General features: G+C 44.0%; 8 protein-coding genes across 10 annotated transcripts; 6 read left to right on the top strand and 2 right to left on the bottom strand.

Annotated features, from left to right (window-relative positions):
* Window positions 1-5700: 5700 nt before the first annotated feature.
* Window positions 5701-24303, top strand: LOC120040737 (TBC1 domain family member 22B-like). Its single transcript, XM_038985785.1, has 13 exons — window positions 5701-5950; window positions 8118-8174; window positions 8897-9264; window positions 9431-9598; window positions 10950-11020; window positions 11462-11590; window positions 12121-12186; window positions 18147-18261; window positions 19014-19120; window positions 19287-19362; window positions 19478-19605; window positions 19774-19869; window positions 20144-24303. Exons 1-13 carry the CDS (start codon window positions 5895-5897, stop codon window positions 20270-20272), a joined length of 1566 nt encoding a protein of 521 aa, XP_038841713.1. The 5' UTR covers window positions 5701-5894; the 3' UTR covers window positions 20273-24303.
* A 1714-nt stretch (window positions 24304-26017) lies between these two features.
* Window positions 26018-29323, top strand: LOC120040735 (zinc finger protein 271-like). The gene is made up of 2 exons (XM_038985782.1): window positions 26018-26165; window positions 26734-29323. The coding sequence occupies exon 2, from the start codon at window positions 26749-26751 to the stop codon at window positions 28249-28251; it is 1503 nt and encodes a 500-aa protein (XP_038841710.1). The 5' UTR covers window positions 26018-26165; window positions 26734-26748; the 3' UTR covers window positions 28252-29323.
* Window positions 29324-29505: 182 nt separating this feature from the next.
* Window positions 29506-35032, top strand: snrpg (small nuclear ribonucleoprotein polypeptide G). The gene is made up of 4 exons (XM_038985781.1): window positions 29506-29614; window positions 34158-34180; window positions 34544-34668; window positions 34804-35032. The coding sequence occupies exons 1-4, from the start codon at window positions 29583-29585 to the stop codon at window positions 34852-34854; spliced, it is 231 nt and encodes a 76-aa protein (XP_038841709.1). The 5' UTR covers window positions 29506-29582; the 3' UTR covers window positions 34855-35032.
* A 319-nt stretch (window positions 35033-35351) lies between these two features.
* LOC120040732 (pyridoxal phosphate binding protein) lies at window positions 35352-48020 on the top strand. Of its 2 annotated transcripts, XM_038985779.1 has the most exons (8): window positions 35352-35479; window positions 38385-38492; window positions 38603-38638; window positions 38739-38814; window positions 39091-39231; window positions 46851-46993; window positions 47115-47213; window positions 47374-48020. In XM_038985779.1, the coding sequence occupies exons 1-8, from the start codon at window positions 35390-35392 to the stop codon at window positions 47527-47529; spliced, it is 849 nt and encodes a 282-aa protein (XP_038841707.1). In that variant the 5' UTR covers window positions 35352-35389; the 3' UTR covers window positions 47530-48020. The 2 variants fall into 2 exon arrangements, with proteins under 2 accessions (XP_038841707.1, XP_038841708.1); XM_038985780.1 differs by lacking the exon at window positions 38603-38638.
* A 3183-nt stretch (window positions 48021-51203) lies between these two features.
* LOC120040738 (transmembrane emp24 domain-containing protein 4-like) lies at window positions 51204-52688 on the bottom strand. Its single transcript, XM_038985786.1, has 5 exons — window positions 52550-52688; window positions 52130-52230; window positions 51873-51998; window positions 51610-51756; window positions 51204-51434 (listed from the first exon to the last, which is right to left on the bottom strand). Exons 1-5 carry the CDS (start codon window positions 52686-52688, stop codon window positions 51285-51287), a joined length of 663 nt encoding a protein of 220 aa, XP_038841714.1. The 3' UTR covers window positions 51204-51284.
* A 130-nt stretch (window positions 52689-52818) lies between these two features.
* fam50a (family with sequence similarity 50 member A) lies at window positions 52819-61766 on the top strand. The gene is made up of 13 exons (XM_038985784.1): window positions 52819-53138; window positions 53305-53389; window positions 53504-53603; window positions 53802-53941; window positions 54040-54116; window positions 59352-59418; window positions 59600-59661; window positions 59803-59879; window positions 60197-60251; window positions 60344-60392; window positions 60510-60580; window positions 60708-60818; window positions 61367-61766. Exons 1-13 carry the CDS (start codon window positions 53028-53030, stop codon window positions 61373-61375), a joined length of 1014 nt encoding a protein of 337 aa, XP_038841712.1. The 5' UTR covers window positions 52819-53027; the 3' UTR covers window positions 61376-61766.
* Window positions 61767-77622: 15856 nt separating this feature from the next.
* On the top strand, window positions 77623-111229 carry LOC120040731 (SRSF protein kinase 1-like). Of its 2 annotated transcripts, XM_038985778.1 has the most exons (16): window positions 77623-77676; window positions 78369-78423; window positions 90511-90647; window positions 91554-91662; window positions 91860-91947; window positions 92100-92294; window positions 93193-93358; window positions 93503-93528; window positions 96495-96741; window positions 97062-97261; window positions 97310-97886; window positions 99179-99279; window positions 99485-99592; window positions 102080-102149; window positions 107994-108086; window positions 109546-111229. In XM_038985778.1, exons 1-16 carry the CDS (start codon window positions 77664-77666, stop codon window positions 109731-109733), a joined length of 2373 nt encoding a protein of 790 aa, XP_038841706.1. In that variant the 5' UTR covers window positions 77623-77663; the 3' UTR covers window positions 109734-111229. The 2 variants fall into 2 exon arrangements, with proteins under 2 accessions (XP_038841706.1, XP_038841705.1); XM_038985777.1 differs by having other exon boundaries at window positions 97062-97886.
* Window positions 111230-113602: 2373 nt separating this feature from the next.
* Window positions 113603-123167, bottom strand: LOC120040739 (LHFPL tetraspan subfamily member 5 protein-like). Its single transcript, XM_038985787.1, has 4 exons — window positions 122936-123167; window positions 119218-119388; window positions 113806-114042; window positions 113603-113613 (listed from the first exon to the last, which is right to left on the bottom strand). Exons 1-4 carry the CDS (start codon window positions 123165-123167, stop codon window positions 113603-113605), a joined length of 651 nt encoding a protein of 216 aa, XP_038841715.1.
* Between the last annotated feature and the right edge of the window lie 21012 nt (window positions 123168-144179).

The following is a 144179-nucleotide window of genomic DNA, read 5'->3' on the forward strand; positions in this document are numbered from 1 at the left end:
TAGCAAAACTGTACTTCAAATCTATGATACTCCCCCACTTAACATACTGCTTGACTAGTTGGGCCCAAGCTTGCTGTACAACAGTAAGACCTATTCAGTCTGTCTACAAACAGGCTCTCAAAGTGCTTGATAGGAAGCCCAATAGCCATCATCACTGTCACATCCTCAGAAAGCATGAGCTCCTGAGTTGGGAAAATCTTGTGCAATACACCGACGCATGTCTTGTATTCAAGATCCTAAATGGCTTGGCTCCCCCTCCACTCAGTATTTTTGTTAAACAGAAAACCCAAACATATGGCAGCAGATCTACAAGGTCTGCCATGAGAGGTGACTGTATAGTTCCCCTAAGGAAAAGCACCTTTAGTAAATCCGCTTTCTCTGTGAGAGCTTCCCATGTCTGGAATACACTGCCATCAGACACACATAACTGCACCACATATCACACTTTCACAAAATGCTTGAAGACATGGCTAAAGGTCAATCAGATTTGTGAACATGGTCCCTAGCTGTGTGTTGCCGCTTTCCATGTCTGTTGTCTGTAACTTGTGAGGTGTGGAAACACTTCGTTGCTTTTATGAATTTTGTCTTACTGCTTTTTGTTCTATGTTGCTCTGTCTGTATGCTACGTCTTGCTTGTCCTATGTTGCTATGTCTGTATGCTATGTCTTGTTCTATGTTGCTATTTTCTATATTGTAATTGTTTTTAATAACCTGCCCAGGGACTGCGGTTGAAAATTAGCCGGCTGGCTAAAACCGGCACTTTTACTGAAACGTTGATTAATGTGCACTGTCCCTGTAAAAATAAACTCAAACTCAAACTCAATATAATAACAATATGCTGTATTGATGGCCATAGAATAACAATATTGTCACGATCGTCAAAGGGACTGAGAGAGGACCAAGGCGCAGCGCGTGGAAAGTACATCTTTTTTATTTAAAGAAGGAAACAACAAAACAAACCAACAAAACAGACGACCGTGAAGCTATACAAAAATAAGTGCTGACACAAAACACTTCGACATAGACAATTCCCCACAAACAGCTAAAGCCTATGGTTGCCTTAAATATGGCTCCCAATCAGAGACAACAATAACCAGCTGTCTCTAATTGAGACCCAATTCAGGCAACCATAGACTTTCCTAGATACCTACACTCAACCATAGACACAGCTAGACTTCTATACTAAACATGAACCCAACTACTCTAATAAACCCCCTAAACTTTACAACCACCCTAGACACTACAAAAAACACATACATTCCCCATGTCACACCCTGACCTAACTAAAATAATAAAGAAAACAAAGAATACTAAGGCCAGGGCGTGACATAACCCCCCCCTTAAGGTGCGAACTCCGGGCGCACCAGCACACAGTCTAGGGGAGGGTCTGGGTGGGCGTTCGTCCACGGCGGCGGCTCCGGCACTGGTCGTGGTCCCCACCCCACCACAGTCACTACCCGCCTCCGTAGCCTCCTCCAAATGGCCACCCTCCACATTAACCCCACTGGTTTAAGGGGCAGCACCGGACTAAGGGGCAGCACCGGACTAAGGGGCAGCACCGGACTAAGGGGCAGCACCGGACTAAGGGGCAGCACCGGACTAAGGGGCAGCACCGGACTAAGGGGCAGCACCGGGACTAAGGGGCAGCACCGGGACTAAGGGGCAGCACCGGGACTAAGGGGCAGCACCGGACTAAGGGGCAGCACCGGGATAAGGGGCAGCACCAGGATAAGGGGCAGCACCAGGATAAGGGGCAGCTCCGGACTGAGGGACGGCAGCTCCGGACTGAGGGACGGATCCTGGCTGGATGACGGCTCTGGCGGATCCTGGCTGGACGGCTCTGGCGGATCCTGGCTGGACGGCTCATGGTTGGCTGACGGATCTGGCTGCTCATGGCTGGCTGACGGATCTGGCTGCTCATGGCTGGCTGACGGATCTGGCTGCTCATGGCTGGCTGACGGATCTGGCTGCTCATGGCTGGCTGACGGATCTGGCTGCTCATGGCTGGCTGACGGATCTGGCTGCTCATGGCTGGCTGACGGATCTGGCTGCTCATGGCTGGTAGACGGATCTGGCAGATCCTGTCTGGTAGGCGGCTCTGGCAGATCCTGTCTGGTTGGCGGCTCTGGCAGATCCTGTCTGGTTGGCGGCTCTGGCAGATCCTGTCTGGTTGGCGGCTCTGGCAGATCCTGTCTGGTTGGCGGCTCTGGCAGATCCTGACTGACGAATGGCTCTAGCGGCTCCTGACTGACGAACGGCTCTGACGGCTCGGGACAGACGGACGGCTCTGACGGCTCGGGGCAGACGGACGGCTCTGACGGCTCGGGGCAGACGGATGGCTCAGATGGTGCTGGGTAGACGGATGGCTCAGATGGCGCTGGGTAGACGGATGGCTCAGATGGCGCTGGGTAGACGGGTGGCTCAGATGGCGCTTGGCAGACGGGTGGCTCAGATGGCGCTTGGCAGACGGGCAGTTCAGGCCCCGCTGTGCAGACGGCAGACTCTGGCCGGCTGAGGCGCACTGTAGGCCTGGTGCGTGGTGCCGGAACTGGTGTTACCGGGCTGGGGACACGCACCTTCAGGCTAGTGCGGGGAGAAGGAACAGGGCATACTGGACCCTGGAGACGCACATTAGGCCTAGTGCGTGGTGCCGGAACTGGTGGTACCGGGCTGGGGACACGCATCTCAGGGCTAGTGCGGGGAGCAGCAACAGGACGCACAGGACTCTGGGGACACACAGGAGGCTTGGTGCGTGGTGTAGGCACCGGCGGCAAAGGGCTGGAGACACGCACCATAGGGCTAGTGCGTGGAGGAGGCACTGGTGGTACTGGGTCGGGGCGGGGAGGTGGCGCCGGAAATACCGGACCGTGCATGCGTACTGGCTCCCTTGAGCACTGAGCCTGCCCAACCTTACCTGGTTGTATGCTCCCCGTCGCCCGACCAGTGCGGGGAGGTGGAATAACCCGCACCGGGCTATGTAGGCGAACCGGGGACACCATGCATAAGGCTGGTGCCATGTACGCCGGCCCGAGGAGACGCACTGGTGACCAGATACGTTGGACCGGCTTCATGACATCCGGCTCAACGCTCAATCTAGCCCGGCCTATACGTGGAGCTGGAATGTACCGAACCGGGCTATGCACGCGTACAGGAGACACCATGCGCTCTACTGCGTAACACGGTGTCTGCCGGTACTCTCGCTCTCCATGGTAAGTACAGGGAGTAGGCGCAGGTCTCCTACCTGACTTCGCCACACTCCCTTTAAGGCCCCCCCCAAGAAATTTTTGGGTTGTACTCATGGGCTTCCAGCCTTGCTTCCGTGCTGCCTCCTCATATCGCCTCCTCTCGGCTTTAGCTGCCTCCAGCTCTTCACGAGGGAGGCGATATTCTCCCGGTTGTGCCCAAGGCCCCTTACCATCCAGTATCTCCTCCCATGTCCATGAATCCTGTGTAGGTGGATCCTGTTGCCGCTTGACACGCCGCTTGGTCGTAGATTGGTGGGGAATTCTGTCACGATGGTCAAAGGGACTGAGAGAGGACCAAGGCGCAGCGCGTGGAAAGTACATCTTCTTTTTTATTTAAAGAAGGAAACAACAAAACAAACCAACAAAACAGACGACCGTGAAGCTATACAAAAATAAGTGCTGACACAAAACACTTCGACATAGACAATTCCCCACAAACAGCTAAAGCCTATGGTTGCCTTAAATATGGCTCCCAATCAGAGACAACAATAACCAGCTGTCTCTAATTGAGACCCAATTCAGGCAACCATAGACTTTCCTAGATACCTACACTCAACCATAGACACAGCTAGACTTCTATACTAAACATGAACCCAACTACTCTAATAAACCCCCTAAACTTTACAACCACCCTAGACACTACAAAAAACACATACATTCCCCATGTCACACCCTGACCTAACTAAAATAATAAAGAAAACAAAGAATACTAAGGCCAGGGCGTGACAAATATGCTGTATTGATGGCCATAGAATAACAATATGCTGTATTGATGGCCATATAATAACAATATGCTGTATTGATGGCCATAGAATAACAATATGCTGTATTGATGGCCATAGAATAACAATATGCTGTATTGATGGCCATAGAATAACAATATGCTGTATTGATGGCCATAGAATAACAATATGCTGTATTGATGGCCATAGAATAACAATATGCTGTATTGATGGCCATAGAATAACAATATGCTGTATTGATGGCCATATAATAACAATATGCTGTATTGATGGCCATATAATAACAATATGCTGTATTGATGGCCATAGAATAACAATATGCTGTATTGATGGCCATAGAATAACAATATGCTGTATTGATGGCCATAGAATAACAATATGCTGTATTGATGGCCATAGAATAACAATATGCTGTATTGATGGCCATAGAATAACAATATGCTGTATTGAAGGAAATAAACAGAATAACAATATGCTGTATTGATGGCCATAGAATAACAATATGCTGTATTGATAGCAATAGAATAACAATATGCTGTATTGATAGCAATAGAATAACAATAGCCCACAATTCTGCGTAGCATTAATCTACATCAGAAAATGCCTGCCCTCTTGTGGGAATAAGAACACAATGCAGAGCCTTGAAATTAGAAACAAGTAGAAATGGGGGAACAAATCGATACAGTTACATATTGTGATATTATTTGGATGACGTTATATTATTTGACTCCTAGTACCGACTTGTTCTCCATCTTCTTTTAAAATAGTGAGCCAATATGTTTTCAGCACTTTTATTTCCCTGACTGATCAAAACTCTTTCTCTTGTTGCTCTGCAGCAGACATTTAGTGAGCAATATGTTTGGAACATCAAATCGCAATACACATTGAATCGTGAGAATCGCAATACATATCGTATCGGCACCTGAGTATCGTGAAGTGGATAATATCGTATCGTGATGTCTCTGGCAATTCCCAGCCCTAGGAACAAAGTCTACAGAATGATTGCGTCTGCTTTGAAATATATGAAAGTCTATGTATTTGTTCTCATGCTGATTTGTTTCTGTTTGGAAAAACAACCCTGTCCCTTACGAAGTACTAACTATGTAACATAAAATACAATAGTGGTGGAACTAGAACTAATACACAACCTTCTATCTCTCCTATCGCAATTTCACAATCTAATTTCCCAAATCTGACCAACAAAATCAGATAAACCTATAGACTTTAGCAGAACGAGGCAGGGCCTGATGTAATAACCTCAGAGTGGTCTATAGCTGAATTTCATCTACACTGTAAGGCCTAGCAGATCGTATTGGCTAGTTTATAATAAAACCCAACTCTTTACAGGTTATAATCCCAAACAGTGTACAGTATGAATGTACAATAGACAATAGACTATTAATAGACTATAGATTTTTTGTAAAAAATGTAAAGGTGATACCTGGGGTGTAGGAGCATTGGCCAAGAGAAGGCCTCAGGCTAGCTAGTTTACTATTTATTACACCTTAGTCATAATAACATGATAATAACGAATGTTTATTTTCCCGCCTTCATCTAAACCGTTGAATGTTACTTGTAACACCACAAGATGAAGGATGCGTGTTCAGAGAAGGTTGACTCTTTCGCTATAGTATTTCTATTGGTAAGTGTCTATGCACCTGTTAAACCCGTCCGCCAATCACACGTCCATGTAAATGTGTCCAAGATGGCGACCTCCATCGTTCTGTATTATACGTTCTCGCCAATTGCAACAAAATAACATTATTGTCACATGTCAAAACGTTGTTGTTGGTCGCAGAAAATACAACACGGTTTAGTATATTGAATCGGAAACGTTAAAATCGTCTCCAATGATTTGTACATTTGTAGAACTGCGCGCGGTGTTAGTCTGAGGGGATTTCCAAGCATGGCCACCGACAACAGAATTCATTTCTGGCGGAAAAACGCAAAGGTTCCAGGGAGGTAGGTTTCAGTTCTCCCTCTCGTCTATGATAACAATATCGTGATGATTAAGATTAGAATTGTGTATTCTGATAATGAGTTAACTCTGTATTTTAGTGGGCATAACGTCGTTGACTTTTCGTCATTACAGTGCCATTAAAGGTGAATAAAACTTATGCTTAACCTTGTTTGATGGATAGTTTATAAAGCACTTCTTTAGACAATAAAGAAGTGGTGGTCTTTGTTGCACTATAGCACTTATTAGAGCTCATATGAGGTCATAATCATGCCTTTGTCTTGGCTACCATATGTTGTTACCTAACGTTACATATACAACCTATGGTTCATACAACATGTCAGGTGGTCTGTAACGGGTGAATGTTGACATGTAACATATGCAGCAGACTGAGAAAAAGAATTTCAGAAACGTCCCCAATAGAGTTTTAACTAATAGATTGGCATATAGCTTTTCTTGTGGAACCCCTTTACCGGTGGGAAAATCAACACAATGTGTCTATCTAATTATGGCCCACGATGAGGTGGTATCACAGTGTATCTCTTCAGAAACGATCATAAGGGGAAGTTGATTACAACATTGTAGCTATTAGAGGTGACAGTCATTTCTGGTCAAGAGTGAGCATCTTGATTTATTCATTTTAAACTCTTGAACCCAGTTTAAATATTTCAGCAGAATGTTTTTTTTGAAAAATCTAACGTTTTTCATCTTGTTCCTGTGAACAATTAGCGAATAACGTTATTCTATCCCAATAGGCTACATTTTAGTTGTTATGCACAGTTTTATGAATTAATATTATCCGTTATTTTAGATACATAATGTTGAATGGAAAGTACAAATCATTCTCGTTACAGGTTTATCCTCCGTGTTGGTGCGTTCCTTTAATACTCTCTAGCCCTTCTAAGTCACTAATTGAGTCAGTCACCCTTCTAAGTCACTAATTGAGTCAGTCACATGGGGGATGGGAGAACACAGATGTCAGTCACATTGGAAATGCATGACCAAGGCACATATTCACAAAGTGCTGATCCAGGATCAGTTTAGCCTTTTAGATCACAATGAATAAAAGTATATGGACAGGGGTGATCTGATCCTTAAATCAGCACACCTACTCTAAAAATGCTTTGTGAATTACAGGCCCAAATCAGCCCAGGCAGTTGAATGGCTGTTTTCCTGCCAGGCTGCCTGGGTCTGTTGAGGCTCCAGGGCAAGGGTAGGGTGTGGTGGGTACCAAGGTAATGTGAGTAGTCTCTAAGGAGTGGGTGTTGCCTTTGGTGAGAAAACAACACTGTTCCCAATCCTGACAGAACAAGTTACGTAATAAAGCCATTATGAGATACCATCCAGACATGATAGGGCATTACCATTGTGCATTTTACACAAATATACAGTCTGTAAATAAATACATACTATTAAAAGGTTACTAGGTTACTAAAATGTGATTTGATTTGATTTAGGTAAAGTCAAGATTCTACAAATATCCCCGAAAGACACAGCTGATGAGCCATTTTACTACAACATGAGCTATTATTGTGTCAAAGACGCAGTGACTTGACTAATTCAGTTATCTGCACAACGTAGCCCAGATAACATTTGGCTATTGCACCCTCGACCGAGCTTGGTTCACGTCAGAACACAAAGGGAGACAGGCACACAGGCGCCTTTGGACTGTGTTGCAGGTCACAGCTCTTGTAGCATCATCAGATGAGTGCTCAACATGCGAGCATCCGCTGAACAGGATACTCTCTCCATGGGGTGGCAGTAAGTCTGTCACTCGCCCTGGCAAGCTGTTCACAGAATCTCTTAAAGCTACAGTATATACCCACAGTACTACTGTAACAACCATTATCCAAAACCAAAACAGAATTTAGATGAATATTTTAGGAGCGAGCTAAGAAGTCCTCAGTATGCCCATTATGGTTGCTCTGGGGGGTCTATGCTTTTCAACCTGTACAATTCATAATGAGTTCACTGTTATTTTTTGTATTATTGTTATTTTTTTACATTTTATTTAACCTTTATTTAACTGGGCAAGTCAGTTAAAAACAAATTCTTATTTTACAATGACGGCCTTATGACCAACATTGTCAATGAATCATAAAAAGAGGACTCTGTGGGCCCACGATTCTCCCAGTGAAGTACAGCTAGGCTACTGCTCTTTCTCCTCTACAGTATACAACCAGTTTATGGAGCACAGCATCCTCCCCTTGACCCCAGAATACACCGCACGTAAGTGCTCTGCATAGCTGATCTGCATGGAACCCACAGGGATTTAGAATATATGTCATTCGGCAGATGTTTTTTTATGTAACCCTTTTATTTTTAATCGATTCAACATAGATTTTCGCATGCTTAGTTTAGATTGTTGATGTTCGTGTCTTGTCTGTATTGCCAAGCCTTTGAATATGTGTGGATGGTATTGTTTAGTTTGATTGTTCCACGTTATCATATTGATCATATTTTTTACACTATTCTTTTATTGGCCTTTTTATACCTTTTTGTTCAGCGGTTTCTTTTTATATTATATATAGTGAGAATACAAAACATTAGGAACACCAGCTATTTCCATGACGTAAACTGACCAGGGGAATCCAGGTGAAAGATTTGATCCCTTATTGACTTTACTTGTTAAATCCACTTAAGTGTAGATGAAGGGGCGGAGACAGGTTAAAGAAGGATTTTTTAAGCCGTGAGATGGATTGTGTATGTGTGCCACCCCTGTGGAACGCTTTCGACACCTTGTAGAGTCCATGCCCCGACTAATTGAGGCTGTTCTGGGGGCAAAAGGGGGTGCAACTCAATATTAGGAAGGTGTTCTTAATGTTTTGTACACTCAGTGTCTATTGTCAATGTATCATCGTGTGTTTACCATGAGACAGCTGTAGCTGCTCAATGGTTTCTTCTTTATATCAGTGGCACGTAGATTAAACTTTTTCATTTTCTCTCTGCAGGTTTCCTAAAGACACTCCAAAGGCAAATAATCTCAAGTCCAAAAAGGCGTCTAGTTTCCACGAGTTTGCCCGCAGCACAAACGATGCCTGGGACATTGATGATGAGGAGGATGAGGACTTCTTAGCTCCCATCCATCCCTCATCTCTCCCGCCCACCCTGCACTCCACACACCAGGTACATCCTCTTCCTCCACAACAACCCATTAACACCACCATTGAGCCAGACACAGGGCCAGGGCCTGCAGACCGACTGGCTCCCCCGACAGCAGAGGTCCGTCTTCAGCATGAGGAGGCCACAGACTGTGGACAGATCAATGGCAGAGTGGTGGTGAAGTCCAGCAGTGAGGCCCTGCTCAACACCAATACAGGTAATGGACTAGACAGGGGGTCAGCGGTGGATTTTAGGGAACACGTATTATCCCATTGAAGATATTGCTCATTATCAACTCAATACTGCCTTGATATTGTCAGTAATCTGCTCTTTGTGACTTGTCACTCTGCAGTCCCATGATCCTCCACTCTCTTCCTCCACAGTGCGTTCCACTCTGCAGAAGCAACAGTCTCTCCCAGTCCGCCCCATCATCCCGTTGGTCGCCAGAATCTCTGACCAAAATTCATCGGGGGCCCCAATCATGACAGTGCGAGACAAGAGTCGATTGGACAAATTCAAATACCTTCTATCCTGTCCTAACACCGACCTCGGTGAGACTCAACACCCTATACATTGAACAAAAATATAAACACAACATGGAAAGTGTTGGTCCCATGTTTCATAAACTGAAATAAAAGATCCTAGAAATGTTCCATACGCACAAAAAGCTTATTTCTCTCAAATGTTTTGCACAAATGTATTTACATCCCTGTTAGTGAGCATTTCTCCTTTGTCAAGATAATCCATCCACCTGACAGGTGTGGCATATCAAGAAAACTGATTAAACAGCATGATCATTACACAGGTGCACCTTGTGCTGGGGGACAATAAAATGCCACTCTAAAATGTGCAGTTTTGTCACACAACACAATGCCAAAGATGTTTCAAGCTTTGAGGGAGTGTGCAACTGGCATACTGACTGCAGGAATGTCCACCTGTTACCAGATAATGTAATGTTAATTTCTCTACTATAAACCGCCTCCAACATAATTTTAAAAGATTTGGTAGTACATTCAGCCTGCCTCACAACCGCAGACCACGTGTATGGCGTTGTCTGGGCGAGCGGTTTGCTGATGTCAACGTTGTGAACAGAGTGCCCCATGGTGGTGGTGGGGTTATGGTATGGGCAGGAATAAGCTACAGACAACGAACACAATTGCATTTTATCGTTGGCAATTTGAATGCATAGAGACACCGTGACGAGATGCTGAGGTCCGTTGTTGTGCCATTCATCCGCCACCATCACCTCATGCTTCAGCATGATAATGCACGGCCCCATGTCTCAAGGATATGTACACAATACCTGGAAGCTGAAAATGTCTCAGTTCTTCCATGGCCTGCACAATCACCAGACATGTCAACCATTGAGCATGTTTGGGATGCTCTGGATCAACATGTACATGCATGGAACATGCATGTTCCAGTTCCCACTAATATCCAGCAACTTCACACAGCCATTGAAGAGGAGTGGAACAACATTCCACAGCCCACAACCAACAGCTGGATCAACTCTATGCAAAGGAGATGTGTCACGCTGTATGAAGCAAATGGTGGTCACACCAGATACTGGCTGGTAGATACTGGCTGGTTTTCTGATCCACACCACTACCTTTTTTTAAAGGTATCTGTAACCAACAGATGCAGATCTGTATTCCCAGTCATGTGAAATTCGTAGATTAGGGCCTAATGAATTTATTTCAATTCACATATTTCCTTATATGAACTGTAACTCGGTAAAATCTTTGAAATTTGTTGCATGTTGCGTTTATATTTTTGTTCAGTGTAGATTGAGGTAGCTAATAGAAGGCCAATGTTCTATTTTCAATGTATGTATTCTCATTCTATTATTTACAACGTACAGTATGTATTCTCATTCTATCTCCTGGGCCTTGTGATCCACAGAGGAGCTCCGGAAGCACAGCTGGTCAGGCATTCCAAGAGAAGTGAGGCCCATCACATGGAGGCTCCTCTCTGTAAGTACCATGATGACCTTTGACCTACTCTCTGTAAGTACCATGATGACCTTTTACCTACTCTCTGTAAGTACAATGATGACCTTTTACCTACTCTCTGTAAGTACCATAATGACCTTTGGCTAAGCTGGAGATCACACACAAGCAGTATGACGATATGTTGGGTTTCACATCCTATCTTTTTAAATGTTTTTATTTTATTATTACTTGTTCAACAAAATGTCTTTCTCTGAGCAATTGTAGCAGTGTAAAATAATATCCCTTCCCAAATTGTCACTGCATGTATGTGACAACTGCACACACATTGCTCTTGGTATTTGTTGTGATATGTTCAAAATTCTCTTATCCCACTTCCTGTTCCGGTACTGTGCATATCTTCAAGAGTATTTCCTCTTGTTTAATAAACAACATGTTTTCTTCTCGTCCTTTCTATCATGGTAGGGTTACCTCCCAGTCAACATGGAGCGCAGAGACCTGGTGCTGAAGAGGAAGAGAGATGAGTACTTTGGTTTCATTGAACAGTATTACCACTCCAGGACAGACGAGACTTACAAAGACACATATAGACAGGTAATACATGAATCACCAAATCCTAAAATAACAATGTTTACCAGTGTTTAAGTAGAATATGCCTACTGTAGTGAGTCAGTGTTTAAGTAGATCATACCTACTGTAGTGAGTCAGTGTTTAAGTAGATCATACCTACTGTAGTGAGTCAGTGTTTAAGTAGATCATACCTACTGTAGTGAGTCAGTGTTTAAGTAGATCATACCTACTGTAGTGAGTCAGTGTTTAAGTAGATCATACCTACTGTAGTGAGTCAGTGTTTAAGTAGATCATACCTACTGTAGTGAGTCAGTGTTTAAGTAGATCATACCTACTGTAGTGAGTCAGTGTTTAAGTAGATCATACCTACTGTAGTGAGTCAGTGTTTAAGTAGATCATACCTACTGTAGTGAGTCAGTGTTTAAGTAGATCATACCTACTGTAGTGAGTCAGTGTTTAAGTAGATCATACCTACTGTAGTGAGTCAGTGTTTAAGTAGATCATACCTACTGTAGTGAGTCAGTGTTTAAGTAGAACATGTTTCGTTTCCACAGATCCACATTGATATTCCGAGGACAAACCCACTAATTCCACTTTTCCAGCAGCCTGCGGTACAAGAGGTGAGCTTCTCTCTCTCAGCTCTTCATACTATTTGCCTGGCTTGGATAGGCAACAATAATTATTATTTTTATATAGATGGGTTTTTTAATACACTCTTAGAAAAAAAGGGTTCCAAAAGGGTTCTTCAGCTGTCCCCGTAGGAAAACCCTTTTGGTTCCAGGTAGAACCCTTTTTTCCCCAGGTAGTTTAGTTTATTAATTCGACCATTTAAAAAAACAAGCACACATAAAACTTAAAAAAGCCATACATGCACATTAATAAAATCATCGAGGATAACACACAATAAAGTCTGGGACTTATTTCCATTGTGGTCCTCTTGAGACAAGATGGCTATACAAGATGGAACACAGTATGGCAGTGAAACAATAAAACAAAAACAGAGAAGAAGAACATCTCTCTCATCATTCCAGTTACATCATAGGGGTTATTCATATGGGCACAGAAGACATCAAACATATTTTTACTTTATTTTTAAAGCTGCCCAGAGAAGACGTTGTTTTATAGGCAGAGGCAACTCATTCCATTCTGAGGCTCCAGTATTCTAGAAAGTACCTTTCCCAGCATTACTCCTGAACCTGTATAAGCACACATCAGCAACACCTGATCTGGTGCTGTGATTGTGTGCATCCCTAACACGAGGAAAGTAATCACTTAGATATCTTGGCGCAGGACCATAAATACTCCTGTAAACCAAACCTAGTCTAATCTGGGACACCCTAGCCTCAACAGGCAGCCAGTTTAGTTCCTGAAAGCAGCTCCTGCCTATGTGAGTACGTGGACTCACCTTCAGTACTACCCTGATCAGCTTATTCTGGGCTATCTGGAGCTTCCCCTTCATAAGTTTAGATAAGCCCCCAAACCAGGAAGTACTAGCGTAGTCAAAATGGCATTGAATGAGGGCAGTAGCTAGCACTTTCATGGAGTCCTTATCAAGCAGCTTGGACTTTCTAGCCAAAAACGTAGTCCTGGCATCAACCTTCCCTAGCACCTTATTGGCCATGCTCACACCTCCCAAGCTTCCATCAAGTATACATCCCAGGTAGCTAACAGAGGTTTTAGTAGTCAGCACCCCCCCCCCCCCCTAACTCCATCCATCCCAGGTAGCTAACAGAGGTTTTAGTAGTCAGCACCCCCCCCCCCCCCTAACTCCATCCATCCCAGGTAGCTAACAGAGGTTTTAGTAGTCAGCACCCCCCCCCCATCTAACTCCATCCATCCCAGGTAGCTAACAGAGGTTTTAGTAGTCAGCACCCCCCCCCCCCCCTAACTCCATCCATCCCAGGTATCTAACAGAGGTTTTAGTAGTCAGCACCCCCACCCCCTAACTCCATCCATCCCAGGTAGCTAACAGAGGTTTTAGTAGTCAGCACCCCCCCCCCCCCCTATCTCCATCCATCCCAGGTAGCTAACAGAGGTTTTAGTAGTCAGCACCCCCCCCCCCCCCTAACTCCATCCATCCCAGGTATCTAACGGAGGTTTTAGTAGTCAGCACCCCCCCCCCCCCTAACTCCATCCATCCCAGGTAGCTAACAGAGGTTTTAGTAGTCAGCACCCCCCCCCCCCCTAACTCCATCCATCCCAGGTAGCTAACAGAGGTTTTAGTAGTCAGCACCCCCCCCCCCCCCCTAACTCCATCCATCCCAGGTAGCTAACAGAGGTTTTAGTAGTCAGCACCCCCCCCCCCCTAACTCCATCCATCCCAGGTAGCTAACAGAGGTTTTAGTAGTCAGCACCCCCCCCTCCCCTAACTCCATCCATCCCAGGTAGCTAACAGAGGTTTTAGTAGTCAGCACCCCCCCCCCCCCTAACTCCATCCATCCCAGGTAGCTAACAGAGGTTTTAGTAGTCAGCACCCCCCCCCCCCCCCTAACTCCATCCATCCCAGGTAGCTAACAGAGGTTTTAGTAGTCAGCACCCCCCCCCCCCCTAACTCCATCCATCCCAGGTAGCTAACAGAGGTTTTAGTAGTCAGCACCCCCCCCTCCCCTAACTCCATCCATCCCAGGTAGCTAACAGAGGTTTTAGTAGTCAGCACCCCCCCCCCCCCTAACTCCATCCATCCCAGGTAGCTAACAGAGGTTTTAGTAGTCAGCACCCCCCCCCCCCCCTAACTCCATCCATCCCAGGTAGCTAACAGAGGTTTTAGTAGTCAGCACCCCCCCCCCCCCTAACTCCATCCATCCCAGGTAGCTAACAGAGGTTTTAGTAGTCAGCACCCCCCCCCCCCCTAACTCCATCCATCCCAGGTAGCTAACAGAGGTTTTAGTAGTCAGCACCCCCCCCCCCCCCCCTAACTCCATCCATCCCAGGTAGCTAACAGAGGTTTTAGTAGTCAGCACCCCCCCCCCCCCTAACTCCATCCATCCCAGGTAGCTAACAGAGGTTTTAGTAGTCAGCACCCCCCCCTCCCCTAACTCCATCCATCCCAGGTAGCTAACAGAGGTTTTAGTAGTCAGCACCCCCCCCCCCCCCTATCTCCATCCATCCCAGGTAGCTAACAGAGGTTTTAGTAGTCAGCACCCCCCCCCCCCCCTAACTCCATCCATCCCAGGTATCTAACAGAGGTTTTAGTAGTCAGCACCCCCCCCCCCCCTAACTCCATCCATCCCAGGTAGCTAACAGAGGTTTTAGTAGTCAGCACCCCCCCCCCCCCCCTAACTCCATCCATCCCAGGTAGCTAACAGAGGTTTTAGTAGTCAGCACCCCCCCCCCCCCCTAACTCCATCCATCCCAGGTAGCTAACAGAGGTTTTAGTAGTCAGCACCCCCCCCCCCCCCTAACTCCATCCATCCCAGGTAGCTAACAGAGGTTTTAGTAGTCAGCACCCCCCCCCCCCCTAACTCCATCCATCCCAGGTAGCTAACAGAGGTTTTAGTAGTCAGCACCCCCCCCCCTAACTCCATCCATCCCAGGTAGCTAACAGAGGTTTTAGTAGTCAGCACCCCCCCCCCCCCTAACTCCATCCATCCCAGGTATCTAACAGAGGTTTTAGTAGTCAGCACCCCACCCCCCCTAACTCCATCCATCCCAGGTAGCTAACAGAGGTTTTAGTAGTCAGCACCTCACCCCCTAACTCCACTCTGATTTCAGACAACCTACACAATTTAGGTCTGGATCCAAAAATAATTGCTTCAGTTTTCCCTAAGTGCAGAGATAGCTTATTATCCCCAAGCCATTTGTTAATGTTAGTAAGCTCTGTGCTAAGTATGCTCTCCAACATAGTTTTACTTTTGTGAGACACCAGAAGTGTAGAGTCATCTGCATAAAGAAAAAGATGGCAAGAACAAGCATCTTTCATATCATTAATATACAACATAAACAGCAGAGGCCCAAGCACGCTCCCCTGCGGAACGCCACAACTCATTGGTTTTGCCTGAGACAGTGAACCATTAACCTCTACTACTTGCTCCCTTCCTGATAAATAGGACTTTACCCAGCCTAGAGGGATACTGCTTAACCCCAGTGCCTCCAGTTTGGAGATTAGGAGACAGTGGTTAACTGTATCAAAGGCTTTCTGTAGGTTAAGCAGTACCATTCCACACAGATTTCCATCATCAATCTCTTTCCTGATGAAGTCACAGAGCATTGTCAAGTAAAGTAGACATGAATCAGTGGAGTATGTTTTTCTAAAACCCGACTGAAAATCATACATTGGACCCTGTTTGTTAACATATTCATACATTTGCTCATGTACAATTCTCTCCAGGAACTTTGATGTTACACAGAGGATAGATACAGACCTATAATTCCCAGGGTCAGACTTTATCCCCTTCTTACAGAGGTATAACTTTAGCTTGTTTCATGTCCCTGGGAAAGGTGACTTGTTCAAGAGAGAGATTAACGATATGTGTAATACAAGGGCCAATTTGCTCAGCAGAATCTATTAGAAACCTTGCAGGAATATTATCCAGGCCTGTGGCTTTGGAGGATTTAAGCTCTGGCAGCATACTGACTATTTTGGCTGTTGCTACCTTTGCAAAAGAAAAAGAGTTTGGCTGAACCCCTAACTCTACAAAATACTTCTTGACTTGGTTGCTTCCATACAAACCAGAACTGGTGGGCAGCTTGCTGGCAACAGAAGTAAAAAAAAATGTTGAATTCATTGGCAACCTCTGCTTTTTCATATACCATCTCCCCCTTGATGTTCAGCCCAATACTGTTTAGTTTGTTTTTGGTAGTACTACTACAGCCTAGCTCCTTAAATGATTTCCAAAGCTTTTTAGGGTCGTTTTTGTTCTCAATTATTTTCTCAGCAAAGTAACCCCTCTTAGCTTCATCCATCCTGCTCTGTGCTTCATTTCTGTGACATTTATATAGCACAAAATCATGCTGCTCTTGAGAGTTCTTAAATATCTTAAAGGCCTTATTCCTTGCTTGGATAGATTCTAGAATCTCATGATTAAACCAAGGGCTAGATCTCTGCTTTACCCTGACCCGTCTAATGGGAGCCATCACATTCACCACATCAAGGAATCTACATTTAAAGACTTCCCAGGCACTGCCTACCCCTACACTATCTAGCACAGGTGACCAGTCAATTTTACCCTCTTCCTGCCTAAACATTTCAACACAGTATTTTTTGAGTCCTCTGATTCTAACGGTTTTGTGACAATTAAATATATCTTTAAAAATCATCCTTGTGCAAAATGTAATAAAATGATCACTGATTCCATATACTATTACTCCACTCTGCGATATTTTTGATTTATCAGACACCAATATTAAGTCAATCGTACTTTGCACTGTTTCACATATCCTGGTGGGATCTTTTATAATTTGGGTCAGAGCAAGTGATCTACAAAAGTGCATAAATACATGTGGGTTGGGCTATTCTTTTTGCAGACATCAGTATTGAAATCCCCTAACAAAATGATGTCCTTCACCAGGGAATCATTACTGTTTGACAACACAATTTCAAGACCTTCATAGGATGCATTCTGCTTGGGCGGCCTGTAATACCCCCCCAACAAAATCGGCTTGGTTTTGGGAAGGCAGATATCCAGCCAGACAATCTCCAGATCAGCGTTTAAATCTGATCTGACGTTAAAAGCAATGTCGGATCTTACAAACGCACATATCCCCCCACCGTTCCGATTCCGATCCTTCCTGACAACAGAGTAATTACCTATCTCAATTTCTGAGTCACAAACAGATGAATCCAACCATGTCTCAGTAAAACATAAGACACCTCTGATTTGCAAACCAACAGGCGTATCTCATCGATCTTCAGTAGTAGGCTTCGGACGTTTATGTGCACAAAATGTAAGCCCTTCTTCCCAAAGGCCTCATTGAATTCCCGATCCACTTGTAACTCGCCTCCCACTGCGCTGCCATCTTCCCACTGCCCTGTCTCCGGTGGCTTCTCTGTCGCCATGGAGCGCCCCTCCCCAGGTGCTACTCCATCGTCCTCACCACCATGTCCCCCGTCACTCGCCTCTGGTGGTCTCCGCTCCGCTGTGGACCCCCCCCCTCCTCCGATGCACTCTCCACCCTCAGTAAGTCCTCTGGTCCCACTCCAACTTCAGTGCTCACACACCCTGTGGGTACAGCACACCGACAGCAACAGTAAGCTTCACTGACCCCATGTCTAAAGCTAGAATTCACTGCATTTTAGATGAATCCACTGCGCGCATTCCAAACATACCAATGCTTTGCTGTTACTCTTTATCCAACGTTCGCAAGAGGAGCATGGGTGCATAGGCCGTTTGATGGGGTTCGTGATAAAGTGAGGTCCAGGGCATTGATGGATATCACCCGAAATAGGTAGAACTATTTTGGGTTCCATGTAGAACCCTCTGTGGAATAGGTTCTACATGGAACCCCTTCTTCAAAGGGTTCTCCTATGGGGACAGCTGAAGAACCCTTTTAGGTTCTAGATAACACCTTTATTTCTAAGAGTGTAGACGTGTAATATCTCGTCGGATTGTATCCATGCCTGTCTGTGCCTTGTGTTCATCAGGTGTTTGAGAGGATCCTCTTTATCTGGGCTATCCGCCATCCAGCCAGCGGCTACGTCCAGGGAATCAATGACTTGGTCACTCCATTCTTTGTGGTATTCCTTTCCGAATTTGTTGGTAGGTTGGCTGGTGGATGATGTGTCGTAGATCTGCTGAACCAGACGAGGCTTTTCTATATGAAATGAAAATGGCCACTGAATCTTCTGACAGGGTGTCCAATAATCTTGTCTTATATTACATTTCCGAAGGATTAATATACAGCTAACTGCCAAAATAAAGGGAACACTTGAGTAAATGAGGGATACAAAGTATATTGAAAGTAAGTGCTTCCACACAGGTGTGGTTCCTGAGTTAATTAAGTATTTAGGGGTCATGTATAAAAATGCCCAGATGCCCTTTATTTTGGCTACCATGGCTAGAAGAAGACATCTCAGTGACTTTGAAAGAGAGGCCTCAAAGGAACCTAGGGGGTTTAAAGGGTATGTATATCTCTCAGTCACCAGATCTCAACCCAATTGAACACTTATGGGAGATTCTGGAGCGGTGCCAGAGACAGTGTTTTCCACCACCATCAACAAAACTCTAAATAATGGAATTTCTCACAGAGAATGGTGTTGCCCCCTCCAATAGAGTTCCAGACACTTGTAGAATCTATGCCAAGGTGCATTGAAGCTGTTCTGGTGGCTCGTGGTTGCCCAACACCCTATTAAAACACTTTGTTGGTGTTTCCTTTATTTTGGCAGTTACATGCATTCATTTTTTTCCCCCTGCGTTGTTATTTTTCAGCATTGCAAACCGGCACCTCTGCTTCCATGAGTGTGTTGGATGTAGGGGTGGATGACTGTGATATTTGGGGTTTGTCTCTACAGAGGAGGATGTGGAGAATTTTGACGTAGCGTCCATGCCTCTTGACACCCAGAGGAACATTGAGGCAGACAGTTTCTGGTGCATGACAAAGCTGCTGGATGGAATACAGGTTGGTATCTAGAATGTTATTCAGTTATTTTCTCAATCTGTGCTTATGGTATTTATTCTGAACCTCTGTCTCCAGCAGCCCCCCCCCACACACACAATCACAACCACACATGAAATCCTCCTCGTGATGTGTTGTTGTTGGTATTATTGTTGTTGTATCTGTACAGGACAACTACACTTTTGCTCAGCCAGGGATTCAGAACAAAGTTAAAGCTTTGGAAGAATTGGTCAGCAGAATCGATGGTGAGATATGGTCTCCTCGTGTTGTTTACAGTATCTGAGGCCGGTGTGTATTATTTCCAATGACCTCAGGGTCAGTTTTCATCTCTCTGTGGGGCTGCGTCCTTTTCTCTCTCAGAGGACATACACAACTACTTTAAGAGGTATGAGGTGGAGTACCTGCAGTTTGCTTTCCGCTGGATGAACAACCTGCTGATGAGAGAGCTGCCTCTACGCTGCACCATCCGCCTCTGGGACACCTATCAGGTGACACACACACACACACACACACACACACACACACACACACACACAGACAAACACATAGATATTTGCATTCAACGTTTGTATTTAGATCTGAATGTTTGTGGGATTTACAGAGATGATGTGTACGTGTTCATCACATGCTGACCTGTCGTGTATCCCTCCCTGCAGGCTGAACAAGAGGGCTTCTCCCACTTCCACCTGTACGTCTGTGCTGCTTTCCTGATCGAGTGGCGCAAAGAGATCCTCTCCATGGTCGATTTTCAGGTACCATTAATTCTGTCGACTGTTGAACTGTTTGTACAGTGCTCGAGCAGGTTCTGTTGTTCAAGGTATTTGAAAACATATTACCTTTTTCTCTATGGTCTGACAGACCCTCCAGTGAAAAGCTCTCATAAAAAAAATGTCTCTGCATATTTCAGTGTTCATGACACTTTTCAGATGGTGACTGTGACTGAGGGCCCATCAGGGATTATTCACACACATCCCATCCAGTTCCAAAATGGTGCTTATGTCATAAAATGTGTCTCTGCCTTTCCAGGGTCTTCTCATGTTACTCCAGAACCTTCCCACAATCCACTGGGGGAACGAGGAAGTAGGCCTTCTCCTGGCTGAAGCATACAGACTCAAGTATATGTTCGCTGACGCGCCCAATCACTACAAGAGATAGGTCTCTATGCCACTGGTTCTTAACCTTTTTTAAAAACCGTGGCACACACCTTGATAGGATAAAACATTCTGCTGCACACCTGCAATTTCCCTATTCATGTAGTGGTAATGGCATGCATCTCATATGATCCATACTGCAAATCATCTATTTTCTGTGACAAATGTTTTTTACAGGTTAAATGGAGTTCATTTGATCGTTCCTTAATCTGAATGTGTGTGTACCCCTTAAAGAGTGTCCTGTGAATCAGAGTTAGAAATTGTTTTTTTTAGCTCCGGTATTATATATATATATATATATATATATATATATTTTTTTTTAACGGTTTGGGCTACATATTAACAGTTTTCTGCATTGTTAAAGGTGCAACCACGGACACAAAGCCACGCTCCGTTTGTTTCTACGGCAACGGCTGTGGTACAGCTAAACCTAATCAGACTTGGTTATGCTAATTGTTCTCACAGGCGAAGTAAAGGGATACAAATGGATTTGCTCGTGATGCGCGTCCCTCAAATTATACAAATATAACAACAGCCTGAGCGCACTGGACTTGAAACAGCCACACAGATGGAACCATGTGTCATTCAATGTATTATCTGAGCGCCGCTGGTACTCCCAAGTCCAAATTCCACAGTTCACATTCGTTAGTGTTTCCCCCCCACAAAAAAAATTCAGATTAGGAAAAGTTTCAGTGCACAGCTGAAAGTTCCTCAAGGAACAACAGTGTGCTGCGTCACACCGATTGAAAACCACTGCTATATGCACTGGTGAACAGATTGTAAAACAGAGTTTGATATGTAGGTTTTTATTCCTCTGACATGACTGACGGACAGACTGTAAAAATACCTTGCACACGCGTATAGATTATTCACTCAAAAACCCTGCCCTGAACTACCATTTGTACAATATTTTTCTTGCTGTCTTTCTCTGTTAATAATTGCATTGGAAAGTTTCATTCCACTGACTCTGTAGTGTATTATCTTAGAGCCACTGGCTCGAACGTCTCAGTAGTAGGCTGTTACAATTCACGCCGTAGGCATCGAGTAGGGTCCTGACATACAGCGGTGAGTTCTGCTATTGGAACTCACTATTGTACTGCTGTTGGAACTCTATACTGTACTGTATAAATGACTGGTATTTTAATCTTGGCTTGGCTAATCGGTTAATGGGCCAGTTCAAATTAATTTATACTGGCATTAAATCAGTATTGTTTGTCTCAAAAGTTTTAACTGAACTCTGAATGGATGATGATGACTGTTTGATCAACCTTCAAGTTTCAGAGAGAATATACTTGAGTTATTTTGTTTATCGTTTGTTTATAACAGAGTTCTGTGGTAAAAACTAGTCCTCATATTTTTACCACTTTGTCCCCACTTGTTCCCGTCATGGATATATTGAGTCCAGTAAAAGGCCAGTCTGAATATCTAATGAAGAAATGGTCCAATGTAGTACAACAAGATACAGGAGGTGTCACAGCTGCTACTAGTAGCCGCTCTGTAGACCAGGAAAGGGTACTTTATTTCAGGGCTTATATATCGGGATGCCATATTGAATCCCAAGGCCTCTAATGTGAATAGGATGCGAATGGGGACCTTCAATTGTTGATGTATTGTTGTGAAGTTTGGACTAGATATAAAGTATTAGTTGAACTAGATATAGCTGGATTTTATCATCTTGATTATTTGCTATTTTGTTTAGTAATCGTCAGACTTCAATTTTCTTTCTAGATTATATGAAACTGTGGCACGTATGAAAGTTGATCAATTGGATCAAAATGAATTTGTCATTTGCAACTGAATGAGACTTGTCTACCCTTCAAATAGTGTAAACCTGAGGGGGATCTGACACTACCAAATGTATATTATGTATGTTTGTGGTGTTCATAACAATGCAATGCAAATGTTGCTTTGTCTATTTCCTCTTTCTGAAGACATATACAAACCAGTGCAATCTAAATCAACAATCTGCAACACAATGTCACGACCATCCAGGAAGTTCTTCAGACAGTAGAGAAAATGACTGTTCTACTTCCTGTTGTTTGCCACAGCATCTACTCTTATGTACTATGGTTAACTTAAAACAGTTGTCTGTAAACTTTAATAATTATAGAAGTGAAAATTGTGTATATTAAGAATTCAAATGTTCAGATTTGTTATATAGTAAATGACTGTGTTTTGCCTTGTCTCTGAGGGTTGCTAATGTTGATGGGGATTTTCAGAGGCAACTTTTAGTAAGCCTCCCTACACAGTTTCTTGATCTATTGAAAACGGTGTCCTGTGATATCAACACAGCTGTATTTCAAGCCTTTGTTATAAGAATGTGTAATGCACTCTTTTCTTTTACTGTCTAACATGGAAAACAAATGTTGTCATTTGACCTTTTGTTTTGTGTCAGTTGATATTGGGGTTATGTAGTAGCCTACCAGTTGTTATTGGGGTTATGTAGTAGCCTACCAGTTGATATTGGGGTTATGTAGTAGCCTACCAGTTGATATTGGGGTTATGTGGTAGCCTACCAGTTGATATTGGGGTTATGTAGTAGCCTACCAGTTGATATTGGGGTTATGTAGTAGCCTACCTATTCATATTGGGGTTATGTAGTAGCCTACCAGTTGATATTGGGGTTATGTGGTAGCCTACCAGTTGATATTGGGGTTATGTAGTTACCTACCAGTTGATATTGGGGTTATGTAGTAGCCTACCAGTTGATAGTGGGGTTATGTAGTAGCCTACCAGTTGTTATTGGGGTTATGTAGTAGCCTACCAGTTGTTATTGGGGTTATGTAGTAGCCTACCAGTTGTTATTGGGGTTATGTAGTAGCCTACCAGTTGATATTGGGGTTATGTAGTAGCCTACCAGTTGATAGTGGGGTTATGTAGTAGCCTACCAGTTGATAGTGGGGTTATGTAGTAGCCTACCTGCTGTGACCTCACTTAGCTGATGTAAAGCAGGAATAGTAATTACATTTCCAACCTTCATAACCATTTCTCTGCTATGGTAGGAAAAATGTGACAGTCATTCTTTATCTTTTATCATTCTTGTATTCATGGTTGCATGTTTCGTCACAATATGGTTTTGAACGTTTGTTTTGAACTGATGCCCGACTGAGCATTCTACTCAATGCATTAGGGCAGATGGAGAACGTTCATAAGAATGGTATGACGCGACTGAGTGACGGAGGTGCAACCTATGAATTGATTGGCATTTAGACTCAGTTTCAACAATATGGCTCAAATTAGTTTTGTCAGGTTTTTTGTGACCCTATGACAATCTAACATAATAAAACTGAAGTACATTTTTTCGTGCATCAGTTTTTCTGGCACAATCTGAAGATCCTGGTTAGTTTTTCAATAATCAGTGCTAGAACAGTGAGCTTGGTGGTATTGGATGTGTAATCATGATAATGAGAAAACTGAAGTGCCATAACTTTTGTACCAGTATTATTCTCATATTGGTTTTTAAGATCACCATGTAGTTCAATTAGGATTTTTTCTGCAATTAAATCATCTAATTGTCATTCTACTTTAGATTTTTGCTTGTTCCAGGTACACATTTTACCATGTCTTCTCAAGTCGGTGTTTTTGTGGGAAAAATGCAGACTTATGTTCTTAGTTGGCATTTTCACATTTTATAATGATTTGTTGGTGTATTTAAATAGTTGCCTTTCAGCCTTAAACTGTGCTCTGTCCTCATTTGTTTATTTGCTAAAAAAAAAAATCTGACTTTGTGTCATTTTAATTTCATTCATTCTACGATTGTATTGTCGCGTTGTTTTATGGTCATGCAAAGGTTGCATTTTGGTTTTAAAAACAGGAGATATAGGACAATGAAACCTGAAGTCATTGTCTAAATTCAAATTTCCAATCATTCATTTGTCTTTTTCTAATCTTCAGTGCCAAACTATTCGGCCAATAATGTTTTCATTCAGTTCCATGCTTCTGTAGTCATTACTGGTTTTAGCCTTAAATGGAGGAAATATTACAGTATTCTGCTGTATATGAACTTTTTGTTTATATTAAACGATTATTACCCTTTGTTTTGACTGAGCCATGTTGTTATGTGTTGTGCATTAGGGGGGGTTAGTGGGAGTGATCGATGCACACATCACCTCACTGACATACACCCAAAAAGCTCAGATTTATACTCCTCTCTGGCTAAATCGAATATTTGTATATTTTACATTCCACTTAATTCTCTAATTATAAACTTTGGGGTTCATCCAATGATATACTAGATAACTGATAGGGGTTGCTGTTTTGAAGCCAACGCGCCTCCATTTTAGTACTCCTCCACTGGTGTAACAAATATTTTGCAAGGTATAGATTGGTTGGTTGTTTAGCAACCAAACCGATGCACGCGCAACCATGGGGCAAAACAGACTGGTTTGGCTTTGATTTTTGACAACATGTAAACTATATTTCGTCTCCATGTTTATTGAAAACATAAATAAATTGGCACAATGAGCACTTGTTGTCTCTCAAATACATTGTTACAGTTGTTGGTTAGCTAGGGATTTTTTTTGCCATATTAGCATTGACGTGACATCAGTCAAAACACCTCAAAACAGGACATGGTATCAAGAACAAGATAAAACTAGCTGAAACAAGTCACTTATGATTCCCCACAAGGCAGTTTCTTGTCATTGTTGATAGCTATCTGGCCATCTAGAATCACAACAACTTGCGGACTTCTGCCAGAAGTCAGAGACCTGGCAGTGTGGTCCCAGGACAAGACAACAACCTCTCCCTCAACGTGATCAAGACAAAGGAGATGATCGTGGACTACGGGAAAAGCAGGGCCGAGCACGCCCCCATTCTCATCGACGGGGCTGTAGTGGAGCAGGTTGAGAGCTTCAAGTTCCTTGGTGTCCACATCACCAACAAACTATCATGGTCCAAACACACCAAGACAGTCGTGAAGAGGGCACGACAACACCTATTCCCCCTCAAAACACAAGATTTGGCATGGGTCCTCAGAAAGTTCTACAGCTGCACCATCAAGGGCATCTTGACTGGTTGCATCACCGCCTAGTATGGCAACTGCCCAGCCTCCAACCACAAAGCACTACAGAGGGTAGTGCGCACAGTCTAGTACATCACTGGGGCCAAGCTCTTGCCATCCAGTACCTATTTATTTTTTACCTTTATTTAACTAGGCAAGTCAGTTAAGAACAAATTCTTATTGTCAATGACAGCCTAGGAACAGTGGGTTAACTGCCTTGTTCAGGGGCAGAACAACAGATTTTTACCTTGTCAGCTCAGGGATTCAATCTTGCAACCTTTTGGTTACTAGTCCAACGCTCTAACCACTAGGCTACCTGCCGCTATATACTGAGCAGTGTCAGAGGAAGGCCCTAAAAAATGGCAAAGACTCCAGCCACCCAAGTCATAAACTGTTCTCTCTGCTACCGCACGGCAAGAGGTGCCGGAGCGCCAAGCCTCGGTCCAAAAGGCTCATAAACAGTTTCTACCCTCAAGCCATAAGACTGCTGAACAGCTAATTAAATGGCTAACCGAAGTATTTGCATTGACCCCCCCATTTATACCCTGCTGCTACTCGCTGTTTATTATCTATGCATAGTCACTTTACCCCTACCTATATGTACATTACATCATTGGGTTCTTCTCTAACATTACCAACTTTCCTGAACACGTTAGTGTTCTTGAATGACTCATTGGTGTAAACGGAAGTACCAGAATGCTAGGTTTTGTAGTCCTATCAAAACTCAAAGTACACAAACAACTTGGCTTCACTTTGGAACACATGGCTACGGTGCTACAGGGAAATGAAAACAAAGTTTTGGTAACGTTAGCCAAGTACTTATCTTGAAAAATTACTTCTACATTTGTTGGAAACGGATATGTTGCCAGTATTCAAGTTTGATTGACAAAAAAAGGTAAGCTCATTTCGTTGTAGGAGTGGGGGCACTTTTAACATTCGGTCTTGTTTAGCTAGCTAGCTAACGCAACTAGCTAACGTTATTGCGATTTCCTGCATAATGGTTCATGCTATTTGCTTTATTACCACTGCGTGTATAGTTTTTTGCTATACAGGTGGTAAAGCTTTTACGTCGTTTACACATAGTTAAATACTCAACTACCACATTTGCAGTGCCTGCTATAATTTGAGTTGTGAGACGCAGTAGGTAGTTAAGGGATTATATATGAAATGTAGCAGACACTTTTATCCAAAGCGAATTACAGTCATGCGTGCACGCATGGGTGGTCCCGGGAATCGAACCCACCATTATAACGTTGCATGCGCCATGCTCTACCAACTGAGCTACAGTGGGTGACAAATACAATGGTTGTCTCTGCAGCCAACCATTGTACTATAAAAAGAGAGAACAAGGAAATGTTTTGTAGGTTATATCTAAGTTTTCCCTTGCATCAGGATGATGAATTTCCTATATTTACTTTATTCATGAACGTGTCTAATAGACTATCCTCTGTACCTCCAACTAGGTGCCTTGGTTGAAGATGGATGCAGTTCCTTGCAGTTGGAACACTACAAGAGTTCAGGAGTCATTTGCTCGGACTAAGCCTGCATCAGACGCGCTAACAAATCTGGCAAAACTTGTGGCACAAAAGCAAGAGAGTAAAAGCCAAAACCAACTACTGCCTGATGTGTGCCCGTGTGTGTGCGCAGAGTGCAGCCAGGGATTCTCTGACATGGCTGAATTATTGCACCACCAACAGGGAGAACATGCCTTACCTAAGCGTCACCGATGCCTTTCCTGTGGCAAGGAGTTTTCTCTCCTATCCTCTTTGCAGTTGCACAAGTGCATTCATGATGCAGCCCCTTGTCAGCTCTGTTGTGGTAAACCTCAGCTAGATGCTCCATGCAATGCATGCAAGGCTTCAACCTCAGACTCTCAGAGTGTCCAGGATAAGTCCCTTCATCACCAGTCCCACCATCATGATAGCAGATCATATGCCTGTGCTCCGTGTGGTAAAGGCTTTAGCCAAAAGCAAGCACTGCTTCACCATCAGCAGGCTGGCTGTAGTAAATCTGCCTCGCGAACTGCAAAAGTTGTCAGCCCTCCCGCTGACTCTCCCTCGCCTGAATCTGCCCTGTCTGACTCTTCACCCCCTGACTCTCCCCACTCGGACTCTCCTTCCCCTGATGCCACTAGTGCCCCAGTTCCTGACAGGCCAAACCAATGCCCACTTTGCTCCAAGAGCTTTCGCTCAGGGGCTGGCCTTGCCTGCCATCAGCGATCCACGCATCAGAAGGAGTGGAGTATCTCTAGGTATCTCCCGCCAAAAGGAGGCACAAATGGGGTAAATAGAAAGTCCAAGCAGAAGAGTCAACTCCTCTCCTGTCGTTCCTGTGACAGGGTCTTCCCAAGCACTGCCAAGCTGTACTTGCACAGACAAGAGTCCCACAGCAGAGAGAAGGATATCAGAAGAGATCCAAGGCCGCTGATTAGCAAGCGGAGGAAAAGAGAGACTTACCCATGTGAAGTTTGTGGTAAAGTGTTCTTGCACCACTTGTCACTTAAAGCACATGTCAAGAACCATAGTCAAGAACCACCAAGCCATGTTCAGCAGGTTGGGAAAGCAGCCAAGGAGACCAAGTTAGCTGAGAAGATGCCAAAAAAGACTAAACGCAACCAATCACGGAAGATGAGAGGAACTATGGTCAAGGTTAGCAGAGGGAGACCAAAGAAAATTCCCATGAAAGAGGAAGAGGGAGAGTTTCCTTGCCCATCTTGTGCTGAGGTGTTTTCTTTGCAGTCTGCCCTGAAGGAGCATGAGGAGTTGCATCAGCCTACAGGGAGTATGAGACACTGCAGCGTGTGCAATCAGGGCATGAGTATCTCTAAGAAGCCTAGGGCCAAGCTTCGGAGGGCCTACCATTGTGTGCCCTGCCTGAAGGCTTTTGTAACACTGGACACTTTCTTACAACACTGCCAAAATCACCTCGTTGTCAGTGGCGATGAGGAGAGGAGCTATTCAGACACTGATGGCAACATCTGAGATGATGTACTCTTCATTTTTGAACAAGCTGTACTGAGTTCCCAAGAGAATATTATGTGTACATGTACATTTTAAAGTGTGAAATATTTAGACCACTCGCCAGAATAGCTGTTTGGATGTAACTCATGTCAACATGCCATTCAAGTTGCAACAATACATTGAGAAAAAAATGTGTGTGCTGTCTGATACCTTTTGTGACTGACCCACAGTGGTACACTGTGGAAGCGGTGAAGACACAATCTTCCTAGGCCTATATCCTCGTCGTGTTAATTCTTGATTTCTACATTTTATATCCCATCACAAATCAGATCCAACCATCCATTTGTCGATTTGGTTTAAATGAAATTAATATACGCAAGACCTAATTTAGCATGTTGCTGGAGCATTAAAATATTACTTTTAATTTTTTTTTATAAACAACCCAATTCAACTTCAACAAATCTGGGTTGCAATATTAACTGCACTGTTACAAATAACATGGCCTAAGATGTGGTTTCAAATAGCTTTTAATAAAGTATTTTTTATGTAACATAGCAGTTGGAATGGACAGTGATATAGTTTACTATAATATTAACAGGTTTATTGACAGGTTTTGATTTGAAGACTCAAATGAAGACCATATTTCCATTTAATGTGATTTTTTTCCAACTCTTGATGGCATTGTACTTGTAAGTGTGACACTGGTTTAGCATCAATTTCATGATTATTTACCATGTGTGTGTGTGTGTGTGTGTGTGTGAGAGAGAGAGATATGCATACTCATGGAGCCACTAAAGGCCGTCTAACAATGTGACATAACAGGTTCATTTTCTCTGGAAGAAGCTTTGTCTTGGATATTATTATGCAAAACAAGCATTGATGGCAACCTTCCTGAAATTGTTTGTTAGCAATTGGTGTACCAGGTTATCAATTTTCTGCTGTTTTGTAAAAAATTAAATATAATTAAATCTTAAAAAGAAGTCAAATGTTATTTTTAAAAAGGATTTTAGGTTTCAACTTAGGAAAGTGCCTTTGTATCCGAGTTAGCAACCTTTTCTTAGAACATACCTCATTAAAAGTATTCTCCCATGAAGATGTTTTGTGTTTACTCCATTCGTGTAGTTACAGAATTCAATATTGCAAGTCAATGTAAGGAATATGTTCTTTATGTTTTGTACACCGAGTATATGAAGAGAAAAAGCAAGCTGCAATACTAGTCAGTAGGCGGCGATGTGCCCACTTATGTTAGAAGGAAGTTTGCATGACGTTTTCCGGCTCTGCTTGTTGCGCATGCTTTCCGCTTTTTCACGAACGCAAGTCTCACGAACTGAAGGCCCACTACAAAAAGAAACATGAGTAAAGCACACCCACCAGAGTTGAAGAAGTGAGTTCCTTTTTTTTAATACATATTTTGTCTACGATCATATTTCGCGGCCAATTGTAGATAATGTGCCTAGCAAGCTAACATGGTTAGCTACGCGCTAGCCAACAAAGCTACGGAAAAGTCTGTAACGTTAGCTAGCTACTGTTGTGCGGCTAGTAAAATTGCTAGCTAACTTAGTGAATTAAAATGTTATCTAGTTAAACCATACAAACATTTACATTGAATATCATAAAAATGTTCATGTTTTACAAACGAAAGTGTTTTTAATGGATGGGTTCTCTGTTTTTGGTTTATCAATCTTTGACCAATCTTGTGGCCGGCTAGCTCTGGTCCATCGCGCGACGACAACGAGTTGCCTCTACGCTCAGTCGCATTAAAACGAGTCCCCCCATTTGGGTTAGATTCCGGCTTCATGTTCAATAGTGGTTGGAAATATTATGGATATACTGACAAGATACATGTCTCTCCGAAAAAACGCCACCTTCTGGAGGGAGACAGATTTCCACCGAATTGGGCGCTCTTCCTCTGGTGGTGGTGAGGAGTCTACCCAAGGGGCCAGGGTTCTGACTTTAATCATCACCTTGTGCACAAGACATCCATTGAATTATTCAAATGTAGCTGGGGCCAAATATATTTACATGTTATATTCATCCAATGTAGGGCTGGGCGATATGACGATAGACGTTTTTCTATCGTTTCATATTATGCTGTATCGTTTATTTCGTGTCGCAAATCACTCTTCACGGCAATATGTTAAGTCAATTGGATAACGCTTTGCGTTCTTCCACACGTGCCGCGTGAAACACGACACAAACAAACACGGAGGAGAGTGAACGTGACACGGAGACCTTACCTAAAAGAGGGGCTACTTCGGTTGCATGGACGTGGTTTGGGTATGAAAAGTCTGACACGGACCAGAAAACCGTCCTCTGCAAAATATGCCGCAGACCGGTCCCGACAACAGTCTCAAACACCACTAACCTCTTACCACCTACGCAAGAATCATGTGAAACAGAACGGAAAGAGTCTACGGATGAGACCCCAAAATGTACAGTCGAGTGCTCAAAACAAACCCCCGACTCAGACGTTGCAAGAGGCTTTTGCCTGCGGCACACCATATGGCAAAGAATCACGAAGATGGAAGGAGATAACAGCTGCAGTTACAACGTACATCTGCAAAGAAACGGGGGTTTCGTGAGTTGGTGCTAACACTCGACTCAAGGTACCAAATGCAAATTGATATGTACACGTATTAATGTCGAAATAACAGGCAAGCCCCCAAATATATATATTGTAATGAAACGAGCAGGCCTCGAACCTTCGACCTTCTAGCCCGAAGTCCAGCGCGCTATCGACTGTTCCCCAAAAGCATGCTCAAGCGGCAGAGTCGATATCCGCGCTTATAAATTCAGGGTCGTTAAATATATAATATTTTAGGGCTATATTTATTTTGTTTGCAACTATAGTTGAAGTATTTTCCTTTCTCGGTTTAATACATTCATATTTTATTTTGTTACATGCTTAATTGAAAATTTGCACAATGATTCTAAATAAAAGGATAAATAATTACCTTTTTATTGTTGAGTATAATTCAAAATGTAAGAAGTAGACCTTTACATGTGGTCATTTTATATAAACTATTTATTCATTGAATTTACAGAAAATGTGCTATATCGTGATATGTATCGTTATCGGGATATGAGATTTTGGCCATATCGTCCAGCCTGAATCAAATGTATGTTTTTGGATGACGTTATGACGCTACTTCCTGTGCGCATGTGATTTTGGTCCGTATAACCCTGATGCATCCCAGATATAGACGGTTCAAGAAGCGGCGTATGCGAACGTGACTTACCTTGAAAACAAGGGGCGGACATCTTGGACGCAGTCTCCAGTTCTTATTATACCTCAGGTTCGGCAGCGACTTAACCATTCATTTATTTTGGGAGAGGCTATACGTACAAGCCTGGTGCCCAAATGGATGACATATGTCACGCCGCTGAGAGTCAAGTGTGGAGACGAATGGATTCAGTTCAGTCAGTGGTCCTGATGAGCCCTTCCCAGCTAGCTAGTTTATGCTGGCAACAACAGCAGCATAGCACTAGTAAAATAAAGTGTTTCATTTTGATGGGCAAGGGAGGGAAACAACATGTAGTATTGGTCCCAATCTCCAATTTGTTTCCTTCCACTTAATTTGATTTCTAGTAGGATAGCGATAAATAACTTGTGCTTTAGCTGTCACCCTGGCCTGCTATTGGCTACACTATCTAGCTGCTTCCCTCTCTTTAACTGCCAGACAGCAGTCGGCAAACGGGCCGAAGGACACTGTGCGCATTTGTTCTTGTGTTACCGTCTTGAAGCGCAAACTCTCCCCATTTGAGAAGTGTAGACTGTATCACAGTGACAGATGGTTTCTACCAACATTACATTTATTGTAGTAATTTTCACTGAAAATGTACAACTACGACATTAACGTTTAACGTTACATGTTTGTAATTAAAATAAAATAATAATAATTACTCAGATAAACTGAATGATTCCGAACACTCCCAAGTCACAATTTAGGCAGAAGTTTCAATTTCTTCCTAAAGTTTCTATCCACAAGCATATTAGCTAAGTGGGAAGACCTGTGACCTATGTTTGCCAACACAGCCAGATATGTACACAGTCTTGTACCCTTAACCTTTTTTTAAACTGACTATCATATTTGGCGATCAAATCAGACTATTACTATAGTGAGTAATCCAGGAATGTCACAAGTTAATTGACACGAGAAAACTCGAGAAAATAGCAACTCTACAGAGCGCGATGACTATAATGAATGGCAAAATGGCTTCCGGGCGCAAAGGGTCCATGGAGCTCTTCCTCACCACTCGATATACTTTCGTAACTCACCAATGTAAAATGTTGCTATAATGCTTTAGAACTTGGGTGTATTCCTTATGGAAACTGATTACTGTTTAAGAACAAAACGGAAGCAAACGGAATGAAACGGGGAGGGACCTACCTGAATTTGTCCAATAAACTTTTCAGTTTGGAGTAAACGGTTCGTTTTGCAACAGACAAACATTTTGCTATAGAATCGGCATTATGATTACACCCCTTATCTTTGTGTACGTAAGTAATGGCATTTTAATGTTTGTGCTTTTCTTATAACTAATTTCTGTGTTCTATTCATGTGCTGTTCTCTAAACTAATTTCTGTGTTCATGCAAGTGGCTGACTGTACAAATCATCACTATCAATAGCTGCAATTTGGCAGTACGCCCAGACCTTGTTTTGAGAACGAACAAAAGATCTCAGTTTCAAGGTCAGCTTAGAGAGGAGAAGCCTTGTGAGGTGTTGGTCTGTCACATCTTATGAAACAGTATTGGTCGGTCACATGAATGAAAAAACGGTAATGATTAATTATGCTAAATCATGCAAATATAACCTGTCTGTGTATAGCTGTATTTAAGACAGCCTCTGGGTCTGCCCAGGCAAAGCTCCTGATTAACATGTGTAATATGGTGCATTGACTTAGTTGGAACCTTCAGCGCGCTGACAAATAAACAATTACTCATTTAAGATTGACTTCGAGTGTCCCTGTGTAAGAATATCCACGACTGGTCATAAAGTGCCGACCGGGCTGGACTCCTCTTTCCGCAGTTATGGTTCTGGGACTGAGAAACGCACTCGTTTTTGTATGAAAAAATTTGTTGGTCACATGGTTCCAAACATTGAATAGGTACAACAATCTCTGGGGTGAATCATTATTTAAAAAGATAAGAAATCGCATTTAAAAAAGTTATATGAAAGAAAAGTCAAGCCTGTGTACCTACCAGAGTTAGTTGGCAAACAAACTAATCAACCCATACAGCATTGCTGTCTGTATCGTCCAATCACAGAGCAGATACAAGTCACGTGACTTGTATCTGCTCTGTGATTGGACGATACAGACCACAAGGCTCATGGTTAGTGTACGTTTTGGTGCTCTTTGAGACGGTAAAAAAAAAAATCGGCACAGAGGTTGAAACATTCATAGTTGATGGGCACTACATCAACATACAAATTGTTTTGCAATCTGTAGAAAATAGAAAGTCCTACGTTGCACAGTAACATTGCTAATATTTGATATCACCACGGGTTTCGAGGATTGAGAATCCACGTCTGGAACCCCTTTTTACACCCCTATTTCAACATGTTGAGGGGCTCCTGAGTGGCGACAGCGGTCTAAGGCACTGCATCTCAGTGCTAGAGGCATCACTACAGACCCTGGTTCGATCCCGGGCTGTATCACAACCGGCCATGATCGGGAGTCCCATGGGGCGGTGCGCAATTGGCCCAGCGTTGTCCATGTTATGGGGAGGGTTTGGCTGTCATAAGAATTTGATCTTAACTGACTTGCCTAGTTAAATTTAAAAAATGACCATGCAGCTGGTTGTGCAAATCAGACTCTCTGGTACACTCACACATAGCCAAACCCTCTCTGGTAAAGCCATACAGTTTGTGGTGTAGCTATCTTTATTAGCAAATAATAATAACGTATTTTCTGCTAATTTCAGGTTCATGGACAAGAAGCTTTCTCGTGAGTACTGATTCTGAATATCGAGTTCTGCTGAGTTGAATTGACAAACTATGAATTATCTATTTGCATCCAGAGCCAACCGAGGCTTTGATTGCATGAATTGACAAACCCAATGTACAATTTCTTAGCCATACTTTCTATTTCAGTACTTGAAGTTGTCTCCAATTTGGCTTGCCCTCATTATTACTGTTGTTGAAATGTAGTTCACGGGTGTAATCATTAGTCCAAACAGAGTTTCTAAGAGACAAATTCTGGTAGGTCCTTCCCTGTTCACTTTGCTTGCATTTTTAAGAAACGTTTTGCAACAGAATGGGCGTAATTAATGCGCCCCAGGTCTTCAAAGTTCAACATCTTGTTCCTCAGTGAAGCTGAACGGTGGCAGGCAGGTCCAAGGAGTCCTGCGAGGTTTTGACCCCTTCATGAACTTGGTGATGGATGACTGCTTGGAGATGGCCCCTGGGGGAATCCAGAACACCATAGGCATGGTGGTCAGTACCAACAGCGTTGTCAACTACATTTACACACTACCTCTTGAGGACAGACACATTTTAATTTTATTCATCAATGTCACCACACCTTTTTATGCATGTAAATCAGTTGTTGTTTTGGTTTACTTTCTGTAGGTAATCAGAGGAAACAGCATCATCATGTTGGAGGCACTTGAGAGAGTATGAGGGTGGGGATGGCTTGAAAGAAGTTGAATAATGGACATTATACACTTTTTTTATTATGTAATTTCCTTGTTTTTCCTGTTGATAGAGTATGTATTTGATACGTTTAGACAGATGTTTCATTTGGAAATGTTTTGAATTGTGAAATCTTGTGAATAAACTGGGTATTTTGTTTTCTTTATTTTTGCACAATTGTTTTTTTTTTATACCCCTACATGTTTCAACCACTTGATTACATTTAAGGTCAAATTATAGTTAGGTGATAAAATACAATGGAGATATAAATCTATTCAAACATTGAGGGCTATTATCTCTAATAAATTTGTGTTACTGATTGCCCCAATTTCTCACTTTTACACACATGACTACAATTAATGGACACGGGTTGATTTCTCAACAGTCAACACAAGGGGTCGCCGTCTCACTTTACACAGGCTTTCTATGGTAGAGAAAGGACTTTTATTTTGACATGTTGATCACGTTTGTGTTGATTACGCAGAGCCGGTCTCTACCATTGGTTGCACAGTGTATTGAGGGTATGTGGAAAGTAGGAATGTCGGAGGAGGTTGGAAAAGCGTTACACACGGTGGTAGAAAGGGTAAATCAAGCGGCGGCACGTCGCCCCAAGGTAAGTCAAGTTGGGAAGAACCCGTATCTACTTTAGACAGTCGTGCAAAATTGTCTTATTTAAAAGCGGGGGTGGACCAGTTGTATGTCAGGCAAAACACCACAACCTTTGAGACGTTACACCATAAAATGCACATTACATTTTGAAATATACTAATTAGCTAACAAACTTAGCTCTTTCCTATTGCATGGCCCGTGAAGCCAACTCTTTTCAACCACCTCTGTACCACGCGGAGGGTTCTAGACGATCTGCTGCTGCAGTGATTATTCCACTATCACGTTAACGTCAACAATGTTTCGTAAGTGTTGCGAAACATTTATCCGATCAACTTCCGTTCACACCTGTTTAGTAATTGAATTAACGTTTGTATTGGTTCAATCGACACCATCCCACTACAATTGAACTAGCCTAGGCAGCCGATAGTGTGCGCTAGATCTGCACCAAAGACAGCAAAGACAGTAATGTAGAGATCCTAAAATTGCTTCTCCAAATAGAAATCCCCGATGACACTTGTAGGCGATGTCGTGGTGACGTTGGCTATCTAATATCATGCGTAGATACACGTAAATGGATCTAACGGTTGTATCGCGCCGAACTGCGCATGTGTAGGCCGTCAACTCAAAGGCACCCATTTCGATATATATGTAAAGTTGATTTTGATTTGAAGTTGTTTTTGACGAAAATAAAAATGTTTCACTTTCACGAGGTTGGAGTTAATAACATGTTCAACTACATTATTTAAGATATTGGCTCGAATCTAGGTTGTCTTTTAGATTTCGAGAAAATTAACTAAGGAATAATTGTTCACTTCTCATTGACTTATCAAACCCCGGCCAAGGTAAATTTGTTCTGTTTCGCAAGAGTTCCCGGAAGTGTTGCGGTGTTACGCCTCTGGGTTTAGAAACTGCACTATCGTGTAGGCTTGATTTTCCCAGCCGGTAAAGTAATACCAGAGAGGAAGAGATGCCCAACTCGACGGAAAATCTATCTCCATCCAGCAGGTGGCGTTTTTTTGTTGTTTAGCCCACCAAGCAAGGACTTTTTGTATAGAGGTCAATGACCACGTTTACATGCACACCGATATCCCGTTGTTATTCGGGATACTCAAGTATTCTGTTTTTGACTTGACACATATGAACATATCACGTTTACAATAACCCCAAAAAGCTTGTATCCCGGTTATGAGAAACTCGGATAAGATGCCTGGGATATGCTGATTTTAGATGGGATACTGTGGTATGCAAACATCTTACCCCATTTACTGCGGTTTTTCGCAGGCTCAGTTAAACATCATGGGTGTTTTCGATTTTTTTTTCTTAATCTGATTGTCAAACAAATCACTTTGTAGGCTACGTGCGCACCATAATTCCATAATGTATTTTGTTGATACTCTGTACATCACCGTATGGCTACATTCACCCCTAATTTAGGTCACTTTCTCTTTAGAATTTCCGACATTGCAGGCCATTTTTACATGCAGCTTGTCTTGTCATAACTTGTTGCCCCAGAAGACGAAATAAAGTAGTGCTCACCATAATAATATCTTGCATTGATATAATTAATGCACTAGTAACCGGGGAGAACGCAAAAACACTGGAAAGATTGGTCCTGTGGAAAATGTCCAAATGTCATCAGTTTGACCGGTTTTAAGGAAATTAAAAGTTGAGAAAATGATGAAACACGTTTCTGATAAGACTTCAGTTGGTCTTGGGTGCATATTTTATGTGGTTGAAATACTGTCTGCTTGCATAACAGAGTCAAAGATAACACTACACCGAATTCGCATTTTCTCAAGAGATGCTGAAAGTAATAAATCATAATTCTCCACTCTCTTCCTGAGACAAAATTAACATTTGTTGTATAATTTTACTGCAAGAAATGCATAATTCTGCAGGAGTTAGGATACATGTGAAAGGTCATAGATCTACAGTCAGTGTCCATATGAATTAGTAACTTAAATTTAGCCCATATAAACTTAAATTAGGAATATTCTGTTTAGTCATGGATAAAGGGATACTTGTGAGCGGGATATGAAAGGGCATCTATACGTCTTATTTGGGATAAGATTTTAAGCGGGATATTAGCTACTATCTGGGAATACTGTGAGCACGTAATCTCATTCATTTGAACTCGGAGGTTCCGAGTTTCCGACATGACATGAACGCAGCATTATTAAATATTGATTTAATTTTATATTTGATAAACAATACAAAACATACACATACAAACGACAGCTACATCACACCTGTCCAGACCCACTAGCCTCCACCCCCATCTCCAGCGCCCCCGTCATTTTCCTCCACATGGCCTGAAACTGCACCATTTGGTATCTCGCTGTAGCCCACGCACTTTCAATATTTAAATGATAAATCATATTTTTTCCATTGTGTTAAAGATGAGTGATGAGAAGAGAATCGTCCAACCCATCGGGTATCTCACTAATAATTAACCCTAATCACACTGCTAACCCTAATGCCTAACCTTAACCACAACCACACTGCTAACCCTAATGCCTAACCTTGACCACACTGCTAACCCCAATGCCTAACCTTGACCTCACTGCTAACCCTAATGCCTAACCTTGACCTCACTGCTAACCCCAATGCCTAACCTTAACCACAACCACACTGCTAACCCTAATGCCTAACCTTGACCTCACTGCTAACCCTAATGCCAGCTAGCACAATTCTTCATTGTCTACACCATCTATTTCTCTTCGTTCCATATTGTGCCCCCAATATGCCCTCCTTAATGAGCACCAGATATGTACTGGACTGTCCTGAAGTAGTTCAGGTTTATCAAGATGTGACTATCCCTTTGGCTATGATGATGTCATGCATACATCCATTCATTTATTCACCATATATTTTATTGCTCTTCTTTTTCCTCTGCTCTCCCACCCAAGACGTTGCCCGTGGTGCCGCCCCGCCTGGTAGCTGTAAGTAAGACGAAACCACCTGACATGGTGATCGAGGCGTACCGAAAAGGGCATCGCAATTTTGGTGAAAACTATGTGAGTATTTGTATTGTACATGATGGGAACATGTTATACAGGTTACTCATAACACCTTTTATTGCTAGTGTTTTGACATTGGTGGTTTGACTTTTTAATTGGACTTTTAGGTGAATGAACTTGTTGATAAAGCATCAAATCCTCAGGTCGGTTCTAAAGGTTTGAAGTCACATTATTCTTCATCTCATGACATGTCTATCCGACATCTGTAAAAAAAATATATATTTTATTTATGTCCTAATCTAGATTTTAGAATCATGCCCAGAAATCGAGTGGCATTTTATTGGCCATTTACAGAAGAATAATGTCAACAAACTTTTGGGTAAGTAACATCTTGTGTAACATGTTTTGTGTTTCATATTTTTAATAGTGTAGTGTTCTGCTCGGGTGCATCATAGGTCTCCATATTTAAAGATTTCAACATCAACTTGCATGTCTCCCTATACTCATCAATCTACTCACACACTTCAAAAATATATATATAAAAAGCTGACATGTTTCGACCTCAAAATCGTTCTTTGTCAAGTTTTGAACACAGTTCCATAGAAACCTTTAGTAGAGCCGACAGATCTTAACTCTACTCACACACTTCCCACAGGTGTACCAAACCTGTTCATGGTGGAGACGGTGGACTCAGCCAAGTTGGCCGACAAGGTGAACAGCTCCTGGCAGAGGTTAAGAGCAGCTAGTACGCAGACGTTAAAGATCATGGTTCAGATCAACACCAGTGGGGAGGAAAGTAAGTGTTCACACACACACACACACACACACACAGAGGTTGGCTTTTGAGATGGCTCATGTACTGGAGGCATTTATTGAGATGGCTCATGTACTGGAGGCATTTATTGAGATGGCTCATGTACTGGAGGCAGCTCTGCAGAGAGGTCACTAGCTGGCATAGCCACAATGTCATAAAATCAGATTTTTAAAAACCTAACCGCGACCACACTGCTAACCCCAGTTCCTACCCGCCACCACACTGCTAACCCCAGTGCCTACCCGCCACCACACTGCTAACCCCAGTGCCTAACCGCCACCACACTGCTAACCCCAGTGCCTAACCGCCACCACACTGCTAACCCCAGTGCCTAACCGCCACCACACTGCTAACCCCAATGCCTACCCGCCACCACACTGCTAACCCCAGTGCCTACCCGCCACCACACCGCTAACCCCAGTGCCTACCCGCCACCACACCGCTAACCCCAGTGCCTACCCGCCACCACACCGCTAACCCCAGTGCCTACCCGCCACCACACTGCTAACCCCAGTGCCTACCCGCCACCACACTGCTAACCCCAGTGCCTACCCGCCACCACACCGCTAACCCCAGTGCCTACCCGCCACCACACTGCTAACCCCAGTGCCTACCCGCCACCACACTGCTAACCCCAGTGCCTACCCGCCACCACACTGCTAACCCCAGTGCCTACCCGCCACCACACTGCTAACCCCAGTGCCTACCCGCCACCACACTGCTAACCCCAGTGCCTACCCGCCACCACACTGCTAACCCCAGTGCCTACCCGCCACCACACTGCTAACCCCAGTGCCTACCCGCCACCACACTGCTAACCCCAGTGCCTACCCGCCACCACACTGCTAACCCCAGTGCCTACCCGCCACCACACTGTTAACCCCAGTGCCTACCCGCCACCACACTGCTAACCCCAGTGCCTACCCGCCACCACACTGCTAACCCCAGTGCCTACCCGCCACCACACTGCTAACCCCAGTGCCTACCCGCCACCACACTGCTAACCCCAGTGCCTACCCGCCACCACACTGCTAACCCCAATGCCTACCCGCCACCACACTGCTAACCCCAGTGCCTACCCGCCACCACACTGCTAACCCCAGTGCCTACCCGCCACCACACTGCTAACCCCAGTGCCTACCCGCCACCACACTGCTAACCCCAGTGCCTACCCGCCACCACACTGCTAACCCCAGTGCCTACCCGCCACCACACTGCTAACCCCAGTGCCTACCCGCCACCACACTGCTAACCCCAGTGCCTACCCGCCACCACACTTCTAACCCCAGTGCCTACCCGCCACCACACTGCTAACCCCAGTGCCTACCCGCCACCACACTGCTAACCCCAGTGCCTACCCGCCACCACACTTCTAACCCCAGTGCCTACCCGCCACCACACTTCTAACCCCAGTGCCTACCCGCCACCACACCGCTAACCCCAGTGCCTAACCGCGATCACACCGCTAACCCCAGTGCCTACCCGCCACCACACCGCTAACCCCAGTGCCTACCCGCCACCACACCGCTAACCCCAGTGCCTACCCGCCACCACACCGCTAACCCCAGTGCCTACCCGCCACCACACTGCTAACCCCAGTGCCTACCCGCCACCACACTGCTAACCCCAGTGCCTACCCGCCACCACACTGCTAACCCCAGTGCCTAACCGCCACCACACTGCTAACTCCAGTGCCTACCCGCCACCACACTGCTAACCCCAGTGCCTACCCGCCACCACACTGCTAACCCCAGTGCCTACCCGCCACCACACTGCTAACCCCAGTGCCTACCCGCCACCACACTGCTAACCCCAGTGCCTACCCGCCACCACACTGCTAACCCCAGTGCCTACCCGCCACCACACTGCTAACCCCAGTGCCTAACCGCCACCACACTGCTAACCCCAGTGCCTACCCGCCACCACACTGCTAACCCCAGTGCCTACCCGCCACCACACTGCTAACCCCAGTGCCTACCCGCCACCACACTGCTAACCCCAGTGCCTAACCGCCACCACACTGCTAACCCCAATGCCTACCCGCCACCACACTGCTAACCCCAATGCCTAACCTTAAAGGGGAATGGAAACACCAGGATTTAGAACGTCAGCTAACTGTAACTGTAAATCTCCATATTGGCATTGTTGCATCACTGACAGGAGAGAACATTTTGGAACCCCCCAAAATGTCTGATTTACCGAGTAGCTCCGAGACTGAAAATGAGTTTATAACAGAGAATGAAATAACTTTAGTTAGGGAGCCAATTAACCTACTGAAGCCGTTCATGTTAGAGCCAAACGTTGCCCCAGATCAAAGAGTTCGTTCTCGTAGCAGTAACAACACAGATATGCCGCCTGAAACACCTCAGCTAGAGGGTCTGCGTAGGCAAACACAAACTGGTGTGAGTGGGGATGCTGCCAGGTAATGGCTAGAGTATGAGTGTATATGTGTGTTGTAGAGAGATGGTGGCGATACAGCACAAAATTCCAGCGGATGGTGATGTATTACATCCAGGTCAGAGGTTCCTGTCAGTCTGTCTGGATAGCTGTATTACATCCAGGTCAGAGGTTCCTGTCAGTCTGTCTGGATGGTGATGTATTACATCCAGGACAGAGGTTCCTGTCAGTCTGTCTGGATAGCTGTATTACATCCAGGTCAGAGGTTCCTGTCAGTCTGTCTGGATGGTGATGTATTACATCCAGGTCAGAGGTTCCTGTCAGTCTGTCTGGATAGCTGTATTACATCCAGGTCAGAGGTTCCTGTCAGTCTGTCTGGATAGCTGTATTACATCCAGGTCAGAGGTTCCTGTCAGTCTGTCTGGATGGTGATGTATTACATCCAGGTCAGAGGTTCCTGTCAGTCTGTCTGGATGGTGGCTGTATTACATCCAGGTCAGAGGTTCCTGTCAGTCTGTCTGGATGGTGATGTATTACATCCAGGTCAGAGGTTCCTGTCAGTCTGTCTGGATGGTGATGTATTACATCCAGGTCAGAGGTTCCTGTCAGTCTGTCTGGATGGTGATGTATTACATCCAGGTCAGAGGTTCCTGTCAGTCTGTCTGGATAGCTGTATTACATCCAGGTCAGAGGTTCCAGTCAGTCTGTCTGGATGGTGATGTATTACATCCAGGTCAGAGGTTCCTGTCTGGATGGTGATGTATTACATCCAGGTCAGAGGTTCCTGTCTGGATAGCTGTATTACATCCAGGTCAGAGGTTCCAGTCAGTCTGTCTGGATGGTGATGTATTACATCCAGGTCAGAGGTTCCTGTCTGGATAGCTGTATTACATCCAGGTCAGAGGTTCCTGTCAGTCTGTCTGGATGGTGATGTATTACATCCAGGTCAGAGGTTCCTGTCAGTCTGTCTGGATAGCTGTATTACATCCAGGTCAGAGGTTCCAGTCAGTCTGTCTGGATGGTGATGTATTACATCCAGGTCAGAGGTTCCTGTCAGTCTGTCTGGATGGTGATGTATTACATCCAGAGGTTCCTGTCAGTCTGTCTGGATGGTGATGTATTACATCCAGATCAGAGGTTCCTGTCAGTCTGTCTGGATGGTGATGTATTACATCCAGGTCAGAGGTTCCTGTCAGTCTGTCTGGATGGTAGCTGTATTACATCCAGGTCAGAGGTTCCTGTCAGTCTCTCTGGATGGTGATGTATTACATCCAGGTCAGAGGTTCCTGTCAGTCTGTCTGGATAGCTGTATTACATCCAGGTCAGAGGTTCCTGTCAGTCTGTCTGGATGGTGATGTATTACATCCAGGTCAGAGGTTCCTGTCAGTCTCTCTGGATGGTGATGTATTACATCCAGGTCAGAGGTTCCTGTCAGTCTGTCTGGATGGTAGCTGTATTACATCCAGGTCAGAGGTTCCTGTCAGTCTCTCTGGATGGTGATGTATTACATCCAGGTCAGAGGTTCCTGTCAGTCTGTCTGGATAGCTGTATTACATCCAGGTCAGAGGTTCCAGTCAGTCTGTCTGGATGGTGATGTATTACATCCAGGTCAGAGGTTCCTGTCAGTCTGTCTGGATGGTAGCTGTATTACATCCAGGTCAGAGGTTCCTGTCAGTCTGTCTTGTGATGTATTACATCCAGGTCAGAGGTTCCTGTCAGTCTGTCTGGATGGTGATGTATTACATCCAGGTCAGAGGTTCCTGTCAGTCTCTCTGGATGGTGATGTATTACATCCAGGTCAGAGGTTCCTGTCAGTCTGTCTGGATAGCTGTATTACATCCAGGTCAGAGGTTCCAGTCAGTCTGTCTGGCGATGTATTTATTGGACGTGTCACTAATCCTTATGAAGGACTTCCTGGCAGAAGAGGTCACTCGACCAGTCAGCAGTTAAATAATTGGTGAAAATATTGCTTGATTATAAATGTAAGGTTACTATCAGTAGTAGCTAGGTGCTCAATAAATATAATCAGTATCCTATAACTATGTTTAACATCAGCGCTGTTTGGAGCTATGGTAACATGTTTACCTTTGAAATCAGACGACCGGAGTTGGAATCGCAGACAGATTCATGAAATCTCATTCTAACCAATAATGGGACGTGCTCATTATAAACACATAGTGATTTCATTTCGGTATCAGACTAACTTTTCTTATGATTTTGTTTGCAGAGCATACAGGCTGGCAGTTTATCGCCAGTTCACCCTATGGGCACAAGGGAGAATTAGACGGCGTCTCATCCCCGTGTGTGTCGTTTCTTCCAAAAGGCACATAGCCAGAAGCAAAGGCCTTGAATAAAACCAGTTCATTTAGTAAATCTAGCCTAACCTGAGACATAGACCTAATGCCTGCACCTTATGTAAAAATAGTATTAGTTAGCTTGTCCACTATAACAACAGGTTCAAGCGTAACCAGATAAACTTTCTTTGAAGATAAAACTACTTTCAGTGCACACTAATCCCGTGTCCCTGTCGCTAGATTAGTGACTTCAACTAGCTTAGTCTGCCATCTATTGGAAAGGAATGGTAACTACACTGGGCAACTAGTTGGCAGAGTCAAAAGAGACTTTAATAATATATACCATTTAGCAGACGTCTTTAACAAAAGCGAACAGGGTACATGGTAGTGGAAACAGATCATAGAAACAGGATAACAATGTTGATATCATGGATGGTCAGTCCTTGCATCGATATAGCTCTGTCTATGCATTTGAGAGTGGTTACATTTCTCCAGCCCCATCCCTCAGCTTTTTGTCAAGAGGAGCAGGGAGACACTTTGTTATTGTTTCTACTGCTGATTACCACTTTTAAGAAGTTAAGATGCAGATTAAATACACACCAACATGTTACAGATACTATAAACATGTCCCATCACTCAGACAGTGAATACACAGCATCCAGCACAGCAAACAATCAATCAAATGTATTTTACAAAAGCCCTTTTTACATTAAAATACTAACCACAAGGCCTCCCGAGTGGCACAGTGGTCTAAGGCACTGCATCGCAGTGGGTTCGAGCCCAGGCCCTGTCGCGACCGGGAGGCCCTTGGGGCGGCGCACAATTGACCCAGCGTCGTCCGGGTCAGGGAGGGTTTGGCCGGCAGGGATATCCTCGTCTCATCGCGCACTAGCGACTCCTGTGGCGGGCCGGGCGCAGTGCGCGCTGACACGGTCACCAGGTGTATGGTGTTTCCTCCGACACATTGGTGCGGCTGGCTTCCGGGTTGGATGGGAATTGTGTCAAGAAGCAGTGCGGCTTGGTTGTGTTTCGGAGGACGCATGGCTCTCGACCTTCGCCTCTCCCGAGTCCGTATGGGAGTTGCAGCGATGAGACAAGACTGTAACTACTACCAATTGGATACCACGAATTTGGGGTGGGGGGGGGGGTGAAAAATACAACAACAAAAAAATACTAACCACAGTGGTTATAGAGGGTGCGAGAGTTCAACACCTCAGGAGCAAATGTCAGTTGGCTTTTCATAGCTGAGTATTCATAGGTTGAGAGAGAGTGGAAACAGCAGAACCGGGACATGGTAGCACATCCACTCCGATTCCCTTTATGGATGGGTGTATCTTTTGAATTCGCTGTTGAACGGCCTTCTCCATTTTCGGAACACTGTGATGATTGTGATTGTGATCTCTCAGGTTCATACAGCGAGTTATGGTCTTCACGGATCTCACTCTTCGTCTGTGGCGTATCGGGGCAGGATTCGGCTCTATACTGATGGTTGTGAGCGCAATCTAGCTGGACCCCGAGCTCTTTAGTGATGGTCCCGGTGGACCTCTTCTCCACCACAGCACAGGAACACTCTGGCACCAAGGGGTCAGTTCGGCATGCTGTACTAACCGTTCTTTCCTGTTGGTAGAAAAAAATGAAGGCGTCTATTAGGCTCTAGTTATATTGAAGAATCACTGCATATACTTGAAATAAACAATAGCCTTAGAAATAACATAGATTTGCATGAACCACCTCTGCCTCCTGCACAGTCTCCTCCAGGATGAAAACATGTTCAGGGATGAAGATGTCATCCTGAAAACAAACAAACGTTTTGTTAAGACAAGTAAACCCAAATATATCAGTTGGCATTAACAAGCTACCTGTTGTATGCTTTGTCCACACACACACACACACACACACACACACACACACACACACACACACACACACACACACACACACACACACACAGCAAATACAGGGACATTTATTTTTCAGCAAACATCTAACGCTAGCCTAGTCCACGACAGTCCTGACCGGTTAACGGTACCTCACGCTCCATTGCATTGACTCTCCTCTGTTCAGTAGCTTTTGCTTGACTCCAAACTTTGGACCAAAGTCTGCGATGTTGATGGTCGGTCGGTAACCCCTACACCATAACCCTTAATTTCAAATGGAGGCGCAAGCAGAGGGCTTCAACGTAGGCATATGACTCCTTTCTATTCGGAAACTCCTGGTTGCCGCATCGAAAGTGCCCTTCATCGCGAAGTCTGCCTCCACAAAGTGCTGTCTGCAGATCCTGCTAGCTCGATCTAGCGCGTCCTTCCTCTTCAGGACATGGAGCCACTTCTTCAAAAGTTGTGGGTCCTTGGGCAGCAGATGGTAGTTTACCGAGGGATTTTTGTTGTTGTTGAGCCAATTCATACAGCCTGGCGCTATACGGTTCATGTTTGAATTACTACTTGCTGTTGCCATCATCGTTGTCCGCACCTAACCTCTCTCTCTTCGATTCATTCTCCGCGCGAAAACTCAATACCGCAGACACTTTACCTAATTCCTGCCTGTGACGCACTGGCGCCAGTCGTTACTATGGCAATTTAAAATGGCGCTGACCATAGCTCGAATAACCTTGTCGACGATCAAAATACTAAATGTAGAGATGTTTTTATGTTAAATGAACATGTTTAGTATTAGTGGATTGAATACATATCTTTGCTTAGATTTACTTCCTAAAGTGTTTCCATTCCCCTTTTTAAATTAAGACCAAAAAGCAAATGTTTGTTTTTGCATGTATTTTTACCATATAGCTAATTGCAACTGGCCCATCTAGAGGAACCCGTTCAGTTTTTCCTCCTGGGCAAGACTCATGACAATAAACGTCAACCTGCCTGACAGACAGATACACTAACTAAAGTTCTATGTTGCCACTAGGTAAACATGGACTGCCTCCTGGTGAGACAGTGAACACAGTGAAACACATTTTATCCAAATGCTCTGCCCTACACTTCTCTGGACTCATGACCATTGGTCGCTATGGCTACGACCTAGCTGATGGCCCTAACCCAGATTTTCAGGTATTTGGTTGTTATGATTACCCTGACTTGCTTGGTTAAATAAAAAAAATAACGTTTTATGTTAAGGCTTTTGGTAAAGATCTATTGGTGTGTGTTAATTCTGTTGTGCATCACCAATCAGGCTTTGCTGAGTCGGCGACAGGAAGTGTGTGCCAGTCTACAGCTGCCCCTTGAGGATGTAGAGCTTAGTATGGGCATGTCCACTGACTTTGAACACGCGGTAAGTTCCACTGTCTCAGCCTTCTTAATTTCTAATACAATATGTTCTTAACATATTGAATTATCAGATATTGATTTAGCTACCCATTACTACTCGAATGCGCATGCTGTTTGTATAAATTATACCCTTCTGAGGTATTCTTTTCCATTTCCTCCTTTAGATTGAGGTGGGTTCAACCAACGTGCGAGTTGGTAGTACTATTTTCGGTAATAGGGATTATCCCAACACTCCCACTCCCAGTCCAGAGAAAAAGTCAAAGGTTCCGACAGAAGAAGCAGCTAAGAAAATGGATCGTCTCACTGTGACAGAACAGTGATGTTTCTCCTTCCTACACTCACACAGGCTGTAAAGGAATTCAGTATTTTAGGAGAATTAACTGGGGGAAAATGTCTTTGGTTGATCTAGATTTTCAATTCATTTCTACGGAGCCCATTCATTTGAGCATTTTTGGACGGAATTCAATCTTCAAGTTGACATTACAAACGGAGATTTTTAAACTACTCACATTAGGCATAGATTCTCATTACTCAGTTGATGATGTTGGATGTAAGAAGCTATAGCTCACATCTCGATCTTGTGCCAACCCTAGATTCAATAGATACCGTTTAACACGATAACATAAATATCGATCATTCAGAGAGTCAAGCAGAGATGGAGTTTATATCTAATGTTTTGATAATTACTATGCTGAACTCTTGACCGTTTTGAATATCCCAGTGATTGGGTATCTTACATAGTAAAATGTCCTATTTTTCTGGCAAAATACTTGTGATTTAATAAACATAACCCCCCCCCCCCTTTATGATGGATGGTATTGTGAGTCAATTCAATTCTGTATGGTGTTGTCAAATAACTTTTTTTTTTAAATTCTTGATAAACACAATTACAAAACTGCAGGTAGATTCACTCATACAATATGTTTACACTAGTATTATTTGTGATATCAGTGATTATTTTGGTCTGAGTTATGTGTTGGTGCACTGAAAGATTTAACTTCTACTTCATCACAATCCCGGATCCGGGAGCACCCCCATCAGTAAAAAAGCTGACTAGCATAGCCTAGCATAGCGTCACAAGTAAATGCTAGCATCTAAATATTATTAAATCACAAGTCCAAGACACCAGATGAAAGATACACATCTTGTGAATCCAGCCATCATTTCTGATTTTTAAAATGTTTTACAGGGAAGACACAATATGTATTTCTATTAGCTAACCACGATAGCAAAAGATGCGACTTTTTTTTCCCACCATTTTTTTCCTGCATAGGTAGCTATCACAATTTCGACCAAATAAAGATATAAATAGTCACTAACCAAGAAACAACTTCATCAGATGACAGTCTGATAACATATTTATTGTATAGCATATGTTTTGTTAGAAAAATGTGCATATTTCAGGTATAAATCATAGTTTACCATTGCAGCCACCATCACAACTCTCACCAAAGCAACTAGAATAACTACAGAGACCAACGTGAATTACCTAAATACTCATCATAAAACATTTCTGAAAAATATACAGCGTACAGCAAATGAAAGACAAAGATCTTGTGAATCCAGCCAATATTTCAGATTTTTTAAGTGTTTTACAGCGAAAACACAATATAGCATTATATTAGCTTACTACAATAGCCAACCACACAACAGCATTGATTCAGGCCAACAATAGCGATAACGAATAAACCATCAAAAGATATTAATTTTTTCACTAACCTTCTCAAAGTTCTTCAGATGACAGTCCTATAACATCATATTACACAATACATAGAGTTTTTTCGAAAATGTGCATATTTAGCGGCACAAATCGTGGTTATACAATGAGAATAGTAGCCAAGCTGCCAACAATATGTCAGGAGAAATCTTGGGAGAGGCACCTAATCTAATCAGTAACTAAATTTAAACTTGACTAAAAAATACAGGTTGGACAGCAAATGAAAGATACATTAGTTCTTAATGCAATCGCTGTGTTAGATTTTTTAAATTAACGTTACTACGACATACAGCGTGCGTTAAAGCGAGACCGCACCGAAATTAATGGCGGAATATGAGTTTTACATTTTTCAACAGAACAATGAATTAACATCATAAATAGTTCTTACTTTTTGATGAGCTCCCATCAGAATCTTGGGCAAGTTGTCCTTTTTCCAAAAGAATCGTTGCTCGGTTGTAGATTGTCGCCTTCAACGTTGGAATTAGCAGTAAACATTAGCCGTGTGGGCCAGACGTGTCCAAGTCCCTAGAACGCAGCACAAATAAATACCCGAAAATCGCAATATACTGATATAAACTGATATAACTCGGTTTAAAATAACAACATTATGATGTCTTTAACACCTATATCGAATAAAATCAGAGCCGGATATATCTAAGGGCTATAACGGGAGCTTTCTAGAACGACATCCTGAGGTCCTTTTTGCGTCATGGCGAAGAGAAGAAAGGGAGTACACCACGTTGCCAGCCCATTTATAAGGCCTCAGATCTGCCTAGCAACTCCATTTCAATTCTCACTATTCGCTGACATGCAGGGGAAGGCGTATGCAGTGCATCTCAACCAATAGAAGACAGGCAAATTAATAAACCGACCTCAGAACAGCCTGCAGAATTCAGCATTCTCACATCCTCATAGGAAAATTGCTCCAACTCGAGTTCTGTTTTACTCACAGATATAATTCAAACGGTTTAGAAACTAGAGTGTTTTCTATCCAATAGTAATAATAATATGCATATTGTACGAGCAAGAATTGAGTACGAGGCAGTTTAATTTGGGAACGAAATTATTACAAAGTGCAAACAGCACCCCCTATTGAGAAAAGGTTTTAACCTATGCAAAGAAGAAACAGTTTCGTTCTGCTATGATTTTCTTATAGTTATGGTTCAATAATGCTTTAGTTATCAATGTAAAACTAAATCCATAACAAAGGGAACTGCAAATAAACATTGGAAAACATTCACTTAAAATGAGATACAGGATTAAATTGATACTGCAGAAGGTGACAAGCAAAATAATTGTAGAAAATAACATGGTTTTGTATTTTTCCTATGCAGGAAATGTACAGTAATTTTACATAAACAAAGAATCACATGATAACCAATTACTTTTACATGTTTTATTGCATACATAGAAATGACAGCCAACCAAAAGTAAAAACCTTAATTTGTAATTATGAAGTCATTGAATTTATCTCATCATAATACTACTGTATTTATCAAAATATTATATGCACATCTTACTGATATCTAGATCAGTTTGGAATAACTTGAGGGTATTTTATCATAGGCCTTCATTTCATAACATTCAAATGTAATCTGCACCTGATTCAAAGATATGTTGGTCTTTGGAAGAAAAAGGAAAAAATGGTGCTGCTTGGACCATCCTCTAAAAATCAATAATACCCCATTTCCTGGAATGATACTGCTCTTCAACAGAAGTTAAGGATGTGTGTGGCTTGTGAACAGGTTAGTCATTGAGCTAAAACTATTATTAGCTCTGCTGTAATTATGTTATCAGACTAAATCACAATAATCGAAAGGAAAGGGGGATAACTAGTCAGTTGGTCAACTGGAATGTGTCTTCCACATTTAACCCAACCCCTGGGGGGGGGGGCTGCCATAATCTACATCACGTCTTTGGCTCACGGGGAACAGTGGGTTAACTGCCTTGCTCGGGGGCAGATTGTCAGCTCGGGGATTCGATCCAGCAACCTTTCGGTTACTGGCCCAACGATCTAACCACTAGGCTGGCTACCTGTTTAAACCAAAAGTATGCAGAATGATAAATCTACAAAACAAAGTGAAACAAAATTGAAAGGTACATTTGCCACTCCTTATGTGCAGTCCAACAAAGTTGATATAAAACAATACAAAAGTGGGGACAAAATACAAGGAAATGGACACAGGTGCTTGCTTACTGATCACAATAATTAAAGTCACAGAATAATTAATAATGGACAATACATAACACACTGGATATTCTCAATTTTCTTCCCAGGTTTAAGCGTCTCTTTCTGCCAGTCAACTCTGTATGGTTGTCACTCCTGTCTTGAACTCAATCAGTGATGTCCTGTGAGCATTACACCAACTTCTTGGCCTCAAAGAAGCTCTTGAGGTGCTTGAGCTGCCAGATGCCAGTGACGATGAGGATAAGTGTCTGAGCTATAGACCACCAAAGCACATGCTGATTGGTGCTCTCACTCGTCATGCGGAACCGCTCCTCACGATACTGTTAAAAGAGATACACAGACAGTCACTAGATCGTTAAAAGACAAGGGTAAGACGTGGATTCCACAACAGCTTTGTATGTGACATTATACAGGATAAAATAAATGTCAATATTTATTATCCCCTATGGTTGTGGTTTACTCAACTCAAAATGTAGATGTTCTCTTTCAACCCACCTGCTGATAGTTCTGCTCTTTCTGGATTTGTTCTACTTGGTCCAGTAATTGTCGAGCTCTTAATTGCAGCTCTGTGAGCTTGTCTTTTGCTGCGATTTCGGGGTAGTTGTTGGTATGTTCACCAACCTGAATATCCAGGTGGACTCTCTAAGACGGAACACAAGGTTAGAATGCCAGACTATCTGCAGATTTACTGCTATACGAAAGTGATTTATTTTTTTTGTGAGAAGAAAATGTCCAGAACAACAACATCCCATTCATACCAGTTTGCCGCCAGCGAAAAGGGCCATCTTGGTGGAGTTGGAGTGCAGGCAGATCTGGTGCTCGCCTGGTGTATGGGAAGTAAAGGTGAACCGTCCATCTGACCCATACTGACGAGACAGAATTATCTAGAATAGAGGGTTGGAGAGAGAGACATATGTGGAGGCATTGTGTGTATGAAGATACATACATAAACTGTAATGACTGTACACTTTGAGTGTGGTAACCTTGTATCTAATCTTCTCATTGTTTGACTGACCTTAGTATCCGGATCTTTGATTTCCACATGCATTCCAAGGCCAGGGGTGGCTTGGAGGAAGGATCCCATCTGCTTGTCCCACAGCTGGGTCCTGTATTTCCCTGATAGAGAGATGCCAGATGAAAGGCTATTCCTCCCATCCTCGATAAAGGGCATATTCCATATCAAATAACACGTTGGCTAATCCCAGTCACATACTGTATCATGTTCTCATCTTTTGTAGCTAGCCAGCAAAAAAACATTTATTTATTAATTAAGACCCATTATATATTTTTTATCCATCAAATCTAGCTACATCTGTCAGGAAATGAAAGACATGCATGCACTAACTGACTGGATTAATCAAAATAGCCTATGAGCCAGAAGCAGCTGACGAGTTAACCAGCTTTAACGTTATCTAACGTTAAAATAATAATTTACCAATAACCATAGTCTCATCTGGAATTTCCTCTATAAAGCATTTTTTCTCCGTCTCTCCAATGTGAAAATAGAGAGCGTTACTTGGAGAGAGCCAAGCAAATAATATGATAATTCCAGCGCCAGGTGCAGTGAGCATCATGTCAAATCAGCTTTGTTGTCCCCTGCAGCAGGGTCAGTGTAGTAAATGCAACCAACTGCTACTTTACTTTTATTTTGAAATGATTGAAACCCCGCCGGAAGTGGTTGCACGGGCTTTTTTACTGATTCGCACACTACCCAGAATGCACTTCACCGAGACCATTTTCGGTCGTGTTTGTTATGATGCGAGGACATTTCAGCATCTAGCTACAATAACGTTTCGCTATACACTGTTATAAAAACAGTGAGTAGTTGTTGTTTAGACAAGTTGTCTGTGGCTGTAGCGTTTAGCTACTTTTTCCAGATTCTTATTGCTGTTTGATTCTCGAAAGATATAGGCATGGCGCAGTACAAAGGTGCAGCAAGCGAGGCTGGAAGAGCCATGCAGCTGATAAAAAAGCGTGAAAAGGAAAGAGAACAACTTTCACAGCTAAAGGAGAAAATTGCTCAGGTCAGTCACTTGTTAGCTAAGTAATAGCAGTGAATAAGCAATACTATCTAGTTACTGAAATATATCAAACGAGCAATCTATAGCCTTTGCGCTAGACTGTTTACAGGAGTAGCCTTAACGTTCCTAGCCATGTGTTCCCCTCTTACTATCTGAATATCTCTTACAGGACAACATGGTCAAGTCCAACATAGACAAGAAGTTCTCAGCTCATTATGATGCGGTGGAAGCAGAGCTCAAATCCAGCACTGTTGGTAAGTATATTATGGGACTTTTTCCATGTCAGACTTGCCTTTTTTAATGATGAATGTTTGAATACATAATTGTGAAGAACACAATCTTACTGCAATACTGTCTTCCCTTGTCAGGTCTGGTGACACTCAATGATATGAAGGCCAGGCAGGAGGCTCTTGTGAAAGAACGAGAAAAGCAACTGGCCAAGAAGGAGCAATCAAAGGAGTTGATGCTGTGAGTTACTGTATTCCCAGAGTTACTGTATTCCCAGAGTTACTGTATTCCCAGAGTTACTGTATTCCCAGAGTTACTGTATTCCCAGAGTTACTGTATTCCCAGAGTTACTTGATTCCCCGCCACTTTTTTGTTTGTTATGATCTCTCAAAGCTATTGTCAGTGTCTCATCTTTGCTCTCTTTCTGTCTACCTTCAGAAAGCTGGAGAAGCAGAAGGAAAAGAAAAGAAAGGAAGAGCAGAAGAGAAAGATTGCCAGTTTATCCTTTAATCCTGAAGATGAAGAGGAGGAGAAAGAGGAGACTGAGGAGGAGGAGGAAGAGGAGGAGGAAGAGGACTGTGAGTGGTGTTTATAAACAACAGATTTATTATGGCCACAATACTTATGTATATTATTGTCTAAGAACAATCAGTGAATACTGACTTATCTTCCAAAGATTTCCCCGCTAAGAAGAAGAAGCTAGGGAAGAACCCAGATGTGGACACCAGTTTCCTGCCGGACCGGGACAGAGAGGTGAGCCTTATGCATATACAACCAGTCACACTTATTTTCTCCATATCAAACCTCTCTTACATTGAAATCTCGCCTGCATATAAAGCAAGAGTATTTGTATTTATTAATGATCCCTATTTGCTGCTGCCAAGGCAGTTTAAAATCCAGGGTTACTCCAAGCAGTTTAGTCACAGCCTTATTCTACAATTTATGAAATACATTTTTTACAACTTGATTGGAGTCCACCTGTGGTAAATTCAATTGATTGGACATGATTTGGAAAGGCACACACCGGTCTATATAAAGTTCCACAGTAGAGAGTTCATGTCAGAGCAAAAACCAAGCAACGAGGTCGAAGGAATTGTCCATGGAGGTCCGAGTCAGGATCGTGTCGAGGCACAGATCTGGGGAAAGGTAACAAAAAATTACTGCATCATTGAAGGTCCCCAAGAACACAGTGGCCTCCATCATTCTTAAATAAAAGAAGTTTGGAACCACCAAGACCTCCTAGAGCTGGCTGCCTGGCCAAACTGAGCACTCAAGGGAGATGACCAAGAACCCGATGGTCATCCTGACAGAGCTCCAGAGGTCCTCTGTGGAGATGGGAGAACCTTCCAGAAGGACAACCATCTCTGCAGCACTCCACCAATCAGGCCTTTATGGTAGAGTGGCCAGACGGAAGCCACTCCTCTGTAAAAGGACTCTCAGACCATGCGAAACAAGATTCTCTGCTCTGATGAAACCAAGATTGAACTCTGGTCTGAATACCAAGTGTCACGTCTGGAGGAAACCTGGCACCATCCCTACGGTGAAGCATGGGTTTGGCAGCATTGTGTTGTGGGGATGTTTTTCAGTGGCAGGGACTGGGAGACTAGTCAGGATTAAGGGAAAGATGAACAGAGCAAAGTACAGAGGGATCATTGATGAAAACCTGCTCAGGACCTCAGACTGTAGCGAAGGTTCAGTTTCAACAGGCCAGCGACCCTAAGCACACAGCCAAGACAACACAGGAGTGGCTTTGGGAGAAGTCTCTGAATGTCCTTGTGTGGCCCAGCCAGAGCCCGGACTTGAACCCGATCGAACATCTCTGGGGAGACTTGAAAATAGCGGTGCAGCGACGCTCCCCATCCAACCTGACAGAGCAGGAGAGGATCTGCAGAGAAGAATGGGAGAAACTCTTCAAATACATGTGTGTCAAGCTTGTAGCGTCATACCCAAGAAGACTTGAGGCTGTAATTGCTGCCAAAGGTTCTTCAACAAAGCACCGAGTAAAGGGTCTGAATACTTATGGAAATGTGATATGTCCGTTTATTTTTAAATACAGTTAAAAAAATATATATTAACCTGTTTTTGCTTGATCATTATGGGGTATTGTGTGTAGATTGATTAGGGGGGGAAACAATTTAATACATTTTATAATAAGGCTGTAACCTAACAAAATGTGGAAAAAGTCAAGCGGTCTGAATAATTTCAGAATGCACTGTACATAGACACACTGGCTTTACTCAAGGCCAGTGGCGTGTCATTGGTAAATATTGAAAAAGTAAGGTGCCTAGACAGCTGCCCTGGGGAATTCCTGATCCTACCTGGACAATGTTGGAGAGGCTCCCATTAAAGAACACATCCACAGTATAGCAGCCATAACGCATATGTTTTTCCATCAGCAGACTATTGATTATGTCAAAAGCCACATTTTCTCTCAGCCATTCATCAGTCATTTGTGTAAGTGTTTGTTGAATGTCCTTCCCTATAAGCGTGCTAAAACTATTTTTTTTACTGTAAAATAGCATTGTATCTGGTCAAACACCATTTTTTCCCAAAGGTTTACTAAGGGCTGGTAACAGGCTGATTAGTCAGCTATTTGAGCCAGTAAAGGGAGCTTTAGAATTCTTGGGTAGTGGAATTACTTTCGCTTTCCTCCAGGCCCGAGGGCACACACTTTCTAGTTGGCTTAGATTGAAGATATGGCAAATAGGAGTGACAATATCGTCCACTATTATCCTCAGTAATTTTCCATCCAAGTTGTCAGACCCCGGTGGCTTGTCATTGTTGATAGACAACGATACTTTTTTCACCTCTTCCACACTCACTTAACAGAATTAAAAATCACAATGCTTGTCTTTTAATAATTTGATCAGTTATACTTGGATGTGTAGTGTCAGTGTTTGTTGCTGGCATGTCATGCCTAAGTTTGCTAATCTTGCCAAAGAAAAAATCATTAAAGTAATTGGCAATATCAGTGTTTTTTGTTGAATGAGCCACCTGATTCAATGAATCGTGGAGCTGAGTTTACCTTTTTGGCCAAAATGTAATTTAAGGTGCTCCAAAGCTTTTTTACTATCATTCTTTGTCATTTATTTGTTTCATAGTGTGGTTTCTTCTTTTTATTCAGTTTAGTTGCAGGATTTCTCTATTTGCAGTACGTTTGCCAATTGGTTGTAACCAGACTTATTTGCCATTCCTTTTGCCTCATCCTTCTCAACCATACCATTTTTCAATTCCTCATCAATCCACAGGGATTTAACCGTTTTTTTTTACAATCATTTTCATAATAGTTGCATGCTTATTAGTAACTGGAATAAGCAATTTCATAAATATGTCAAGTGCAGCATCTGGTTGCTCCTCATTACACACCACAGACCAACTAATATTCTTTACATCAACAACATAGGAATCACTACGAAACGTATTGTATGACCTCTTATACACTATATTAGCCCCAGCCTTTGGAACTTTGGTTTCCCTAGATATGTGCTACTGTATTGTGATCACTACATCCGATGGATCTGGATACTGCTTTCGAGCACCTTTCTGCAGCATTAGTAAAGAAGTGATCAATATATGTTGATGATTTCATTCCTGTGCTGTTTGACTAGCCTGGCAGGTTGACTGATTAGTGCCAGTGACCTGGTTCAGGTTGTTACAGTTTGAAGCTTTTTCTTGAGTGGGCAGCTTGAGAAAAGCCAGTCAGTATTTAAATCACCCAGAAAATATACCTCTCTGTTGATATCACATGCATTTCACACGTTGTCCAGATACTGACTGTTAGCACTTGGTCTATAGCAGCTTCCCACCAGAATGGGCTTTAGGTGAGGCAGATGAACCTGTAGTCGTATTACTTCAACAGTATTTAACATGAGATCCTCTCTAATCTTTACAGGAATGTGGTTCTGAATATAAACAGCAACACCTCCACCACTGGCATTTCTGTCTTTCCTGTAAATGTTATAACCTTGTATTGCTACCACTGTATCATCAAAGGTATAATCTAAGTGAGTTTCAGAGATTGTCAGAATATGAATGTATTTTGTTACTAGCAAATTAATAATTTCATGAACCTTGTTTCTTAAGCTACATATTTTGAGCACTTTTCTGGGATGCTTGCTTGTTTTCATTGCTTTACTGGGAAGCTTAGCCCAAGTAGATTAGCTCATGTTATTTCTGTCATTGCAGGGTGAGCTGCACACAGTGGACTTCCTACTAGGGCACACCGCCTCAGTTCTAACAGTATAAACTCTGGTTCATAGACTCATGATTGCTGCATACAATAGCTGTAGGATCAGCAGAGGCATTCAGGGCAGTTAGAGGGACATAAATGAGGTTACTTACAGTGTGTCTTCCAACGCCCCTGGGATAATGTACATATGCTAAGGCGTTATGACAACTCAGAGACACAACGGTAGGGATTAATTGAGCTGGACCTGGGTCATTGATAAATCATTGTCTCAACGCAGCCTTATAAGGGTGTAAAAGGATCCAGGAACCCAAATGATTTGGGAGGATCCCATCCTCCTTTATAAAACAAGCTTTGTTTCCAGAAGGTATTATCATTGTCAATAAATGTTACACCCACAGAGCTGCAATAGTCTCGTAGCCAGTTATGAAGGGTTGAAAAGTTCAGTGCCACGATTTGGGCAGATGGCCAGATATTATGGGGGCGTTTGTTGGTGTCAAGCAGAGACCCAATCAGTTCTTTACAATCCAATCTTCAGCTGTTCTGAGCTGCCCTTCATAATGTCATTGAATCCTATGATAGCCTCAATTTCCTTTTTGCTCCAGGGACTGAGTAATTTCTCACCATTGAACTGCCCAATACAACGGCCGGAGAAGGGGGTGGAGAAATCTGCCCATTCCTACCCCTTTGACTCCTGTCCAGTATGCACAGGGTGTACACTATATAAATGTGCCTTTATACACACACAGAGCCCAGGGCATACACTATATAAATGTTGTGTGTGTGGGCATACATGCATATATATATATATATATACACACACAACCGTTCAAAAGTTTGGGGTCACTTAAATGTCCTTGTTTTTGAAAGAAAAGCACACAAAAAATGTGTCCGTCAAAATAACATCAAATTTATCAGAAATACAGTGTAGACATTGTTAATGTTGTAAATGACTATTGTAGCTGGAAACCGCTGATTTTTTAATGGACAGCTGAAAACTGTTGTTCTGATTTAAAGAAGCAATAAAACGGTCCTTCTTTAGACTAGTTGAGTATCTGGAGCATCAGCATTTGTGGATTCATTTACAGGCTCAAAATGGCCAGAAACAAAGAACTTTCTTCTGAAACTCGTCAGTCTATTCTTCTTCTGAGAAATGAAGGTTATTCCATGCGAGAAATTACCAAGAAGCTGAAGATCTCGTACAATGCAGTGTACTACTCCCTTCACAGAACAGCGCAAACTGGTTTTAACCAGAATAGAAAGAGGAGTGGGAGGCCCCGGTGCACAACTGAGCAAGAGGACAAGTACATTAGAGTGTCTAGTTTGAGAAACAGACGCCTCACAAGTCCTCGACTGGCAGCTTCATGAAATAGTACCCGCAAAACACCAGTCTCAACGTCAACAGTGAAGAGGCGACTCCGGGATGCTGGCCTTCAAGGCAGAATTCCTCTGTCCAGTGTCTGTGTTCTTTTGCCCATCTTAATCTTTTCTTTTTATTGGCCAGTCTGAGATATGGCTTTTTCTTTGCAACTCTGACTATTTGCAACATTAACAATGTCTACACTGTATTTCTGATCAATAAGATGTTATTTTAATGAACAAAAAATGTGATATTCTTTCAAAAACCAGGACATTTCTAAGTGACCCCAAATTTTTGAACAGTTGTATACACACACACACACAGAGCCCAGGGTATACACTATATAAATGTCCTAAATATATATGTGTGTGTGTGTGTGTGTGTGTGTGTGTGTACACACACAGAACCCAAGCTTAAAATGTGTTTATTATTGAGAGTTCAGGAGGAGGAGAATCGGCTTCGAGAGGAGCTGCGCCAGGAGTGGGAGGGAAAACAGGAAAAGATCAAGAGTAAGCGAGATTGATTACACACGACAATCACACATGACGATTACATCCAGCGCTCTTTTTATATTGATCCCTACGGTAATGATGAGCTTAAATGAATAGTTCACTACCCTGCTAGTTACAACCTTGCTATGATAATGATACTTATTGATAATGCCATGATAATGACACATCTTCCGTGCAGGTGAAGAAATTGAGATCACGTTCTCCTACTGGGATGGATCGGGGCATCGTAAGACTGTCAAGGTACAGTAAGAGAGAACCGGCTGCTTAGCAATGGATGTGCTGCCGGAAAGCAAATGGAGCCATACATTTAACTTTGGTCGCATGAGATATACCTGTATACTATAGCATGTATCAGTGTGCATTGTTGTGTGTTTACTACAGATGAAGAAGGGAAATACCATGCAGCAGTTCCTTCAGAAAGCACTGGAGGTCTTGAGGAAAGATTTCAGTGAGCTGAGGTAAGAGTAGATGTGACTGAAGTGGTGGCTTTGGTTTTATCTAGGCGGGTGTATTTACTAGAAAACAGAAGCAAACGAAATGAAACGGGGCGGGACCCTACCTGAATTTGTCCAATTAAAAACTTGCGTTTTCATCTCAAAGCTTTTTCTGTTTTGGAGTAAACGGTTTCCATTTGTAAAAACGTTTTGCAACTGTTTGCTACGTTCTTCGTCTAATGAATACACCCTAGGTGCCCATTGGCACTGACATTATAGGATTTCCCTTTAATGTTATTCTTTATGAAGGAAGGTTGTAAAAGGTTGGGGGGTCTTTGTAGGGCTGCTGGTGTCGAGCAGCTGATGTACATCAAAGAGGATCTGATCATCCCACATGTGAGTGCTGCTGTACATCAATCTGAACTATTCTAAATTTTACATCTCCTCTTCATATTAAACTGAACAATTATCTCTGTTTTCTGTTCTAGCATCACAGTTTCTATGACTTCATTGTGACAAAAGCTCGAGGCAAATCTGGTGAGCCAGTGGTAACTTCAAAGTTCATCTAAAAAAATCGACGTTATATTTAAACATTTATATAACTTCACTGATGGCATTATATATATCTTTTTTTAATACTTTATTCCACTACAGGTCCACTCTTCAGCTTTGATGTCCACGATGACATTCGGCTGGTGAACGACGCCACTGTTGAAAAAGACGAGGTGAGGAGATCCGTATTGTTTTTAATATTCAATTTCCAAGTGTGTTTTGATACTTTTATTTTTTGAATCCAAGTTATTTGCCAGTGCAGCAGCGTTAACAACAACAAGTGTCCTTGGTGTGTCCTAGTCTCACGCAGGTAAAGTGGTGCTGAGGTGCTGGTATGAGAAGAACAAGCACATCTTCCCTGCTAGCCGCTGGGAGCCCTACGACCCGGAGAAGAAATGGGACAAATACACCGTGAGTGGTTATCTCTAACCTTAACACACTACCAATATCTACGTAGGAATATTATAATTGCTTTCCTTATAGTTTTATCAAATTATCTGATTGGTATTCTAGGTTTATGTAGAGTGTGATGTAATGTGTTCCTCCACATTATTCCCTGCTGTGGCCAATCACACGTCACGGTGTACAAATGAAACAGCAAAAGAATGTAGCATCATTGGCTGGATAGATCATCGTGCATATAATGGCTTATGATTTATACCCTTTTCCATCTTTTGGGCCGAAACGGACAGGATTGTTTCATAAGTATGCTCCACATGACGCTGTGTGAGTGTCGGTGCTTACAGAGCGGCATGCATGGGCCTGTTCACTTTCAGCTGTTAGTTAGTTCATAAAACATGTAGGAAATAGCAAATATAGGCCTATTATCAATAATTTAATCATTATAGCCCAAAACTTGTATTATTAGGTAAAGAATGGATATGAAGTTGAGAGGTTTATCATAACATGCAGATGTTGCAACGTAAATTACATTTTATTTTTTATTTCTTGTTTTTCAGATCCGGTGAAAATATTGTCTTCAGGATCTTTCTGGACACACATTTTTTTCCCCATGTTTTACTATTAATGTATTGTCAGAAGCATTTTACTTTCAGATTGATAAACTATATTCACTTTAAATCATTAGGTTTCTCTTCATTGTTATTCCTCAACCTTTTTTTTTCTTTTTTCCCCAAAGTGTTGTTGCCTAACAAACCATTGTGATTTCTTTACCATAACATAACAATTCTGTTTAAGAAATATTACTGCTTTAATTTCTATGAAAATGTGTGATCTCAAATATTTCTTCTTTAAAAAAAATTACAAAACAAACCTACACTTGGACGCTGTTCACTGTGTTAATTAAATTCGATCAACTTTACTAATTTATATTATTAAAAAACACATTTTTATTTGTCATTTTTATTTATTTTTTATTATTATGTTTATTGTAATAAGTGTCCTGAATGTGGTTTGTTTGGCACCTCCATTACTATTGTAAAACTCGGCTGTTGGAGATAATTGAAGAAATGGAACAATGCTGTCAACTTGCCGTTTGAGCTACAAAAGAGGGGCCTGCTTGGCCGCCAGTTGCCCATCCCTGCACATAGAATAGGAATCGGGCTTATTGACTTGAGTGTAACTTTGGGCAATATTTTGGCAGCTTCACTGTTTCCAGGTCCTCTGGAAAAGTATACTTGTCAGGTGAAATGCTAAAGAAATGCTTCTATTTCTGGCGTTATACACTTATATGCCACGTTTTTATCATAAGCATTTCAATAGACATTTTCAGGTTTTGGAAAATGTTGAAATATTACCAAGGCAATTGCGACCGGCGAAGGATGGACATGCAGGATTGAAAAACCTGGATAAGTGAAGGACTTTTTTGAATGATTCATTGTAGAGTTGATTTAGAGTAGTACAGTGATTCATTGTAGAGTTGATTTAGAGTAGTGCAGTGATTCATTGTAGAGTTGATTTAGAGTAGTACAGTGATTCATTGTAGAGTTGATTTAGAGTAGTACAGTGATTCATTGTAGAGTTGATTTAGAGTAGTGCAGTGATTGGAAGTGTGCCGTTTTTACCCTCGTATGGTCATTTCTCCCCTCTTAGGAAGTAACAATATGCCATTTAGCAGACATTTTATCCAAAGCGTGCAATGATAGTGGGCATGATGGGGGCCATTAATCTACCTACTATACTACCTAGCTGACAGTTGAAGGCCTTTGCCTCGGGCTGTTAATGTTTTCTAATTTACTCCAGCTGTGCCTTTTGTTCCCTCTTAGTGTATTTATTTGTATTTATTTATTTAACTAGGCAAGTCAGTTAAGAACAAATTCTTATTTTCTATGACGGCCAAACCGTACCCCGGATGACGCTGGGCCAATTGTGCGCCGCCCTATGGTTATCAGTGACTTCCAGATAACCGAGCGTAAAGGAAAGGATTAGACCGTTGGGCCCCTCCACCTCTGTTTACATATTCACTGTCACATACATTGTTAGTTCCATTACGCCTATATACCTATACATACTCTCTTGTGATAGAAGTTGTTTTAGGAAAAATATCTAATCTCTCCTTGGAGTTGATTTATTGTGGCGCCAAATGAAAATGTACTGCATTACTGGCCGTACATTATTTTACCCTGCTCCTTTCTCTGCCCAAATCAAGTCATTTATGTATATCCTGTCCTCTCATGCACCATCTTATGGGGGGTCCAGGCTGTGAATACTGCAGAATCAACCGAGATGTTGGAAGAACCCATTTCCTCTTTGGAGGTACAGTAAGTGCGTGTCAGAATAAACAGTTTCACCCTACAGACCCTATACCTTGAAGGTATCTTCTACAATGGTATGGTTTCACAAACAAGTATGTGTCACTGCATAAGGCAGTGTATTGCACATAAGTGAGACAAGAATGAGCCGTTGTCTGTTATGTCTGAAGACCGAACCAAAAACAACTTAAGTGTTACGTTCTGTCTTTTCACTTGTGATGTTTGTTTTCAGATTTTAAGAATGTTAAGAATTTACCTCTGAATAGGTCAAGGTGTCATAGACTGTAGTGCCTGTCACCAATTTTTTTATTTATTTACTATACAATATCCTTGCATGTCTACCATGGCCATTTTAGCGCTGTGTTTTAAAGCTGTGTGTTCATTTGAATCATTATTACAATGATCCTATTCTTAGCATAATTTTCCCCAGGTTGTGTTCAGTGGCCATGTTTTTTTCTTTCTGGGTGGACAGATGTGTGCCAGCATTATGTCCGCGCTCCACAAGATGTGACTGTTGAGTTCGTAGCTACTACATATGACACTATCATTGTCTCCTGGCAACCCAGCCAGTTTGGTAAGGGCAAACAAGATACAAACCTTTTCTTCGAATTATCAATCATATACTGTAGAACCAATGTAGTGGTCATTACAACCAAATTGGTTGTTTAAAGTTCACAAAACCCACTAAAACTTTTAGATAATGTGATTTCACTGAAAATAGAATATGAATTCATAGAATGAAAAGGTGTAGAGGGATAAAAGGTACTGTATTGCCATAAATCAGATTTTGTTCAATACATGCATTGATGTTGACAGATAGTATTGACAGCTCCAGAGCTCCTCTGTGGAGATGGGAGAACCTTCCTAGAAGGACAACCATCTCTGCAGCACTCAACCAATCAGGCCTTTATGGTAGTGGCCAGATGTAATCCACTCCTCAGTAAGAGGCACATGACAGCCCGATTGGAGTTTGCCAAAAGGCACCTAAAGGACTCTCAGACCATGAGAAGCAAGATTCTCTGGTCTGATGAAACCGAGATTGAACTCTTTGGCCTGAATGCCAAGCGTCACGTCTGGAGGAAACCTGGCACCATCCCTACGGTGAAGCATAGTGGTGGCAGCATCATGCTGTGGGGATGTTTTTCAGTGGCAGAGGCTTGGAGACAAATCAGGATCGAGTGAAATATGAATGGCGCAAAGTACAGAGAGATCCTTGATGAAAACCTGCTCCAGAGCGCTCAGGACCTCAGACTGGAGCGAAGGTTTACCTTCCAACAGGACAACAACCCTAAGCACACAGCCAAGACAATGCAGGAGTAGCTTCGGGTCTCTGATTGTCCTTGAGTGGCCCAACCAGAGTCCGGACTTGAACCCGATCAAACATCTCTGGACAGACCTGAAAATATGTGGAATACACATTTCAGTTGAAGGCATTCAGTTGTACAACTGACTAGGTCTCCCCTTTTCCCTTTCCTTTAAAAAAAATTGCTGTGTTGCAACGCTCCCCATCCAGCCTGACAGAGCTTGAGATGATCTGCAAAGAATGGGAGAACCTCCCTAAATACAGGTGCCAAGCTTGTAGCGTCATACCCAAGAAGACTCGAGGCTGTAATCGGTGACAAAGGTGCTTCAACAAAGTACTGTACTACCAGACGAGCTAAACTACTTCTATGCTCGCTTCGAGACAAATAACCCTGAAACATGCATGAGAGCACCAGCTGTTCCGAAAGACTGTGTGATCACGCTCTCCACAGCCGATGTGAGTAAGACCTTTAAATAGGTCAACATTCACAAAGCCGCAGGGCCAGACGGATTACCAGGACGTGTACTACGAGCATGCGCTGACCAACTGGCAAGTGTCTTCACTGACATTTTCAACCTCTCCCTGCCCGAGTCTGTAATACCAACATGTTTTAAGCAGACCACCATAGTCCCTGTGCCCAAGAACACTAAGGTAACCTGCCTAAATGACTACCGACTCGTAGCAGTCACGTCTGTAGCCATGACGCCCTTTGAAAGGCTGGTCATGGCTCACATCAACACCATTATCCCAGAAACCCTAGACCCACTCCAATTTGCATACCGCCCTAACAGATCCACAGATGATGCCATTTCTATTGCACTCTACACTGCCCTTCCCACCTGGACAAAAATAACACTTATGTGAGAATGCTATTCATTGACTACAGCTCAGTGTTCAACACCATAGCGCCCTCAAAGCTCATCACTCAGCTAAGGACCCTGGGACTAAACACCTCCCTCTGCAACTGGATCCTGGACTTCCTGACGGGCAGCCCCCAGGTGGTAAGGGTAGGTAACAACACATCCGTGTTGTGTTGGCCCCTCAGGAGTGCGTGCTCAGTCCCCTCCTGTACTTCCTGTTCACTCATGACTGCACGGCCAGGCATGACTCCAACACCATCATTAAGTTTGCCGATGACACAGCCGTGGTAGGCCTGATCACCGACAACAACAAGATAGCCTATAGGGAGGAGGTCAGAGACCTGGACGTGTGGTGCCAGGACAACAACCTCTCCCTCAACGTGATCAAGACAAAGGAGATGATTGTGAACTACAGAAAAGGAGGACCAAGCACACCCCCATTGTCATTGACGGGCTGTAGTGGAGCAGGTTAAGAGCTTCAAGTTTCTTGGTGTCCACATCACCAACAAACTAACATGGTCCAAGCACACTGATGCAGTCGCAAAGAGGGCACGACAAAACCTATTCCCCCTCAGAAGATTCGACATGGGTCCTCAGATCCTCAAAAGGTTCTACAGCTGCACCATTTGAGAGCATCCTGACTGGTTGCATCACTGCCTGGTATGGCAGCTGCTCGGCCTCCGACCGCAAGGCACTACAGAGGGTAGTGGGTACGGCACAGTGCATCACTGGGGCCAAGCTTCCTGCCATCCAGGACCTCTATACCAGGCGGTGTTAGAGGAAGGCCCTACAAATTGTCTAGTCATAGACTGTTCTCTCTGTTACCACACGGCAAGTGGTACCGGAGCGCCATGTCTAGGTCCAAGAGGCTTCTAAACAGCTTCTACCCCCAAGCCATAAGACTCCTGAACATCTAATCAAATGGATACCCAGACTATTTGCATTGCCCCTCCCCTCTTATGCCACTGCTACTCTGTGTTATCTATGCATAGTAACTTTAATAACTCTACCTACATGTACATATTACCTCAATTACCTCGACTAACCGGTGCCCCCGCACATTGACTCTGTACCGGTACCCCCTGTATGTAGTCTCGCTATTGTTATTTTACTGCTGCACTTTAACTACTTGTTACTTTTATTTCTTATTCTTATTTTTTAAACTGCATTGTTGGTTAAGGGCTTGTAAGTGAGCATTTCACTGTAAGGTCTACACATGTTGTATTCGGCGCATGTGACTAATACAATTTGATTTGATAGGGAGAGGTGTGTGTGTATATATATATATACCTCTCCCTATCTTCACAACAACTTTGACAATATGAATTGACCATGATTACTTACCATCCAATGTTACTACTAGGAGTTCAGCTTCTTCAACTTATTCAATAGTCACACCCTTTATACACCACTCTAGTTGAGGTTTGGGTCTAAGAGAAAGCTTTGAACCAAATACAATGCTTTTGGTTTTAAATGTAATTAAGACCCGTAGTTTTTCTGTTCATGACCCATTCTGATGCTGACTGTAAGTCCTTCCTGAGAGAATAAGTGAGCTCCCTGGCTGTAGTTGCTGATGTGCAGCGTGCAATCATCAGCATACGTAGTCCTTTTCTCTTCTTGTAAGACAAGTGCCAAGTAATTTGTAAAAATAAAGAGTAACGGCCCAAAGCAACTGCACATGTCTGACGTTAGAGAAACCTCCATTTGAAGATGGATCTGAGTTCTATTGGACAAGTAACTCTCCAACCATGCGATGGCAAGTGAGCTTTTTTTTCAATAACAAGAAAGGCTGCACTAAAATCGAACAATATACTGTAGTTCCAACTATCGTCTTATTATCCATTTATTTTAACCAATCATCAGTCATCTGAGTCAGTGCCGTACAAGTTGAGTTCCCTTCCCTATTTGCATGCTGAAAGTCCGTCTTTGAAAAATAACACTGTATTTGTTCAAGCACAATTTTCTCCATCAGTTTACTAAGAACAGGCAGCAAACTGATTGGGTGGCTGTTACAGACAGCAAAGGGTACTTTACTAATTTTAAGGCAGTGGAATGACTTTACCTTCCACGCCAGTGGAAACACACTCCTTTAGGCTTTGCTTAAAGATCTAGCAAATAGGGGTGGCAGTACAGTCGGCTACCATTCTCAATAGTTTCTATCTAGGTTGTCTATACCTGGTGGCTTATCATTATTGATGGATAACAATCATTTTTTCAACTCTTCCACACAAACTTGACCAAATTCAAAACAGCAAACCTTCATGATCAGATCTTCAATACACAAATATGATGGTTCAATGTTGTAATTTCACTGTCACATTATTTCACTTCACTTCTTAAAAAATATATTTGTAATCATTTATTTCCCTGAGCCTCCCCTGGCCCTTGAAATGCTCAGTCTGATCGTGTGGGCGTTAGGAAACAAATTTGAATATATTTACATACACAGATCTGATTGGCTGATAGGACGGTCTAGAGCCCCACCCCCTTGTCCAGATGAACAGTCATTGGTCTATTATAATCAGATCACATTGACATCATGATGTGGGCCAAAAGTTCCATCCCACCCGAGCAGGCAAAAATTTCAGTTTTTTTTTTCAAACAGCTGTTACACAAAAAGGTTATTATCATAAATTTCAGTGTGTTATCACGTTTTTAACTGCACCGCCCCTTTAACATGTTCCTTTAACATGCCTCCCGGGTGGCGCAGTGGTCTAGGGCACTGCATCGCAGTGCTAGCTGCGCCACCAGAGTCTCTGGGTTCGCGCCCAGGCTCTGTCGCAGCCGGCCGCAACCCGGGAGGTCTGTGGGGCGACGCACAATTGGCATAGCGTCGTCCGGGTTAGGGAGGGTTTGGCCGGTAGGGATATCCTTGTCTCAGTATGTAATATGTAAAATGTAAAAATGTAATAAAATGTATGCACTCTACTGTAAGTCGCTCTGGATAAGAGCGTCTGCTAAATGACTAAAATGTAATGTAAATGTTCAGTCTTTTCCGCCCTTGTCCTTCTAGGGATCTCCTTCCTCAGAGGATTCCAGGTCTCCGTTCAGAACTTGCCCTTCCAGGGATCTCCTTCCTCAGAGGGTTCCAGGTCTCCGTTCAGACCTTGTCCTTCTAGGGATCTCCTTCCTCAGAGGATTCCAGGTCTCCGTCCCGGCCTTGTCCTTCCAGGGATCTCCTTCCACCGAGGATTCCAGGTCTCCGTCCAGGCCTTGTCCTTCCAGGGATCTCCTTCCTCAGAGGATTCCAGGTCTCTGTCCCGGCCTTGTCCTTCCAGGGATCTCCTTCCTCAGAGGATTCCAGGTCTCCGTCCCGGCCTTGTCCTTCCAGGGATCTCCTTCCTCAGAGGGTTCAGAGGATTCCAGGTCTCCGTCCCGGCCTTGTCCTTCCAGGGATCTCCTTCCTCAGAGGATTCCAGGTCTCCGTCCAGGCCTTGTCCTTCCAGGGATCTCCTTCCTCAGAGGATTCCAGGTCTCTGTCCCGGCCTTGTCCTTCCAGGGATCTCCTTCCTCAGAGGGTTCAAAGGGTTCCAGGTCGTGGGTGGATCTCATATCGCCTGTCAGCTCTTTCTCTTTCACAGCAATTTCTCTCTCTGCCTCACATGCCCAAAAGGATTGGACACCATGCTTACATGACCCTATTTTTATAAAAGTAAACCTCACCAGTTTCTTACATAAGTGGTATACACTATGTTCACTGAAAGGTGACAAAGGACAACTATTGTAAAGTGAATACTATTTAGAGTAAGAATGATTTGAAGTTATTGGGCCAATAAAAACAAGTGTTGTCTTTTCAAGATTCCCACGTCGTCTAACAGTGTTTACTGGTGTTGTACTGTAGGTGTACCAGTCAGACACCTTCTCCCTGCTAGCCCTGAGGGCCCAGTATGCTGTCGCTTTGATGGCCTTGCCAGTTCCTGATTTGTGGGATCAATTCTACCGCAGCAAAAATGTTCTCCACACACAGTAAATCTTCCTCATACTACAGTACCGCAGGCTGTTGGACATAAATGGAACACAGGAACATTGTTCACTAACACTGTTTGCTTCCACTATGACAACGTTTTATTTGATTTGACCGTTTATTTACAATTAACCATTATCCAGTAAATTCAATGGAAACGGTACGACTAGTTGAAGAACATTGTGATTATAGTGTCCCCAAAGAGCGATTGCGTAAGCCACGCTGCACGTCATTTTAAATGGTCACATCCATATTGATCATGCCACACCTACCGAATGTACAGCAGGAGTGTTGATCTGATGAAGGGGGAAGTAAAAGAGCAAGAAAAATATTTACATGTTTTGTCATTTAGCTGACACTCTTATCCAGAGTGATTTACAGTAGTGAGTCCATATATTTTTGTACTGGTCCACCGTGGGGACTGAACCCACAACTCTGGTGTTGCAAGCCCCTTGCTCTACCAGCTGAGAGCCACACGGGACAAACTGGGACATAGGCGTAATGAGTGTCATCCTCCCAGTTGGGCTCTGCAAACTCAGTGGCCATTGATTTAGTACGACCGGGACTGTTGAATTGAATTTATTTGGTGTAAAAAACAAACATATACAACAATATGTACAATGTATTCCCAGAGGATAGCACTTAAAAGTATGAATTAAACCAGCTGTTTCCAAAGTGGTCCTCGATAGGGGAACTATTCTGTGACTGGTGAGCCAAAATAAGCTTTTAAAAATGGCCTTGTTTTTATATGTTAAAAGGACTATATTCTTGGTGTGTTATATGTGCTGTGATAAGGGTTGGCCATTGGGCTATGGTGGATAATTTTAAATTCACTAGTCTCAGAGGATACCAGAAAACTGGAGTAAAAAAATATTGAATTCTATACATTTTTATGAGATGATGTAAATATTGTTGTAAATAAATTACCACATTAACATATCTCTCAAGAAAATACCTCCGGCTGTACAGTATGTTCAGATCGCTACACTGCCGACAGATTGATCTCTACACCCCGGCCAACAGATTGATCTCCACACCCCGGCCAACAGATTGATCTCTACACCCCGGCCAACAGATTGATCTCCACACCCCGGCCAACAGATTGATCTCTACACCCCGGCCAACAGATTGATCTCCACACCCCGGCCAACAGATTGATCTCTACACCCCGGCCAACAGATTGATCTCTACACCCCGGCCAACAGATTGATCTCCACACCCCGGCCAACAGATTGATCTCTACACCCCGGGCAACAGATTGATCTCCACACCCCTGCCAACAGATTGATCTCTACACCCCGGCCAACAGATTGATCTCTACACCCCGGCCAACAGATTGATCTCTACACCCCGGCCCACAGATTGATCTCTACACCCCGGCCCACAGATTGATCTCCACACCCCGGCCAACAGATTGATCTCCACACCCCGGCCCACAGATTGATCTCTACACCCCGGCCAACAGATTGATCTCTACACCCCGGCCAACAGATTTAACATTATTTTTGAGATGTTGAAACAGGCTATAATAGGATTTATTTATTTTTATTTATTTCACCTTTATTTAACCATGTAGGCAAGTTGAGAACAAGTTCTCATTTACAATTGCGACCTTGCCAAGATAAAGCAAAGCAGTTCGACACATACAACAACACAGAGTTACACATGGAGTAAAACAAACATACAGTCAATAATACAGTAGAAAAATAAGTCTATATACAATGTGAGCAAATGAGGTGAGATAAGGGAGGTAAAGGCAAAAAAAAGGCCATGGTGGCAAAGTAAATACAATATAGCAAGTAAAACACTGGAATGGTAGATTTGCAGTGGAAGAATGTGCAAAGTAGAGATAGAAATAATGGGATGAGGAAATTCTGATTGTGAAGCAAATTGGGGTATGATATGTGATCTTACATTTAATTTAATAAATACAAAATCCAGATGTATTTTATTGTATTGTGTGTTGTACGTGCTATATAATGATATTGGTAATATTTATTTATTTAGCTAGCCTGAACAGCCGCTAGTGGTCACTGTTAACCTGTTTATTGACGGTCTGACTATCTTCCGGTTAGGATTATAAACTAAAGATAGAATATAAACTAATTTGACAGTCAATTCCTTCAATCCAGAAAAAAAGTAGCAATCAAATTAATATAGCTTTTCTTTGCAATAAACTACATTTGATTTTATTCCTTGATTTTATTTTATAAAGAATGCTGCGGATTCAGAAATTGGATTTTGATTGGCTTGCCTAGTCAATTGAGCTTGCCAGCTGAATAGGTTTTCACATCTCCTTTCTGCTAGCAGCAGGATATTATGCCGGCAGCACAAACGTGTATTTTATTTCTCAAAATAAGAGTCCCACCTGCAAAGATAAGCTAAACTTTGGAAACATTTTGCACAGCAATGCAACTACCTAGGGAAAATACATATACCAGGATTTATTTAGAAAGTTTACACAAATACTTGTATGTTCAAACCAATGATGTACACTGAACAAAAATATAAACGCAATATGTAAAGTGTTGGTCCCATGTTTCATGAGCTAAAATAAAAGATCTCAGACATTTTCCATATGCACAAAAAGCTTATATCTGTGTACAAATTTGTTTACATTCCTGTTAGTGAGCATTTCTCCTTTGCCAAGATAATCCATCCACCAGGTGTGGCATATCAAGATGCATGATCATAGCATGATCATTACATATGTGCACCTTGTGGTGGGGACAATAAAAGGCCACTCTAAAATTAGCAATTTTGTCACACAACACAATACCACAGATTGAGGGAGCATGCAATTGAGGGATGTTGAGGGAGCATGCAACTGAGGGAGCATGCAATTGACATGATGATTGCAGGAATGTCCACCAGAGCTGTTGCCAGAGAATTTTATGTTAATTTCTCTAACATAAGGCACCTCCAACGTTGTTTTAAAGAATTTGGCAGTACTCTAACCGGCCTCACAACCGCAGACCATGTGTATGGCGTTGTGTGGGCGAGTGGTTTGCTGAAGAGAGTGCCCTATGGTGGCAGTGGGGTTATGGTATGGACAGGCATAAGCTAAGGACAACGAACACAATTGCATTTTATCTATGTAAATTTGAATGCACATACCGTACCATTCATCCACCGACATCACGTAATGTTTCAGCATGATAATGCACAGCCCCATGTCGCAAGGATCTGTACACAATTCCTGGAAGCTGAAAATGTCCCACTTCTCCTATGGCCTGCGTACTCACCAGACATGTCACCTTATTGAGCATGTTTGGGATGATCTGGATGGATGCGTACGACATCGTGTTCCAGTTCCCACCAATATCCAGCACCTTCGCTCAGCCATTGAAAAGAAGTGGGACAACATTCCACAGGCCACAATCAACAGTTTGATCAGCTCTATGTGAAGGAGATGTGTGTCTCTGCATGAAGCAAATGGTGGTCACACCAAATACTGATGGATTTTCTGATCCATGCTCTTACTTTTTTTTTTTGTGTGTCTCTGAGCAACAGATGCATATCTGTATTCCCAGTCATGTGAAATCTCCAGATAAGGGCCTTATTTCAATTGACTGTTTATATTTTTGTTCAGTGTACATATAAAACCCAGATGACGGATTCTATGTATTGGCCAATGAGAGGCTTTGAAGCCACTGGTCGATCATAATGGCACACCCCTGAAGAAGCAGTCCTTCATAGGAATGAATGGAATTCTACATTAGTTCAGTTAAATGTTTCAAGTACAAAATGACATGTATTTAAGTATTTTGTTTTAGTGGGGACAGTAACATTAGTAATCTGTAAAAAAAAAATGATATACTTTAATGAAAATGTTTTTATATATTTTTTTTTAATGTTTAGCTCACAGAAAATAATTTAAAAGCATGCATTAAGGTGTCTGTAATAGAAAACATTAATGAAGAAATTAATAAATTCATTTGCATAGTTTCCTAAATATTTTTACCAATGTTGACAGAGTGCCAAGATGGAAGCGGAGGCTTCAGCATAGTGCCCCCTATAAGTCATCTAGTGCCCCCTATAAGTCATCTAGTGCCCCCTATAAGTCATCTAGTGCCCCCTATCAGTCATCTAGTGCCCCCTATCAGTCGTCTAGTGGCCCCTATAAGTCATCTAGTGCCCCCTATAAGTCATCTAGTGCCCCCTATAAGTCATCTAGTGCCCCCTATAAGTCATCTAGTGCCCCCTATCAGTCATCTAGTGCCCCCTATAAGTCATCTAGTGCCCCCTATCAGTCGTCTAGTGGCCCCTATCAGTCATCTAGTGCCCACTATCAGTCATCTAGTGCCCCCTATCAGTCATCTAGTGCCCCCTATCAGTCATCTAGTGCCCCCTATCAGTCATCTAGTGCCCCCTATAAGTCATCTAGTGCCCCCTATCAGTCATCTAGTGCCCCCTATAAGTCCTCTAGTGCCCCCTATAAGTCATCTAGTGCCCCCTATCAGTCATCTAGTGCCCCCTATAAGTCATCTAGTGCCCCCTATCAGTCGTCTAGTGGCCCCTATCAGTCATCTAGTGCCCCCTATCAGTCATCTAGTGCCCCCTATCAGTCATCTAGTGCCCCCTATCAGTTATCTAGTGCCCCCTATCAGTCATTTAGTGCCCCCTATCAGTCATCTAGTGCCCCCTATCAGTCATCTAGTGCCCCCTAGCAGTCATTTAGTGCCCCCTATCAGTCATTTAGTGCCCCCTATCAGTATTCTAGTGCCCCCTATCAGTCATCTAGTGCCCCCTATCAGTATTCTACTGCCCCTATCAGTATTCTAGTGCCCCCTATCAGTCATCTAGTGCCCCCTATCAGTCATTTAGTGCATTTAGTGTTCAAACCTATTTAAAAGGAGGGGGAGTATGCCATGCAGCTAAATATGTACATGAGTCCCTCTCAAAACCTAAACATGTTTGATTAGTAGAGACCCTACTACTACCTTTTCACCCCACTTTAGCTGAGACAGTAAGGTTTTTCCCCTCTATAGCCAAATATGTAATACAGTGTATAGTGGGGCAATAGTAATGACGTCTTTTTGTAGGCACTAACTCCGTGGTTCGTTGGACAAAACCTATGGGGAAATTAATGTGGGTTTTTTTGGTAGGATTTTTGGATAAACGCCGAACATAAGGTCTGTGGTAAACACAGACTTGGGAAATCTTATACGTTTTGTTCTATGAGATCATCTTCATGAGCTAACGTCACTTTTTGTGCATTTTGAAGCATTTATGGAATCATAAAAAGCACATAATTGCTTCATAATTCATAAAGGTCATATTAACTGATTGACTCTGTAGCGGCACCCACCTGTATATACTGTTATTTTTTACTGCTCCTCTTTATTACTTGTTACTTTTATCTCTTATTCTTATCCGTATTTTTTGAAACTGCATTGTCGGTTAGGGGCTCGTAAGTAAGAATTTCACTGTAAGGTTTACACCTGTTGTATTTGGCGTATGTGACTAATACAATTTGATTTGATATCTCATAGAACAAAACGTATAAGATCTCCCAAGCCTGTGTTAACGTCAGACCTTTCTTTCGCGTTTATCCCAATGTCCTATTCTTTCCCAATTAATTTCCCCCATATGAATGACTGAAAGAACCAGAGGTAACTCCTTTCCAGGTTTTAGGACTACGAGCTGACGAGCTCTATTGCATTGGGGGCAATGGAGGGGGCGAAGTAAAAAGCAATGGAGAGGGCAGAGTAAAAAGCAATGGAGGGGGCGAAGTAAAAAGCAATGGAGAGGGCGAAGTAAAAAGCAATGGAGAGGGCAGAGTAAAAAGCAATGGAGAGGGCAGAGTAAAAAGCAATGGAGAGGGCCGAGTAAAAAGCAATGGAGAGGGCGAAGTAAAAAGCAATGGAGAGGGCCGAGTAAAAAGCAATGGAGAGGGCAGAGTAAAAAACAATGGAGAGGGCGAAGTAAAAAACAATGGAGAGGGCGAAGTAAAAAGCAATGGAGAGGGCGAAGTAAAAAACAATGGAGGGCAGAGTAAAAAACAATGGAGAGGGCAGAGTAAAAAACAATGGAGGGCAGAGTAAAAAACAATGGAGGGCAGAGTAAAAAGCAATGGAGGGCAGAGTAAAAAACAATGGAGAGGGCAGAGTAAAAAACAATGGAGGGCAGAGTAAAAAACAATGGAGGGCAGAGTAAAAAACAATGGAGAGGGCAGAGTAAAAAACAATGGAGGGCAGAGTAAAAAACAATGGAGGGCAGAGTAAAAAACAATGGAGGGCAGAGTAAAAAACAATGGAGAGGGCAGAGTAAAAAACAATGGAGGGCAGAGTAAAAAACAATGGAGGGCAGAGTAAAAAACAATGGAGGGCAGAGTAAAAAACAATGGAGAGGGCCGAGTAAAAAACAATGGAGGGCGGAGTAAAAAACAATGGAGAGGGCCGAGTAAAAAGCAATGGAGGGCGGAGTAAAAAACAATGGAGGGCAGAGTAAAAAACAATGGAGGGCGGAGTAAAAAACAATGGAGAGGGCCGAGTAAAAAGCAATGGAGGGCGGAGTAAAAAACAATGGAGGGCAGAGTAAAAAACAATGGAGGGCAGAGTAAAAAACAATGGAGAGGGCCGAGTAAAAAGCAATGGAGAGGGCAGAGTAAAAAGCAATGGAGGGCAGAGTAAAAAACAATGGAGAGGGCGGAGTAAAAAGCAATGGAGAGGGCAGAGTAAAAAGCAATGGAGAGGGCAGAGTAAAAAGCCAGCAGCAGTCTGTGTGACACAGTCCCCCTAAACAACAAATCATATTTGGTTAGTAGAGACATTACTGAATAATTTCCACCCTACTAGCTGAGACCGATTGTGAGTTTTTTTTTCTCTACAGTACAATATCCTTAACATACCAGTCTTGTATTTTTTTCATTATTGGTCTTAAAAAATAACATTTATTTGTTTTGATAAATTACTTATTGCATTTTATTAGCACAATAAATGTGGCCATTGATTTTTTTTTTAAAGTATATCTTTTGAATCAGTTATAGATGGGTAAGCTGACAACATTACTAAAAGGATGTGCATACTTAAATGGGGCAGAATCATGTGAGTTGTTGTGGTGCTGGTTGACCAGATACACCACATGACCAAATGTATGTGGACAGCTGCTCGTCGAACATCTCATTCCAAAATCATGGCCATGCATACGGAGTTGGTCCCCCGTTTGCTGCTATAACAGCCTTCACTCTTCTGGGAAGGCTTTCCACTAGATGTTGGAACATTTCTGCAGGGACTTAATTCCAATCAGCCACAAGAGCAATATTGAGGTCGGGCACTGATGTTGGGCGATTAGGCCTGGCTTGCAGTCAGCATTCCATTTAATCCCAAAGGTATTCGATGTAGTTGAGGTCAGGGCTCTGTGCAGGCCAGTCAAGTTCTTCCACATTGATCTCGACAAACCATTTCTGTGTGGAAATCGCTTTGTGCACGGGGGCATTGTCATGCTGAAACAGGAAAGGGCCTTCCCCAAACTGTTGCCATAAAGTTGAAAGCACAGAATTGTCTAGAATGTCATTGTATGCTGTAGCACTAAGATTCCCTGCACTGGAACTAAGGGACCTAGCCCGAACAATGAAAAACAGCCCCATTATTCCTCCTCCACCAAACTTTACAGTTGGCACTATGCGCTCGGGCAGGTAGTGTTCTCCTAGCATCCGCCAAACCCAGATTCGTCTGTCGGACTGCCAGATGGTGAAGCGGGATTCATCACACCAGAGAACGCGTTTCCACTGATCCAGAGTCCAATGGCGGTGAGGTTTACACGACCGCAGCTGAGACTTGGCATTGCGCATGATGATCTTAGATTTGTGTGCGGCTGCTCGGCCATGGAAACTAATTTCATGAAGCTCCCGACAAACAGTTATTGTGTGCTGAAGTTGCTTCCAGAGGCAGTTTGGAACTCGGTAGTGAGTGTTGCAACCGAGGACAGATGATTTTTATGCAGTACGTGCTTAAGCACTCGGCGATCCCGTTCTGTGAACTTGTGTGGCCTACCACTTCGTGGCTGAGCCGTTGTTGCTCCTAGACGTTTCCACTTCACAATAACAGCACTTACAGTTGACCAGGCAGCTCTAGCAGTGCAGAAATATGATGAACTGACTTGTTTGGAAAAGTGGCATCCTATGACGGTGCCATGTTGAAAGTCAATGAGCTTTTCTGTACAGGCCATTCTACTGCCAATGTTTGTCTATGGAGATGTATTTATATTTTCAATAAACATTGGAGACCAAATATAGTTTACATGTTGTCAACAATCGAAGCCAACCCCGTCTGTTTGCCACATAGTTGCGTATGCGTCGGTTTTGTTGGTGTTGAAACGTGAGCTTTTAATTTGAAGGTTTTGTCATTACATAGTCACGTGACGTCATCCTGTGTGCTGTTGGCAGAACGAAGATCTGCGAGCAACCCGGCCAACATGGAGAGAAAAGGTAATTGTTATAAAGGCATAAAATACACAATTAATCAGTTTGGTGTTCACATAATATATATTAACAAACGTGATTTTAGTGTCGTATTTAAAGTTACTGTTTATTGTATCGACGTACTCTTATGTACGAAATGTTTTGTGGAATTGCATGTCCCCTAAACTGAACGCCAGGCACGCACTGGCGCAGCTAGCTAATGCTAACTAAGCTAGTACCATCAACCTGACCCCTTAATTACAATCCATTGATTTAATGTCATTGCAAACTATGACAAAGTAATTGAGTAAACGTGGAGGGAGTCATGTATTTGTTTGTGCGATTGGCATTAGCAGATATTCAGTGAGTGGTGGTTGCACGCGAACATCGCAGTTGTCTCTTTTTAAAAGAGGACGTTATTGAATATCTTCAACCAGTAAGGTAGCTCACTTATGTAGCTAATGCGACCACAATTTCATTTGTCTAACAATGTTTCCTGCGACAATATTTAGCTAACAACTGTGGCTAATATTAGCTGGCTAATAATTCATTTGCTAGTTACCTCACAAGCCAGCTTTCAAATGTCGTTGGATATCTAGCAAGCACATAACGTTCCTTCCAGTGAGTCACTACATGGAAACATAGCTAGCTAAATATACTGGTTAACCAGTGAAGTGATGGCTACCTAGATATTGAATACATGTTTTTCATTGCATTAGTTCTAGCTCTTCAAGCGAGGAAGAAGAGGGCAAAAGCGAAGAAGTCCAGCAAGAAGTGAGTCATTCTGCAGTGCACAAACATACTGGTCAACAAACATGTCTTGCTGCGCTACACTTGGCTATATCTAATGACACAGGCATTTGTTTTTACCAAGGCATTGAATTAGCTGGAGGCCCGAGGTCCAGTTTCCGTCGTGTCCTAAAAAGTACTGAATGGGCGTTGTGGTCTGTGACAGTCCCATTACTACTAGACTACACGTGCTGTCTGTTGCTCTCCACTCCAGACTGTACAGCAGACGTTCTGATTTTGCAATAGCCATCCGTTTTCTACCACACACACCATAACACCTAGTTATTTATTTAGGTTGAAGTACAGTTGCTAGTGAAACTCTCCACACCCTTTGCACAGTCTTCACATTTTGCTGCCTTAAAATAAAAAGGGATTACATTCAAATTTTCCCCTATCGATCTACACAACCTATTCCACTTAGAAATACAAAATGATGTATTGATTGTCTTCACATCCCATAGTTAATATTTGGTGAAGCACCTTTTGGCAGCTGTGAATTGTACTGAGTAATAATCTACCGACCTTGCACAACTGTTAGGGCCACATACTGTATATAATTTTTTGGGGTCAAAATTCCTCAAGCTCAGTAAATCTAGTTGGGAATCATTGATGGACAGCAATTGTCAAACGTTGTCTCAGATTTTTTTTTTTAAAGCAGATTTAAATCAGGAAGGAGACTGGACCATTCAGGAACACAACACCTCTTTGAAAGCCATTCTGGTTTGTCTTTGACACAAAAATACAACGTTTTCAGAAGACTGAGGTGTCATGTTACCTGGCCTTTGCTCCTTTCATATTTATTTTGATCATCCTGACAAACTCCCCAATCCCTGCGGGTGATACGCATACCCATAACAGGATGCCGCCACCACAACACTTGAAATTACGAAAGGATCTACATTGCGTTCACTCCACATTACTGGCCAGTATGACAAAGTTGAAAAGGAAGCATGTGTTAAATTCCACTCCAAATCATCCATTCTGTTTGCTAAAAGGCCGTTAAGTAATACTGCAAGACAACACGACAAAGACAGTCACTTTTTGACCTAAATGACAAACTACGGCTTTGGTTCAAATCCAAAGCATCACACAACCGAGTGAAACCCTCTGTAATTTCAAGTGTTGTTGTGGCAGTATTAGGGGTCTGACCGTATAAACAAAATGAATCATTTTACCCCTCACAATTTATATCACTGTGCCGTTATCACAAAAACAGATGATTTTCTGTGTTATAGCCTAACGAGACAATGGTCTATATAGGCCTGGGGGAAGTTGTGTAAAGATACACTCAGCAATATGACGTAGATGCTGACAGAAAACAGAATAGTGGGTGGACTTCTCTGCTGTTTTTGTTTCCCCTGGTTATGCGTGAAGCCAACATTCGCAGATACTGTGTGAGAGTGAAGTATTGCACCTTGCTCATTTCAATATCCTAGCCTATTCATTGATGATAGGCCCTGCATTCCTGAAGTTGTGAGAAATTGCAAACCAAGAAATTGCAAGATACAGCTTTTGATTGTTGATAATGGGCCTAGTGCACGCTTCTGACTGTCTGCATGGTGGCTGACCTGCCTATACTGATAGATGGTGTACAGTTCTGACGGTCTGCCTGCTGGCCGACCTGCCTATACTGATAGATGGTGTACAGTTCTGACGGTCTGCCTGCTGGCCGACCTGCCTATACTGATAGATGGTGTACAGTTCTGACGGTCTGCCTGCTGGCCGACCTGCCTATACTGATAGATGGGCCTAGTGCACGGTTCTGACTGTCTGCATGGTGGCTGACCTGCCTATACTGATAGATGGGCCTAGTGCACGGTTCTGACTGTCTGCATGGTGGCTGACCTGCCTATACTGATAGATAGGCCTAGTGCACGGTTCTGACTGTCTGCATGGTGGCTGATCTGCCTATACTGTGCCCCTCTCCTCAATCTCCGTCCCTCGCTAGCTCGCCATAAAAGATGCAAGTGTTGGTGTTTTTGGAAGTACGGCAACTAATCAGTGTCCTCCGTTCCAAAAATACTGACTCTTAGGAGTCGATTCCTTGCGGAATTGGGAGTCAAGGAATCAATTATTTTGGAGTCGACTCTCCACCACTACGCCATAGTTGTTGACAGTTGGGAAAATGGCAGAGAGGGGCCCGGGTAAGAGTTAAGAAAACCTGCCTCGGTTTTCTGAAAATATAATTCTGGTCTACTTTTCTTTTTTCAGTGAGAACTTGTAGTCCTAAAAAAACGGAAATTAGTTACCTCTGGTTTGTTCAGCCATTCATATGAGTAAGAATACGGTGTTGGGATAAATGCTGAAATGAAGGTCTGAGGTTATCCTCGGCTGATGAGATTTTATACATTTTGTTCTGATTATATAAATAATTTAACATGATTTATGAAGCCTTTTTTTTTTTTTTTTGCTTCTCTTTGTTACCTAAATGCTTCAAAATTCACAGTGATGTTAGCTGATAGAACAAAATGAAATAAGTTCTCCTATGCTTGTGTTTACCACAGACCTTATTTTCAGTGTTTATAAAAAATAAAAACTTTCCCTGTAGGCTGTGACCAACGAACTATGACAAAGTTGTTGCCCACAAAAAGACACCATTACCATTTCTCTCTTACATGCCAAAGACACAGCCTACACCTCTCCTCTTTCAGAGGGGTTGATGGTTCCTGTTTTCATGACACTGACCAGGTGAAAGCTATGATCCCTTATTGATGTCACTTGTTAAATCCACTTCAATCAGTGTAGATGAAGGGGAGGAGACAGGTTAAATAAAGATTTTTAAGCTTTGAGATTGTCTGTGTGTGCCATTCAGAGGGGGGGGGGGGGGGGGGGGGGGGGTTAGTAGGTGCCAGGCGGTTTGTGTCAAGAACTGCAACACTGCTGGGTTTTTTATGCTCAACAGTTTCCTGTCTGTATCAAGCATGGTCCACCGCCCAAAGGATATCCAGCCAACTTGACATAACTGTGGGAAGCATTGGAGACAACATGGGCCAGTATCCCTGTGGAACGCTATCGACACCTTGTAGAGTGCATGCCCCGATGAATTGGGGCTGTTCTGGGGGCAAAAGGGGGTGCAACCCAATATTAAGGCGGTTTTCTTAATATTTTGTACACCGTGTATGTGATGTCATAGAAAATGCAGCGCATGGTTTGTGGGAAGTTTCTAGAAAGACTTTGAATGATACCTGTCCTTTTGGTTACCAAAGCAGCAGTTGATTCATTATAGGCTTTGACTGTTTGAACTATATGCCCTCTGGCTAATTTATTCTCTGTAGGCAGAAGGAAAGCAGCGTATCTGGAAATGTCATGAGCTAAAAATATCAATATTTACATAGTGACATCACACCTGTATGTGGTTGTGACTCCACGGCACGCCCAAGGCAGATATGGACGTCTGAAACCGTACAGCAGGGCTACTCCTGGGGGTCTGAATCCATACAGCAGGGCTACTCCTGGTGGTCTGAATCCATACAGCAGGGCTACTCCTGGGGGTCTGAATCCATACAGCAGGGCTACTCCTGGCCGTCTGAATCCATACAGCAGGGCTACTCCTGGCCGTCTGAATCCATACAGCAGGGCTAGTCCTGGGCGTCTGAATCCATACAGCGGGGCTAGTCCTGGGGGTCTGAATCCATACAGCGGGGCTACTCCTGGGCGTCTGAATCCATACAGCGGGGCTACTCCTGGGCGTCTGAATCCATACAGCAGGGCTACTCCTGGGCGTCTGAATCCATACAGCGGGGCTACTCCTGGGGGACTGAATCCATACAGCGGGGCTACTCCTGGGGGTCTGAATCCATACAGCGGGGCTACTCCTGGGGGTCTGAATCCATACAGCGGGGCTACTCCTGGGGGTATGAATCCATACAGCGGGGCTACTCCTGGGGGTATGAATCCATACAGCGGGGCTACTCCTGGGGGTATGAATCCATACAGCGGGGCTAGTCCTGGGGGTCTGAATCCATACAGCGGGGCTAGTCCTGGGGGTCTGAATCCATACAGCGGGGCTAGTCCTGGGGGTCTGAATCCATACAGCGGGGCTAGTCCTGGGGGTCTGAATCCATACAGCGGGGCTAGTCCTGGGGGTCTGAATCCATACAGCGGGGCTAGTCCTGGGGGTCTGAATCCATACAGCGGGGCTACTCCTGGGGGTCTGAAACAGTACAGCGGGGCTACTCCTGGGCGTCTGAATCCATACAGCGGGGCTACTCCTGGGGGTCTGAATCCATACAGCGGGGCTAGTCCTGGGGGTCTGAATCCATACAGCGGGGCTACTCCTGGGGGTCTGAATCCATACAGCGGGGCTACTCCTTGGGGTATGAATCCATACAGCGGGGCTACTCCTTGGGGTATGAATCCATACAGCGGGGCTACTCCTTGGGGTATGAATCCATACAGCGGGGCTACTCCTGGGGGTATGAATCCATACAGCGGGGCTACTCCTGGGGGTATGAATCCATACAGCGGGGCTACTCCTGGGGGTATGAATCCATACAGCGGGGCTACTCCTGGGGGTATGAATCCATACAGCGGGGCTACTCCTGGGCGTATGAATCCATACAGCGGGGCTACTCCTGGGCGTATGAATCCATACAGCGGGGCTACTCCTGGGCGTATGAATCCATACTGCGGGGCTACTCCTGGGCGTATGAATCCATACTGCGGGGCTACTCCTGGGCGTCTGAATCCATACAGCGGGGATACTCCTGGGCGTCTGAATCCATACAGCGGGGCTACTCCTGGGCGTCTGAATCCATACAGCGGGGCTACTCCTGGGCGTCTGAATCCATACAGCGGGGCTACTCCTGGGCGTCTGAATCCATACAGCGGGGCTACTCCTGGGCGTCTGAATCCATACAGCGGGGCTACTCCTGGGGGTCTGAATCCATACAGCGGGGCTACTCCTGGGCGTCTGAATCCATACAGCGGGGCTACTCCTGGGGGTATGAATCCATACAGCGGGGCTAGTCCTGGGGGTCTGAATCCATACAGCGGGGCTAGTCCTGGGGGTCTGAATCCATACAGCGGGGCTAGTCCTGGGGGTCTGAATCCATACAGCGGGGCTAGTCCTGGGGGTCTGAATCCATACAGCGGGGCTAGTCCTGGGGGTCTGAATCCATACAGCGGGGCTACTCCTGGGGGTCTGAATCCATACAGCAGGGCTACTCCTGGGCGTCTGAATGCACTTGTTTTTTTGTTTCCATCTGACAGTTACTTGTACTCAGTTAATTTGTTAATTGGTGTCCCAGGTCTACAGTAAATCAGTACCTAATTATATATCACAAGATATAAAGCCGGCAGAAGTAACTGGGTCAGATTATCCCCGTTACGGCAGGTACACAGTTTAGTACACATGTTGGTGACTCTTGGCCCTGTCCAGAATGACATTATACCTCAAGTAATCCTATAACACTCATTTTGAATATTGTGAATGATGTACAGTATTTTAGTTCATCCTGTTTAGGGTTGCGAAGGGTCGTAAACCTTCCGGTAAATTTGTGGTATTTTTCCGGGAGTTTTCCTTGGGAAGTTAAGCCCGGGATTTTGGGGAATTTTGCTTAAATTCATTAAAAAAATGATCTTAACAGTGAACCTTTTTTGTGGGATACGCATAAGGCAATTCTAGGTCTTGTGACATATTTTGGTTAAACTATCCCCAATTCAATGGAATTGCAACCCTCTGCATGCACAGTGCATTCTTCCATCACATGTGCAGTGCACTCTCATCACATGTACAGATGTTTTTGAGCCCACACTACTACACTGTCTGAGCCAAGGACTACATGCTTTCTGGTAAGTTTTGATTACAATACTGGGTGGGGTGAATATATTTTATGTGACATACAGTATTTTTTGTTAACTAGTAAATAGTAGCCTACAGCAAAGTGTGTTTAAATCCTTTCTAACTTGTTGATAATTTCTGCTAGTTAGTTTTTGCTACAATGTGGGGTTTAGCTTGCTTGAGCCTGCTAACTGAGTGTTAATTCGCCTGTTCCCATACATGTTTCATTTTAAAACATTTATCTTGCAAAGGAGTTTAATCTAACTGCTTAACTATTTATCTGTACATGGAATTGTGTGTGTGTATATATATATATATATTTATTTTTTACTAATTTGTTTCTAATCCTTACAGGAAAATGCCACGGGGACTATCTGATGTGTGGAGACATTTCACTGCAGCTAATGTAGAAGGAAAAGCTGTGGACATTTGCAAATACTGTGCCAAATCATATGTGAAGAATGCAACAAAGATGCAGAATCATCTGGTCAAGTGAATAAAGTTCCCTCATCGCTCACAATAAGCAACCTCTGACAAAAGTCCCTCTACTTCTATTCGAGGTGAAAATGAGCATCCCGTCTGGTGCAGAGATCAACAAGGCCTATGGCGTCATCACTACCATGTCTCTCCACCTTGGCCTGGATGAGGGCAAGGTTCTTGGCAGTCTGGCGAAGTACACTTCCAAGCAAGGGCTTTGGGATGGAGATGCAATATGGCAGTCGTGCCAACATCTCATCCTCCTGGTGGAAGGGACTTTGTGGATCTGAGGCTCTATCCCCTGTTCCCTCCATCCTCCAAATCCCACCAACATCAGCCGCCTCAGTGCAACTAGTCCTTGTTTGGGAACACACACACACCAAAGCATGCAACAGGCTGACCAATAAAAGGGTTGAAAAATTGGTGGCCATCTGGGCAAATTTGAGGCTTTTGAGCCTGACAACGAGCCATCCTCAACAAGGTTGGAAAGTGACAGTGAAGATGAGGCCTCAGTCTGATGTTCAAGAGCTGGACATTGAGGAGGTCCAGGGAGAAGACATGGAAGCCTGAGAGGAAGACAACCAAAGCTTTACTTTCTAGACTATCATTTTACAGATGTAGAGTCGTGGCCAAAAGTTTTGAGAATGACACAAATATTAATTTTCACTAAGTTTGCTGCTTCAGTGTCTTTAGATATTTTTGTCAGATGTTACTATGGAATACTGAAGTATAATTACAAGCAGTTCATAAGTGTCAAAGGCTTTTATTGACAATTACATGAAGTTGATGCAAAGAGTCAATATTTGCAGTGTTGACCCTTCTTTTTCAAAACCTCTGCAATCTGCCCTAGCATGCTGTCAATTAACTTCTGGGCCACATCCTGACTGATGGCAGCCCATTCTTGCATAATCAATGCTTGGAGTTTGTCAGAATTTGTGGGGTTTTGTTTGTCCACCCGCCTCTTGAGGATTGACCACGTTCTCAATGGGATTAAGGTCTGGGGAGTTTCCTGGCCATGGACCCAAAATATCGATGTTTTGTTCCCTGAGCCACTTAGTTATCACTTTGACTTATGGCAAGGTGCTCCATCATGCTGGAAAAAGCATTGTTCGTCACCAAACTGTTCCTGGATGGTTGGGTGAGGTTGTTCTCGGATGATGTGTTGGTACCATTCTTTACTGTTGGCATGACACCGGACTGATGGTAGCTTGTCTTCTCCGGACAAGCTTTTTTCCGGATGCCGCAAACAGTCGGAAAGGGGATTCATCAGAGTATTATTTTACCCCAGTCCTCAGCAGTCCAATCCCTGTACCTTTTGCAGAATATCAGTTTGTCCCTGATGTTTTTCCTGGAGAGAAGTGGCTTCTTTGCTGCCCTTGACACCAGGCCATCCTCAAAGTCTTCGCCTCACTGTGCGTGCAGATGCACTCACACCTGCCTGCTGCTATTCCTGAGCAAGCTCTGTACTGGTGGTGCCCCGATCCCGCAGCTGAATCAACTTTAGGAGACGGTCCTGGCGCTTACTGGACTTTCTTGGGCGCCCTGAAGCCTTCTTCACAACAATTGAACCGCTCTCCTTGAAGTTCTTGATGATCCGATAAATGGTTGATTTAGGTGCAATCTTACTGGCAGCAATATCCTTGTCTGTGAAGCCCTTTTTGTGCAAAGCAATGATGATGGCACGTGTTTCCTTGCAAGTAACCATGGATAACAGAGGAAGAGCAATGATTCCAAGCACCACCCTCCTTTTGAAGCTTCCAGTCTGTTATTTGAACTCAATCAGCATGACAGAGTGATCTCCAGCCTTGTCCTCATCAACACTCACACCTGTGTTAAAGAGAGAATCACTGACATGATGTCAGCTGGTCCTTTTGTGGCAGGGCTGAAATGCAGTGGAAATGTTTTTTGGGGGGATTCAGTTCATTTGCATGGCAAAGAGGGACTTTGCAATTAATTTCAATGAATCTGATCACTCTTCATAACATTCTGGAGTATATGCAAATTACCATCATACAAACTGAGGCAGCAGACTTTGTGGAAATTAATATTTGTTTAATTCTCAACTTTTGGCCACGACTATGTTAAATGTTTTGGGGAGATGCGATGGATCATTCAATATTCCCTTTTGTTCAGTGAAATCATCCCATGTGAAGAGTCAACTCATTTAATTAGTTCAATTCGTAACTAAATGATATATATATTTTTCTATTGGAATGATATAATCATTTGCAATTGTCTACTTATTATAAGGTAAAAGGTTTATGTTTCTGTCTCCATATGATAAATATATCCAATGCAAAAAAGCTAAATTTTAAATGGTATTAATATTAATTTGCATATATTCCTGTTAATTACCACGGAAAGTTTCCACCTCCAGAATGTTCCCCAAAATGTGCAACCCTAGTCCTGTTATAGAAAAGATTAAGATTGTTGTGGTTGAACCCCAACAGCCGAGCCGACCCACACTATGCCATCACACATGGCAGACGTCCTATGTTATGTAATGCCTATCTGCTGTGCTGCTATATTTATAACAGCAGGAGAACGATGAGGTTCTCAGCACGGGTTAACTGAAGCGTGACATTATGGATGGTGGAAATGCCCTGCCAATTAAGGCATTATCAGAGCTTATGGCAGTTTCTGCTAAAGAACAACGGTCTCTGCACCCAGAACAACACAGCCTAGTCTCTGCACCCAGAACAACACAGCCTAGTCTCTGCACCCAGAACAACACAGCCTAGTCTCTGCACCCAGAACAACACAGCCTAGTCTCTGCACCCAGAACAACACAGCCTAGTCTCTGCACCCAGAACAACACAGCCTAGTCTCTGCACCCAGAACAACACAGCCTAGTCTCTGCACCCAGAACAACACAGCCTAGTCTCTGCACCCAGAACAACACAGCCTAGTCTCTGCACCCAGAACAACACAGCCTGGTCTCTGCACCCAGAACAACACAGCCTAGTCTCTGCACCCAGAACAACACAGCCTAGTCTCTGCACCCAGAACAACACAGCCTAGTCTCTGCACCCAGAACAACACAGCCTAGTCTCTGCACCCAGAACAACACAGCCTGGTCTCTGCACCCAGAACAACACAGCCTGGTCTCTGCACCCAGAACAACACAGCCTAGTCTCTGCACCCAGAACAACACAGCCTAGTCTCTGCACCCAGAACAACACAGCCTAGTCTCTGCACCCAGAACAACACAGCCTAGTCTCTGCACCCAGAACAACACAGCCTGGTCTCTGCACCCAGAACAACACAGCCTAGTCTCTGCACCCAGAACAACACAGCCTGGTCTCTGCACCCAGAACAACACAGCCTAGTCTCTGCACCCAGATCAACACAGCCTAGTCTCTGCACCCAGATCAACACAGCCTAGTCTCTGCACCCAGAACAACACAGCCTAGTCTCTGCACCCAGATCCAAATATTGTCACGAGACTTCACATTAGCCTAGATACGCAAAGAGTTTTGACAAATCATTTTTGTATTTTTCTAACAATGGTTTTCCTCACTGGAGTCACCCTATGTATGTGAATAACTTGAGTTTATTTCTAGAGCAGTAAGGCAGTTAGCTGGCTGTCACACTGCTTCGAGATGTCTTGGATGGAAAGGGCAACAGTCCTGTATCAAATGTCAGTGTAAATGCCAAGGCACTCATCTCGAGGGGAAAAAGTTTGTCATCCATGGGAAAATGGCTATTTTTATGAAAGATGTGGTAAAATGTAATACTGCGAGACAATATTAAAGAAAAGACAATAAAGACATATTACGATGTTATGTTAAAATCCGATAATCTATATGATATTTTGTTCTTATTTTACTGTAGTTACTGCATCACTCATACTACTGTCCTTCAGGCAGCCAGCCCACCTCAGGGGGACAGTGTCTCAGTAGCAACCTGAAACAGAGGCCTCTATGTTCTAAAAACAGTGCTTTCAGGAAGTATTCATGCCCCTTGTCTTATTCCATGTTTTGTTGTTACAGCCCGAGTTCAGAATTGATTACATCCATATTTTTTTTCTTTCTCTCACCTATCTACACACACAATAACCCATAATGACAAAGTGAAAGCATGTTTTTATAAATTGTAGAAAATCTATTAAATTAAATACAGAAATATATAATTTGCATAAGTATTCACACCCCTGAGTCAATACTTTGTAGAAGCACCTTTGGTGGCGATTATAGCTTTGAGTCGTCTTGGGCATGTCTGTGTCAGCTTTGAGTTGTCTTGGGCATGTCTGTGTCAGCTTTGAGTCGTCTTGGGCATGTCTGTGTCAGCTTTGAGTCGTCTTGATTTGGGGATTTTCTCAAGCTCTGTTAAATTACATGTGGCGCAGGGGTGAACAGCAATCTTCAAGTCTTTCCACAGATTTTCAATGGCATTCAAGTCTGGGCTTTGGCTGGGCCACTCAAGGACTTTCACATTCTTGTTCTGAAGCCATTCCAACGTTGCTTTGTGTCAATATCCTGTTGGAACGTAAAATCTTCGCCTGAGTCTGTTTGCACTCCGAAGCAAGTTATCAAGGATTTGGTTCCATTCATTGTTCCCTCTAGCCTTACCAGTGTCCCAGTCCCTGATGCTGAAAGCATCCCCCATAGCATGATGCTGCCACCACCATGCTTCACGGTAGGGATAGTGTTAGATGGGTGACGAGCTGTCCCTGGTTTTCTCCAGACATGGCGATTTGCATTCAGGCCAAAGTTCCATTTTATTTCTCATTAGACCATAATCTTCATGCTTGAAGTCTCTCACATGCCTAATTGCAATCTCCAAGTGTGCTGTCATGTACCATTTTTCTCAGGAGTGGCTTCCATCTGTCCTATAAAGCCCAGATGGGTGAAGTGCTGTAGAGACTGTTGTCCTCCTGGAAGGTTCTCCCATCTCAGCCAAGGTACTCTGTAGTTCTGTCAGTGGTCATTGGGTTCTTGGTCACCTCCCTGACCAAGGTCCTTCTTGCCCGGTTGCTCAGTTTGGTCAGACGGCCAGCTCTAGACAGAGTCTTGGTAGTTCCGTATTTTTTTATATTACCCAATGATGGAGACCACTGTGCTTTTGGAAACTTACAACGCTATAGACTTTATTTTTTACTCTTTCCCCAGATATATGCCTCATCAACATTCTATTTATTTTATTTAACTAGGCAAGTCGGTTAAGAACTAATTCTTATTTACAATGGCTGCCTAGGAACAGTGGGTTAACTGCCTTGTTCAGGGGCAGAACGACAGATTTTTACCTTGCTAGATCGAATCCCCGAGCTGACAACTTTTCTGTTACTTGCCCAATGTTTTAACCACAAGGCTACCTGCCACCCCTATCTATCTCGGAGATCTATGGACAATTCCTTGGATTCCATGGTATAGTTTCTGCTCTGACATGCACTGTCAACAATAGGACCTTTTTATATAGACAGGTGTGTTGCTTTTTACATTACGTCCAAACAGTTGAATTGGCCACAGGTGGACTCCAATCAAGTTGTAGCGACGTCTCAGGGATGATCAAAAGGCAATTGGATGCACTGCAGCTCAAATGGAGTGGCATAGCAAAGGGTGTGAAATACTTATGTAAATACCACTTCTGTATTTTATTTTCAGTACATTTGCAAAATTGTCTAAACATGTTTTCAATTTGTCATTATGGAGTATTGTGTGTAGGTAGGTGGGAAAAGTATTTTTAATACATTTTGAATTCAGGCTGTAACACAAAAAAAATGTGGAATAAGTCAAGGGGTGTGAATATTTTCTGAAGGCACTGTGTTCTGTTATTGTTGTTTTACCGGCATAACATTCATGTGTGTCTTCCAGGCATCCTGCCCACCCTAGGGGGACAGCAGCCCAGCAGCAGCCCCAGCCAGAGGCCTCTCCCCAGGAGCCAGATGAGCCTGAGGAGATCCTAGGCTCTGATGACGAGGAGCAGGAAGACCCCAACGACTACTGCAAAGGTGAATTGTCCTTATATACACTCGATGTCCTAGAGATCTTCCAGGAAGTACCCGAGACTCCACTCGGTTGCCACGGAACTCGGATCTGGGTGAAAATAAGTGAAATACCGACAGTATCCAAAATTATATTTGAAGAGTTCCAGAATTTAAATGCAAATTTCACACATTTACATTTTAATGAAATAAAAGCTTAAATTAAAGATCCCAGAAATGTTCCATACGCACAAAAAGCTTAATTTTCTTGTGTAGATATTTGTTTACATCCCTGTTAGTGAACATTTCTCCTTTGCCAAGATAATCCACACAGCTGACAGGTGTGGCATATCAAGAAGCTGATTAAACAGCATGATCAATACACAGGTGCACCTTGTGCTGGGGACAATAAAAGGCCACTCTAAAATGTGTAGTTTTGTCACATGACACAATCCCACAGATGTCTCAGGTTTTGAGGGAGCGTGCAATTGGCATGCTGACTGCAGGAATGTCCACCAGATGTTGATTTCTCTACCATAAGCCGCCTTAAACTTCGTTTTAGAGAATTTGCCAGTACGTCCAACCGGCCTCACAACGGACAGCTGATGAAACTGAGGAGTATTTCTGTCTGTAATAAAGCTCTTTTTGTAGGGAAAAACATTCTGATTGGCTGGATCTGGCTCCTTAGTGGGTGGTCATATTGCCACCCATGGCTGCACCCCTGCCCAGTCATGTGAAATCCATAGATTAGGGCCTAATTCGTTTATTTAAATTGACTGATTTCCTTACATGTACTGTAACTCAGTAAAATTGTTGCATGTTAATATTTTAGTTCAGTATATATATATATATATCACATAATTAGTCCTAATAACAAAATAATGAATGTTGAACTTTTCTTCTGTCATCAATCTCCCTCTGCTGCGTGTCTAGGTGGCTACCACTATGTAAAGATAGGAGACCTGTTCAATGGGAGGTACCATGTGATCAGGAAGCTGGGCTGGGGACACTTCTCCACTGTGTGGCTGGCCTGGGACATACAGTAAGAGCTTCTTCTCCTCTGTTTCTCTGTCAATTAACACACATGTAACGGTGGATGTTTTCTTTTGAGCACATTTTGAAATGGCACTGTATTGGCTCACAGCCATAAGTATTGGACTATATAAGGAATAGTGTGCATTTGGGACAGAGAGACTGTCTTCTGTGTCAGCTTGACTGACTTGACAGTCTGTGTTGTAGGCTGAAGCGGTTTGTGGCTATGAAGGTTGTGAAGAGTGCAGAGCATTACACCGAGACAGCCGTGGATGAGATCAAACTGCTCAGATCTGTGAGTACTAACTTAACAGTCATTTATACCCAACATGACATCAGCCTGATGTTTTCATCTGTAAAATGCCTCCTTTTGTTCTCCTTTTATTTTCCTTTCAGACACATTTGTTCTGATTAAGTTTTTTTTTTCTTCCTGGCTTTGCTTCGTAGGTGAGAAACACGGACCCTGACGATCCCAAGAGGGAGATGGTGGTTCAGCTACTGGATGACTTCAAGATCTCCGGCATCAACGGGACTCATGTGTGCATGGTGTTTGAGGTGCTGGGGCACCACCTACTGAAGTGGATCATCAAGTCCAACTACCAGGGCCTTCCTCTGCCCTGCGTCAAGAGCATCATACGCCAGGTAGCTAGTACCAAGAGCAACACGCGATGGGTAACTAGTACCAAGAGTGATGGGTAATTAGTACCTTGGCTACCCTAATTACAGAATCCAGTACCAAATATTGCTCAATTTCACATTAATTTAAACAATGTGTGATGAGAGACAGCTGTTTCTTCCATAAGTGTTTGAAGGTTTTATTTGCAATATCTGTGATATGGTTGTTTTATCTACCTTAATTGAATGCCCTGAAAGTAAATCATGTTGGATAAGAGCGCCTGCTAAATGACGTTGTGGTAGGTTCCTTGTTCCTAGTCAATCATTTGCTTATTGGTGCAATCAGACAATATCTTTTAAGTAAATCAATCAAAGACCTTTATTGATGCAATTGCAGACAGAAGTTGACAACGGGAACATGGCGCGCATGTTCCCCAGTAAGTTCTGCAAAATAGGAAAGGGTCCGAGTTGCTTTAATATGCTTGCAGTCAACCCCTAGTGATGTAACTGCCTACGTCAACACCTTCTACTCATGAGACCAAGCCCATGCATATACAGTTATACAAACTTGCAGGAGAGAACAATAGTTCCAGTGTTTTCTAAGGGCTCAGCAGTAATTGTCCACTCCCCAAGTTGCTTTATAGTGGTATGTCTGACTAGTCTCTTATCTCTTTCACTCCCCTGCAGGGTTCTGTGTCTACGAATCTCTTTTAGCCTTGAGGCGCTTTCTCACAGACACCCTGTTTTGACTGCAATAACTCACACATCTCTCAGACCGTTCTTATAAGAAGCAGAGACTAGAAAAGAACTGTGGAACAATATTAAGCATAATCAATTATTATAATACCTCAAACATTTGGTGCAGCCCCTATCATGACTCCAAGGTGACCCCCCCCATCATTGACTAAAATGTAATGTTATCCAGGTTCTTCAAGGCCTGGACTACCTTCACACCAAGTGTGAGATCATCCACACTGACATCAAGCCAGAGAACATCCTGTTGACGGTGAATGAGCCCTATGTGAGGAGGCTGGCCGCGGAGGCTACGGAGTGGCAGAAAGCAGGGGCTCCCCCACCCTCGGGGTCCGCAGGTAGGTGCTATACCCACATTACAGACGGTGTACTGTGATGCACTGCTCTACTTCCAGTTTATTGGGGGGCCCTGCTTTTTCTGGGTTTGGGCACAAGGTTATTAGTGTTTTGTATTCTTACTTGGTTCTATTGTCTCTTTTCAGTCAGCACAGCGCCAGCTCCAAAAGCAGTAAGTTGCCTCTGCTTGAGATTTGTTTGTTGTTGTTACTGAACCCCTGTTGTTGTTGTTACTGAACCCCTGTTGTTGTTGTTACTGAACCCCTGTTGTTGTTACTGAACCCCTGTTGTTGTTGATACTGAACCCCTGTTGTTGTTGATACTGAACCCCTGTTGTTGATACTGAACCCCTGTTGTTGTTGATACTGAACCCCTGTTGTTGTTGATACTGAACCCCTGTTGTTGTTGATACTGAACCCCTGTTGTTGATACTGAACCCCTGTTGTTGTTGATACTGAACCCCTGTTGTTGTTGATACTGAACCCCTGTTGTTGATACTGAACCCCTGTTGTTGATACTGAACCCCTGTTGTTGTTGATACTGAACCCCTGTTGTTGTTGATACTGAACCCCTGTTGTTGATACTGAACCCCTGTTGTTGTTGATACTGAACCCCTGTTGTTGTTGATACTGAACCCCTGTTGTTGTTGATACTGAACCCTTGTTGTTGTTGATACTGAACCCCTGTTGTTGTTGATACTGAACCCCTGTTGTTGTTGATACTGAACCCTTGTTGTTGTTGATACTGAACCCCTGTTGTTGTTGATACTGAACCCCTGTTGTTGTTGATACTGAACCCCTGTTGTTGTTGATACTGAACCCCTGTTGTTGTTGTTGATACTGAACCCCTGTTGTTGTTGTTGATACTGAACCCCTGTTGTTGTTGTTGATACTGAACCCCTGTTGTTGTTGTTGATACTGAACCCCTGTTGTTGTTGTTGATACTGAACCCCTGTTGTTGTTGATACTGAACCCTTGTTGTTGTTGATACTGAACCCTTGTTGTGGTTGATACTGAACCCTTGTTGTGGTTGATACTGAACCCCTGTGGTTGATACTGAACCCCTGTTGTTGTTGATACTGAACCCCAGTTGTTGTTGATACTGAACCCCTGTTGTTGTTGATACTGAACCCCTGTTGTTGTTGATACTGAACCCCTGTTGTTGTTGATACTGAACCCCTGTTGTTGTTGATACTGAACCCTTGTTGTTGTTGATACTGAACCCCTGTTGTTGATACTGAACCCCTGTTGTTGATACTGAACCCCTGTTGTTGATACTGAACCCCTGTTGTTGTTGTTGATACTGAACCCCTGTTGTTGTTGTTGATACTGAACCCCTGTTGTTGTGGTTGATACTGAACCCCTGTTGTGGTTGATACTGAACCCCTGTTGTGGTTGATACTGAACCCCTGTTGTGGTTGATACTGAACCCCTGTTGTGGTTGATACTGAACCCCTGTTGTGGTTGATACTGAACCCCTGTTGTGGTTGATACTGAACCCCTGTTGTGGTTGATACTGAACCCCTGTTGTGGTTGATACTGAACCCCTGTTGTGGTTGATACTGAACCCCTGTTGTGGTTGATACTGAACCCCTGTTGTGGTTGATACTGAACCCCTGTTGTGGTTGATACTGAACCCCTGTTGTGGTTGATACTGAACCCCTGTTGTGGTTGATACTGAACCCCTGTTGTGGTTGATACTGAACCCCTGTTGTGGTTGATACTGAACCCCTGTTGTGGTTGATACTGAACCCCTGTGGTTGATACTGAAACCCTGTTGTGGTTGATACTGAACCCCTGTTGTGGTTGATACTGAACCCCTGTTGTGGTTGATACTGAACCCCTGTTGTGGTTGATACTGAACCCCTGTTGTGGTTGATACTGAACCCCTGTTGTGGTTGATACTGAACCCCTGTTGTGGTTGATACGGAACCCCTGTTGTGGTTGATACGAAACCCTGTTGTTGATACTGAAACCCTGTTGTTGATACTGAAACCCTGTTGTTGATACTGAACCCCTGTGGTTGATACTGAACCCCTGTGGTTGATACTGAACCCCTGTTGTGGTTGATACTGAACCCCTGTTGTGGTTGATACTGAACCCCTGTTGATACTGAACCCCTGTTGTTGTTGTTGATACTGAACCCCTGTTGATACTGAACCCCTGTTGTTGTTGTTGATACTGAACCCCTGTTGATACTGAACCCCTGTTGTTGTTGTTGATACTGAACCCCTGTTGTTACTGAACCCCTGTTGTTACTGAACCCCTGTTGTTACTGAACCCCTGTTGTTGTTGTTACTGAACCCCTGTTGTTGTTGTTACTGAACCCCTGTTGTTGTTGTTACTGAACCCCTGTTGTTGTTGTTGATACTGAACCCCTGTTGTTGTTGTTGATACTGAACCCCTGTTGTTGTTGTTACTGAACCCCTGTTGTTGTTGTTGATACTGAACCCCTGTTGTGGTTGATACTGAACCCCTGTTGTGGTTGATACTGAACCCCTGTTGTGGTTGATACTGAACCCCTGTTGTTGTGGTTGATACTGAACCCCTGTTGTTGTGGTTGATACTGAACCCCTGTTGATACTGAACCCCTGTTGTTGTTGTTGATACTGAACCCCTGTTGATACTGAACCCCTGTTGTTGTGGTTGATACTGAACCCCTGTTGTTGATACTGAACCCCTGTTGATACTGAACCCCTGTTGTTGTTGTTGATACTGAACCCCTGTTGATACTGAACCCCTGTTGTTGTTGTTGTTACTGAACCCCTGTTGTTGTTGATACTGAACCCCTGTTGTTGTTGTTGATACTGAACCCCTGTTGTTGTGGTTGATACTGAACCCCTGTTGTTGATACTGAACCCCTGTTGATACTGAACCCCTGTTGTTGTTGTTGATACTGAACCCCTGTTGTTGTTGTTACTGAACCCCTGTTGTTGTTGTTGATACTGAACCCCTGTTGATACTGAACCCCTGTTGTTGTTGTTGTTACTGAACCCCTGTTGTTGTTGTTGTTACTGAACCCCTGTTGTTGTTGTTGATACTGAACCCCTGTTGATACTGAACCCCTGTTGTTGTGGTTGATACTGAACCCCTGTTGTGTTCTGTCTGGCTCACTGTTCGTCTTCCTCTTCTTCTCCAGGTGGCCAAAATGTCCAAGAACAAGAAGAAGAAGTTAAAGAAGAAGCAGAAGCGTCAGGCGGAGCTATTGGAGAAGTGCATTCTGGATCTGGAGGAGATGGAAAAGGCTCCGGGGAGGGGAGATGAGGAGGAGGAGGAGGATGATGAAGAGGACCCAGAGTCTCCAGTCTCTTCCAAACAGCAGCGGCCATATTGTGCTCCTCTCAGACAGGTTTCCTTACAGGAGATAGCCAGCCAAGACACAACCGGTGAGTGTCTGGAATTCAACTCATTACAACTTTATTGTCCCTCAAGGGGAAGTTGGTTAGATTAGTCTTTTTCAATCATGGGCCTGGAGATCCACACTGGGTTGTACAGGCTTTTTGCTCAGCACTGATGCACCTGACTCAACTAATCTACTCATTATCAAGCCCTTGATTAGTTGAATCAGCTGGGCTGGGACAAAAACCTGCACACCCAGTGGGTCTCCAAGACCAGGATGAAGAAGAACACAGAATCAGACTAATTGGAAGGGAACTACTAGTCCAGCCTCCACTAAATCTAATGTGTTCTTTTCTTGTTTACCCAGCGTACATTGCGGGTGCGGCGGTGACGCAATTCGTACCAGAAAGCATAATAACTGAGGTAGAGGTGAACTTTAACGGCCTTCATCCTGAGGAAGAGGAAGATGAAACAGAGAGGAAGGCACAGTGGAAGGAGGAAGACCAACACAACGGTAACACAGACCCAGCAGAGGATCACTGTCTTCTTCAGGAGTCAAACCCACAGGAGTCAATATTATCAAACCCACAGGAGTCAATATTATCAAACCCACAGGAGTCAATATTATCAAACCCACAGGAGTCAATATTATCAAACCCACAGGAGTTAAAAAAGGTGTCACATGGTCAGGAGTTCAAAAAGGTGTCACATGGTCAGGAGTCTCCACCTCCTCAACCCGTGTGTAACGGTCTGGTGTCCCCAGAAACAGAGGAGCCTAAGACCCCAGAGAGTGAGGAGGGGAGTGGAGCACTGCACAGGAAGGTGACTCAGGTAAAGAGAGAAGCATCTGAGATGGAGTCAACAAGCTTCAGGGTACGGGAGGAGGAGGAGGAGGAGGAACTGTCACCGGAGGAGGAGGAACAGAAGAATCAGGAGGAAGTCACAGAGGAGGCGCAGGATAGGAGTTGGGAGGAGCAGAACAGGAGTCATGAGGAGGAGGCCACAGAGATGCTGGATAACATCCAGTATGGAGGGGAACAGGAGAAGAAGAATCAGGAGGAAGTCACAGAGGAGGCGCAGGATAGGAGTTGGGAGGAGGAGGAGGAGCAGGACAGGAGTCATGAGGAGGAGGAGGCCACAGAGATGCTGGATAACATCCAGTATGAAGGGGAACAGGAGAGTCTGAAGGATGGTGAGTAGACCATGATGTTGTGAACATTACGCTGCTATGCAGGGTGGAGCACATGTGTTCCTAAGCTGAAAGAAATGTAGGAGCACAATGAAAAATATTTGATGTAACAACGTTTTCTTTGTAGTAACTGTGTAAGAACGGCGTTCAGGAATCTGCTCTGTGTATTTTCCATGGCACCGCAGGGCTGCTCTACATTGCAGGGCTGCTCTACATTGCAGGGCTGCTCTACAGTGCAGGGCTGCTCTACAGTGCAGGGCTGCTCTACATTGCAGGGCTGCTCTACAGTGCAGGGCTGCTCTACAGTGCAGGGCTGCTCTACAGTGCAGGGCTGCTCTACAGTGCAGGGCTGCTCTACAGTGCAGGGCTGCTCTACAGTGCAGGGCTGCTCTACAGTGCAGGGCTGCTCTACAGTGCAGGGCTGCTCTACAGTGCAGGGCTGCTCTACAGTGCAGGGCTGCTCTACAGTGCAGGGCTGCTCTACAGTGCAGGGCTGCTCTACAGTGCAGGGCTGCTCTACAGTGCAGGGCTGCTCTACAGTGCAGGGCTGCTCTACAGTGCAGGGCTGCTCTACAGTGCAGGGCTGCTCTACAGTGCAGGGCTGCTCTACAGTGCAGGGCTGCTCTACAGTGCAGGGCTGCTCTACATTGCAGGGCTGCTCTACAGTGCAGGGCTGCTCTACAGTGCAGGGCTGCTCTACAGTGCAGGGCTGCTCTACAGTGCAACAATTATCATCTGGGTGATAATTTTTCTAGGCGCACCGTTGCTCCTAAATAAAAAAGTCAGGTCGCACAGTAAAATGGTCTTTAGAGCCCCTGCTATGTGGTGGAGCTGTCTACATGGCTATATGTTTATCTCTAGCGATACAACCAGAAGGTTAGTTATGATTGAACAAAGTGATCTCCTCATCTGCGTTTTAAGTACAGTAGTTTGTGTTCGTCCTTTATTTTACTGTTAGGTCAGTGTTGAAATGGCTGGTTGTCTTCCTCCATCTGCCCTTCCCTTCCCGTCTCCATCTGCCTTTCCCTTCCCGTCTCCATCTGCCCTTCCCTTCCCGTCTCCATCTGCCCTTCCCTTCCCGTCTCCATCTGCCCTTCCCTTCCCGTCTCCATCTGCCTTTCCCTTCCCGTCTCCATCTGCCCTTCCCTTCCCGTCTCCATCTGCCCTTCCCGTCTCCATCTGCCCTTCCCTTCCCGTCTCCATCTGCCCTTCCCTTCCCGTCTCCATCTGCCCTTCCCTTCCCGTCTCCATCTGCCCTTCCCTTCCCGTCTCTCTCGCGCTTTCTGGGGATGCAGCCAAACTAGCAGCAGGAAACCTCCTGGTCAACCCCCTGGAGCCACTTAATGCAGGCAGACTGAAGGTCAAGATAGCGGACCTGGGGAACGCCTGCTGGGTGGTGAGTATCTGTGCAGATGACCCAAGAGATTTCCTGCTTAAGTCTACCAGGCATTGATGTTGCCTTGCCTGCTTAGTTGAGTTTGCCTGATGCAATGGAAAATGGCCAACCTCCAGATAGACTCACTGAAATGCTCACTCTTAGACCCTGATCTGAGTAGAAACAGTAGTTAGTAATCCCGTTGACCTGTGTCTCTCCTCCGCAGCACAAGCACTTTACAGAAGACATTCAGACGAGACAGTACCGTTCTCTAGAGGTGCTCATTGGGTCTGGCTACAACACACCAGCTGACATATGGAGTACAGCCTGCATGGTAAGACTGGACAACAACCACTTACACACTTTACATGCATATATACTGAACAAAAATATAAACGCAACATGTAAAATGTTGGTCCAATGTTTCATGAGCTGAAATAGAAGATCACATAAATTGCCATTAGCACAAAAAAAAGTGTTTCTCTCAAATGTCGTGCATAAATTAGTTTACATCCCTGTTAGTGAGCATTTCTCCTTTGCAATAGATAATCCATCCACCTGACAGGTGTAGCATATCAAGAAGCTGATTAAACAGCATGATCAATACACAGATGCACCTTCTGCTGGGGACAATAAAAGTTCACTCTAAAATGTGCAGTTTTGTCACACGACACAATGCCACAGATGTTTTAAGGGAGCAAGCAATTGGCATGTTGACTGCAGGAGTGTCCACCAGAGATGTTGTCAGAAAATTGAATGTTAATTTCTCTACCATAAACTGCCTCCAACGTCATTGTAGAGAATTTGTCAGTACGTCCAACCGGCCTCACAACCACAGACCACGTGTAACCACGCCAGCCCAGGACCCCCGGCTTCTTCACCTGTGGGATCGTCTGAAGGAGTATTTCTGTCTGTAATAAACACCTTTTGTGTGGAAAAACTCTGACTGGGCCAGGCTCCCCAGTGGGTGGGCCTATGCCCTCTGTCGTAGAATTTTCTGTCATTAAATGTGAAGACTATATTATCAAATCAATTCTCTATGTAATTCTGTATTTCAAAGAATCACAGAATAGTAATTAACTAGGAAGTTGGGGCACCACGGAAAAATGTTTATAGTTTCAATTTCCCTGACTAACTGTTAATGTATTACCTCATCAGTCTAATTACTGAACGTCTCAAACCCTTGGATATCTGCACGAACCCTAACATAGATCATGAATCAGCAATATACAAATTGGATTAATTATTTATTTACTAACTAGGTTAATAAACACAGAATTACATGAACACACACAATAGGTCATACATTGGTTACTAACATGATATAAATAAAAAGTCCCTAGTGGACGAAACCCGATATGACGCTTGGTAGACAAAGGAAAGGGGAGGGGACAGCTCAAGAGCGGGGAACTCAGACCTGATAACTAAACTCATAGAAATTACTAATACGTTGAACATGAACAACCGCTCATTCGAAAATAAATTGCAATTTTACATATTTACGAGTGTGTGCCTTTGCTGTCCCCTCTCTGCGATCGCCGGTCTATCTGCTGGATAGTCAGTTGACAGAAATCTCTGGTTTGTCCACCAGCGATCAAAGTCTGAAAGTTGTTATAATGGATACTTCAGAGTACCATTCGGAAATGTTCTTAGGATTGTTCTGTTAGAATAGATGCTTTCGCGGTTGTCGGTGTTCTCGTCCTAGACTTACACATATTTTCAGCTGCAGACTGGTATGGTTACGGTCTAGGATTTACTTCTTCGGTAGTGATCGATAGTTTGAGTTTAGCCATTTCAACGTGGGGACCCTGTCCCGGTGTCATCTTCACTCTAGTTTGTAGATTTCTTAACCATTCGTGATGTCCGGCTTACCGCGGGTCTCTTTGGTATAAAATGTACATTTTGTCATGAGTGGTTTTATACACTTCTGGGAGAAGGGGCGGTTAACCACTGATTTGGTTAAGGCTTCATATGGAACACATTTTCCTAATTTCGAAGGTTAACATCACATCTTTTCACAAATAGTTTCATATGTAATCATATACATTTCACAACATTTAGAGGTAAACCCCATAATTGAGAAGTGTACACAACCAAAGACAAAGTAATGTCACCAAATGAGACACACTTGACATGACTGTCCCTTAAGTGTCTACGGACCATTTCAACTGCTTGGAATACAGAAATACTCTTCAATTATTCCAAATTTGATGTCCAAGTGTTTCTTTGTGTTCCACAGTTTACGTTCCAATCTCGAACACTACAGAGTATAGGGACAGCGTATTTTACGACCGCCATAAAGCAGCCCCCTCTCCCTCTGCGGGAGAGGGCGCTGTGAAGCGGACCCGCTGTAACCTGATCCTTCAGATCTTCACAGGAGAGTCATGACGCCTCCCAGTTCCACCCATGACTGCGCCCCTGCCCAGTCATGTGAAATCCATAGATTAGGGCGTAATGAATTTATTTCAATTGACTGATTTCCCTATATGAACTGTAACTCAGTAAAATCTCTGAAATTGTTGCCTTTTTATATGTTTGTGTGTGTGTGAGAAAGAAGAGGGTAATTTTGTCATTTCTGGAAATGAGGTCGTCTTAGATGGATCACAAAGATAAGGACTAGAATTCCCTTTTTTACTAGCCAAGTAAATTTCCAAACTTGGGGATAATAAAGGATATTTGACTTTACGGGAAGAGGAATGTCTGTACAGGAAGTAGATAATATTTAGAATGGCTGACTGTCTTTCTCCCTACAGTCGAGTGTCTGTTTCCTGTCTGTGTTTGTTGCTATTTACGTTTATAGTTTGTTTACTTGTCTCTGCAGGCGTTTGAGCTGGCCACTGGGGACTACTTGTTTGAGCCCCATTCCGGGGAAGATTACTCCAGGGACGAAGGTAATGATACGTACTCTGCTGCTTGATTTGGATCTACGTAGGCTGGTCTTTTCCTGTTGTAGTGTTTCGATGGTTGTCTCTACGCTGTAGCAGTCTGTTTTTAATGTATGTTGAATGTAGGGCTATATATATATATATATTTTATGTTGAAAATGGCAGATATGTACATATGTTGGAAATTGCTTCAACTGCCTAATATGCAAGGAAGAGCCATTTTGGATTTGTGACATTAACCAATGGCCTACTGGGAAAAGCTTTACCAAAATACGAATGCGTTGTCATTTAATCTCCATCACTTTTTGGGTTTTAGTTGGTCCTAAATATGAATTAATGATTTTAAAAAACCAACAATGATGCTTTTTTGCAGTAGGCGGTGTGTGTATTCGATGGTACAATACTGTGCAATGCGTTTGGTGGTACACTATTGTATGATTTTAATAGTAGTCCAGTTGACAATATAAACACCACGGTTTGTGTAAGTCCTTTAATGATATTAGTTGAATAGTCATTTGGGCTCTCCAACCCTGTTCTTGGAGAGTTATGGTCCTGTAGGTTTTCACTACAACGCTAATCTAACGCACCTGATTCTAATAATTAGCTGGGTGATGAGTTGAATCAGGTTAGTTACAACTGGGGTTGAATCAGGTTAGTTACAACTGGGGTTGAATCAGGTTAGTTACAACTGGGGTTGAATCAGGTTAGTTACAACTGGGGTTGAATCAGGTTAGTTACAACTGGGGTTGAATCAGGTTAGTTACAACTGGGGTTGAATCAGGTTAGTTACAACTGGGGTTGAATCAGGTTAGTTACAACTGGGGTTGGAGTGAGAACCTACAGGAGGATAGCTCTCCAGGAATCAGGGTTGGAGTGAAAACCTACAGGAGGATAGCTCTCCAGGAACAGGGTTGGAGAGACCTGGTTTAGCATACGTCAGCTAGCCTGGTCCTATACATTGTGCTTTTAGCCAACTATTCCATCATTGTCATGCCATATATTTCCAGAAGAGTTGGCAGCAGTAGTTATAGTCCATCTTTAAAGGACCAGTTTCCCAGATATTTTAAGCCTAGTCTTGGACTAAAAACCATGTTCAGTGTAGATCTTCCATTGAAAGTGCTTTTTAGTCCCAAGGAAACCTGTTTGGTGTTTATTGGACATTATTGTTATGAGTAAATCTATGATCATGTGATGTTGACCTGCATTCCTGTGTCTATTTCCGCTATAACAAATTGGAGCCATATTTCTGAAGATGGTGCCCACATATCCCTCCCGCCCCTTCTCCTACTCATCCCTCATTCACCTCATCCTTACGTTACTCTTCAGCTGTTCTCCACCTCCTTTGCTGCCTCTGTACTATGCTTTGCTCACATCTACATGTGCTGTGACCTATTTCAGTTTGTAGCGGCTTGATTTGTTTCAGTGGCGTGTTGTTGGCTGAGAAAGCCCCGGGCTACGCTACATCTAACTGGCACGCCGTGGCATGTGCGGCCTTATAAGGAGGAATGTCATTTCAGTTTACTCTATGATGTCTGCAGGTGCTGCTGTCAGCTACATGCTAGCTATCTCCTACTGCTCACACCTTGCATCTAAACACTTCCTTATAGATTGTGTGTGTGTGTATACTGCCTTGATGAGTTTCTGTCTCCATTTCTAACAGCTAACCCTCTATGAATGACTTCATTACCATTCTCCATCTTACTGGTGTGTCTTGTGTGAAACAGAAACCAGTGTCTTGCCCAACTCCTTTGGTCATTGTTACAAGACTTCAGTCCACTGATAGAGGCTTTCTGCACTAAAAACCTCTTTTCAAACCACTGAAGTTGTTTGGTTGGCAAAGAGACAGTGGGCTTTTTCTGTAGAATTAGAATCATTCTAGGGTTTTGTCATACATGTGCGTCATTTCATGTCATTACGCCGTCATCTTTATCCATTTGTCTTAATATGCTGCCACTTGGCTCTGTTCTGCTTCTTCACCATCCCCTCTATTTCCCTGTATCCCCTGCTTTCTCTCCTCCACTTTGTCTCCGTCCTCTCTTTCTGCTCTCTCCTTTTCCCCTGTTCTATCCCTCTCTCTCTGTGACCTGCCCCGGGCCTCCAGACCACCTAGCTCTGATTATTGAGCTGTTGGGGAAAGTTCCCCGCCACTATGCACTGAGTGGGAAATTCTCACAGGAATACTTCACCAGAAGAGGTATGCTACTGTGTGTCTGTGGACTGCCCTGGGGGACGTGGGAGGGGTGTCGGGAGAGTAGGGTGGTAACGCAGGCAAGGTCCTCTGATAGCAACAAAAGTCCCACCACCCAATTGCTAACGTTCCAATGTCCGGTTGGTACCAACTATAGTAGGGATTGGTTGAAGTTCAATTCAAATCTCCCGACCAACCGATCTAAGCCATTATGACACCAATGTCGATGAACATTTGCTAATCAACTTGATTGGAGGTAAACAACACACCTCTCGCCTCGTCATGAGCTGTCCGGCCGTTACCGAGAACCACATACCGGATTGTTAACAGGGTCGTTAGCATTAGGGAAAAAATGACAATTTCTTGCCCCAACCTAGCATAATATGGCTCAATATCTATGTGTTGGATAAGGAGACTACAGCATCCATAAAGTGATTATTAGACTTGCCACCTTTCGGACTGAAATATGTTTAAGGCCAACAGTTTTGATGTATAATTTATTGCTCTCGTGCTACCTTTTTTTGTAGAATTTCTGACAATAATAACATGTTATACCAGTCAGATAAGAGCTAACCTTGGCTAGGTAGCTAACCAACAAGCGAGGAATGCTAGATATATTTTGCCAAGTAAGGTTTTTAATATAAGGCTAAAGTCATGTCTAAACTGCTGACCTAGACTCTTGCGTGTAATCAGAGGACTAACAAATAAGCTAGCGAACGTTCTTGGCTGCTATGCTAGCCAGTTAATGTTGTGTGCTAGCTACAATCAATGAGGCATTGCTTAAGTTTACTACCGAACTAGCTAGCTGAGCCAACGTTACCCCACAATACTACTATAACTACATTTTGATAATATATGATAGCTACATTCTTCCACAAAACATAGCTCGCTAAATAGGCTCAAAGCAAACGGCAAACTTTGAATGTGTCACAGAGCTAGCTAGCTACCTTAGAATGCATGCAATGGGCATTGCAAAACTAGCTAGGTAGGCTACTCAATAGAGCAAGCTACAGTAAGACAAGGTAGACAGATTTCAAACAGGACAAACACTGCAGTTAGCTATGCTACATTTCATCGACCTAAGAATAACCAAGACTACAACACACACCATAGTCGAGAAAACATTCTTTAACCTCTTATGGCTGCATCCCGCAAACGGGATCGATATGACAACAGCCAGTGAAAGTGCAGGGCGCCAAATTCAAACAACAGAAATCTCATAATTAAAATTACTCAAACATACATGTGTCTTATATCATTTTAAAGGTAATCTTGTTGTTAATCCCACCAAAGTGTCCGATTTCAAATATGCTTTTCAGCGAAAGCACTACAAACGATTATGTTAGGTCACCACCAAACCACAATAAGCACAGCCATTTTTTCAGCGAAATATAGCAGTCACAAAAAGCAGAAATAGAGAGAAAATTGAAAAGTGACAATGTCCAAAAGTTCCATAACAGTCAGTAGAAACATGTCAAACGATGTACTGAATCAATCTTTAGAATGTTGTTAACATACATCTTGAATAACGTTCCAACCGAAGAATTAGATTGACTTCAGTTGAGCGATGGAACGGAGCTGCCTATCACATGAACGTGCATGGTCAGTTCGTGGCAGTGGTGACTAATTCCTGTCTCCTTCGGCCCCCCCTTCACATTAGTCATCAGACAAAGTTCTATTGACTGTTGACATCTAGTGGAAGCCGTAGTAAGTGAAAACTCATAAATATCTCGCTGTAATTTCAATGAGAGCTTGGTTGAAAATCTGCCACCCTCAGAAAAAAATCCAAACAGGAAGTGGAACTTCTCAGTTTTTGGCTGCCATATGAGTTCTGTTATACTCACAGACATAATTCAAACAGTTTTAGAAACTTCAGAGTGTTTTCTATCCAATACTAATAATAATATGCAAATATTAGCAACTATGACTGAGGAGCAGGCAGTTTACTCTGGGCACCTCTGTGCACCTTTCATCCAAGCTACTCAATACTGCCCCTGCAGCCATAAGAAGTTAATAACCATCGCCCGGTTTCCCGATAGCGATGGAACTCGAGCGTTTTTTTAACGATTCAGCATTTCAATAACGGCCGACGAACTCTCACGCGTTTCCCAAAACACTTTCCATACGCACGTCGTTAGAGCGTGTGTCTCTACTGGTTTGAAAGAAAGGCAGTGATGCTCTCGGTTCTCCGTTTTTAAAATCTTTCCTTAACATTTAGATACTGATCATGGATCAGCTCCTCGTGAGAAAATCATCACCTATGGCAAATATTGAGGCGGCTTATTTTAATGCTTAGGCTATGCACTAAAGCAAGTATTTGACCCATTGTGCATATGTTAGGCCTACATATCAAGAAATTGGTGCAATTAGCAAAATAATACTCAATTGATTGAACATAAAATTGATTTCAATATCATTTTAAATATATAGGCCAATGCAAGCTACTGTATTTTAATGCCGTCGTCACGGTTTTCATTTGAAGCATATGTTTACCCTTTGCTTGTTTATAACAAATTGCTAAGACAATAGAAAAGTTGTCAGGCTCTATAGACCTCTATATGAGGGACTGTATCTAACAGACCACCACTTGATGTAATGTTGGGCACCGACTGACCAAACATTGTTTTATGAAATATTTATGTTTCTCAATGACATTGCTAAATAAAGGTTTAAGGAACTGGTCAGGCACCACATTATTAATAATAAAGCAAAGCTTGCTTTCATATAGTAGTAAACAAGCTTGAAAAGGTAGTGGAATGGGATCAAATTGTATTTCATTGGTCACATGCACGTGATTAGCAGACGTTATTGCGAGTGTAGCAAAATGCTTGATTAGTGTGATGTGTGAAGGATCCAATACTTTAACTTCTATGTGGTATAAATGACGTTATTTTGGGAGCACCTCTAAGAGAATGAATTGGGCTGTTTTGAGAAGGTTTGAATCCTATGCAACCTTTAGGATTCCAATCTAGCCAAGCCAAAAAGAGTTGACCTGTCAGGCAATCTGCAAATCTGTGACTCAAAACCACCAGATATTTGCAATAAAAACGAATGATCTAAAACAAAAATGTTAGTTCCAAAAACAATTTTAAAAAACTTTTTAAAATAACTAAATATGTAACAACTTACAGGCACTCTCTGTCTAGAGTACACTGCTGCCAGGGCGTCATGGCAACTACCTAATTGAATTCAAAATGTTGTGTCTCAACACAACCTCTGTGTGGAATGTGGTCTAAACTACAACGTATGCGAATAGGCAGAAAATAATTATGGAGTTTACACTTTTTTTAAAGATAAATGACGTTAAAGATTAAATGAATTTGTAAGCTTTTAAATGATACCTTTTTGACAACTTTTCTTTTGTTGACTACTTTCTGACTACTTCTTTCATAGGCAAACATGTTTTAAATCTAAACGTATGCTGTCAAAAAGTAATTGAATTTTAAATTGATTGACCCCTGTACTTAGTTTTAAGTGGGTTTAAAAGGGATTGTACACCACAAGTAACGGTGGGTTCTTCTAAGTGCTGTCAGACTGACCCCCTCTCAACCCCTCGCCCCTCCACCCAGGGTGGGCCTGTGACTGGAACACTGTCTGATGAATATGTTGTTGGTGTCGTCCACCCCCACCCCCCCCCTCTTTTCTTACTCTTATTTTGTCAGACCATATTGCATTGATCATTGAGCTGCTGGGGCAAGTCCCACGCAAACTCATAACGGCTGGGAAATATTCCAAGGATTTTTTCACCAAAAAAGGTAAAGTTTTTAAATGAAGACCTGTCACCCCGTTGTTGTAAATGCCAACATTGGTGCGTGTAGTTCATAGTGACGTTTAAAAAAAAATCTGGATGTTCCTCTATGCTCAATAGTAGTCTGTTAAATCACAATCACAGGTTTACTGCTGAATGACGGTCTTAAATTCTATGCGTAGCAAGAGAATAAAGAATGTTTTAATGACAGTCTTGGGTGTGTGTGTCATTGTATTGTTATGTCCCCCTGTCATGGTGGTGTGATGAGAAACCCCGTCTGACTGACCTACCTAACCCTGCTCTCTTTCTGAGACTGACTGTGTCTAACCCTGCTCTCTTTCTGAGACTGTCTGTGTCTAACCCTGCTCTCTTTCTGAGACTGACTGTGTCTAACCCTGCTCTCTTTCTGAGACTGACTGTGTCTAACCCTGCTCTCTTTCTGAGACTGACTCTGTGTCTAACCCTGCTCTCTTTCTGAGACTGACTCTGTGTCTAACCCTGCTCTCTTTCTGAGACTGACTCTGTGTCTAACCCTGCTCTCTTTCTGAGACTGACTCTGTGTCTAACCCTGCTCTCTTTCTGAGACTGACTCTGTGTCTAACCCTGCTCTCTTTCTGAGACTGACTCTGTGTCTAACCCTGCTCTCTTTCTGAGACTGACTCTGTGTCTAACCCTGCTCTCTTTCTGAGACTGACTCTGTGTCTAACCCTGCTCTCTTTCTGAGACTGACTCTGTGTCTAACCCTGCTCTCTTTCTGAGACTGACTCTGTGTCTAACCCTGCTCTCTTTCTGAGACTGACTCTGTGTCTAACCCTGCTCTCTTTCTGAGACTGACTCTGTGTCTAACCCTGCTCTCTTTCTGAGACTGACTCTGTGTCTAACCCTGCTCTCTTTCTGAGACTGACTCTGTGTCTAACCCTGCTCTCTTTCTGAGACTGACTCTGTGTCTAACCCTGCTCTCTTTCTGAGACTGACTCTGTGTCTAACCCTGCTCTCTTTCTGAGACTGACTCTGTGTCTAACCCTGCTCTCTTTCTGAGACTGACTCTGTGTCTAACCCTGCTCTCTTTCTGAGACTGACTCTGTGTCTAACCCTGCTCTCTTTCTGAGACTGACTCTGTGTCTAACCCTGCTCTCTTTCTGAGACTGACTCTGTGTCTAACCCTGCTCTCTTTCTGAGACTGACTCTGTGTCTAACCCTGCTCTCTTTCTGAGACTGACTCTGTGTCTAACCCTGCTCTCTTTCTGAGACTGACTCTGTGTCTAACCCTGCTCTCTTTCTGAGACTGACTCTGTGTCTAACCCTGCTCTCTTTCTGAGACTGACTCTGTGTCTAACCCTGCTCTCTTTCTGAGACTGACTCTGTGTCTAACCCTGCTCTCTTTCTGAGACTGACTCTGTGTCTAACCCTGCTCTCTTTCTGAGACTGACTGTGCTGTCTCTGTATCTAACCCTGCTCCTTCCTAGGTGACCTGAAGCACATCACCAAGCTGAAGCCATGGGGGTTACTAGAGGTGCTGCAGGATAAGTATGAGTGGCCCAAAGAGGAGACTGATTGTTTCGCCGACTTCCTCCTCCCCATGCTGGAGCTGGTACCAGAGAAGAGGGCCACGGCCGCAGACTGCCTGCGCCACCCCTGGATCGCCCCCCAGTGACAGCCTCCAGTACTGCAAATCAAAATGCCTGTTCAGTAGGCAAACATTGGAATGTTGCAGATAACTGTCATGACGTGAGGTGACATGATTCCCTTTTCTACATGTCATAGAGGCATTAATGTTTCTATCAGAACATTCCAGAACGTTTTGTCCTGCTGAATGCACCCCCTTGGCCTGTATTGCCCTCCCCAATGGAGCCTTCCAACCACTGCAATGTAAAACCATGTGGCCATGTTCAGGAGGATGTAAAGTTACTGAACCTTCAGATGTATGGCGTTGAACAGAGATACGATCATCTGTCAAATAGAATAGGGAATTGGGTCCACTTTATTCATTCAATTTCTATCTTCAATGTTGCGTTATTTTTTTTTTTTTTTGTCATTTAGCAGACACGCTTATCCAGAGCAACTAAGTGTCTGCTAAATGAGTGAAAAGTAAAATGAGCGTTTCATTTTCCTAAATACACCCCTGGATGTATTCCCTCTAGTGGTCATCTCTGGTCACTGCGGTGCAAATTAAACCCCTCACAAGAGACTTGTTGCAACAGAGCACTTTCCAATTCAACCATATCTGAGATGACTTATTTATTTCTGTTTTTTGATTTGTTTTGTTACATTGTGTTCTTATTATCATCATCAAGGAGTGTCTGTAAGCTTTTATTTGTTTTCTTTGTACTGATTCTGTTTAAGTAAGCCAGTAGGCAACATTGGTTTATGGTCATTTTGGCAGTCCAGAATTCTGTGCTCCCGTACACTACTCACTTGTAAGAGGACTTGTCTTTGTAATTGTTGTTATTGTGACTCACCATCTTGTTTCGTTTTATACTTGCACAAGACCTGGAAAAGATCAATGAACTGCCCTTCACTTTTGTAGTCCTGTTTCCGTTAAATAACTTGATACCACTAGTTTTCTTTCCTCTGATAAATGTCATTGATGTCTGTCTGTGTTACACCTTCACCCGTAAGGCATTTGTGTTTTGTATTACGCGTACTATTAGGAAGTTGCACATAATGCAGATGAACGGACTCGTAGGCTTCACTCTACTCTCTTTTCTGACTGAACTATTTGTAGGTCGTCACCACCCGTAAATACAACGAAGGACTGTCTTGCTATTTTTAGATCAGCCAGTAAAAACCATATTACCTGACAATGTTCAGAATCTGTTATAATACTAACTTTTCATATATTCACTTTCAGCCAATGGGAGACTAGTTTTGTGGGTTTAATTAAGTAATATGTTCATAACACCAGCCGAAAGAAGAGAAATTGTGAGAAGATATATAAAATGTGTGTATATATATATAAATAACTACCAAGGAATTTGCCTTTCTGTATATTACAGCCGTGTACAGTTTTTAACAAATCCTAGTGTGTGGCTGAAATGGCACCCTTTTCCCTATGTAGTGCCCTATGAAATAGGGTGCCATTTAGGGTGCACCCTACTATGTCTGGGTAGTATTGTGTCAATAAAGCATATGGAAGAAGTGTGCAAGCTCTTTTGTGTGGAAGTCCATCAGCTGTTAATGTCTCTTATTTGTCCGTAAGATGAGGTGTTGTAATGGTCAGGGGCTCATTTTTAAATGTCTAAATGATTTCCTCAGGTTCCTCTTCATTTCAATACTGTAGTGATGTCCTAAGTAAATGTTTTCACCTCTGAGTTATTGGGGTCTACTGGAAGAGAAGGCCATTTACAGTTGAAGTCGGAAGTTTATGTACATTTAGGTTGGAGTCATTAAAACTTGTTTTTCAACCGCTCCGTGAATTTCTTGTTAAACTATAGTTGTATCAAGTCGGTTAGGACATCTACTTTCTGCATGACACAAGTAATTTTTCCAACGATTGTTTACAGACATATTTCACTTATAATTCACTGTATCACATTTCCAGTGGGTCAGAAGTTTACATACACTAAGATGACTGTGCCTTTAAACAGCTTGGAAAATTCCAGAAAATTGTCATGGCTTTAGAATCTTCTGATAGGCTAATTGACATCATTTGAGTCAATTGGAGGTGTACCTGTGGATGTATTTCAAGGCCTACCTTCAAACTCAGTGCCTCTTTGCTTGAGATCATGGGAAAATCTAAATAAATCAGCCACAAAAGATTGTAGACCACAAGTCTGGTTCATCCTTGGGAGCAATTTTCAAACGCCTGAAGATACCACGTTCACCTGTACAAACAATAGTACGCAAGTATAAACACCATGGGACCACGCAGCCATCATACCGCTCAGGAAGGAGATGCGTTCTGTCTCTTAGAGATGAATGTACTTTGGTGCGAAAAGTGCAAATCAATCCCAGAACAACAGAAAAGGACCTTGTGAAGATGCTGGAGAAAATAGGTACAAAAGTATCTATATCCACAGTAAAACAAGTCCTATATTGACATAACCTGAAAGGCCGCTCAGCAAGGAAGAAGCCACTGCTCCAAAACCGCCATAAAAAGCCAGACTACGGTTTACAGCTGCAGATGGGGACAAAGATTGTACTTTTTGGAGAAATGGCCTCTGGTCTGATGAAACAAAAATAGAACTGTTTGGGCATAATGACCATCGCTATGTTTGGAGGAAAAAGGGGGATGCTTGCACGCCGAAGAACACCATCCCAACCGTGAAGCACGGGGGGTGGCAGCATCATGTTGTGGGGGTGCTTTGCTGCAGGAGGGACTGGTGCACTTCACAAAATAGATGGCATCATGAGGGAGGAAAATTATGTGGATATATTGAAGCAACATCTCAAGACATCGGTCAGGAAGTTAAAGCTTGGTCGCAAATGGGTCTCCCAAATGGACAATGACGCCAAGCATACTTCTAAAGTTGTGGCATAATGGCTTAAGGACAACAAAGCCAAGGTATTGGAGTGGCCATCACAAAGCCCTGACCTCAAACCTATAGAACATTTGTGGGCAGAACTGAAAAAGCGTGTGCGAGCAATGAGGCCTACAAACCTGACTCAGTTACACCAGCTCTGTCAGGAGCAATGGGCCAAAATTCACCCAACTTATTGTGGGAAGCTTGTGGAAGGCTACACAAAACATTTGACCCAAGGTAAACAATTTCAAGGCAATGCTACCTAATACTAATTGAGTGTATGTAAACGTCTGACCCACTGGGAATGTGATGAAAGAAATTAAAGCTGAAATAAGTAATTCTCTACTATTATTCTGACATTTCACATTCTTAAAATAAAGTGGTGAACCTAACAGACCTAAGACAGGGAATTTTTATTAGGATTAAATGTCAGGAATTGTGAAAAACTGCGTTTAAATGTATTTGGCTAAGGTGTATGTAAACTTCCGACTTCAACTGTGCATCAAGCTCCGTCTCGCCAGTCAGGGTTAATCACACAGATTTTAAATGTCAATTTAAGACACTATAAAATTGTATACCACCCCACACCGTACAATAAAACAAAAGGTCTTCATATTATCAGTTCTGCAATGCCTCTTGTCAAGCTTGATTCTTTGCCCAACTACTGTTGATGGGACAGTTTTTCATGAGAAGCACAATGAACTTACCAAGGAACAGAAAACTTTAGAATTTCATTCAGAAAGTAAAATGTGTATTGACGATTGTACACTTATTGTTTACAGAGAACATTTAATTCATCCAAAATATTACAATAAAACTTTAATTACCAAGGCTCAAAAGAGGGCAAAACACCACATGAAAACAGGGTGCTGTTGGGGACAGTACAGTCTAAAGAACTGCCCTCTAGCATAATGAGTCATAAAACATGTTTTTGGAGGAAAGGACACATTTGTGTATATTGTAACAACACTAGCCGTGGAGGCCTTGCCGTATCCCTGGCCTGATAATCATGAGTGCTAGAATGATGCATTGTTCTTCCATCTCTTCTTACTCCAGTGCCTCATTGCTTTTCTGGAATGGAAACAGGATGAATGAAAATTAGATAAATAAAAAAAATAGGGAGATGTCCTGAGATAATCCCAGTGTCCCACACTCCAAGCCATTTACTCTTCTGTATCCCTCATGCTACAACCCCCCCCCCCCCCAATTTGTTTTTAAATTAATCCCTCACACAACAAATATCACCTAATTTGATTCTCTCACCTTGCCCCTCCACTTCGAAGTCATCCGGCAGCAGTTTGTCCTGTCTGTTACCCAGTGTGAAGGCTAGGAAGGCCAGGATGAGAGAGTCCAAGACACAGATCATAGCCAGGATGTAGGCCCACCTCACTGTACAGTTCCCCAGGGTGTACTTGCCTGTCCGCTCGCCACACATCCTCTTCACCTCCGGGGCGTCCCAGCCGTCAGGGTAGATCATACAGCCCATCACCATCAGGATGGCTGGGGAGGGAGGGACGGACAGGCAGACATTACCGTTAGGGTTATCAGGTGTGCCAAACTCATTTTCACCGTGGGCCGCATTCGGTTTTCACCGTGGTCCGGAGGACCGCAAATATTCACCGTCAAAATTCGTTAAAAATACTGTAATTCTCTATCCATCACTTTTTGAATTTTTGATGCTCCCTGACTGTTTAGCTTTTGTTTTGATGACTGTTATCTAGCTGGACAGAGTGAAGAGACTAAATGACTGTTATCATGCTGGACAGAGTGAAGAGACTATAAATGACTGTTATCAAGCGGGACAGAGTGAAGAGATTGTAAATGACTGTTATCAAGCTGGACAGAGTGAAGAGACTATAAATGACTGTTATCTAGCTGGACAGAGTGAAGAGACTAAATGACTGTTATCATGCTGGACAGAGTGAAGAGACTATAAATGACTTATCAAGCGGGACAGAGTGAAGAGATTGTAAATGACTGTTATCAAGCTGGTCAGAGTGAAGAGACTATAAATGACTGTTATCAAGCTGGACAGAGTGAAGAGACTAAATGACTGTTATCTAGCTGGACAGAGTGAAGAGACTATAAATGACTGTTATCAAGCTGGACAGAGTGAAGAGACTGTAAATGTAGGTCCATAATAAATTATAGAGTTTCAATTTTTTTTTCATTTCAATGTTGATTGAGATCGTTTTTACTTAAAGAACTATAATTCTAAAATATAATGTACAAAACATTGGACACTGAGTGACAGACACATCTCAACATCAACTGTTCAGAGGAGACTGTGTGAATCAGGCCTTGAATTGCTGCAAAGAAACCACTACTAAAGGACACAAATAAGAATAGACTTGCTTGAAACACGAGCAATGGACATTAGACCGGTGGAAATCTGTCCTTTGGTCTGATGAGTCCAAATTTGAGATTTTTGGTTCCAACCGCCGTGTCTTTGAGAGACGCAGAGTAGGTGAGCGGATTATCTACGCATGTGTGGTTTCCGCCGAGAAGCATGGAGGAGGAGGTGTAATGGTGGGTGCTTTGCTGGTGACACTGTCTGTGATTTATTTAGAATTCAAGGCACACTTAACCAGCATGGCTACCACAGCATTCTGCCGCGATACACCATCCCATCTGGTTTGCGCTTAGTGGGACTATCATTTTGTTTTTCAACGGGACAATGACCCAACACACCTCCAGGCTGTGTAAGGGCTATTTGACCAAGAAGGAGAGTGATGGAGTGCTGCATCAGATGGCCTGGACTCCACAATCACCCGCCTTCAACCCATTTGAGATGATTTGGGATGAGTTTGAATGCAGAGTGAAGGAAAAGCAGCCAACAAGTGCTCAGCATATGTGGCAACTCCTTCAAGACTTTTGGAAAAGCATTCCTCATGAAGCTTGTTGAGAGAATGCCAAGAGTGTGCAAAGCTGTCGTCAAGGAAAAGGGTGGCTACTTTGAAGAATCTAAAATATAGTTTGATTTGTTTAACACTTTTCGCTATTATTCTATAATGTAGAAAATAGTAAAAATAAAAAAAATCCCTTGAATGAGTAGATGTGTCCAAACCTTTGACTGGTACTGTATATACACTACCCTTCAAAAGTGTGGGGTCACTTAGAAATGCAATAAAGCAATAAACTGGCCTTTTTTAGGCTAGTTGAGTATGTGGAGCATCAGCATTTGTGGGTTCGATTACAGGCTCAAAATGGCCAGAAACAAAGACCTTTCTTCTGAAACTCATCAGTCTATTCTTGTTCTGAGAAATGAAGGCTATTCCATGCGAGAAATTGCCAAAAAACTGAAGATCTCGTACAACGCTGTGTACTACTCCTTTCACAGAACAGCGCAAACTGGCTCTAACCAGAATAGAAAGAGGAGTGGGAGGCCCCGGTGCACAACTGAGCAAGAGGACATTAGAGTGTAATAATGATAATTACAACAATACTGAATGAACACTTATTTTAACTTAATATAATACATAAATAAATCTATTTAGTGTCAAATAAATAATGAAACATGCTCAATTTGGTTTACATAATGCACAAACACAGTGTTGGAGAAGAAAGTAAAAGTGCAATATGTGCCATGTAAAAAAGCTAACATTTAAGTTCCTTGCTCAGAACATATGAAAGCTGGTGGTTCAATATTCCCAGTTAAGAAGTTTTAGGTTGTAGTTATTATAGGAATTATGACGAGTCCACTAATTCTCTAAATACCATTTGTATTTCATATACCTTTGACTATTGGATGTTCTTATAGGCACTATAGTATTGCCAGCCTAATCTCGGGAGTTGATAGGCTTGAAGTCATAAACAGCGCTGTGCTTCAAGCATTGCTGAGAGCTGCTGGCAAACGCAGTAAAGTTTGAATGAATGCTTACGAGCCTGCTGCTGCCTACCACCGCTCAGTCAGACTGCTCTATCAAATATCAAATCATAGACTTAACTATATTATAATAAACACAGAAAAACAAGCCTTAGGTCATTAATATGGTCAAATCCGGAAACTATCATTTTGAAAACAAAACATTTATTCTTTCAGTGAAATACGTTCCGTATTATATCTAGCGGGTGGCATCCATCAGTCTAAATATTGCACAACCTTCAATGTTATGTCATAATTATGTAAAATTCTGGCAAATTAGTTCGCAACGAGCCAGGAGGCCCAAACTGCTGCATATACCCTGACTCTGTGTGCAATGAACGCAAGAGAAGTGACACAATTTCCCTAGTTAATATTGCCTGCTAACATTAATTTATTTTAACTAAATATGCAGGTTTAAAAAACATACTTCTGTGTATTGATATAAAGAAAGGCATTGATGTTGATGGTTAGGTACATTCGTGCAACGATTGTGCTTTTGTTAAATCACCCGTTTGGCGAAGTAGGCTGTGATTCGATGATAAATTAACAGGCACCGCATCGATTATATGCAACGCAGGACAAGCTAGATAAACTAGTAATATCATCAACCATGTGTAGTTAACTAGTGATTATGTGAAGATTGATTGTTTTTTATAAGATAAGTTTAATGCTAACTAGCAACTTACCTTACCTCCTTGCTGCACTCGTGTAACAGGTGGTCAGCCTGCCACGCAGTTTCCTCGTGGAATGCAATGTAATTGGACATAATCGGCATCCAAAAATGCTGATTACCGATTGTTATGAAAACTTGAAATCGTCCCTAATTAATCGGCCATGCCGTGTCGACCTCTACTTGTGAGGCGTCTGTTTCTCAAACTAGACACTCTAATGTACTTGTCCTCTTGCTCAGTTGTGCACCGGGGCCTCCCACTCCTCTTTCTATTCTGGTTAGAGCCAGTTTGCGCTGTTCTGTGAAGGGAGTAGTACACAGCGTTGTACGAGATCTTCAGTTTCTTGGAAATTTCTCACATGGAATAGCCTTCATTTCTCAGAACAAGAATAGACTGACGAGTTTCAGAAGAAAGTTCTTTGTTTCTGGCCATTTTGAGCCTGTAATCAACCCCACAAATGCTGATGCTCCAGATACTCAACTAGTCTAAAGAAGGCCCGTTTTATTGCTTCTTTAATCAGAACAACAGTTTTCAGCTGTGCTAACATAATTACAAAAGGGGTTTCTAATGATCAATTAGCCTTTTAAATGATAAACTTGGATTAGCTAACACAACATGCCATTGGAACACAGGAGTGATGGTTGCTGATAATGGGCCTCTGTACGCCTATGTATATATTCCATTTTAAAAATCAGCTGTTTCCAGCTACCATAGTCATTTACAACATTAACAAAGTCTACACTGTATTTCTGATCAATTTTATGTTATTTTAATGGACAAAAAAAAATGCTTTTCTTTAAATAACAAGGACATTTCTAAGTGACCCCAAACTTTTGAACAGTATTGTATATATATGTTGTTCTTTTACTCAAAAGACCCGCGGGATGTCTTGAATGAGTTTGACACGTGGGTTAGACAGTCAGATATGCAGACAGGGAGCTTCTTAGCCGTCAGGGTAGATCATACAGCCCATCAGGATGGCTGGGGACAGACCAAGGATATACACTGGCCTTGGAGACGTCAATATGTATTTGGACAGTAAAGCTAAACATTTTAATTTGTTTCCATACTCCAACATTTTGGATTTGAGATCAAATGTTCCTATTGGTCAGAATGTAATCTGAAACACAACCAAAATAAACTGCAAATGCATCCACGTTTGTGGAGTCACAAGCTTGATGTAATCATTAAGTACAAGGAATATGGAACCAAATACTACTCTTTTGACTACTTTATTACACTGTAAGTGAATTTGTCCAAATACTTATGACTTCTTCAAATAGGGGGGGACTAGATACATAAAGTGTTTTTATTTCTAAACGATTTAACAGATATGTATGAAAAAAATCCTCAAAATAAAAGGTGACATTCTGTACTGTCGCCTCATATGAAACATTTGATCTCAAATCCAAAATGCTTGAGTATAGAGACACATTTACAATTTACTGTCTGAATACATATGGAGGTGAATGTATAGCAATACAGTGAATGATTGAGTGAATATGTACTGTATGTCTGTTTGTGAGACAGACGGACGGACGGACGGACGGACGGACGGACGGACGGACGGACGGACGGACGGACGGACGGACGGACGGACACAGTGGAGACTATCCACAATGGTTGTGCCAATAATACCTGATGTATCATAACTGTTGTGTCAAAAGCCTTGTACATCAGTTGTAAAACCTGAGTATGTACGGAGCCTTTCGTATAGATATAGACTTGTACTAAGAGACAAAACATTACATGTATCATGTCACATGTAATCCATCTACCCCTTGAAGGTAGGCGTGAACGTAGGTGTCAGAATCTGGACTCAAACAGAATCCCTTCGGGCTGGCGTCCACAGAGTTGTTATCATCTGCTGACAATAGCACTGGACCCAAGCCACCTCTGAAAGAGGAGAGATGTCACTGGGGAGTCACTGACTATACACGATAGGTTTGTCACCTCTCCTGGACAACGGGGATGACAACTACAACCAGGGGCCGGTATGACTGTACATACCGTATGACTGTTTGTGAGCCAAGGTTGCCTAGAGGCTGGATGAAGAGGTGGACCAGCAAGGGCATTTTGAATACAATATACATTAAAATGTACAGGTTAGTTAGGTTAGAGAATGTCTTCTAATCTCACCTGATGCAAACTGCATCCACCCACAGATCTTGTAGACGCTCCCGGTGTTGCAAAACCAGAACAGAGTGAAACAGACCATACAGCCCACTATCAGCAGCATGGATGTACCCACGAAGAAGAGGGCTGTTCTAAAGGCTGGGGACGGGATGGACGCAAAGTCCAAGGCACTTCCTTTATGAAGGAGGAGGAGGAGCAGGTTGAGGGGGAGGAAGAGAAGAAGATTACTGCAATGATCTCTGATGTCCAATGAAAAAAAAACTCCGAAAGACATACAGAATAGGCTACACATACAGAGAGGTTGGAGCAGAGGATGACATCATATTATTAGTATAGGATCTCTGTGGGTTACAGAGGCTAAAGCAGAGGATGACATCATATTATTAGTATAGGATCTCTGTGGGTTGGAGAGGCTGGAGCAGAGGGCAGTCATACTAGTATTAGTATAGGATCTCTGTGGGTTGGAGAGGCTGGAGCAGAGGGCAGTCATACTACTATTAGTATAGGATCTCTGTGGGTTGGAGAGGCTGGAGCAGAGGGCAGTCATACTACTATTAGTATAGGATCTCTGTGGGTTGGAGAGGCTGGAGCAGAGGGCAGTCATACTACTATTAGTATAGGATCTCTGTGGGTTGGAGAGGCTGGAGCAGAGGGCAGTCATACTACTATTAGTATAGGATCTCTGTGGGTTGGAGAGGCTGGAGCAGAGGGCAGTCATACTACTATTAGTATAGGATCTCTGTGGGTTGGAGAGGCTGGAGCAGAGGGCAGTCATACTACTATTAGTATAGGATCTCTGTGGGTTGGAGAGGCTGGAGCAGAGGGCAGTCATACTACTATTAGTATAGGATCTCTGTGGGTTGGAGAGGCTGGAGCAGAGGGCAGTCATACTACTATTAGTATAGGATCTCTGTGGGTTGGAGAGGCTGGAGCAGAGGGCAGTCATACTACTATTAGTATAGGATCTCTGTGGGTTGGAGAGGCTGGAGCAGAGGGCAGCCATACTACTATTAGTATAGGATCTCTGTGGGTTAGAGAGGCTGGAGCAGAGGGCAGCCATACTACTATTAGTATAGGATCTCTGTGGGTTGGAGAGGCTGGAGCAGAGGGCAGCCATACTACTATTAGTATAGGATCTCTGTGGGTTGGAGAGGCTGGAGCAGAGGGCAGTCATACTACTATTAGTATAGGATCTCTGTGGGTTAGAGAGGCTGGAGCACAGGGCAGTCATACTACTATTAGTATAGGATCTCTGTGGGTTGGAGAGGCTGGAGCAGAGGGCAGCCATACTACTATTAGTATAGGATCTCTGTGGGTTAGAGAGGCTGGAGCAGAGGGCAGTCATACTACTATTAGTATAGGATCTATGTGGGTTAGAGAGGCTGGAGCAGAGGGCAGTCATACTAGTATTAGTATAGGATCTCTGTGGGTTGGAGAGGCTGGAGCAGAGGGCAGTCATACTACTATTAGTATAGGATCTCTGTGGGTTGGAGAGGCTGGAGCAGAGGGCAGTCATACTACTATTAGTATAGGATCTCTGTGGGTTGGAGAGGCTGGAGCAGAGGGCAGTCATACTACTATTAGTATAGGATCTCTGTGGGTTGGAGAGGCTGGAGCAGAGGGCAGTCATACTACTATTAGTATAGGATCTCTGTGGGTTGGAGAGGCTGGAGCAGAGGGCAGTCATACTACTATTAGTATAGGATCTCTGTGGGTTGGAGAGGCTGGAGCAGAGGGCAGCCATACTACTATTAGTATAGGATCTCTGTGGGTTGGAGAGGCTGGAGCAGAGGGCAGTCATACTACTATTAGTATAGGATCTCTGTGGGTTGGAGAGGCTGGAGCAGAGGGCAGCCATACTACTATTAGTATAGGATCTCTGTGGGTTAGAGAGGCCGGAGCAGAGGGCAGTCATACTACTATTAGTATAGGATCTCTGTGGGTTGGAGAGGCCGGAGCAGAGGGCAGTCATACTACTATTAGTATAGGATCTCTGTGGGTTAGAGAGGCCGGAGCAGAGGGCAGCCATACTACTATTAGTATAGGATCTCTGTGGGTTGGAGAGGCTGGAGCAGAGGGCAGTCATACTACTATTAGTATAGGATCTCTGTGGGTTGGAGAGGCTGGAGCAGAGGGCAGTCATACTACTATTAGTATAGGATCTCTGTGGGTTAGAGAGGCTGGAGCAGAGGGCAGTCATACTACTATTAGTATAGGATCTCTGTGGGTTGGAGAGGCTGGAGCAGAGGGCAGTCATACTACTATTAGTATAGGATCTCTGTGGGTTGGAGAGGCTGGAGCAGAGGGCAGCCATACTACTAGTAGTATAGGATCTCTGTGGGTTGGAGAGGCTGGAGCAGAGGGCAGCCATACTACTATTAGTATAGGATCTCTGTGGGTTGGAGAGGCTAAAGCAGAGGGCAGCCATACTACTATTAGTATAGGATCTCTGTGGGTTGGAGAGGCTGGAGCAGAGGGCAGTCATACTACTATTAGTATAGGATCTCTGTGGGTTGGAGAGGCTGGAGCAGAGGGCAGCCATACTACTATTAGTATAGGATCTCTGTGGGTTGGAGAGGCTGGAGCAGAGGGCAGCCATACTACTATTAGTATAGGATCTCTGTGGGTTGGAGAGGCTGGAGCAGAGGGCAGTCATACTACTATTAGTATAGGATCTCTGTGGGTTAGAGAGGCTGGAGCAGAGGGCAGTCATACTACTATTAGTATAGGATCTCTGTGGGTTGGAGAGGCTGGAGCAGAGGGCAGCCATACTACTATTAGTATAGGATCTCTGTGGGTTGGAGAGGCTGGAGCAGAGGGCAGTCATACTACTATTAGTATAGGATCTCTGTGGGTTGGAGAGGCTGGAGCAGAGGGCAGCCATACTACTATTAGTATAGGATCTCTGTGGGTTAGAGAGGCCGGAGCAGAGGGCAGTCATACTACTATTAGTATAGGATCTCTGTGGGTTGGAGAGGCTGGAGCAGAGGGCAGTCATACTACTATTAGTATAGGATCTCTGTGGGTTAGAGAGGCTGGAGCAGAGGGCAGTCATACTACTATTAGTATAGGATCTCTGTGGGTTGGAGAGGCTGGAGCAGAGGGCAGTCATACTACTATTAGTATAGGATCTCTGTGGGTTGGAGAGGCTGGAGCAGAGGGCAGTCATACTACGCCCATTAAGCAGTTTAGTGATTATTACAATGGTTCAAAGGGATGCGTTTTTTCATTCTCATCACAGTTTTTACTCTGTACTGAAGAATGAACTGCTGACATTGTGTCAACGGTGGACTAATGAACAAAATACTAAAAGATAGTTATTGTGTAAAGTGACCCTATTAAAGGGGCAATCTGCTGTTGAAACAATTACAAAGTGTCTCCCTGGCACTGTTTCGGTAAAAATCGGCTGGATGGGACTGGAGAAATTTTAACACTCTCAAATGTATAGACAGAGCTATGGATGCAAGGACTGACCATCCATGATATCAAAATAATATTTGTAACCATACTTTGAGGCTATACAGTGATTGATTACATGTACTTTGTTTACAAACATTTGGAGTAAAACAATCTTATAGTTTGGGTTCTGATGAGGTACAATAGTTTAACTAAGCTTAACTAAGCTCATAAGTTATATTCAAGAATCATCGGGTTCATATCACTTATTTTTATGTCCAAAAATAGATGTAGTAACTGCAGATTGGCCCTTTAAGTGCCTTGCCTTTACAGATGAGCTCAGAGGTCAGCGCGTTGCCGATACAGTAGTGAAACAGGCCGAAGTATCCGGCCTGCGGGGTGTTGACGCTGTCCCCGATCCAGTACGGTTGGATGAACACCACTATTTCTATGATGGAAAAACAGATGGTGAATATCGCCCACAGGACGCCGACGGCTCGCGCGTTCCTGACGTAGTTGGTGTGATAGATTTTGGCCGCCTCCTGCGCAGGGAGCATTTTCTCACTTTTTGATTTGGTCTCAACTTTCTCTGTTGTTGACATCTTGTTGACGAGGAAATATCAGTTTGAGTTTCTCTTCAATGCCAACTTGTTTTCAGTGAACGCTCCGTTTGTTCGTCTGCCAGACACTTCCAAGGATCCAGATTAACTTGTCATATAAAATTATAATTGAATGTATAAAAGGAAGATTTAAGTCCACAAAACAAATCTTTTCTAATACAAGACCCACTGAGCGCTCAGGTCATTGTCTTTGTTTTACTTCGCCTTGAAGTCCGTGAGAAGATCAGTGCGAAGTCCGTGAGAAGATCAGTGCTCTGTAGCAGCCGACAGATCCTACTTGTTAAGCGTTGGTGTGTCTCCTAAGGTGTTGGAATCAAACCGTGCAAGTAATGGTGTGATATGTTGAATTATTCAAGGTAAGGAGATGAGAGGCGTTAGGAGTGATGGAGCACGTTGCTTAGTGGAACCAGATACATCTAACTACGTGTTAGTCATTTCATTTATTTATAAGGCTGTTGACTAACTAACGGGACAATTCTTCAAAGTGATGTAATAACTTCAACATTGTTCACAAACGCAAAAAGTAGTAGTTTTTAATAACACAACAAAGCTTTGTTACAATATTAAATGTCCAATGCAGGCGTTTTTATCTCAATATCGTTTCTGGGTAACATTTAAGTACAAAGCCATCAATCACGTGACACCATTCATTTCTATTTGAAGACTCAATAGCGCATTAAAGCCAAATGAAATCGGTTAAGATGGCATCTCATGGAGACATAAAACGCGCAGTTTGAGGTACTCCAGGATGTGAATTCCCCTCTAATTGAGTAACTCAAGTTGAACGCCGACAGCAACTAAATTATCTTTAGAACTTTTCTGTGTGCAATTTTAAAATAATCGTTTCAAGTGAAGATTCACCACGAAGATGGCCATTTCCCCATTCCCTCATTCCCCCATTTCCCCATTCCCTATCCTGTTTTCTGCAGTACCACAGTCGGCCTTGAACTTGCTTCAATGAGAGGGGGCAGTCGTTCTCCCCTGGTGTAAATGTACAGAGTTTACTGGCATGTCACATTGGAGACACACGGTACAGGCACAAGGCATAGCTAAATACTGTAGAAACATTATATAGCTCTGGCCCATGGTTTCTAAAACTAAATACTGTAGAAACATTATATAGCTCTGGCCCATGGTTTCTAAAACTAAATACTATAGAAACATTATATAGCTCTGGCCCATGGTTTCTAAAACTAAATACTGTAGAAACATTATATAGCTCTGGCCCATGGTTTCTAGAGATAAATACTGTAGAAACATTATATAGCTCTGGCCCATGGTTTCTAAAACTAAATACTGTAGAAACATTATATAGCTCTGGCCCATGGTTTCTAAAACTAAATACTGTAGAAACATTATATAGCTCTGGTCCATGGTTTCTAAAACTAAATACTGTAGAAACATTATATAGCTCTGGTCCATGGTTTCTAAAACTAAATACTGTAGAAACATTATATAGCTCTGGTCCATGGTTTCTAGAGATAAATACTGTAGAAACATTATATAGCTCTGGCCCATGGTTTCTAAAACTAAATACTGTAGAAACATTATATAGCTCTGGCCCATGGTTTCTAAAACTAAATACTGTAGAAACATTATATAGCTCTGGCCCATGGTTTCTAAAACTAAATACTGTAGAAACATTATATAGCTCTGGCCCATGGTTTCTATAGCTAAATACTGTAGAAACATTATATAGCTCTGGTCCATGGTTTCTAGAGATAAATACTGTAGAAACATTATATAGCTCTGGCCCATGGTTTCTAGAGATAAATACTGTAGAAACATTATATAGCTCTGGCCCATGGTTTCTAAAGATAAATACTGTAGAAACATTATATAGCTCTGGCCCATGGTTTCTAGAGATAAATACTGTAGAAACATTATATAGCTCTGGCCCATGGTTTCTAAAACTAAATACTATAGAAACATTATATAGCTCTGGCCCATGGTTTCTAGAGATAAATACTGTAGAAACATTATATAGCTCTGGCCCATGGTTTCTAGAGATAAATACTATAGAAACATTATATAGCTCTGGCCCATGGTTTCTAAAGATAAATACTGTAGAAACATTATATAGCTCTGGCCCATGGTTTCTAAAACTAAATACTGTAGAAACATTATATAGCTCTGGCCCATGGTTTCTAGAGATAAATACTATAGAAACATTATATAGCTCTGGCCCATGGTTTCTATAGATAAATACTGTAGAAACATTATATAGCTCTGGCCCATGGTTTCTAAAGATAAATACTGTAGAAACATTATATAGCTCTGGCCCATGGTTTCTAGAGATAAATACTTTAGAAACATTATATAGCTCTGGCCCATGGTTTCTAAAACTAAATACTATAAAAACATTATATAGCTCTGGCCCATGGGTTCCATTAGCCGACAATTGTTTTTTGGCTAATGAAATAAAATATTAAAAGCTGATAAATAAACTGTTTCCGGCCAAAATGACCGGGAGAAATATATATATATTTTAATGAAAATACCAGTGGATGTAAATACATTTGACCCTCACGCATATCGGTTTATAGGTTAATTTGCATAATTGTGTGGAATTAAATTGGCCTGTGTGTATTTTCGTTAGTTGTAATGTATCTTATTTATCCAACACAACTATCACACAAGCACAGCATACAGAGCCTATTTAGAGAGGGATTTCTCCTGCAGATCCTAAGCTGGTTGCTGCTGGAGTAAAACGTGTGCTTTTATAATACCATTCATTAAGCAACAATTCTAAATGCAAATAGTCCATTTGATTACCTTTTCGGGAGTCTTATGGCTTGGGGGTAAAAACTGTTGAGAAGCCTTTTTGTCCTGGACTTGGCACTCCGGTACCATTTGCCATGCGGTAGTAGAGAGGGGTGACTGGGGTGGCTGGGGTCTTTGACAATTTTTAGGGCTTTCCTCTGGCACCGCCTGGTGTAGAGGTCCTGGATGCCAGGCAGTTTAGCCACAGTGATGTACGGGGCCATACGCACTACCCTCTGTAGTGCCTTGCGGTCGGAGGCCGAGCAATTGCCTTACCAGGCAGTGATGCAACCAGTCAGGATGCTCTCGATGTAGCAGTTGTAGAACCTTTTGAGGATCTGAGGACCCATGTGTAACAGTATAACTTTACGTCCGTCCCCTCGCGCGAACCAGGGACCCTCTGCACACATCAACAACAGTCACCCATGAAGCATCGTTACCCATCGCTCCACAAAAGCCGCGGCCCTTGCAGAGCAAGGGGAACCACTACTTCAAGGTCTCAGACCAAGTGACGTGACCGACTGAAAGGCTGCTAGCGCGCACCACCGCTAACTAGCTAGCCATTTCACATCGGTTACATTCACCCCCCTTTCGACCTCCTCCTTTTCCGCAGCAACCAGTGATCCGGGTCAACAGCATCAATGTAACAGTTTAACTTTACGTCCGTCCCCTCGCCCCGACCCGGGCGCAAACCAGGGACCCTCTGCACACATCAACAACAGTCACCCACGAAGCTTCGTTACCCATCGCTCCACAAAAGCTGCGGCCCTTGCAGAGCAAGGGGAACCACTACTTCAAGGTCTCAGAGCAAGTGACGTCACCGACTGAAAGGCTGCTAGCGCGCACCATCGCTAACTAGCTAGCCATTTCACATCGGTTACACATGCCACATCTTTTTAGTTTCCTGAGGGGGAATAGGCTTTGTTGTGCCCTCTTCACGACTGTCTTGGTTTGTTTGGACCATGTTAGTTTGTTGGTGATGTGGACACCAAGGAACTTTAAGCTCTCAACCTGCTCCACTACAGCCCTGTTGATGACGGGGATGTTTACGTTTTGCCAAAAACAAGAAAATAAAAATAAACCGTTAGTTTTATTACTATATATTATATAATTGATGATACTTTCATAATTTAATATTGAAAACAATTTACCTAATGTTCTAAAAAAAAAATAGGGCCCCTGTCAATCAATTAAAATGATAAACATCAAAAAGTAAAAAATCTACTAATTCGAGAGCACCAGCCTCTGCTATTTGGAAAAGGGGGATACCTCGTCAACTGAAACCCTTCAACTGAAATGTGTCTTCCGCATTTAACCCAACCCCTCTGAATCAGAGAGGTGCGGCGGACTGCCTTAATCAGCATCCACGTCTTCGGCGCCGAGGAACAGTGGGTTAACTGCCTTGCTCAGGGGCAGAACGACATATTTTTACCTTGTCAGCTCTGGGATTCGATCCAGCAACCTTTCGGTTACTGGCCCAATGCTCTGATACACCGTGATCAGAAATGAACACATGGAACTCATATCCTATAGACCATTAGAGCAGTAGGTCTGTAACTTTCATAGCTAACTATGTAAAAATAGGCCTACATAATGCTGACAAATAAAAACAGTAGAAAATATGATAACTCAGTTTCTTTCAACCACATTCAACTCTACTCAGCCTCTCTGCCTCCCCTTCTATCTGTCGTGAGCTAATCATTATAGTGAAATGCAACATTTCTATCAAATCAATCAATTGTGTCTGTCCGGGAAGCTTTCGCTAGCGAACTTGCAACATCTTATCAGTGAGCAGTGAGCTGCTGTAACAAACCACCACCATCCCTCATAATCTGGGCCATCATTCCCATATAGGGCATATGGAGATGTAACTAGGGACAGGTTTTGGATGTGGAGGAATGGTACCAATGGTTTTTCCTAGCCACCGTGCTTCTACATCTACATTGCTTGCTGTTTGGGGTTTTAGGCTAGGTTTCTGTACAGCACTTCGAGATATTAGCTGATGTAAGAAGGGCTTTATAAATACATTTGATTTGATTTAGCCTTATCAACATCTTATCAACTAGCCTTATCAACATCTTATAAACGAGCCTATCAACATCTTATCAACTAGCCTATCAACTAGCCTTATCAACATCTTATCAACTAGCCTATCAACTAGCCTTATCAACATCTTATCAACTAGCCTTATCAACATCTTATCAACTAGCCTTATCAACATCTTATCAACATCTTATCAACATCTTATCAACTAGCCTTATCAACATCTTATCAACTAGCCTTATCAACATCTTATCAACTAGCCGTATCAACATCTTATCAACTAGCCTATCAACTAGCCTTATCAACATCTTATCAACTAGCCTTATCAACATCTTATCAACTAGCCTATCAACTAGCCTTTTCAACATCTTATCAATTAGCCTATCAACTAGCCTTATCAACATCTTATTAACTAGCCTATCAACATCTTACCAACTAGCCTTATCAACATCTTATCAACTAGCCTATCAACTAGCCTTATCAACATATTTTCAACTAGCCTTATCAATTAGCCTTATCAACTAGCCTATCAACTAGCCGTATCAACATCTTATCAACTAGCCTATCAACTAGCCTATCAACTAGCCTTATCAACTAGCCTTATCAACATCTTATCAACTAGCCTATCAATTAGCCTTATCAACATCTTATCAACTAGCCTTATCAACTAGCCTTATCAACTAGCCTTATCAACTAGCCTTATCAACATCTTATCAACTAGCCTATCAACTAGCCTTATCAACTAGCATATCAACTAGCCTTATCAACATCTTATCAACTAGCCTTATCAACATCTTATCAACTAGCCGTATCAACTAGCCTATCAACTAGCCTATCAACTAGCCTTATCAACATCTTATCAACTAGCCTATCAACTAGCCTTATCAACTAGCCTATCAACTAGCCTTATCAACATCTTATCAACTAGCCTATCAACTAGCCTTATCAACATCTTATCAACTAGCCTATCAACTAGCCTTATCAACATCTTATCAACTAGCCTATCAACTAGCCTTATCAACATCTTATCAACTAGCCTATCAACTAGCCTTATCAACATCTTATCAACTAGCCTATCAACTAGCCTTATCAACGATCTTATCAACTAGCCTTATCAACTAGCCTTATCAACTAGCCTATCAACTAGCCTTATCAACATCTTATCAACTAGCCTATCAACTAGCCTTATCAACATCTTATCAACTAGCCTATCAACTAGCCTTATCAACATCTGATCAACTAGCCTATCAACTAGCCTTATCAACATCTTATCAACTAGCCTATCAACTAGCCTTATCAACATCTTATCAACTAGCCTTATCAACTAGCCTATCAACTAGCCTTATCAACTAGCCTATCAACTAGCCTTATCAACTAGCCTATCAACTAGCCTTATCAACTAGCCTTATCAACAAGCCTTATCAACTAGCCTTATCAACTAGCCTTATCAACATCTTATCAACTAGCCTATCAACTAGCCTTATCAACTAGCCTATCAACTAGCCTTATCAACATCTTATCAACTAGCCTATCAACTAGCCTTATCAACATCTTATCAACTAGCCTATCAACTAGCCTTATCAACATCTTATCAACTAGCCTATCAACTAGCCTTATCAACATCTTATCAACTAGCCTATCAACTAGCCTTATCAACATCTTATCAACTAGCCTATCAACTAGCCTTATCAACTATCTTATCAACTAGCCTTATCAACTAGCCTTATCAACTAGCCTATCAACTAGCCTTATCAACATCTTATCAACTAGCCTATCAACTAGCCTTATCAACATCTTATCAACTAGCCTATCAACTAGCCTTATCAACATCTGATCAACTAGCCTATCAACTAGCCTTATCAACATCTTATCAACTAGCCTATCAACTAGCCTTATCAACATCTTATCAACTAGCCTATCAACTAGCCTTATCAACTAGCCTATCAACTAGCCTTATCAACTAGCCTATCAACTAGCCTTATCAACTAGCCTTATCAACTAGCCTTATCAACTAGCCTTATCAACTAGCCTTATCAACTAGCCTTATCAACAAGCCTTATCAACTAGCCTTATCAACTAGCCTTATCAACATCTTATCAACTAGCCTTATCAACATCTTATCAACTAGCCTTATCAACATCTTATCAACTAGCCTATCAACTAGCCGTATCAACATCTTATCAACTAGCCTATCAACTAGCCGTATCAACATCTTATCAACTAGCCTATCAACTAGCCTTATCAACATCTTATCAACTAGCCTATCAACTAGCCTTATCAACATCTTATCAACTAGCCTATCAACTAGCCTTATCAACATCTTATCAACTAGCCTATCAACTAGCCTTATCAACATCTTATCAACTAGCCTATTCCAGGGCCTCAGAGTTTCCCGCGCCACTGAGCTCGGGACAGAGAGCTGTTTTTGCCCAAGGGAAAAGTGTTCAGGTATTTGAAAAAATTTCCAACTGGTTATATGGGATCATCAGATCATTATATTTTGCTCTTTCACACCGAGGCTAGTTGATTATCGAGGGGGAGATTGTAGGAAATATTTTTTTAAATAACCTACTGTGAGGAACTATAGTTTTAATAGGCTATATTATCATTCGCAATGGATACTAAAAAAACTGACTGAGTTGACTTTCCTACATTCTGCGGAGCAGAAGATACTTCTATGTATGCCCAGGCTCCCTCAACATTAACAGGACAAACAGACACATGCTCATTGTTCACAACAAACAAGATACATTTTTATTTATTTATATAAAACTCGTAAATGATGGTTATGGAATAAACCAAAAATCGTGTTTCTCCCAAGTGTAGCCAGGTTGTGAACTCTGCAAACAACGTTTCCACTCTGAGAATGAGAAAGGTAAATGACTGTGATTAATAAATGCACTTACATAAATTAATGTAACCAAAATGACAGGGATTAACGATACATTTACTATTGTTCAACTAAACTAACATATGGAATTGTTTTAAGATGGTCATACCATCGATCATTTAGCTATTTGATTTTGAATTTTAGGACCCCTGTATGTATAAAACAAATATTTTAAAAACTATGTGATAAAATATAGATTTAGGCCTTTACTACTATGGCCCATAGAAGCACATTGAATAATACATTCATAAATGGCAAAACAGACAGTCCAGAAATAAGTCATAAGGAATAAGTGTTTTTTTGGACACATGTTTAAGCCCTTTTTTTTGATGCCACAAAACTACAGTGGCAAGAAAAGGCATGTGAACCCTTTGGAATTACCTGGATACATTTTACATATAAATTTGATCTGATCATCTACGTCTCGTTACACTTTGAATGCTTAGCAGAACAGACATTTTTTCCAATTCACGTACTTATCAAGAGAACATCCCTGGTCATCCCTATTGTCTCTAATCTAGCAGACTCACTAAACACACGTTTAGTTTGTAAATTATGTCTGAGTTGTCAGTGTGACCCTGGCTATCTGTAAATTAAAAAAAACAAGAAAATGGTGCCCTCTGGTTTACTTAATATAAGGAATTTGAAATGATTTTGATACTTAAGTATATTTTAGCGATTACATTTACTTTTGATACTTAAGTATATTTAAAACCAAATACTTTTACACAAATATAATTTTACTGGCTTTCACTTTTACTTGAGTCATTTCCTATTAGGGGATCTTTACTTTTACTACAGTATGACTTTGACTACTTTTTCCACCGCTGGTAGTTGGTTCAGAACGCGAATTGATATTTTAACCTACATGTCCTGACCGCGTCTGATGGGGATAGACAAACTCACATGAGCACGGTGCCATTTTGGTCATCATGTGAGTGTTATGTGGGACTAATGTATAAACCCTAGTAAAACAATATATGGTCAACAGTACCCTCCAGTGGACAGAACCAGAAATGCCTCTGCTACTGAGGACAGGGATTGAAGAATTTTGCTCTCTCTATTTAAAAAAATAATTAACCTTCATTTAACTAGGCAAGTCAGTTAAGAACTAATTCTTATTTACAATGACGGCCTACCCCGGCTAAACACTAACCAGGGTGATGCTGGGCCAATTGTGTGCAGCCCTATGGGACTCCCAATCATGGCCGGTTGTGATTACGCCTGGAATCAAACCAGGGTCTGTAGTGATGCCTCTAGCACTGAGATGCAGTGCCTTAGACCACTGCACCACTCTAGCCCCTGCTCCTAATGAGTAAATGGTAAATGGTTACAGTAAATGGTAAACAGTAAATGGTCAATGGTTAACAGTAAATGGTAAATGGTTACAGTAAATGGTAAACAGTAAATGGTAAATGGTTAACAGTAAATGGTAAACAGTAAATGGTTAACAGTAAATGGTAAATGGTTACAGTAAATGGTAAACAGTAAATGGTAAATGGTTAACAGTAAATGGTAAACAGTAAATGGTAAACAGTAAATGGTAAATGGTTAACAGTAAATGGTAAACAGTAAATGGTTAACAGTAAATGGTTACAGTAAATGGTAAACAGTAAATGGTCAATGGTTAACAGTAAATGGTAAATGGTTACAGTAAATGGTAAACAGTAAATGGTCAATGGTTAACAGTAAATGGTAAATGGTTACAGTAAATGGTAAACAGTAAATGGTAAATGGTAAACAGTAAATGGTTAACAGTAAATGGTAAATGGTAAACAGTAAATGGTCAATGGTTAACAGTAAATGGTAAATGGTTACAGTAAATGGTAAACAGTAAACAGTAAATGGTTAACAGTGAATGGTAAATGGTAAACAGTAAATGGTCAATGGTTAACAGTAAATGGTAAATGGTTACAGTAAACAGTAAATGGTTAACAGTGAATGGTAAATGGTAAACAGTAAATGGTTAACAGTGAATGGTAAATGGTAAACAGTAAATGGTTAACAGTGAACGATAAATGCACTGAGCAAAGTTAAATGGCCAATTTAGCTTCTTCTCTTTTCATTTTCATTTTTTAGAAGTGTAGGCAAATTGCTTTCTGGAGGCATGCTCCAGGAGAGAAACACAACACCACCATGCAGTGGTACACCCTGTCTGTGTATTGATTTTAGATCAGTGTAACCGACAGGGTTTGAACCTGGTGTCCTGTACACTAGTAGAACATATTAGCTTGCTAAGTGTAAGTCTACGTAATTTAGCTCGGGGAGCAAATGCAATTTTTCTGGTTTCAGGCAAAGTTACTCATCGCATGTGCATGTTAACTGAACGACTTATTTTCTGGTTAGTTGTTGGCATGATGAGTAACCTTGCTTTGGCTATAGGGCTTTGGTTTAGCGGGCTAATGTGCTCTTATGATGTGCAGAAGACCTTTGTTCACACCCTGTCAGTCATATTTGTGTCGTGGCTCAGATGGGTCTTTTGTGAGGAGGAGGAGGTCAAAGGATGATGAATTGTAACTGAGGTGGATCAGTTACAACACAAGCGTGATGAGTAGGTCTAACCCTGCCCTTAATAAGAGCTGCACTGGCTACCCGAGACAATGCCTCAGCTTAGCAGGCCTATGCTTTCTGGTGCACAGGAGACCATGGTTATACTAATCTAAAAGAAATGTACAGAGAGCAAGGATGTACCACTACATGGTCAACAGCATCTGTGAAGACCCCAACGCCAAGGAGCCCAACAACAACTGAGACAAGCTTCAACTGGGAACCAGCACGTAGGTGACTTCCTGGTTAAATAAAACATTGAATAAAAACATCTCTTTCAACCCACACATTCAACTGTGACTAGTGATCACACTGACTGACAGAGAGGAAAGGTTATTATACTCAATGGGTATGAAGAAATCCTCTCTCTCTCTCTCACTCACACACTCACACTCACACTCACAGACAGCAACAAAGGATCTCCACTTGAGTGGAGAAATGAAACTATTCTATAAATTCTGATTCTTCAAACCCAAGTCATCCATCCAAATCTTTCCTTGCTTGGGCATCAATGGATGCATTGGGACATTAAACCATTAAATGTTGATTGATATATTCACCTGTGTAGCTCAGTCGGATGTCGTCGCTTTAGATAAAAGTGGCTGCTAAGTGCCATATAAATTCATCCTTCCGTGTTTGCTGTCTGCTTGGGGTTTAACCGTGATCACAATGCTGATGCCTTGGCCTGGTTGAATAGGGTTTTAAATTGGCTCATAAATCAAGTTACTTTTGTTAACACATTTCAAAGATGAAATATCTGCTCTTCCTAAACAGATTTGCATATGACACCAGTGAAATGGATGCATTCATTTAAGTCTGATAAACATATTTGTTTATATTTGACTGTAAATCAGTCACATCACTCTAATGTTATAGAGGAAATAGCTATGGATAGAAATGATACAAACAGCAAGGACATTAAACAAACACAATCGGACCACGGCCAGAAGTGAAAAACATTGCCTTATGATATGTTTAGTCTTCACCCTTCACAGTACATACAGTATAGAGAAAGATGCTGCTCAGAATTAGAACAGACTCTTTCTATGGCTCTCTATCTTTTAAGGCATTCAAATCACCATTCTCCCTATTTTCATTTTTATACTGATATTATTTCAACCACTATGACACTATGGTGTGTATGTGTCAACTGTCTAAACCACCGTGGGGGGGATCGCTCCGTAGCCACACTCTGGGGGATCGCTCCGTAGCCACACTCTGGGGGATCGCTCCGTAGCCACACTCTGGGGGATCGCTCCGTAGCCACACTCTAGGGGATCGCTCCGTAGCCACACTCTAGGGGATCGCTCCGTAACCACACTCTGGGGGATCGCTCCGTAACCACACTCTGGGGGATCGCTCCGTAACCACACTCTGGGGGATCGCTCCGTAACCACACTCTGGGGAATCGCTCCGTAACCACACTCTGGGGGATCGCTCCGTAGCCACACTCTGGGGGATCGCTCCGTAACCACACTCTGGGGGATCGCTCCGTAACCACACTCTGGGGGATCGCTCCGTAACCACACTCTGGGGGATCGCGCTCCGTAACCACACTCTGGGGGATCGCTCCGTAACCACACTCTGGGGGATCGCGCTCCGTAACCACACTCTGGGGGATCGCTCCGTAACCACACTCTGGGGGATCGCTCCGTAACCACACTCTGGGGGATCGCTCCTTAACCACACTCTGGGCGATCGCGCTCCGTAACCACACTCTGGGGGATCGCTCCGTAGCCACACTCTGGGGGATCGCGCTCCGTAGCCACACTCTGGGGGATCGCTCCGTAACCACACTCTGGGGGATCGCTCCGTAACCACACTCTGGGGGATCGCTCCGTAACCACACTCTGGGCGATCGCGCTCCGTAACCACACTCTGGGGGATCGCTCCGTAACCACACTCTGGGCGATCGCGCTCCGTAACCACACTCTGGGGGATCGCTCCGTAGCCACACTCTGGGGGATCGCTCCGTAGCCACACTCTGGGGGATCGCTCCGTAACCACACTCTGGGGGATCGCTCCGTAACCACACTCTGGGGGATCGCGCTCCGTAACCACACTCTGGGGGATCGCGCTCCGTAACCACACTCTGGGGGATCGCGCTCCGTAACCACACTCTGGGGGATCGCGCTCCGTAACCACACTCTGGGGGATCGCTCCGTAACCACACTCTGGGGGATCGCTCCGTAACCACACTCTGGGGGATCGCTCCGTAACCACACTCTGGGGGATCGCTCCGTAACCACACTCTGGGGGATCGCTCCGTAACCACACTCTGGGGGATCGCTCCGTAACCACACTCTGGGGGATCGCTCCGTAACCACACTCTGGGGGATCGCTCCGTAACCACACTCTGGGGGATCGCTCCGTAACCACACTCTGGGGATCGCGCTCCGTAACCACACTCTGGGGGATCGCGCTCCGTAACCACACTCTGGGGGATCGCGCTCCGTAACCACACTCTGGGGGATCGCTCCGTAACCACACTCTGGGGGATCGCTCCGTAACCACACTCTGGGGGATCGCTCCGTAGCCACACTCTGGGGGATCGCTCCGTAACCACACTCTGGGGGATCGCTCCGTAACCACACTCTGGGGGATCGCTCCGTAACCACACTCTGGGGGATCGCGCTCCGTAACCACACTCTGGGGGATCGCTCCGTAGCCACACTCTAGGGGATCGCTCCGTAACCACACTCTGGGGGATCGCTCCGTAACCACACTCTGGGGGATCGCTCCGTAACCACACTCTGGGGGATCGCTCCGTAACCACACTCTGGGGGATCGCTCCGTAGCCACACTCTGGGGGATCGCTCCGTAACCACACTCTGGGGGATCGCTCCGTAACCACACTCTGGGGGATCGCTCCGTAACCACACTCTGGGGGATCGCGCTCCGTAACCACACTCTGGGGGATCGCTCCGTAACCACACTCTGGGGGATCGCGCTCCGTAACCACACTCTGGGGGATCGCTCCGTAACCACACTCTGGGGGATCGCTCCGTAACCACACTCTGGGGGATCGCTCCGTAACCACACTCTGGGGGATCGCTCCTTAACCACACTCTGGGCGATCGCGCTCCGTAACCACACTCTGGGGGATCGCTCCGTAGCCACACTCTGGGGGATCGCGCTCCGTAGCCACACTCTGGGCGATCGCGCTCCGTAACCACACTCTGGGGGATCGCTCCGTAGCCACACTCTGGGGGATCGCTCCGTAACCACACTCTGGGGGATCGCTCCGTAACCACACTCTGGGGGATCGCGCTCCGTAACCACACTCTGGGGGATCGCGCTCCGTAACCACACTCTGGGGGATCGCGCTCCGTAACCACACTCTGGGGGATCGCGCTCCGTAACCACACTCTGGGGGATCGCTCCGTAACCACACTCTGGGGGATCGCTCCGTAACCACACTCTGGGGGATCGCTCCGTAACCACACTCTGGGGGATCGCTCCGTAACCACACTCTGGGGGATCGCTCCGTAACCACACTCTGGGGGATCGCTCCGTAACCACACTCTGGGGGATCGCGCTCCGTAACCACACTCTGGGGGATCGCGCTCCGTAACCACACTCTGGGGGATCGCGCTCCGTAACCACACTCTGGGGGATCGCGCTCCGTAACCACACTCTGGGGGATCGCGCTCCGTAACCACACTCTGGGGGTTCGCGCTCCGTAACCACACTCTGGGGGATCGCTCCGTAACCACACTCTGGGGGATCGCGCTCCGTAGCCACACTCTGGGGGATCGCTCCGTAACCACACTCTAGGGGATCGCTCCGTAACCACACTCTGGGGGATCGCTCCGTAACCACACTCTGGGGGATCGCTCCGTAACCACACTCTGGGGGATCGCTCCGTAACCACACTCTGGGGGATCGCTCCGTAGCCACACTCTGGGGGATCGCTCCGTAACCACACTCTGGGGGATCGCTCCGTAACCACACTCTGGGGGATCGTTCCGTAACCACACTCTGGGGGATCGCGCTCCGTAACCACACTCTGGGGGATCGCTCCGTAACCACACTCTGGGGGATCGCGCTCCGTAACCACACTCTGGGGGATCGCTCCGTAACCACACTCTGGGGGATCGCTCCGTAACCACACTCTGGGGGATCGCTCCTTAACCACACTCTGGGCGATCGCGCTCCGTAACCACACTCTGGGGGATCGCTCCGTAGCCACACTCTGGGGGATCGCGCTCCGTAGCCACACTCTGGGCGATCGCGCTCCGTAACCACACTCTGGGGGATCGCTCCGTAGCCACACTCTGGGGGATCGCTCCGTAACCACACTCTGGGGGATCGCTCCGTAACCACACTCTGGGGGATCGCGCTCCGTAACCACACTCTGGGGGATCGCGCTCCGTAACCACACTCTGGGGGATCGCGCTCCGTAACCACACTCTGGGGGATCGCGCTCCGTAACCACACTCTGGGGGATCGCGCTCCGTAACCACACTCTGGGGGATCGCGCTCCGTAACCACACTCTGGGGGATCGCTCCGTAACCACACTCTGGGGGATCGCTCCGTAACCACACTCTGGGGGATCGCTCCGTAACCACACTCTGGGGGATCGCTCCGTAACCACACTCTGGGGGATCGCTCCGTAACCACACTCTGGGGGATCGCTCCGTAACCACACTCTGGGGGATCGCGCTCCGTAACCACACTCTGGGGGATCGCGCTCCGTAACCACACTCTGGGGGATCGCGCTCCGTAACCACACTCTGGGGGATCGCGCTCCGTAACCACACTCTGGGGGATCGCTCCGTAACCACACTCTGGGGGTTCGCGCTCCGTAACCACACTCTGGGGGATCGCTCCGTAACCACACTCTGGGGGATCGCGCTCCGTAGCCACACTCTGGGGGATCGCTCCGTAACCACACTCTGGGGGATCGCTCCGTAGCCACACTCTGGGGGATCGCTCCGTAGCCACACTCTTGGGGATCGCTCCGTAGCCACACTCTAGGGGATCGCTCCGTAACCACACTCTGGGGGATCGCTCCGTAACCACACTCTGGGGGATCGCTCCGTAACCACACTCTGGGGGATCGCTCCGTAACCACACTCTGGGGGATCGCTCCGTAGCCACACTCTGGGGGATCGCTCCGTAACCACACTCTGGGGGATCGCTCCGTAACCACACTCTGGGGGATCGCTCCGTAACCACACTCTGGGGGATCGCGCTCCGTAGCCACACTCTGGGGGATCGCTCCGTAACCACACTCTGGGGGATCGCTCCGTAACCACACTATGGGGGATCGCGCTCCGTAGCCACACTCTGGGGGATCGCGCTCCGTAACCACACTCTGGGGGATCGCTCCGTAACCACACTCTGGGGGATCGCTCCGTAACCACACTCTGGGGGATCGCTCCGTAACCACACTCTGGGGGATCGCTCCGTACCTTCGCTCCGTAACCACACTCTGGGGGATCGCTCCGTAACCACACTCTGGGGGATCGCTCCGTAACCACACTCTGGGGGATCGCTCCGTAACCACACTCTGGGGGATCGCTCCGTAACCACACTCTGGGGGATCGCGCTCCGTAACCACACTCTGGGGGATCGCGCTCCGTAACCACACTCTGGGGGATCGCGCTCCGTAACCACACTCTGGGGGATCGCTCCGTAACCACACTCTGGGGGATCGCTCCGTAGCCACACTCTGGGGGATCGCTCCGTAACCACACTCTGGGGGATCGCTCCGTAACCACACTCTGGGGGATCGCTCCGTAACCACACTCTGGGGGATCGCGCTCCGTAACCACACTCTGGGGGATCGCTCCGTAGCCACACTCTGGGGGATCGCTCCGTAACCACACTCTGGGGGATCGCTCCGTAACCACACTCTGGGGGATCGCTCCGTAACCACACTCTGGGGGATCGCTCCGTAACCACACTCTGGGGGATCGCTCCGTAGCCACACTCTGGGGGATCGCTCCGTAACCACACTCTGGGGGATCGCTCCGTAACCACACTCTGGGGGATCGCTCCGTAACCACACTCTGGGGGATCGCGCTCCGTAACCACACTCTGGGGGATCGCGCTCCGTAACCACACTCTGGGGGATCGCTCCGTAACCACACTCTGGGGGATCGCGCTCCGTAACCACACTCTGGGGGATCGCTCCGTAACCACACTCTGGGGGATCGCTCCGTAACCACACTCTGGGGGATCGCTCCTTAACCACACTCTGGGCGATCGCGCTCCGTAACCACACTCTGGGGGATCGCTCCGTAGCCACACTCTGGGGGATCGCGCTCCGTAGCCACACTCTGGGCGATCGCGCTCCGTAACCACACTCTGGGGGATCGCTCCGTAGCCACACTCTGGGGGATCGCTCCGTAACCACACTCTGGGGGATCGCTCCGTAACCACACTCTGGGGGATCGCTCCGTAACCACACTCTGGGGGATCGCTCCGTAACCACACTCTGGGGGATCGCTCCTTAACCACACTCTGGGCGATCGCGCTCCGTAACCACACTCTGGGGGATCGCTCCGTAGCCACACTCTGGGGGATCGCGCTCCGTAGCCACACTCTGGGCGATCGCGCTCCGTAACCACACTCTGGGGGATCGCTCCGTAGCCACACTCTGGGGGATCGCTCCGTAACCACACTCTGGGGGATCGCTCCGTAACCACACTCTGGGGGATCGCGCTCCGTAACCACACTCTGGGGGATCGCGCTCCGTAACCACACTCTGGGGGATCGCGCTCCGTAACCACACTCTGGGGGATCGCGCTCCGTAACCACACTCTGGGGGATCGCGCTCCGTAACCACACTCTGGGGGATCGCTCCGTAACCACACTCTGGGGGATCGCTCCGTAACCACACTCTGGGGGATCGCTCCGTAACCACACTCTTGGGGGATCGCTCCGTAACCACACTCTGGGGGATCGCTCCGTAACCACACTCTGGGGGATCGCTCCGTAACCACACTCTGGGGCCCACCCTCTGGGGGATCGCGCTCCGTAACCACACTCTGGGGGATCGCGCTCCGTAACCACACTCTGGGGGATCGCGCTCCGTAACCACACTCTGGGGGATCGCGCTCCGTAACCACACTCTGGGGGTTCGCGCTCCGTAACCACACTCTGGGGGATCGCTCCGTAACCACACTCTGGGGATCGCGCTCCGTAGCCACACTCTGGGGGATCGCTCCGTAACCACACTCTAGGGGATCGCTCCGTAACCACACTGTGGGGGATCGCTCCGTAACCACACTCTGGGGGATCGCTCCGTAACCACACTCTGGGGGATCGCTCCGTAACCACACTCTGGGGGGATCGCTCCGTAGCCACACTCTGGGGGATCGCTCCGTAACCACACTCTGGGGGATCGCTCCGTAACCACACTCTGGGGGATCGTTCCGTAACCACACTCTGGGGGATCGCGCTCCGTAACCACACTCTGGGGATCGCTCCGTAACCACACTCTGGGGGATCGCGCTCCGTAACCACACTCTGGGGGATCGCTCCGTAACCACACTCTGGGGATCGCTCCGTAACCACATCTGGGGGATCGCTCCTTAACCACACTCTGGGCGATCGCGCTCCGTAACCACACTCTGGGGGATCGCTCCGTAGCCACACTCTGGGGATCGCGCTCCGTAGCCACACTCTGGGCGATCGCGCTCCGTAACCACACTCTGGGGGATCGCTCCGTAGCCACACTCTGGGGGATCGCTCCGTAACCACACTCTGGGGGATCGCTCCGTAACCACACTCTGGGGATCGCGCTCCGTAACCACACTCTGGGGGATCGCGCTCCGTAACCACACTCTGGGGGATCGCGCTCCGTAACCACACTCTGGGGGATCGCGCTCCGTAACCACACTCTGGGGGATCGCTCCGTAACCACACTCTGGGATCGCTCCGTAACCACACTCTGGGGGATCGCTCCGTAACCACACTCTGGGGGATCGCTCCGTAACCACACTCTGGGGGATCGCTCCGTAACCACACTCTGGGGGATCGCGCTCCGTAACCACACTCTGGGGTATCGCGCTCCGTAACCACACTCTGGGGGATCGCGCTCCGTAACCACACTCTGGGGGATCGCGCTCCGTAACCACACTCTGGGGGATCGCTCCGTAACCACACTCTGGGGGTTCGCGCTCCGTAACCACACTCTGGGGGATCGCTCCGTAACCACACTCTGGGGGATCGCTCCGTAACCACACTCTGGGGGATCGCGCTCCGTAGCCACACTCTGGGGGATCGCTCCGTAACCACACTCTGGGGATCGCTCCGTAGCCACACTCTGGGGGATCGCTCCGTAGCCACCTCTTGGGGATCGCTCCGTAGCCACACTCTAGGGGATCGCTCCGTAACCACACTCTGGGGGATCGCTCCGTAACCACACTCTGGGGGATCGCTCCGTAGCCACACTCTGGGGGATCGCTCCGTAACCACACTCTGGGGGATCGCTCCGTAGCCACACTCTGGGGGTTCGCTCCATTCTTTGCTATCTGTTATATCTTAGCCGCTCTGTCACTGCTCATCCATATATTTAATATTTTTATATTCTCATCCCATTCCTTTACTAGATAGTGTGTATTAGGTTTTGCTGTGGAATTTGTTAGATATTAGGTTTTGTTGTCGAATTGTTAGATATTACCTGTTAGATACTGATGCATTGTCAGATCTAGAAGCATTTCACTACACTCGAAATAACATCTGCTAACCATGTGTATGTGACCAATACAATTTGATTTGATTTGATTTCGAGATCGCTGAGAGATACTGGAGATGCTCTATCCCTGTGGATCACTTGGCCTCTGCTTCACCGAAAGAGCTCAGCCTTCTTCCAGACTGTCGCCCCACACCTGTGGCCGGTGTCTGAGGGGCGCGCAGGGAGGCCTCATTGTACTGCTGCCCCAGAGCTCCCCTTGGTGGCTCCCTGCAGAATACAATCACATTTATGTATTTTTATATCCCTATTTACAGCAGCAGTTGTCACAAAGTAGCCTGGTCCCAGATCTGTTCATGCTCGTACCTACTCCACTGATGTCCTTGTCAAGCCAGACATGTCATGACTGGTATGACAATGAGTGACAAGGAGAGATGGTATGATAACACAATAAACAGAATTTCACTCAGGCTAGTCAGAAAACCCAGCCTAAACCCTAAAACAGCAAGCAAAGCAACTCCCTAGAAGGAAGAAACCTACCTGCAGCTCAGGTTAGACAGCAGGCCCAGCCAGCGGAGGAGACTGTCTCTGGGGCTGGAGGGGTGCAGCACGGACCGAAACCATGCTTCCACCTAGGGGAAAGGATGAACAGTTTAGATGGGGTTGGTCACCAGAGGCACTGTATATAATAGAACACAGAGACATGAGAACAGCACTGATGGCTGGTGGAACAAGTACCATAACAAGAATGAAAAGAAGAAACTACACAACCAAAAAAATCTAAAAGAAAAAAGGTGGCTACACAAAAGAGAAGTGTGAAGGAGGTGACCCAGATCCGCCTGCAGTACTCAGACCACAAATCAGTGTATGTGACGGGGGTGATGGTGGGGGGGGCTACTTTGATGGTTCTGTAAAGAGGGTTAGGCCTTGGACTGCCCTGTGATTGTGTGTGAGTGACAGGGGGGAGCTGCTTTGAATGGCTCTATAAGGAGGGTCAGGCCCAGGTCTATAGCCTGTGATTGACATACATTTGCTTTCCATTGTCTGGCTGAGAGACTTGTAAGGAGCTTCTAATAATCACTCACCCTGCTACGACGCACACACTCACTCTGCTACGTCTCACTCACTCACATTGCTGCGACTCATTCATCCTGCTACGACTCCCTAACTCACCCTGGTACGACTCACTCACTCACCCTGCTATGACTCACTCACCCTGCTATGTCTCACTCACCATGATATGACTCACTCATTCACCATGCTATGACTCACTCACTCACCCTGATACGACTCACTCACCCTGCTATGACTCACTCACTCACCCTGCTACGACTCACTCATCCTGCTATGACTCACTCACTCACATTGCTGTGACTCACTCACCCTGCTATGACTCACTCACCCTGCTATGACTCACGCACCCTGCTATGACTCACTCACTCACCCTGCTACGACTCACTCACCCTGCTACCAGTCACTCACCCTGCTATGACTCACTCACCCTGCTATGACTCATTCACCCTGCTATGACTCACTCACCCTGCTACGACTCACTCACCATGCTATGAGTCACTCACTTACCCTGATACGACTCACTCATCCCACTACAACTCACTCACCTTGCTACGACTCACCTACCCTGCTACAAATCAATCACCCTGCTACGACTTACTCACCTTGCTACGACTCAACTACCCTGCTACAAATCACGCACCCTGCTACAACTCACTCACCCTGCTACGACTCACTCACCTTGCTACGACTTACTCACCCTGCTACGACTCACTCACCCTGCTACGACTCACTCACCATGCTATGACTTACTCACTTTGCTACGACTCACTCACCCTGCTACAAATCAATCACCCTGTTACGACTTACTCACCTTGCTACGACTCACCTACCCTGCTACAAATCACGCACCCTGCTACAACTCACTCACCCTGCTACGACTCACTCACCATGCTATGAGTCACTCACTTACCCTGATACGACTCACTCATCCCACTACAACTCACTCACCTTGCTACGACTCACCTACCCTGCTACAAATCAATC

Source organism: Salvelinus namaycush, unplaced genomic scaffold (assembly GCF_016432855.1).
Source record: "Salvelinus namaycush isolate Seneca unplaced genomic scaffold, SaNama_1.0 Scaffold377, whole genome shotgun sequence".
Lineage (NCBI taxonomy): Eukaryota > Metazoa > Chordata > Actinopteri > Salmoniformes > Salmonidae > Salvelinus > Salvelinus namaycush.

What these genes read in the sequence shown, in the direction of transcription:
- LOC120040737 (XM_038985785.1), top strand. Translation starts at nt 5,895, where the DNA reads ATGGCCACCGACAACAGAATTCATTTCTGGCGGAAAAACGCAAAGGTT. An exon ending in CCTGCTCAACACCAATACAG is followed by an intron (nt 9,265 to 9,430) that starts GTAATGGACTAG and finishes CTTCCTCCACAG; the next exon opens with TGCGTTCCACTCTGCAGAAG. An exon ending in TCTCCATGGTCGATTTTCAG is followed by an intron (nt 19,870 to 20,143) that starts GTACCATTAATT and finishes CTGCCTTTCCAG; the next exon opens with GGTCTTCTCATGTTACTCCA.
- LOC120040735 (XM_038985782.1), top strand. Translation starts at nt 26,749, where the DNA reads ATGGATGCAGTTCCTTGCAGTTGGAACACTACAAGAGTTCAGGAGTCA.
- snrpg (XM_038985781.1), top strand. Translation starts at nt 29,583, where the DNA reads ATGAGTAAAGCACACCCACCAGAGTTGAAGAA. An exon ending in CACCCACCAGAGTTGAAGAA is followed by an intron (nt 29,615 to 34,157) that starts GTGAGTTCCTTT and finishes TGCTAATTTCAG; the next exon opens with GTTCATGGACAAGAAGCTTT. An exon ending in AGAACACCATAGGCATGGTG is followed by an intron (nt 34,669 to 34,803) that starts GTCAGTACCAAC and finishes TACTTTCTGTAG; the next exon opens with GTAATCAGAGGAAACAGCAT.
- LOC120040732 (XM_038985779.1), top strand. Translation starts at nt 35,390, where the DNA reads ATGTGGAAAGTAGGAATGTCGGAGGAGGTTGGAAAAGCGTTACACACG. An exon ending in CGGCGGCACGTCGCCCCAAG is followed by an intron (nt 35,480 to 38,384) that starts GTAAGTCAAGTT and finishes CTCCCACCCAAG; the next exon opens with ACGTTGCCCGTGGTGCCGCC. An exon ending in TAATGTCAACAAACTTTTGG is followed by an intron (nt 38,815 to 39,090) that starts GTAAGTAACATC and finishes CACTTCCCACAG; the next exon opens with GTGTACCAAACCTGTTCATG.
- LOC120040738 (XM_038985786.1), bottom strand. Translation starts at nt 52,688, where the DNA reads ATGATGCTCACTGCACCTGGCGCTGGAATTATCATATTATTTGCTTGG. An exon ending in TTTTCGCTGGCGGCAAACTG is followed by an intron (nt 51,757 to 51,872) that starts GTATGAATGGGA and finishes GTTCCGTCTTAG; the next exon opens with AGAGTCCACCTGGATATTCA. An exon ending in AAGAGCAGAACTATCAGCAG is followed by an intron (nt 51,435 to 51,609) that starts GTGGGTTGAAAG and finishes CTCTTTTAACAG; the next exon opens with TATCGTGAGGAGCGGTTCCG.
- fam50a (XM_038985784.1), top strand. Translation starts at nt 53,028, where the DNA reads ATGGCGCAGTACAAAGGTGCAGCAAGCGAGGCTGGAAGAGCCATGCAG. An exon ending in AAAGATTTCAGTGAGCTGAG is followed by an intron (nt 59,880 to 60,196) that starts GTAAGAGTAGAT and finishes GGGTCTTTGTAG; the next exon opens with GGCTGCTGGTGTCGAGCAGC. An exon ending in AGGATCTGATCATCCCACAT is followed by an intron (nt 60,252 to 60,343) that starts GTGAGTGCTGCT and finishes TTTCTGTTCTAG; the next exon opens with CATCACAGTTTCTATGACTT.
- LOC120040731 (XM_038985777.1), top strand. An exon ending in AGATCAAACTGCTCAGATCT is followed by an intron (nt 91,948 to 92,099) that starts GTGAGTACTAAC and finishes TTTGCTTCGTAG; the next exon opens with GTGAGAAACACGGACCCTGA. An exon ending in AGCCAGCCAAGACACAACCG is followed by an intron (nt 96,742 to 97,061) that starts GTGAGTGTCTGG and finishes TTGTTTACCCAG; the next exon opens with CGTACATTGCGGGTGCGGCG.
- LOC120040739 (XM_038985787.1), bottom strand. Translation starts at nt 123,167, where the DNA reads ATGCTCCCTGCGCAGGAGGCGGCCAAAATCTATCACACCAACTACGTC. An exon ending in CTCTGAGCTCATCTGTAAAG is followed by an intron (nt 119,389 to 122,935) that starts GCAAGGCACTTA and finishes TCCTTCATAAAG; the next exon opens with GAAGTGCCTTGGACTTTGCG. An exon ending in GTGGATGCAGTTTGCATCAG is followed by an intron (nt 114,043 to 119,217) that starts GTGAGATTAGAA and finishes CTCCCTCCCCAG; the next exon opens with CCATCCTGATGGTGATGGGC.